General features: G+C 50.6%; 1 protein-coding gene across 2 annotated transcripts; it reads right to left on the bottom strand.

Moving 5' to 3' along the window:
* Positions 1-41,762: 41,762 nt before the first annotated feature.
* UNC5D (unc-5 netrin receptor D) lies at positions 41,763-135,828 on the bottom strand. Of its 2 annotated transcripts, XM_088068415.1 has the most exons (17): positions 135,547-135,828; positions 94,707-94,925; positions 89,437-89,580; positions 86,607-86,710; positions 69,782-69,962; positions 69,079-69,246; positions 68,504-68,668; positions 64,663-64,695; positions 59,858-60,043; positions 57,975-58,352; positions 56,131-56,215; positions 54,434-54,602; positions 52,437-52,664; positions 50,290-50,439; positions 47,565-47,729; positions 45,797-45,975; positions 41,763-44,047 (listed from the first exon to the last, which is right to left on the bottom strand). In XM_088068415.1, exons 1-17 carry the CDS (start codon positions 135,623-135,625, stop codon positions 43,846-43,848), a joined length of 2,835 nt encoding a protein of 944 aa, XP_087924541.1. In that variant the 5' UTR covers positions 135,626-135,828; the 3' UTR covers positions 41,763-43,845. The 2 variants fall into 2 exon arrangements, with proteins under 2 accessions (XP_087924541.1, XP_014115003.2); XM_014259528.2 differs by lacking the exon at positions 64,663-64,695.
* Positions 135,829-142,435: the final 6,607 nt, after the last annotated feature.

Here is a 142,435-nt window from a genome sequence, read left to right as displayed (position 1 = left end):
CAGCGAGAGGGGCTCAGGCTCTGCACAGCCAAGGGCTCCCAGATTCCCGGAAATCTCTGGGGAAAAGGAGGAAAAGGCAGGAAACCAAGGCAGAAATGATCAGGGGAGTGTCCATCAGGCGTTGCACTGGGTGCTGCTGGCAACACCAACACAAACCCAGCCCCGGCTGCGCTGCAGAGCCCAGGGCCCCCTCCAGAGCCACACCAGCCCCAGGCAGGGCTCCTCCAGTCATCCCTCACTTGAAATGCCTTCAACAGCCCTGGAAGTGTTCATGAATTCAGGTTTCCTCACTCCCCAGTCGTGCTGTTGGCTCAGAATTCCCATTTAATTAACCTCCTCACCCCAGGCATGAATCAATAGCCCGGCTCCAAGCGCTGCCCTGGCTGATGGGGATTTGCAGCTGGGCTCTCCTGCTGGAAATTGGAAGTGAAGGTTCCTGCAGGACAGCAGAAAAGTGCCTGTGAGGAGCTGGTGAAGTGCAATCATGGATCCTGGGATGGGAAATCCATGGGGGAGACACTGAGGAGCAGCCTGAGCACGAGGCACACCCAGCCGGAGCTCCCTGGGCTCTGGCTGAGGATGTTTGTGCTCCTGGAGCCCCAGAGAGATCCTTAAACAGTCCTGGCAGGGCAAAGCAAGTTGGGATTGAGTGCATTTGTACATGGAAATCCTGCCTCGAGTTATTTCTGCATCACTGCTGCCACCCCGCAGCGCTGGGGAGAGGTTCTGGGGAGGTTCTGGGGAGGTTCTGGGGAGGTTCTGGGGAGGTTTTGGTGAGGTTTTGGTGAGGTTTCGGTGAGGTTTTGGTGAGGTTTCAGTGAAGTTTTGGTGAGGTTTTGGTGAGGTTTCAGTGAGGTTTTGGTGATGTTTTAGTGAGGTTTTGGTGAGGTTTCGGTGAGGTTTTGGTGAGGTTTCAGTGAAGTTTTGGTGAGGTTTTGGTGAGGTTTTAGTGAGGTTTTGGTGAGGTTCTGGGGAGGTTTTGGTGAGGTTTCAGTGAGGTTTCAGTGAAGTTTTGGTGAGGTTTTGGTGAGGTTTCAGTGAAGTTTTGGTGAGGTTTTGGTGAGGTTTCAGTGAAGTTTTGGTGAGGTTTTGGTGAGGTTTCAGTGAAGTTTTGGTGAGGTTTTGGTGAGGTTTCAGTGAGGTTTTGGTGAGGTTTTGGTGAGGTTCTGGGGAGGTTTTGGTGAGGTTTCAGTGAAGTTTTGGTGAGGTTTTGGTGCTCCTGGGTGTGCCCATCTCACCAGGGGCTCCTGCAAACCTGCACAGCCAGATTTTGTTTCCCCTGGGGCTGGGCAGAAGCGCTGCTCGCTGAGCAGGGCACTGAACCAAACCACCGAGTTCTCATTTTCATTAATTCCTGTTCAGAATTAATGACATGAAGAGCAAAAGAAGGGGGATCCCGTGTTTTTAAGAAGCTTCAAGAAGAATTTCCACATAGTTCTGAAACTCCCCCCTCTTTGTTGATTTGGTGTCAGAGGTTTTGGGTTTTTTCCCCAATTATTTTGCTGAAGACAAACTAAAAATTCCCAGTTCTGTGAGCATAAAATTCTCCTTGATCTGTTGTTAAAGCCTGAGTACCCCCTGAAATAATAATGGGTAATAATGGCATAAATAATTAATAATCACGAGCTTTAATGAGCTGATGAGGAGGTAGAATGAGGTTGTTTAGTGAGATGTGATGGGTTTTGTGAGTACCTGCTGGAGTCAGGGCTCTGTGTGGGAAGAATCCCAGTGTGGGAGTGCTGGGAGTGCCAGGGATCCTCCTGCAGAGCCCCAGGGTGCCCTGGGCATCTCTGCTGTCATAAATACATATCATATTATTGGCTTTTTGCAAATACTATAATGAAGGTTATCTGTATAAGATTAGAAAATTTAGCTGTATTAATATAGTTTCCTTTATTTCTTGATGAAACTTAGAAATAGTGGTATAATACATATATGTTAAGCTATGGCATGGTATTAAAATAAAAACTACTTTTGTTTGTGTTATAAATGCATATCATATTATTGGTTTTTGCAAGTATTGTCATGAATATTATATGTATAAGATTAGAAAATTCAGCTGTAATAATATAGTCTTCTTGATTTCTGTTATTAATGAAACTCAGAAATAGTGGTATAATACATGTAAGTTAAGCTATGACATAGCATTAAAACAAAAACTACTTTTGTGTGTATAACCCAAAGACTGAAAAAGATAGATGGAGATCTATTTTTCTTTTGTAAACTCTCTTATCCAGATGAGGACAGCAGTGACCAGAGCTCTGGGGGAGGAATTTATTGCATTTCTGGTATCAGGGAATGTAAATCTCGATGGCTCCAAGAAGATTGATCCATTGGGAAGGGGGCAAGAGAAAATGAAGCAGAAGAACCCCAAAGATCCTAAGCAGAATGTGTGAATATGTGTGAGAATTTATGGATATGTAGCAGGGTTCTGTTTTTAAGGGACAATCCTTTGTCAGTGAGGTGAATGCAGAGACACCCGGCCCTATCTGTATTCTTTATTTTTTTCTCCTAATTGTCTTTTTGTATTAAACTTTTAAATTCTATAAAAATTATGTGAAGCTCGTTTTTCACGGTCACAAATGTAAATCCTCAATTTGGAGCCCTGGAGCTGCTGGAATTCCAGCCCTCCCCTCACTCTGGGGGCTGGGATCTCTTCCCCAGAGCCGCTGGAAAAGGTCCTGCTCGGGGAAGCACTCGGGTAAATCCCAGCACATCCCACATCCCAGGGGGAGATCCCACATCCCAGGGGGAGATCCCACATCCCAGGGGGAGATCCCACATCCCAGGGGGAGATCCCACATCCCAGGGGGAGATCCCACATCCCAGGGGGAGATCCCACATCCCAGGGGGAGATCCCACATCCCAGGGCCTTGAGGAGCTTCAGACAGATTCCTGTCCTCAGTTCTGTGCCTGTGGCACCTCGGCTGAAGGGGGACGGAACAAAAACGATTCCATCTCCACGTGCAGGTGGCTTTTCCTCGGAACTGGCCATGGTGGCACAAACCCCTGAGCAGGATGAAGGCTCTCACCTCTCTCTTGTCTCTGTTTGGGTCCAGCACTCAGGACAGGAGGATTTCAGGGCTTGGGACGCAGAGCTGAGTGTCAGTGGCCAGGTAAATCAGGGATCAGAGGGAAACCCTTCTCTAATTCATTGTCTGAGTTGGGATTATTGGGAATCTGAGACCAGTGTGGAACCCCCCAGTGCCCCAGGACCCTGTTCAGGGGCAGCAGCACCTCAGGCCCATAAACCCCCATCCTGCCCTCCTTTCTGAGGGCAATCATGACAATAATTACCCCCCTCACGGGCAGGGAGGTTCCTCCCCGATTTCCCCTCTGTTTTCTGCAGCCAGATCACGTTCAGCAGAACTCTGCCTGCAACTTCTGAGCGCTCCTCCAGAGTCTGGGCAGAGGCATTTTCTCCTTTAAACCAAGTGCTGCTGCTCTGCCCAGGCCAGGAGCTGCTCAATTTTCACTTCAAACCCTGCTAGAATCAATCCAGTGCTGCTGGATTCGTCCTGCAGGAAGCAAATCTGGTTGGATTTGCTGTGTCCTGCCCGGATCCTTTAATGAGCATCCCCCTTCCAGGGCCTGGCAGGGTCCTGGCAGGCTCAGCTCCCTGTTGCTGTTCCAGGGCATCACAAGGAGCAGCTTTGGCTCCTGTGCCGGGCTCGGGGCTCCTGGGGTGGGATTGTCTCTTCTGAAAGACTGAAAGCAGAACACAGGTATTGACTGTTTACTGCTCACACCAGCAGGGTTACTTTGCCCATGCTGAGGATTTTGTTGTTTTTCTGATTCTCTGACTGAAGCCTCCTGTTGTTTCCAGAGTAGCCCTAAAATTCTCAGGCTTCTTGATTTGTACAAGGAGGAGCATTTAGAGTATCTTTGAGGATAAAAAAATCTGATGGCAAGGAAAAAAAAAACCACCCCACACTGACCAACTGAGCTGCACATTTTCACTTCGTACACAGAGCATTCTAATCCCTTCAAATCCCAAAAGAAAGGATAAGAAATGAAGATCTATTTAGAAAAAAAACCCCTCAGAATGGGCTTTATTAGGAGGAGACCTCTCTGTGCTTGTAAACAGAGCTTTATTTTGCAGGGTTTAGGAGTTCAAGCCAGGCAGGCTGGCCCAGGTTTGGGCTCAGGAGGGATTTTTGGGTTCTCTCAGGGTTCCCTGGCGTGTGGCTGAGGAGCTGCACAGAGAGAGTCACTGCAGGCTCAATTTCCCCCTGTCACATCCCATTTATAAACTGGGGCTGCACTGGGATGGCAGCAGCCACCAAACGGGGAAGGCCTCAGAAAATAAATAGAGATGGAGGAAGTCAGAGATCATTAGAGCTGACACCACCTCACATGTTCATTAATTATGAATCCCCTTGGAAGAGGCTCGTTAGGCTGATGCAGCTTGTGGGAGCACTGAGACAACTCCTGGAAGATGGAAACAGAGCAGCCAGCACTGAGCTTCAGCTCCGCAATTCAGCTCAAGCCCAGCAGCTGAGTTTGCTCAAGGCTGGAGTTGCTGCCAAGTGGGTTTTTATCTGCAGACTGGCCTGCGAGGTGGTTTCCTCATGGCAAGGGGATTTTCTGGGTGGAAGAAGCTGTTTTTCCATGGACTGTGACTTTCTCAGGGAAATCCCAGCAGTGCCCAGTGTAGCCCCTGGACATAAATCAAAGTTTTTGTTGTCAATTAAAGAAATGACTGCGGCTCATTTTCACCTCCCAGGTGGATCCCTGCCTGTGAGGAGCAGTTTAATCCACCCTTTGTGAAGGGAGGGGCAGAAGCAGCTTGGGGCAGCTGGAGGAGATCCCTGCTTGGGTTCCTGCAGCCTGGAGCTGCTGCTGGAGCCCTGGCGCCATCCTGCCCCAATTAATGCCCAGAATTAACGAAGTCTGTGCGTTCCAAAGGCAGCACAGGACCTCCTGCAGCACGTGGGGTGTGCTGAGGGTCTGAGCTGGGCTGGGCTGGGCTGAGAGAAGCGAAGGGAGGAACCCAGAGGGTGTCACTGGTAATTCCTGCAGTCTTTCCATGATCTCTGCCAGGAGCTGCCTCTGAGCTGGAGGGTTCAGCGCAGTAAATGAATCTGGATTAAGTTTAATGTATTCCCAACAATGTATTGCATGTTTGTAAGTGTTACAAATCAAACTCAAACGAGAAATATTCTGCTGTTCAAACATTCTTACATGTAATTGCATTTTCACTGTAATAACGTTATCAGAGCATCTTTCAAGCTCCAATTAATGCAAACCTAATTCTCCTTTAATACCAGTACCAGGAGGATTTGAACTTAAGAACACACAGATTTATCTCGGAGCTCCAGGATGATTTTCAAATGCCTTTTGTACAAGTTTTACACTGAGTGGAGCTGTGCTGAGGCAGAGATCTGGAGCAGTCTGAGGTCTTGGCTTTGGTGGTTCTGTTATTTGCACTGCAGGTTTTGTGCACTGTGACCTGCAGGGACCGTTTGGATTATGCCAAATAATAAAAGACAGACTCTGGGAATTAACCAAGATTCCCTGACTTCTATTCTTAGCTATTTCTGTTATATCAATAAATGTATAGAATTACTGACACTTCTGCTTAAGTGCATCTTCTCTCAGAATGGGCAGCACTAACGTTTAATTTATTTTTGATTGCAGGGTGCAGTTAATGGTAGAATGTGTTATTGCAATTAATGATGGAATGTTGTTCATATTTTTTTTTACAGTGGACTTTTTTCCTGAGCTGTTTTAATCCCCCTTTCCAGAGAATATCAAATATAAATGTGCAGAGCAGGCAGCACTGCACATCTCAGTCATGTCTGAAGTTGCATTAACATCACAGAAGTCTTTTTTTATGGCCGCCCATGAAATGAAAACAGGTGTAAAATTTGTGTCAGGTTTAAAAATTTATAAGAGAAGTCCCAGGAAACGTTTAGTGGGTGGTTTGGTGATCCTGCAAAGCTCAGCCACAGGAGAGGGGAGAAGAGCGGAGCCCTGAGCGAAGCTCCCTGTGCAGAACTGGGAGATCGGGAGCAGCTGAGGGGCTCCTGCCCCTTCCAGAGGGAGCTCTGGGCACTCCTCACCCTCCCTGGAGCCCGAGCTCACCCCGACTCACACACATTTCACATTTAGAGCTCGTCAGTTCCAGCCTGGAACAAGCACAGGGAAATCAGGACAACAGGAGAATCTCAGCTCTGTGCTCAACATTCCCGGCTCAGATTCAGGGGGAAAATCTGAACCTCCTGCTTGTGGAAACCCAGACAGAGGGATCGGGAGCAGGGTGGCATTTGAGGGTCTCAGATGTGGAGCTGATGTGCCCAAAGCCATCTCCAGGAGTGGGAGCTGAGGAAGGCTGTGAGGGACCCCTGGCCACCAGGAGTGTTGGCACCTGCCCGGCCACTGGCTGCGCTTCAGCACCGAACCCAGCACAGCTGAAACCTAAAGCTGGGAAAAGCAAATTTATCTCATGGAAATCCTTCATTTGCTGCTTTTCAGGGGATCTGCAAGAGCCTTGAATGGGATTAAGGAAAGGGCATGGAGATGAGCCGGATCAGGCAGGGGGGTGCAGATGGCACCGCTCCCTCCTGGGGAGGATTTCAGTGCTGGGAACGAGGGGCAGGCAGCTCGGGATCGGGAATGTGCCCTCGGGAAGGGCAGGAAAACAGCTCGGGATCGGGAATGTGCCCTCGGGAAGGGCAGGAAAGCGGCTCGGGATCGGGAATGTGCCCTCGGGAAGGGCAGGAAAACAGCTCGGGATCGGGAATGTGCCCTCGGGAAGGGCAGGAAAGCGGCTCGGGATCGGGAATGTGCCCTCGGGAAGGGCAGGAAAGCGGCTCGGGATCGGGAATGTGCCCTCGGGAAGGGCAGGAAAGCGGCTCGGGATCGGGAATGTGCCCTCGGGAAGGGCAGGAAAGAGCACGGGAGCTCCAGCTGAAGGCACAGAGGGGATCTGCGGCCGCTGGAAGGGTTTTACGGTCCCTGGGCACAGCAGCATCCTCCTCCAGCAGGGCCAATGCCCGATACAGAAATCCTCGCTCCTTGCAGCCTTTGCACCAAACCGGCCCCCGAGGACACCCCGAGCTCCGAGCGCCCGGCTCGGGACACAATTCCCGGAACATACGGCAGGAGCCCATTAAGCAGCACGTGGCACATGAATATTCAATTTCTTGCCTTTGTTATTTCCGTAAAATCAGCGCAAGGCGAGGCTTTTTACTGTCGCTTGAGCTTTTTTGGATTTGTGTTTTTTTATAGACACGTTGATCCAGCTGCACACATTTCTTTGTGTTAGAGCAATACCTTTTGTCTTTATCTGCCTTTTTTTGCTTGTTGGAAGGGAGAAGAGTTTTTCTTTCTGAACGATCAGCCTGGAAGTGTGTGGATAGGTAAAAGGACTGCAGATGTGTCAGACTTTGTGGGACCTGCGGGAAAGGCAGACCCTGATATTCAGAAATAAGGAATGTTTAACCAGGAGCCGATTGCAGCACTGAATTTGGAGCCGGGTCAATTAGAAGACACGGTTAATAAAATCTGATGAAATAACAGCAAAACGTCCGGGTTACAAATTGAATCCCAGGATACAGAGGGGAGGGACAGCGATGCTGGACGGGCTGGGATGAGCTGCTGCACCTGGGAATGCCGGGGATGCTCCGGCTGGACCCGGCATGGGCTGCAGCAAAAGGGTTCACCAGGCACAGCAGCACAATCCTCACTCGGGCTGTGTCCAGTGCTCATGGAAAACATCCTGTGATTGCTTCCAAAACCCTGTGATCACTTTCAGAACCCCATGATCACCTTCAGAACCCCATGATCACCTTCAGAACACTGTGATCACCTTCAGAACGTTGTGATCACCTTCAGAACCCCATGATCACCTTCAGAACCCCATGATCACCTTCAGAACGCTGTGATCACCTTCAGAACGTTGTGATCACCTTCAGAACCCTGTGATCACCTTCAGAACCCTGTGATCACCTTCAGAACCCTGTGATCACCTTCAGAACCCTGTGATCACCTTCAGAACCCCGTGATCACCTTCAGAACCCCATGATCACCTTCAGAACCCTGTGATCACCTTCAGAACGCTGTGATCACCTTCAGAATCCTGTGATCACCTTCAGAACACTGTGATCACCTTCAGAACGTTGTGATCACCTTCAGAACGCTGTGATCACCTTCAGAACGTTGTGATCACCTTCAGAACGTTGTGATCACCTTCAGAACAGTGATCACCTTCAGAACCCTGTGATCACCTTCAGAACCCCGTGATCACCTTCAGAACCCTGTGATCACCTTCAGAATGCTGTGATCACCTTCAGAACGCTGTGATCACCTTCAGAACCCCGTGATCACCTTCAGAACCCCGTGATCACCTTCAGAATCCTGTGATCACCTTCAGAACACTGTGATCACCTTCAGAACACTGTGATCACCTTCAGAACGCTGTGATCACCTTCAGAACCCCGTGATCACCTTCAGAATCCTGTGATCACCTTCAGAACACTGTGATCACCTTCAGAACGTTGTGATCACCTTCAGAACAGTGATCACCTTCAGAACCCCGTGATCACCTTCAGAACACTGTGATCACCTTCAGAACACTGTGATCACCTTCAGAACCCCGTGATCACCTTCAGAACCCCGTGATCACCTTCAGAACCCTGTGATCACCTTCAGAACCCCGTGAGCTCCTTCCCTGCCGTTCTGGGCACACATGTTCTGGGCTGTAAATGTTTTCATTTCCTGTCAGTGTGTCTTTAATGGAAAATGGGCACAGAGCTCAGTGTGGTGCAGGTGGGTTTGTCTCCTCACCCTGGTGCTGTTCTTTCCAAGGGAATTGTCTCAGGAAGCACCAGAAGTGGCACGAGAGCTGCCTGGAAATGAGCCCTTGTGAGCAGCCCTGTGAGATGTTCCTGGTTCCATTGCTTTGGGGGTGAGTTAGGAGACCCAGCCTCAGAGGAGCTGTCCATACAGCTGAAGGAATCTGACCTGGCTTTTCCAGCTTTTCCCAGGATGGGATCTCTCCTGAAACCAGAGCAGAATGAGCAGCATCTCCAACACCCCGTTCATTGCTCATTTTACATCCCTCTGCCCCACAAAACTGCATTTGATCCGTTTCCACCTGTCTGTTCTCATCAGAAACTGTCCTGGGCTAAACCTCTCTCTGGTTACGCTTTGCTGGTTTGCAGCTATTCCCCCTTTTTAACCCAGAAAAAAGGAAAATGTGTCCCTAGGAGGTGTCAGGCAGCTGAAGGCAGCCAGAAGTGTGTTCCACACAGGAGAGAAGCTGGGAGAGCTCTGCAATGGCCAGGAGCCCTCCAAAAGCTGATTTATCTGGAGGTGAGGGGGATAAAGAAGGAGCAGCCATCCCCTCTTCATCTGCAACCTTCACTTAAGCTCTGAAGGTATTTAGATAAACCACTCTGGGTTTGGCCTAAAATACTCGTCCCATCCTGCCCCAGTGGGAGTGAAATAAAATCATTATCAGTTATCACACCAAGATTTAAATTAGGTGCTGGGTTGTTTTTTTTTTTTCCCTTCATGAAACTGAACTTCTAAAACAAAATCTCTGAGAAGAGGAATTAATTGCTGGATCTGCACTGAATCACCAAGAGACCTGGTTTGATTTCTGTGGCACAGCAGAAAGTGCTTCATCAGGAGGAACTCACGTGGAGGAAAACCAGGCATGTCCCACTTATCGAACACAAGTATGTCCGGGATGTTTAATTATCTTCTGATTAATTAATTTAACATTAAGGCAGGCAAGGAGTGCAGCGTGTTCGGTACCTGCGTGCACCCCCAGCTCTGCTGAGTTAAAGGCACCTTGTGGCTCTCACCTGCAGCTGCTGTAAATGAATTATTTCTTTTCTGAGCTCGCTCATTACCCCGAGGAGATGCACAAAACACGCCCGAGCTCGGGTGATTTGCAGCATCTGTGCTGAGGATTTAATGCCGCGTACGCTGTGTTTTCAAGGATAAAACACGGGGGTAGAACAAGTGTAAGGCATTAGATGAAGTGCCTGGGAACCTCTCCGTGCACTCAGTGTGAGGAGGGAGAGAATTTTCCTTGGCTTGTTGTGGATATCTGATGGAAATGTGATGGAGATGAAGAAGCAGAACACAGACACTGGATAGCAGAGGTCACCAGCAAGGTGGGAACGTCCCCTGGTGACCCTTGGCCGTGTGGAGATGCCTCAAGTGGTGGCCTCTGGTCTCCCCAAGCTCCTCAGCGAGGAGAGGAAATATTTCATGTGACCAGGCAGATTGATTGCTCCAAGATGGGCAATCTGCAGTGCCTAATTAGTCAATCAAGTCAAATTGCACTTGGCAAACACGGCACAATCGCATTACAGCAGGAACACAAAGGGGATTCTGCTTTTGGTACCCGTGGTGGGAGGGTTTCTTTGGGAAACACTGAGGGTTCTTTGGGAAACACGAGGATTTCTTTGGGAAACACTGAGGTTTATTTGGGAAACACTGAGGTTTCTTTGGGAAACACTGAGGTTTATTTGGGAAACACTGAGGTTTATTTGGGAAACACTGAGGTTTCTTTGGGAAACACTGAGGTTTATTTGGGAAACACTGAGGTTTATTTGGGAAACACTGAGGGTTCTTTGGGAAACACTGAGGTTTATTTGGGAAACACTGAGGTTTCTTTGGGAAACACTGAGGTTTATTTGGGAAACATGAGGATTTCTTTGGGAAACACTGAGGTTTCTTTGGGAAACACTGAGGTTTATTTGGGAAACACTGAGGTTTCTTTGGGAAACACTGAGGTTTATTTGGGAAACACTGAGGTTTATTTGGGAAACACTGAGGGTTCTTTGGGAAACACTGAGGTTTATTTGGGAAACACTGAGGTTTATTTGGGAAACACTGAGGGTTCTTTGGGAAACACTGAGGGTTCTTTGGGAAACACTGAGGTTTATTTGGGAAACACTGAGGTTTATTTGGGAAACACTGAGGGTTCTTTGGGAAACACGAGGATTTCTTTGGGAAACACTGAGGTTTCTTTGGGAAACACGAGGATTTCTTTGGGAAACACGAGGATTTCTTTGGGAAACACTGAGGGTTCTTTGGGAAACATTGAGGGTTCTTTGGGAAACACGAGGATTTCTTTGGGAAACACTGAGGGTTCTTTGGGAAACACTGAGGTTTCTTTGGGAAACACGAGGATTTCTTTGGGAAACACGAGGATTTCTTTGGGAAACACTGAGGTTTATTTGGGAAACACTGAGGGTTCTTTGGGAAACACTGAGGTTTATTTGGGAAACACGAGGATTTCTTTGGGAAACACGAGGATTTCTTTGGGAAACACTGAGGGTTCTTTGGGAAACACTGAGGTTTATTTGGGAAACACTGAGGTTTCTTTGGGAAACACGAGGATTTCTTTGGGAAACACTGAGGTTTATTTGGGAAACACTGAGGTTTCTTTGGGAAACACTGAGGGTTCTTTGGGAAACACTGAGGGTTCTTTGGGAAACACAAGGATTTCTTTGGGAAACACTGAGGTTTCTTTGGGAAACACTGAGGTTTATTTGGGAAACACTGAGGTTTATTTGGGAAACATGAGGATTTCTTTGGGAAACACTGAGGTTTATTTGGGAAACACTGAGGTTTATTTGGGAAACACTGAGGTTTCTTTGGGAAACACGAGGATTTCTTTGGGAAACACGAGGATTTCTTTGGGAAACACTGAGGGTTCTTTGGGAAACACGAGGATTTCTTTGGGAAACACAAGAATTTCTTTGGGAAACACTGAGGGTTCTTTGGGAAACAGGGGGGTTTATTTGGGAAACACTGAGGTTTCTTTGGGAAACACGAGGATTTCTTTGGGAAACACTGAGGTTTATTTGGGAAACACTGAGGGTTCTTTGGGAAACACGAGGATTTCTTTGGGAAACACTGAGGTTTCTTTGGGAAACACTGAGGTTTCTTTGGGAAACACGAGGATTTCTTTGGGAAACACAAGGATTTCTTTGGGAAACACTGAGGGTTCTTTGGGAAACATTGAGGGTTCTTTGGGAAACACTGAGGTTTATTTGGGAAACACTGAGGGTTCTTTGGGAAACACTGAGGTTTCTTTGGGAAACACGAGGATTTCTTTGGGAAACACAAGGATTTCTTTGGGAAACACTGAGGTTTCTTTGGGAAACAGGGGGGTTTATTTGGGAAACACTGAGGTTTCTTTGGGAAACACAAGGATTTCTTTGGGAAACTGGGGTTTATTTGGGAAACACTGAGGTTTCTTTGGGAAACACGAGGATTTCTTTGGGAAACACAAGAATTTCTTTGGGAAACACTGAGGGAGGTTTCTTTGGGAAACACTGAGGGTTCTTTGGGAAACACGAGGATTTCTTTGGGAAACAGGGGGGTTTCTTTGGGAAACACTGAGGTTTCTTTGGGAAACACAAGGATTTCTTTGGGAGACACGAGGTGGGAGCTCTCAGACCAGTTCCTGGCCCTGGCTCTGAGTGAGCAGAAGTTTGGGTCTGTGAGCTGCCTCTCCTCCCACCCAGGATTCCTGAGCTGGGAGCCCTGCCTGGCTCTCCCCCACTGTGCTGGTGAATAATCACCCGGTGATTATTGCTCTGTGTTAATTAATGTCCTGCTCAGCTGTCCCAGGGCGAGGGGAACCCCTGAAGTGCAAGCAGAGAGTTTTGCTTCAGGTGAGCACTGGCACAGGGACAGATCTCTGCTGACTTCCTCAAACTCCTCCCACGGGAATGGGCATTCTGAGAGCAGGGCACAGGCAACAGAAGCTTTTCCTTCACTGTCTCTTCCCAAATGCTGCCACACAGGTTCCATAATTAAATGTGCATCCGTTGGAGGCTGGAGAGATGGATTTACACAGATATTAGAGGGAGAAACCACTTCATTCATCATCTTCTTCTGTGGAAGTGGAGTTTGGTTTCTGTCTAAATATGTCAGCCCGGTAATAAAACTTAATTCATGAATTATAGATGGCTTTGGGGTTTTGTTTGTAGGTTTTCTTTTTTGTTTTGTTTTGTTGCTCCTGCCTCCTGGCCGCCCTCCCTTCCTGTCCAGGTAAATGCTGAAGCATTTCGGGCGCTGCTGGTGCAGGCTGGGGATGGATCAGCCTGTCAGAGCTGCAGACAATGCACAGTGGTGTGTCACGGTTCCTTAGCAACTCCAGCTGAAGAGGTTCAGGTAGCACTCGCTGCCATTTCCACGGGTGAGATCTCTCCCCCCTCCTCTGTGTACACAGGGCTTTCTTCCCCCAACAGAGAAAGTCTTTTGTACCTTTTAATGATCTTCGAAATTGAGTTTTCAAACGAGCCTGCTATTTCTGCAGGGCAATTGGAATTAAAGGATGAATTTGGAGGATCTGAGTGTGGCTCACAAGGAGAGCAGGAGGCGTTAACTCAGGAAGGATAAAAACCATCCCACTGGCGTGTGGGGAGCTGGAAAATCCTGCTGGCATCTTCCTCCCTAAAAACTGGTGTGGGCAGATCTGTGCTGGTCACCATGAGCCCAGGCTCTGCCCTGGTGGCCCTGGGAGGGGGAACTGCTCTGCACTTTCTGCTGAGGACGCTGAGCCTGTTTGCCAGGAGGACCCTGAGCTGCCTCCTCCTGGAAGATTTGCCTCTGGCAGCAGGTTAAAAATAATAGCAGCTCTGAAAGTTTTATGAAAGCTTCGGGGTAAGTGTTACCTGAACATCAGCAGCTGCAACACAAACATGCCTGAAAGCCTGCAGTTTATGAAAGGATAATGAGGACAGCTCCAGGAGCTCCGCCGTGCAGGGAGGGCACCTGTGGGATTCAGAGGTGTGAGCTGAGCGGGGCAAAGGAACAGCCCCTGGCACTGAGCTTCAGCTCTTCAGCTTTGAATTGGACAAAATATTTGCTGGTTCAGGCCTTGGGAGCTGAAGAAAGCTGGGATTATTCTCTGGAGCTGGGGCTGTGCAGCCACTGCCACCTTCGTGTCACCAAGGCAGGGGCTGGAGCAGAACTGCTGGAATCCTCTGCCCTCTCCTCCTTGGGCAACATCCCAGAGGCTTCTGCACCTGGAAAAAGTGTCTGTGGGACAGGGAAAAGGGGCTGATGTGGCTTTAGTCTGAGCTGGGAATTATCCAGGGACCCAGACCTCCCTCCAGCCGCTCTCTGTGGGATGGGGAGAGGCTCTGAGCACTGCCTGCTCTGAGCAGAACACCCCAAACCCTCTCAGATCTCCTGGGGGAAGCTCAGGCCTCTTCAGGAGCCTGACAGGGACGGAGCTGTGTGGACAGAAGATGTCCCACCCCAATCAGTGCCACCACAGAGCTGCTCAGGAAAAGGCCCCAGGTGATCCCTGAGGAGGAAATTGAGCCCCTTAAGGACATGGGGCTGATGTGAGTTGCCAGAAAGATCAGGAATAAACAGTGCAATCAATGCCTGCTATAAATACACATTAATTTGCCTGCAGTTCTCTTTCTCTTCCTTTGTGTCTTGGTGTGACAGACAGGTATCTGCAGGAGCCTCCCTTGGAATGGAAAACGCAAACCCCTTCCCTCCCAGTTATTACTATTATTAGAATAAATTTGGAATTAAGGCAAAGATATGAGACCAGGAGTAACAGTTCTTGAAATTAAGGCAAAGATATGAGGCCAGGAGTATCAGTTCTTTACTGGTGTGTGTAATGAAGCAAACAAACAACTCTGGCATTAACAACAAACAGAAGCAGGATCCCAGCAAGAGCCTCCTCTGGGCCTGCAGGAGCTTTCCCCTGCTCAGTAACGCCCTGGAGGGGCTGCAGGGCCAGCCCGGAGCTCCCAGGAGCTGCTGGAGGGAGCTGTGAGAGCCGGGGATGAAGAGGATGTGCCGAGAGGCAGCAGCACAAACAGCAGCTCCAGAGAGAAAACCAGGAGGAAAAGTGCCACAGCTCTCATTTTTTGGGTGTGCTCAGGTGTGAACAACGTGCCCAAGGCCTGCTCAGATAAATAACGAGGCAGTCCCTAAATGTGGCTCTGCTTTATTTATTGTTTGCAGGATTTTTATGTCCTGGTGTTACATCTTGTGCTCCCATTGATTTTCACGGGCTGTGTAATTTAAGTGTGCATTGATTCATTGGCTTTCCAGAGCCCTACATCTGTTCCTGTAATCACCTGGCTTTGGGTGGGAGGCAGGCGAGGAATAACTCCGGAATCTGGGGCTGCTCTTGCCAGCTTTATTCACCAGTTGTTCCTCTCTCCTCACCCTCTCTGCCTTCTGCATTTGTTTAGTTTTTTCAGGAAAATGGAAAATATGCTTCTAACGTTAAGAATGTGCTGGAAAAGCTTTCTTCCCCCTGCCCAGGACAAGGAACATTGTGGTTACATTATTCTATTACTGCTCTTCCACGCTTATTTTATTGTTATTTTATTACTGCACTTCCACGATGGTTTGTCCATCCAGGAGTGTAAACAATGCATCAGGATCTGACTGGGATGATCATGGAAGCAATTATGCAGCATAGATGGTATCACCTAAATACCAGCTTAGCGTTACCTGCAGGAAATCCGGGGGCTTCTCAGAAGTTTGGAGAAAATTGTGATGTAAAGGTCATCAGCTGTCAGCTGCCATTAACAGGGAATTTACTTCTGTGGAGGAATTAAGTGGGGTAAAGTGTAAGCCTGAAGAATGCTTTGCATCCCACTGTGGGCCTGTCTTTCTTTAATTATTTGCTGGGGGATTGTTATTTAAAAAAAAAAACAAGAATAAAAAAAAAAAGCGCATTGCTTGTACTCAGTTCACAAAAGGGGCTCATGGAATGTTTATTTCCTCTGAAGAGCTGCTGACAAGAGAAGGGGGTTTGGAGTGGTTATTGTTGATGGGATTTTCATTGGAGCTTTTCTCCCAAACAGGTTCTCAGTGGCTCTCAGGTGGAGAGCAGTTAATTCATCAGAGCAGGCGGAATTTGCCTTAAACGCATCCAGAAGTTGGTGTGTGACAGGGTCAGGCCTCGCAGGGTCAGCTCTGGGGTTTCTGGCACTGGGCACAGGCTCCTGCCAGCAGCTGCTGTTGTTCCACCCGAGAGGAGACAATTTCTGCAGAGCTGTTCACTGCCTTTGCTGAAAATCCCCTTACAGAACCTCTTTAAACCCGCAGATGATGCTGTGCATATCATTCTTTACTAAATCAAAGTGTGGGATCAAGTGTGAGGTTCACAGAGAGGTTTGGATTCAAAGATTGGTGCTCCAAGGGCGGTGGTGTTGATGTAGATGAGCATCTACCTTTCGGTATTAAGCTTCGAGCTTCCACAGACTTGGCTTTTTATAAAAAACCAGAGCTGAAATAGAGATGGAAGAGGGATAATCCTGACACTGCCTGTGATCTCAGCTGCCTCTGTGACCTTTTCCTGTGGCATTAGCTGGATTCTCAGTGGCTTTGTACTTCCTTCTCCAAATTTCCTGGTGGAGGATGAAAGCTGCTCCTGCTTCAGGGAGTAATTGTCCCGATAATTGTGTCCAGGGAACGCCTCTGCCCAGCCCGCCGTGACCTGTGCTGCTGATGGGAGACCCCTGGCGTGGGTGGTCCGAGCCTTTCCAGGGCTGCTGGGGGTGTTGTGAGGAGCAGCTGGGCTGTGCTGGGAGGAACAAGGGAGCAGCTGCTGCTGGGGGAGCGTGGGGTGAGCTCAGCGCTGGTTCCTCCTCTGGGGAGGATGTGAACCTGGGCAGCAGGAGAGGAACCCCCCGAGGTGAAGTGGGAGTGCAAGGCTGCTGTCTTTGGGCTGCTGGGCGTGTCCCGTGTCCTGTCCTGGCTGTGTCCTGTCCTGGCTGTGTCCTGTGCCAGGTGTGTCCTGTGCCAGGTGTGTCCTGTCCTGGCTGTGTCCTGTCCTGGCTGTGTCCTGTGCCAGGTGTGTCCTGTCCTGGCTGTGTCCTGTCCTGGCTGTGTCCTGTGCCAGGTGTGTCCTGTGCCAGGTGTGTCCTGTGCCAGGTGTGACCTGTCCTGGCTGTGTCCTGTCCTGGCTGTGTCCTGTGCCAGGTGTGTCCTGTCCTGGCTGTGTCCTGTGCCAGGTGTGTCCTGTCCTGGCTGTGTCCTGTCCTGGCTGTGTCCTGTGCCAGGTGTGTCCTGTCCTGGCTGTGTCCTGTCCTGGCTGTGTCCTGTGCCAGGTGTGTCCTGTCCTGGCTGTGTCCTGTGCCAGGTGTGTCCTGTGCCAGGTGTGTCCTGTCCTGGCTGTGTCCTGTGGGTGTGTCTAACTGGATCCCTGGTGCTGGGTGTGTCCCATGGGTGTGTCAAGTGGGTGTGTCCCGTGGGTGTGTCCCGTGGGTGTGACACGTGGGTGTGACCCGTGGGTGTGTCCCATGGGTGTGTCCCGTGGGTGTGTCCCATGGGTGTGTCCCATGGGTGTGTCCCGTGGGTGTGTCCCGTGGGTGTGTCCCATGGGTGTGTCCTGTGCTGGGTGTGTCCCGCTGGATCCCTGGTGCTGGGTGTGTCCCATGGGTGTGTCCTGTGCTGGGTGTGTCCCGCTGGATCCCTGGTGCTGGGTGTGTCCCGTGGGTGTGTCCTGTGCTGGGTGTGTCCCGCTGGATCCCTGGTGCTGGGTGGCTCTGCAGCCAAACCCAACCAGCCTCAGCCCTCTCCCCGCAGGGCCCTGCACCCCCATTCCGTGTCGCTGCGGTTCCAGGGGTGCCCAGCTCCGGGGGCGCCCGGGATGGGTGGGCAGGGCAGTCGGGAGGGGTTTGTGCCCCGCTTTTCCCAAAGCCAGCAGGAGTGTGAGCCCTGGGGCTGATCCCGGCCAGTGCTTTAATTTAAGAACTCCCCAGCAGCGGCTCCCGCTCACAGCGATGTTGCAAAGTGATTTTGTGCGCTTCTTAATTAAGACCTGCTTGCAGGAAAAATCCTAATCCATTAGAGGTCGATTTATGCCTTGAAGCAAGGTCAATTTTTCTTTTCCTTCCTTAAATCCGTGCAAAGGTGGAACTTTCTCAGTGTGTGAGCTTGATTTTGCTTTTTTATCTGTTTAGAATTTTGATGTCTGGTTGCTGCTGCTCAGCAAACGGCACAGAACACGTCCTGGGTTTTGTGAGTTTTGTTTCTGGTCCGCTGCTCTCCCTTGTTCTTGAATAATGAGAACTGGAGATGGAAGTGTCTGATTTGCCACTTTTGCACTTGTCTTAACCCAGTGTCTGTCTTACATTTATATTTACACATAGAAATAGATACAGAACGGACATGGAAACATCCTGAACCTCTTGACCGGTGATTCCAGCGCAGTCATCAGCTGGAGATAAGCAGAAATCTCTTATAATTTCATGAAGAAATTGTAAACTGAACCTGCAGGAACAACTGCACAGCACGGTGGGCACCCACCACAGCTTTGCTGTGCCTTTAACTGGTTAAACTGGGATGAAGAGAGCAGCGAGCCTGGCCCTGGCTGTGCTTTGCAGGAGGATGTTTTTGGAATTCCTCAGCAGTGCTGCCTGGCCCTTGGAGATGTCCAGTCATGTCTGATGTGCTCGAGCAGAGCTTGCTGCTAAACCAACCTTGATAATCCCAGCCCCCAGAGGCTGCTGCTCTGCCAGGGAGCCAGGGATTTATTCCTGCCAGCCTCCACAAACCCTGCCAAGGCAAAAATCACATCCACTTACCACCACTTTGTCAGTACAGGGCTGAGGAGCAGAAATAAAAAAGCAAAACAACTTTTAAAGATGGAGCCTAGATAGGCTGAAGAAAATTCTGGATGTGCTATAAACCCAGCCTCAGTTTAGTACAGCCCACTCAGGATGCTTGGAGCTGCTTGGCCATTTTCTCCATAGAAAACCTGTTGTTGTTCATGATTTAACTGGAGCAGTTTGGGATTTCTGCTGTTCCAGGCTCTCATTTGAGGGGGCATTTGCACAACCTGGGGCTGTGGGTAGGATTTCCTCAGGAGGAACATCCCTGAGCTTGAATTGCAGTAAAGCCCAGGAATTTATGCAGTTCTTTGTTGCAAACCCGGCAAATTGGATGGGCAGAGAAAAGGGAAAAAAAAAAACCAACCCAGAGAATGAAAAATGAAGTAAAAACCTTTCCTAAAGAGCGAGATCCTTTGAACTGGGCTAATCCCAGCCCTGGGAGGATACGAGGGGTGCAGAAAGCCGGGCAGGAGTTTGTGATTGAAGGTTCCTGGTGAAGAGCACAGCAGAATTTGCTCGGCCTCTGAGCGCTGTGACTTTGAGGGAGCGTCCACTGGCCTTGCCAGGCTGGAGACGGCAGCTCTGAAGAGTTAACTCTGCATCCTGCAGGGAGTGTGGGCACAGCTGCCGGGGCTCTGCCGAAAGGAAAAGCCTCTGGCAAGTTCCAGCTCCGCAGGGAGGGGAGCAGGGCTTTGCACAGACAGATGAAGCTGTTGCTCAGGATGGAGCTGCTGTTTTCTGTCCAGCTGCTGCTCACAGAACAATTTGTATTCTCGGAGGGGGCCGCTTTTTCTCTGTCTTCGCTCTCCAAAGTTCAAGATCCTCTTCTGGAAGTTGCATTTAACCTTTAAGAAACAAGCTGAAGTCTCGGTCCGTGACCTGGGAGGATGGGGGCAGGGAGGGGAAGAAATATCAAAGCGTCTCACCAGAGACACCTTTAGAAGTGCCTAACAAGGCATTCCATTGAAAACGGGAGAAAAGGACACTTAACTGGAGTGACAGGAGCTGGAGAGGGGCAGAGGAACATCCACCTCAGGACAGGGATGACAGACCCAGGAGCTGGAGTGGCAGCTTTGTCACACGGCTCCTGGAAAAGGCAGGAAGGGAGATAAGAGCAGGGCAGGTGTGGAGAGAACTCGTGTGACTCTTCACAATGGATGGAAAGGTTATCTCTGCACAGATTTCAGGTGATAATGCTGAGAGGAAATGTCATTTCTCCCTTTTCCCTGCCTTTCCTGTCCTGCTGATCCTTCTGTGGCACAAAGAGGGGTCACTGCCGGCTGCTTTTGAGCTGTCTGGAGGCCAAGGCCGGTTGTGATGCAGATGGTTTGTCTGATGTGGTGCAGGGAAGGAATTCGGTCTCGGTGGGGGTTGGAGCAACAGCAGCTCCCGTGGTGTTGATCATTAATGTGATGGGAACCTTCAGACAGAGCTTCCCCTCCGGGGCTGGAGCAGCTGGGGGTGATTCTTGTCCCTGAATCTTGTCCCTTGGCAATCAGGAGGGGCTGCCCTGATGGCAGCGGGGCACAGAGCAGAGGCAGAGCCCGGCAGTGCCCGATCTCCTCAGCGGGGCTGGAGCTGTGGAGCTCCCTTTGGGGAGCTGTGTCCCCCTCCCCGGGGCCCTGGGGCTCCCTTGGGAGCTGTGTCCCCCTCCCTGGGGCTCCCTTGGGAGCTGTGTCCCCCTTCCCGGGGCCCTGGGGCTCCCTTGGGAGCTGTGTCCCCCTCCCCGGGGCCCTGGGGCTCCCTTGGGAGCTGTGTCCCCCTCCCCAGGGCCCTGGGGCTCCCTTGGGAGCTGTGTCCCCCTCCCCGGGGCCCTGGGGCTCCCCCAGCCTGGCAGGAGCTGCGGGTGCCCCCCAAAATCTCCTCTGTGCTGCCTCACTGCTGCTGCTGCTGCGCCCAGCCCGGGCTGAGACAGCGCTCGGCCAGCTCAGGGATCCCGTGAGCTGTGTCCCTCAGGGGGAATCGGGATCACTGGAATTGGGATCACTGGAGCTGGGATCACTGGAGCTGGGATCACTGGAGCTGGGATCACTGGAACTGGGATCACTGGAGCTGGGATCACTGGAGCTGGGATCACTGGAGCTGGGATCACTGGAATCGGGATCACTGGAGCTGGGATCACTGGAATTGGGATCACTGGAGCTGGGATCACTGGAATTGGGATCACTGGAGCTGGGATCACTGGAATCGGGATCACTGGAGCTGGGATCACTGGAATTGGGATCACTGGAGCTGGGATCACTGGAATTGGGATCACTGGAGCTGGGATCACTGGAATTGGGATCACTGGAGCTGGGATCACTGGAATTGGGATCACTGGAGCTGGGATCACTGGAGCTGGGATCACTGGAGCTGGGATCACTGGAATTGGGATCACTGGAGCTGGGATCACTGGAGCTGGGATCACTGGAGCTGGGATCACTGGAGCTGGGATCACTGGAATTGGGATCACTGGAGCTGGGATCACTGGAATTGGGATCACTGGAATCAGTATTTGGAGCTCAGATCACTGGAATCAGATGGGATATTTGGAATTAATTGGGATATTTGGAATAATTCGGGATCACCGGAGCTCAGATCACTGGAATCAATCAGGATATTTGGATCAATCAGGATGTTTGGAATCAATCAGGATGTTTGGAGCAATCAGGATATTTGGAATCAATGGGGATGTTTGGAATCAATCAGGATCACTGGAGCTCAGATCACTGGAATCAATCAGGATATTTGGATCAATCAGGATATTTGGATCAATCAGGATATTTGGAATCAATCAGGATATTTGGATCAATCAGGATGTTTGGATCAATCAGGATATTTGGATCAATCAGGATATTTGGAATCAATCAGGATGTTTGGATTAATCAGGATATTTGGATCAATCAGGATATTTGGAATCAATCAGGATGTTTGGATCAATCAGGACATTTGGAATCAATCGGGATGTTTGGATCAATCAGGATGTTTGGATCAATCAGGATGTTTGGAATCAATGGGGATATTTGGATCAATCAGGATATTTGGATCAATCAGGATGTTTGGATCAATCAGGATGTTTGGATCAATCAGGATATTTGGAATCAATGGGGATATTTGGATCAATCAGGATATTTGGAATCAATCAGGATGTTTGGATCAATCAGGATATTTGGAATCAATCAGGATGTTTGGATCAATCAGGATATTTGGAATCAATCAGGATGTTTGGAATCAATCAGGATGTTTGGATCAATCGGGATGTTTGGAATCAATGGGGATATTTGGATCAATCAGGATATTTGGAATCAATGGGGATATTTGGATCAATCAGGATATTTGGAATCAATCAGGATATTTGGAATCAATCAGGATGTTTGGATCAATCAGGATATTTGGATCAATCAGGATGTTTGGAATCAATCAGGATGTTTGGATCAATCAGGATGTTTGGATCAATCGGGATGTTTGGATCAATCAGGATATTTGGATCAATCAGGATATTTGGATCAATCAGGATATTTGGATCAATCAGGATATTTGGAATCAATCAGGATGTTTGGAATCAATCAGGATGTTTGGATCAATCAGGATGTTTGGAATCAATCAGGATGTTTGGATCAATCAGGATGTTTGGATCAATCAGGATATTTGGAATCAATCAGGATGTTTGGAATCAATCAGGATGTTTGGATCAATCAGGATGTTTGGATCAATCAGGATATTTGGAATCAATGGGGATGTTTGGATCAATCAGGATATTTGGAATCAATCGGGATGTTTGGAATCAATCAGGATGTTTGGATCAATCAGGATGTTTGGAATCAATCAGGATGTTTGGATCAATCAGGATATTTGGATCAATCAGGATATTTGGATCAATCAGGATATTTGGATCAATCAGGATATTTGGAATCAATCAGGATGTTTGGATCAATCAGGATATTTGGAATCAATCGGGATGTTTGGAATCAATCAGGATGTTTGGATCAATCAGGATGTTTGGAATCAATCAGGATATTTAGATCAATCGGGATGTTTGGAATCAATCGGGATATTTGGATCAATCAGGATATTTGGAATCAATCGGGATATTTGGAATCAATCAGGATATTTGGAATCAATCCGGATATTTGGATCAATCAGGATATTTGGATCAATCGGGATGTTTGGATCAATCAGGATATTTGGAATCAATCAGGATGTTTGGATCAATCAGGATATTTGGATCAATCAGGATATTTGGAACAATCAGGATATTTAGATCAATCGGGATGTTTGGAATCAATCGGGATATTTGGATCAATCAGGATATTTGGATCAATCAGGATATTTGGATCAATCAGGATGTTTGGAATCAATCAGGATGTTTGGAATCAATCAGGATGTTTGGAATCAATCAGGATGTTTGGAATCAATCAGGATGTTTGGAATCAATCGGGATGTTTGGATCAATCAGGATGTTTGGATCAATCAGGATATTTAGATCAATCGGGATGTTTGGAATCAATCGGGATATTTGGATCAATCAGGATATTTGGAATCAATCAGGATATTTGGATCAATCAGGATATTTGGATCAATCGGGATATTTGGATCAATCAGGATATTTGGATCAATCGGGATGTTTGGATCAATCAGGATATTTGGAATCAATCGGGATATTTGGAATCAATCGGGATATTTGGAATCAATCGGGATATTTGGATCAATCAGGATGTTTGGAATCAATCGGGATATTTGGAATCAATCAGGATATTTGGAATCAATCAGGATATTTGGATCAATCAGGATATTTGGATCAATCAGGATGTTTGGAATCAATCAGGATGTTTGGATCAATCAGGATATTTGGAATCAATCAGGATATTTGGAATCAATCGGGATGTTTGGATCAATCAGGATGTTTGGATCAATCAGGATGTTTGGAATCAATCAGGATATTTGGAATCAATCAGGATATTTGGATCAATCAGGATATTTGGATCAATCAGGATATTTGGATCAATCAGGATATTTGGATCAATCAGGATATTTGGATCAATCAGGATATTTGGATCAATCAGGATGTTTGGATCAATCAGGATATTTGGAATCAATCGGGATGTTTGGATCAATCAGGATATTTGGAATCAATCAGGATGTTTGGATCAATCAGGATATTTGGAATCAATCAGGATATTTGGATCAATCAGGATATTTGGAATCAATCAGGATGTTTGGAATCAATCAGGATGTTTGGAATCAATCAGGATGTTTGGAATCAATCAGGATGTTTGGATCAATCAGGATGTTTGGATCAATCAGGATATTTAGATCAATCAGGATATTTGGATCAATCAGGATATTTGGATCAATCAGGATATTTGGATCAATCAGGATATTTGGATCAATCAGGATATTTGGATCAATCAGGATCACTGGAGCTGTCGGGATGCTGGGCTCAGCTCCCAGCACAGACCCCCCAGTGCTCCCAGTGCCGTGGGGCTCTCCCCCGCAGGCTCAGCACGGGGTACCTGCTCTGCCACAGGCACCTCTCTGCAGAGCTGTAATTGAGTTAGAGGTTACCATGGCAACCCCTGCAATTAATTAAAGTGCCTGGGCATGGGAAGTTTAGAGATGCAGAAAACATTTTCATATATAAATAGTGCAATCTGTTTGTGCTCCGAGGATTTGCCCCTTCCCTTTTTCTCCTCCAATCTCAGCTGAGAAATTGGTCTTTTTTTTCCCACCCCCCATTTTTTCTCCCCCTGGGGATTGACAAATCCTCGAGTTGTTGCCCATCAAGAGGGGAAATAAAGTCCCTGTGGTTCGTGTCCACCTGCTGAATGCTGAGGGAGCAGCTCAGGACGGGGATGAGCCTTCCCAGGGCAACCCAGGCCACTGTGCCCAGCATCTCCTGTGTCCCTGGGTGTCCCTGAGTGTCCCTGAGTGTCCCTGAGTGTCCCTGAGTGCCCCTGGGTGTCCCTGAGTGTCTCTGGGTGCCCCTGAGTGTCCCTGAGTGTCCCTGAGTGTCCCTGGGTGTCCCTGGGTGCCCCTGGGTGCCCCTGAGTGTCCCTGAGTGTCCCTGGGTGTCCCTGAGTGCCCCTGGGTGCCCCTGAGTGTCCCTGAGTGTCCCTGAGTGTCCCTGGGTGCCCCTGGGTGTCCCTGAGTGTCCCTGAGTGTCCCTGGGTGCCCCTGAGTGTCCCTGAGTGTCCCTGGCTGTCCCTGGGTACCCCTGGCTGTCCCTGAGTGTCCCTGGGTGCCCCTGAGTGTCCCTGGGTGCCCCTGGGTACCCCTGGCTGTCCCTGGGTGTCCCTGAGTGCCCCTGGGTGCCCCTGAGTGTCCCTGAGTGCCCCTGGGTGTCCCTGGCTGTCCCTGGGTACCCCTGGGTGTCCCTGAGTGTCCCTGGGTGCCCCTGGCTGTCCCTGGGTGCCCCTGGGTGTCCCTGAGTGTCCCTGGGTGCCCCTGGGTGCCCCTGGGTGTCCCTGAGTGTCCCTGAGTGTCCCTGGCTGTCCCTGGGTGTCCCTGGGTGCCCCTGGCTGTCCCTGGGTGCCCCTGGGTGCCCCTGGCTGTCCCTGGGTGTCCCTGAGTACCCCTGGCTGTTCCTGGGTACCCCTGTGTGTCCCTGTGTGTCCCTGTGTGCCCCTGGGTGTCCCTGAGTGTCCCTGAGTGCCCCTGAGTGTCCCTGGCTCTGTCCCTGGCTGTCCCTGGCTGTCCCTGGCTGTCCCTGGGTGCCCCTGAGTACCCCTGGGTGCCCCTGAGTACCCCTGGCTGTCCCTGGCTGTCCCTGAGTGTCCCTGAGTGTCCCTGGGTGCCCCTGGCTGTCCCTGGGTGCCCGCCTGGCTCTGGCCCTGTGTGTCCCCCAGCCAGCCCGGCTGTCCCGGCTCTGCTGTGACCGGAGCACCCAGCGCTGCCGCTCCTGCCCTGGCTCTGTGCTGCTCACCCAGGGGAGAACCTGAGCAGCGAGGGGGGCAGAGCCCCGGGGTCTGCAGTGAAACGCGGGGGTCCCAGTGAAACACGGGGGTCCCAGCGCTTAAACACGGGGGTCCCAGCACTTAAACACGGGGGTCCCAGCACTTCCCAGTGAAACACGGGGGTCCCAGCAATTCCCAGTGAAACACGGGGGTCCCAGCAATTCCCAGTGAAACACGGGGGTCCCAGCACTTCCCAGTGAAACACGGGGGTCCCAGCAATTCCCAGTGAAACACGGGGGTCCCAGCAATTCCCAGTGAAGCACGGGGGTCCCAGCACTTCCCAGTGAAGCACGGGGGTCTCAGCACTTCCCAGGCTGGTTCTTTCCCTTTCAGTGCCAACTTTGCTCCTCTGGGCTCTGCCCCTGGCTGGAGGAGCTCTGCGGCACAGCCGATGTGATGGGAGCGTCCCCAGGGAGGGAGGTGACCCAAATCCAGCAGGAATTGATGTGTTCTGGCAGCAGGATGGACCCGCAGCACCTCCCACCCTGCCAGGGGAGGGCACAGAGCCCCCGAGAACATTTCCCTGCCCGACTTCAGCGGAGCCTGCCCGGCCAGCAGAGCCGTGCCTTTGTCACCTGCGTGCAAATCAAAGCACGAAATCAGGATTAATGCTGAAAGGCCGAGCTTTGAGCGCCAGCGCTGAGCTGATCTTCAAACGCCAGCAGCTCCCATCTCCTCAGAGACTCATCAGAGTCGTTATCAAAGCACTGAGCACAAACAAGCTCCTGCTGCTGTGACAAATCGTTCAGGATCACACCCGCACATGGTCCCGGGCAGCCTCGGAGCTCCCGGGGAGGGAGGGGGAAGAGCTCGGGAATGGCCCCGGACCCCTGAGCGCTCCCAGGGCAGCTTTTCCAAGGTTTTCTGCTCAGGGCCGCGTTGTTGGGCTGCAGAAGCTCGGGATGGAGCAGCGGATCCCTGTAAAACACGGGGGCACTTGTGGGGTTGTGATGGAACCCCGGGCAGGACAGGCAGAGCTGAGGAGGAACAGCTCAGCTCCAGCTGGGCCTCACCAGGGCTCAGTGCCAGGTGCCAGGGGCAGAAAAGAGGCCAAAATAACCCCCAAGAGGACAAAACTTCCAGGTGCAGAAGGAGAAAAAGAGATGGATGCTCGATGATGGCGGAGGAATGGATTCAGGCTGGCAAATACCTGCGGGGGTGAGTTCTGACCGAGTTTTGTGTCCTCAGACTCTGCCGCTGGATCTCTGTGCTGGCTCCTTCAGGAAGGTGGGATGGAGCTGCTGGGGACAGCCCCAGGGACTGGGAGAAGTCCCTGAATTAAATCTGCTGCCATGAAAGGGCCGCGCTCTCGGTGGCACCTCCTGCCCTTCCCTGCGTTCGCACCCCCTGGGAAGGTGCAGATTTCACTCCCCAGCATTATTCCCTTCCTTCCCATTATCCCATCGTTTTATCCTCATGTACTCCAATGCACTGGGGGTTTCTAAATGGTGTGTAAAATGAACATCTGCCACTGGCAGGGTTGGCACATCTGGATCCATTAATTTTTCATTATTTCCCCGTGTTGGAGGTCAGATGTTTCGCAATGTGGTAACGCAAGAGATTCCACTGGTGGGTTTAATGTCTCTGAAGCAGATAATTCTATTTATAAAAGTGTTTTAAACCCCCAAACTGTGAGAGCTAACTGCTAGAAAGGTTTCATTTTCTAATTATGTATATTTTTAATCAAGAATCCTGCAGAACTTATCCAAACACCGACCCATTTATGACTTATAAAAGTTTGGAGAGTGGATTCTTCCTCTCTCTCTTGTTCCCTGGATGGCTCTGCTGGGGTTTGCTCTACCACTCGTGTGCTTTTTGCCTCTCTCCTGTTTTAAGCAGGAGAAATCACTTATTGGCATTCAGGGTCTGGAAGCAGAATAAACAGAGGTTACATTTGTTAAATAAACAAAGCTGATGGGCTCTAAGGTAACTCTTTTTTGGCCCATTGCCACTTTTATTTGGTACCCTGATCCCAGGGGCTCTGGGGCTCTCCCAGGGGAAAATTGTGCTCATGAACGATCAGTAAAACTCGGAATTATTGCCTCACTGCTGTGCCCAGGGCTGGGATTTCATTTTCCTCCCTGCAGCCCAGCCCAGCTCACCCCAGTCCTTCCCTCCCTGCCCGGGGCTGGGCTGGTCCCTGCTGGAGCTGGGAGTAAAGCAAATGTCACCCAAAGGTCACCCAGCAGCAGAGAGCTCCGCCGGGGTGCTCGCTGAATTTCAATGGGGAGGAAAAAAAAAGATAATAAAGAAGAAAGTTTTAATTTTCTCGGCATTTGGTGCGTGTGGAGCAGCATCGCCTCGGGCCGGGCTGGGAACAGCAAAGCTCAGCCTCTCTCAGCTCCTCACTTTCACCTGGAAGGACAAATTCAAGGACAGGGAAGGGACGAGGATGGAAGGGACCGAGCTGAGCCTCTGCAGGGCAACGTTTTCACCTGAATTTCGGAGCAGGGAGGAGATGCTGCCCCTGAAATCCTTGCTGTGTTCAAGTCCCAGGTGCCACCTCCTTCAGCCTTTTCGTCGGCCCAATCAACTCTGAATTTCAGAGGCTGAAACAGAGATTTGTTCGCCCCCAATCCAGCACTTGACATTTAACGCCAAGCTTGGTCCTGTGTTGGGAAAATGAATTTATTTCATCTCCTTGGCAGCTTCTCCCCCGTCTCCTCTGCATCCCCGCTGTGCCAGATGCCAGCCTGGAGCGGCAGTGGCAGCCCCTGGGGACACCAGAAACGCTCGCAGGAGCAGAAATGGTGTTTTCCTGTGCCCGGGGTAAAGCAGGAGCGCCTGGGCTGGCTCCGGGGATTTTCTGCATTTGGGATATTCCAGGAAGGGCTCTCCCATCCCCAGCCGGTTCAGCACGGCGTGTTCTCGGCGTTTCTGAGCGCCTGGCGGGGCAGCATTTGGGCAAGGAGGGAGCGCAGGTGCGGCCAGGGAGGTTCGGTCCTGCCGCAGAAAATCCAGGAGCTCTGAGCGGCAGGAGGAGGTTCTGTCATCACCAATGTTCAGTCTCTGCAGCCCCGTGTTACTTCTGCAGGGAAATCTGAACGCAGATTTGCACAGGGATGGGACTGAAGGGCAGAAAACCGCGCTGCTGAAAATGTAAATGGGTGTCAGGGACGTGGTGCTCGGGAGAGGGAAAAACCCAAGCAGATCTGTTTTGTGTTGCTTCTTCTCGGCTCTAACGAGCTCATCAGTGCAGGAACCAGAGCAATTAATTCCTTTCTTTATCCCAGCCCAGGCTGTCTCCCGCAGGAGCGGAGCTCAGCTCCTGCCCCTTGGAAATCGGGATTTCTCTGCTGATCCCGGTCCTTGGCTGTGCTTTGGGGCTCTCCCACACCTCACCCTCTCCGTGATGGGTTAGAAGTGTCACAGTTCTCATTCTCTGCCGCTCGAGCTGCAGCCCCTGGACTTGAGCTGAAACCTCGAGTGAAGCAGGAGCAGCGGGGGTTTCAATAACTCCCGAATGGGCGCAGTAAATCAGACATTGCAGGTTTGGAGTCACAAAGGAGAGCGGCAGGAGGTGGCTCTGGAAGCTGTGACATCTGCTCAGCATTTCCTGGCTGCCTCAGGAGCCGCCGGAGGGAAACCTGTTGGATTTGTCACTGCGTCCAGCACTCCGGCGAATTCTGGCCCTGGGAGTGCCTGGATGCGCTCGGGGTCCGGCTTTGGAGCATCCTGTGCAGCCACCAGCCGGGATCAGCAGCGGGGCTTTGTCCCCGGCCACCAAGGGATGCTGAGGGCAGGGACTGAGCCATTCCCTGTGCCAGCTGCTCCCCTCTGGAGCCACTGGCAGCCCCAGGCGGTGCAGAGAGCGCGGCTCCATCCCAGATCCCGGCATGCGGGATCCCGCTGTGGGGCTCGTTCTGCAGGGAAATAACTCAGATCTCCCCCAGGCACAGCCCAGCTCTGCCCAGGGAAGGGCTCCCTGTGAGGAGCAGGGAAACGGGAGATGCTGGAGCTGAGGGCTGGGGACACCTTTGGGTCGGGGACACCTTTGGGTCAGGGACACGTTTGGGTCAGGGACACCTTTGGGTCGGGGACACCTTTGGGTTGGGGACACCTTTGGGTCGGGGACACCTTTGGATTGGGGACACCTTTGGGTCGGGGACACCTTTGGGGTCAGGGACATCTTTGGATTGGGGACACCTTTGGGGTCAGGGACACCTTTGGGGTCAGGGACATCTTTGGATTGGGGACACCTTTGGGTCAGGGACACCTTTGGGGTCAGGGACATCTTTGGGTCAGGGACACCTTTGGGTCGGGGACACCTTTGGGTCGGGGACACCTTTGGGTTGGGGACACCTTTGGATTGGGGACACCTTTGGGGTCAGGGACACCTTTGGGGTCAGGGACACCTTTGGGTCAGGGACACCTTTGGGTTGGGGACACCTTTGGGGTCAGGGACACCTTTGGGTCAGGGACACCTTTGGGTTGGGGACACCTTTGGGGTCAGGGACATCTTTGGGTCAAGGACACCTTTGGGTCAGGGACACCTTTGGGTCGGGGACACCTTTGGGTTGGGGACACCTTTGGATTGGGGACACCTTTGGGTCGGGGACACCTTTGGGTCAGGGACACCTTTGGGTCAGGGACACCTTTGGGTCGGGGACACCTTTGGGGTCAGGGACACCTTTGGGGTCAGGGACATCTTTGGGTCGGGGACACCTTTGGGTTGGGGACACCTTTGGGTTGGGGATGTTGCTGTTGGCACAAGAAGCTGCCAGGTTTGGTGCCTCTGGTGCTCTGGCTCAGGCTCCGATCCGTGCGAGGTTTATTCACCTGCACATCCAAAGGCGGCCGAGCAGAGGACAGGAAATGTTCTGTCACCTCTGAGTGTGGCTCGGGTTCTTCACCAGAGTGCTCCCCTCCAGCCCTCGGTGTGTGATCTGTGTCCTGACCGAGACATTCCCCCTTGAAACCTCCCCAAGGCACAGCAGAATCATCTCCTCGTCATTCCCTCAGCCAAACGGAGCTCTCCCACCTACAGATCCCGTCCAGATTAATGTCTAACATCAGAGATCCCCCTGTTAGCTGCCAAACACCCTCTTTGCCAAAGCTCTGCTGCTTTTCCACCTCCTCCAGGCCACTGGGCACCTCAGAATTATCTTCTGTGGGTGGGGTAGCACAGAGGTAGCGTCCGACTGGGTTTTTTTGGGATTGTGCCGTTGTTTGTGGGCTGTGTGGTGTGAAATCGATGGTATTTCCTGGCTGAAATTAATGTTATTTCATGGCTGAAATCAATGCTATTTCCTGGATGAAATCAATGTTATTTCCTGGCTGAAATCAATGTTATTTCCTGGCTGAAATTAATGTTATTTCCTGGCTGAAATCAATGTTATTTCCTGGCTGAAATCAATGCTATTTCATGGCTGAAATCAAAGTTATTTCCTGGCTGAAATAATGTAATTTCATGGCTGAAATCAAAGTTATTTCCTGGCTGAAATCAATGTTATTTCATGGCTGAAATCAAAGTTATTTCCTGTCTGAAATCAAAGTTATTTAATGGCTGAAATCAATGTTATTTCCTGGCTGAAATAATGTAATTTCCTGGCTGAAATCAAAGTTATTTAATGGCTGAAATCGATGTTATTTCATGGCTGAAATCAAAGTTATTTCCTGGCTGAAATAATGTAATTTCATGGCTGAAATCAATGTTATTTCCTGGCTGAAATCAATGTAATTTCATGGCTGAAATCAAAGTTATTTCCTGGCTGAAATCAAAGTTATTTCCTGGCTGAAATCAATGTTATTTCCTGGCTGAAATCAAAGTTATTTCCTGGCTGAAATAATGTAATTTCATGGCTGAAATCAAAGTTATTTAATGGCTGAAATCGATGTTATTTCATGGCTGAAATCAAAGTTATTTCCTGGCTGAAATCAATGTTATTTCCTGGCTGAAATCAATGTTATTTCCTGGCTGAAATCAATGTTATTTCCTGGCTGATCTTTGGGGTCCCTCCCAACCCTGACCGCCAGTAATGGGCACTCTAATGCCACTATTATAGATACATATGATATTGTTGGCTTTTAGCAAATACTGGAATGAAGGTTATGTGTGTAAGATTAGAAAATTTTGTTGTATTAATATAGTTTCCTTTATTTCTGTTATTGATGAAACTTAGAAATAATGGTATAATACATATATATGTTAAGCTATGACGTAGTATTAAAATAAAAAAAAAATAAAACTACTTTTGTGTGTATAACCCAGAGACTGAAAAGATAACTAGAGACCCCCTGCATTTGTAAACTCTCTTATCCAGATGAGGACAGCAGTGCCCAGAACTCTGGGGGAGGAATTTATTGCATTTCTGGTATCAGGGAATGTAAATCTCGATGGCCCCAAGAAGATTGATCCATTGGGAAGGGGGCAAGAGAAAACTGAACAGAAGAACCCCAAAGATCCTAAGCAGAATGTCTGAATATGTGTGAGAATTTATGGATATGTAGCAGGGTTCTGTTTTTAAGGGACAATCCTTTGTCAGTGAGGTGAATGCAGAGACACCCGGCCCTATCTGTATTCTTTATTTTTATCTCCTAATTGTCTTTTTCTATTAAACTTTTAAATCCTATAAAACAAATATGTGAACCTCGTTTTTCACAGCACGAATTCCGGTGTGAGCACCCTGACTTTGGGCAGCCAGTGACCCAAACATCTCCATTTATCCACTCGGTGCCCTCAGCTGCTCTGCAAAGCTCTGAGCTGGTGCTGGGGCTGGCAGCATCTCCTGGCTGGGCTGAGGGGACACTGCTATCCATCCTTGGGGTGTGTGCAGGCCTGAGGAGGCGAGCAGGGCTTCTCTGGGGAAAGGAAAACATCCAGGCAAAGCAGAGCTGTTAATCAGGAGTGGTTTGTTAGAGGGGCTGTGCTGCTGCCGGGCTTTGGGCAGCTCAGTGAGGGCTCTTTGTGGGACACAGCCCTGCCTGGGACGCTCTCAGAGCAGCTCCTTGCCCTCCTTCTCTTCCCCCCTTTCCCTGCACAGTGAATTTCTCCCTGGGACGCTCTCAGAGCAGCTCCTTGCCCTCCTTCTCTTCCCCCCTTTCCCTGTGCAGTGAATTTCTCCCTGGGAAGAGTTTTCCCCGTCCCTGGAGCGCTGCAGTGCCGGGTGAGGCAGGAGTGTGAGAGATTTTTCGGGGTGTGGACAGTCTGGGACACAGCAGAGACCTCTCTACAGTCGAGTGAGATGTTCATAATTTATTTCAGGGTGTGGGTGAGGGAGCCCTGCTCAGAGCCAACAGATGAAGCTCAAAGCAGGCTCAGAGGGAACAACAGAAAAGGGGTAGAACATGAATACAGGAGTTCAGGACTTAAGATAGCTAAGGAAGAGAGTAACAGAACAGAAGTGAGAGAGCTGGAAAAAGAGAGCGAGCTCTCCTTTACAATTGTTTATATAATCTATACATTGAATATTCTATTCCTTCACCAACCAATCTTTGTAAGTATACTAATACAGTAACACATGTGTGTGACCTATAGAAATCACCACTTTTGCATATTTTTAGTTATCTCAGGGTCCTTCAGACCTTTCCCTATAAGGCTGGGGAGAGGGGTCCCAGCTCAGTTTTACTGGGGGACAGAATGTGTTCTGGCTTGCCAGACCGGTTTCTTTGAATTATTCAAACCGTGCTTTCATTTGTATTTCTTCCTTAGCCTCTCTGGCTAAAGAGTCACATTTATAATTTCTTTCTGATCCTGCCTTTCCAGCACAGGAGCGGCTGCTGGCAGTCACATCTGGAGCAGGATCCTCCCGAGGCAGCCGGGGATGGCTTTGGGCACTGAGGTGGCTCTGGGGAACCCAAACCCCTCCCTGGCCACTGCTCCCGGGCGGATTTGGGCAGCCCTGGATGGAGTGTGAGGATCCTGGTGTGGCTCTGGTTGTGAGGATCACCAGGTTCAGCCCTGGATGGAATGTGAGGATCACCAGGTTCAGCCCTGGATGGAATGTGAGGATCACCAGGTTCAGCCCTGGATGGAGTGTGAGGATCACCAGGTTCAGCCCTGGATGGAGTGTGAGGATCACCAGGTTCAGCCCTGGATGGAGTGTGAGGATCCTGGTGTGGCTCTGCTGTCAGGATCACCAGGTTCAGGCTCTGCCGGTGCCTTTGATTCCTGCTGTGCTGCCTCACTCCGCTCCTCCAGGGCTGCAGGAGCCCGGAATATCAACAATTAACAATTAACAATTAACAATTCCTAGGATGGGTTTAGTCTAATTTGAATGAAAGGCCTCGGAGAAAGGGTCAGTGGGCTGGGAGGAATCGATCTCTGATGGGCAGCCCTTGGTTGTGGCTGCAGAATTGATGAGGGATGAGGCTGCCCTGAGCAGGCAGAGCTCAGCGCTGGTGTGACAGCACCACGAGGCTCCTGACACCCGGGCTGGGTGAGCAGAGGCTCAGGGGGAGCAGGAGGAGCCGTGTCTGGATCATTCCCGAGTTTTCTGCAGCCCCAATCCCACCTGGCTGTGCCTGGCACCGGCCTTGCCCCGAGTCCAGCCAGCTTCCCACAAACACAGCTGCTGGGGAGGGGAAAACGCTGCATTTCAGCTTCTCCTTGCATTTCAACTTCTCCCTGCATTTCAACTTCTCCTTGTATTTCAGCTTCTCCCTGCATTTCAACTTCTCCTTGCATTTCAGCTTCTCCCTGCATTTCAACTTCTTGCATTTCAACTTCTCCTTGCATTTCAACTTCTTGCATTTCAACTTCTCCCTGCATTTCAGCTTCTCCCTGCATTTCAGCTTCTCCCTGCATTTCAGCTTCTCCCTGCATTTCAGCTTCTCCCTGCATTTCAGCTTCTCCCTGCATTTCAACTTCTCCTTGCATTTCAGCTTCTCCCTGCATTTCAGCTTCTCCCTGCATTTCAACTTCTCCCTGCATTTCAGCTTCTCCCTGCATTTCAGCTTCTCCCTGCATTTCAGCTTCTCCCTGCTTTCTGAACTGCTCTGTGAACCCCTCAGAGCACTCCGGTGCTGCTGGAGCACTGGTGGAGGTAATGAGCTGGTTTCCCTGGTTAGACATAACAAAAATCCTGGAAGTGTTGGGAATGATGGAGGGAGCTGTGAAATTCCTCTTGCAAAGCCAACAGGAGCATCCCTCGGCCTGTCAGGAGCTCAGGGAAGGTTTTTATTCCATGTGTTCCCTGCTCTGCCCAGGTACCACCCCTTCCCTTTTCTATTAATGGCAGGAGACGTTTCCAGCCCTGCAGGGCACAGGCAGCATTTCCCAGCCGGGCTCGTTATTAATTCAGCCCCAAAATTTCAATTCCAGCCAGCCCGAGGTGAGGCTGCTGCCCTCATTGCTCCAGCAGGGTCCCCGGTAACAACCTCTGCTGCCTCATTTCCTTTTTTATCTGTAATAAAATAATAAATCTCTAATAGCACCAGGCACTGGGATTAAAATAAGCGTGGAAAAAACGGGCTCTGCTTGTCCGGGATATTTCCTAAAGGACTGTCAGCTGTTCAGGAAAATGAGCCGAGGTATAACTCATTTTTCACAGAGAATCAGGGGGAAATGCACTTTTTAAAGAGCAGAATCCTGTTTTTTTTTTGGTGTAAACTTTTTTGCTGCATTCTCTGTGAGCTCTGGAGCGGGGCTTTAATGAGCCTGGCGTTTGCAGGGAGCTCCGAGTGCCTTCCGCAGCAGGAGAACGAAACAGAAATAATCAGTGAGGGCCAGGATGCAGGGACAGAAATCACAGCACCTTTCCCAAATTCACAGTTTTAATTGTTGAATGCTGAGGTTTCAGCGCTGTCACGGGTAAATCGCTCTGATGGAGGCAAATCCTTTCAGGAAGGGCAAGTTTGTAAAGGAGCAGGAGCTGAAGGGACTTTTTCCTCCCTGGGATTTGAATGCTGGTGGTGTTTCCAGGATCTCTGCTCCTCCTTTCCTGCTCAGTCCCAGCTCCCCGAGTCTGACGAGATCGGTAATGAGCAGTAAATAATTGCTAGCCCTGGGCAAGTGTCTGAGCAGGAACGGGAGCGATTCCAGGTAGTGAGGGGGGATTTATCCCTCCATCCACCGAGCGGGGCTGGGGAAAGGAGGCTCCTGCTCTCGGGGTGCCCCTCACCCCCACACCGCCTGACATTTCTCACAAGAGTTCCGCTGCTAATTAGCACCTTTAAAATCCCATTTTTCTGGTCCGAGCTGTCCCAGCAGTGACAGCGGCGCTTCAGCCGCTTCTCAGCGCTGGGGAAGCCTGGGCTGGGCTTTGGGAAGATTTTTGGAAGCTTTAAGGTCAGTTTGTGTTCCAGGTGAGGCTTCAGAAACTGCCCAGAGCTTGAGATGGGATCAAACAAAGGGGAGCTGTGAGTGCTCTGAGGGGAAAATGCTTCTGTGGGGAAAGAGCTATCTCTAATTTAATTTAATTTAATTTAATTTAATTTAATTTTATATTTTAATATTTATTTTATTTTTATCTTTAATTTTAAACTATTTTTATTTTTATTTTTATTTTTATTTTTATTTTATTTTATTTTTATTTTTATTTTATTTTTTATTTTAATTTAAATTTTATTTATTTTAATTTTAATTTTAATTTTATTTTTATTTTGTATTTATTTTAATTTTTATTTTTAAAATTATTTTATTTTATTTTATTTTATTTTTTATTTTAATTTAAATTTAATTTTATTTTTATTTTATTTTATTTTATTTTATTTTATTTTATTTTATTTTTATTTTTATTTTATTTATTTTAATTTTAATTTTAATTTTATTTTATTTTGTTCTTATTTTAATTTTAATTTTATTTTTATTTTGTATTTATTTTAATTTTTATTTTTTAAATTATTTTATTTCATTTTTTATTTTAATTTAAATTTAATTTTTTTAAATTTTATTTTATTTTATTTTATTTTATTTTATTTTATTTTATTTATTTGAATTTCACTTCACTGCCTTTGATTTAGGGCTCTGCATTGGGAACTTGGAGCTCTTTGCCAGCAACCTGCTCCAGGTTTGACGGGAATATTTGATTTTTCTCCCCTCAAAGCTAAATGAGCTGCAAAGCCTCTCCTCTCCCCCCTGCAGATCTGAGCTCAGTTTGCTGAGCAGAGCTCTGAGGGCACACAGGAATTTTTTTTGCTGTGGGAATTTTTTCCCGGCCCTGCTGCTCTCCCCGCGTTCCTGGAAAGTCTTGAATAATCCAGCGGGTCATTTCTGCTCAGCTGCTGGAATTTATTGTCCCACCCAACCCAGATCTTGGGAATGTTAATGAAGAAAATCCCCACCAGCCCGGCTCGTGCCATTCTGCTTTATGAGCTCATTAAATCTTCCACTGCGCTGGCAGGGACAGGGACAGGCCGGGGCTGCTGCCACCCGGCCACATTTACACCCCGGCAGCGCTGAGAGACATCTCTAATAATAATAATAATAATAATAATAATAATAATAATAATAATAATAATAATAATAATAAGGGCAGGTGAGCAATGGGGCACTAAATCTCAGCCCCCCAGTAAAATCACCTTGCTGGAAGATTTAATGATTTAATGATTTATTTCTGGATTTAATGAGCTGCTCCCCCCGCGGGGAGGGGGCGAGGCTGGGACCCCACATCCCTGCTGGGGCTGGGGCACAGCCTGGCCCCGCCTGGGGGTGGCTGTGTCCCTGGGATGTCCCTGGGATGTCCCTGGGATGTCCTGGGATATCCCTGGAACATCCCGGGATGCTCCTGGAACATCTTGGAATGTCCCTGGGACGTCCCTGGAATGTCCTGGGATGTCCTGAGATATCCCTGGAATGTCCTGGGATGATCTGGGATGTCCCTGGAATGTCCTAGGATGTCCTGGGATATCCCTGGAATGTCCCTGGAATGATCTGGGATGTCCCTGGAATGTCCCTGGGATGTCCCTGGAATGATCTGGGATGTCCCTGGAATGACCTGGGATGTCCCTGGGATGTCCCTGGAATGTCCTGGAATGTCCCTGGAATGACCTGGGATGTCCCTGGAATGATCTGGGATGTCCCTGGGATGTCCCTGGAATGACCTGGGATGTCCCTGGGATGTCCCTGGAATGTCCTGGGATGTCCCTGGAATGATCTGGGACGTCCCTGGAATGATCTGGGATGTCCCTGGAATGTCCTGGAATGTCCCTGGAATGATCTGGGATGTCCCTGGAATGTCCTGGAATGTCCCTGGAATGACCTGGGATGTCCCTGGAATGATCTGGGATGTCCCTGGGATGTCCCTGGAATGACCTGGGATGTCCCTGGAATGATCTGGGACGTCCCTGGAATGATCTGGGATGTCCCTGGAATGTCCTGGAATGTCCCTGGAATGACCTGGGATGTCCCTGGGATGTCCCTGGAATGATCTGGGATGTCCCTGGGATGTCCCTGGGATGTCCCTGGAATGATCTGGGATGTCCCTGGAATGATCTGGGATGTCCCTGGAATGTCCTGAAATGTCCCTGGAATGATCTGGGATGTCCCTGGAACATCCTGGATGTTCCCAGCGCAGGCTCTGCCCTCCCTGCAGGCCATCGTGTGCTGATATTTGATTTTTTCACACTCACAGACAGGGATGTTTTTTTTCCCCACCATGAGAATTTCTCAGCTCTCCCCCTGATTTCAGTGGCTGCTCTTTAGAGCTTCTCTCCCCAATTTTGTAGGGAGATCACCCTTGGAGCAGCTGCTGGGGAGCTCCGAGCCCTCCTGCACAGCCCAGCCTGTCCCACCATGAGATCCCACACAAAACCGGGGATTTTGGAACGCAGTTCTTGGGAGGAGCCGCTTTCATTCTCAAGTGTTTGTTCCCGAAGGCGCGGTGCCACGACCTCCCTGAACACAATAAATCAGGGCAGGTTTGGGGGGCTCTGATGATGGGAGCAGCTCCAGAGCAGGCAGGGGAACGCTGCAGGATTCTCCTGGTCCATCACACCTGTCCCACACCTCTGCTCTGCGTGGATTAATGACATTTTATCCCTCAGGGTGATGAATGGCCAGGATCTCATCGTCACCGCTCGGGTTTAATGCTGGGAACATCCTGGGGGCTTTGTCTCCCCACTTCAGTCTCTGGGATGGGTTTTGGGGGCCTTTCACCACTGCTCTCAGTTAAAGGAATGATTAAAAGCACAAGGCCACCCCCAAAGCTCGGTGTGGGCCGGCACTGCCTCGTTTGGCCCCAGCAGTGAAAGCACAGCAGGGCCAGGTGTCAGTAAAAGACTCTTTATTCATAAATAGCTGATATCCATAATTCCCATCTGTACATCTCTGTCCAAAGGCCGGGGCCACACAGCTCTGAAACTACAGAAAACATCCAAAGTGTCCACTTTGACTTCTCCAGGACAATAGAACACAGCTGGTTGGCATTACCAAATATATATATATGTATATATATTTATATATGTACATGTGCTGAAAAAAGAAGCCAGTGCAGCCTTTTCCAAGGAGTCTTTCCCAAGTATTTTCACTGTACAACATTCAGAATTTACATTGATAGAACAAGGCACAGAAAGTGTGGTATGAAGCCAAGGCCATGCTTTTAATTCCATGTTCTGTCTCCCTTCCCCACTCCTTCAGCTTCATCCTAAAGAAAGGGTCCAAAGCTCTGCCCTCCTTCACCCCAAACACGCCGAGCCCGGGGCAGGGAGGGATGCTCAGGCAGAGCAGCCAAGGAACGACCTTTTCACAACCTATTCATTGCAAAAATAGAGCAGAGGAGAAAAGAGGCCTCTCTAGAGGAATAATTCGGGGGGGGGGTGTTTTCTCTTTTAGGAATTATTTATATTTTGTGTTGGATTGGGTTGAAGTTCCTCCTCCTGTTTTCACCCAAGAGCTGGTCCAGCGTTCTGGAGGTTGAAAATGCAATTTTGTTATCTCTGGTCTGACATCGCTCAGAGTCTCACCAAACCGAGCAGCAGCACATTTCACCTCCCCCAAAGCCACAGAAGGTGCACATTGAACGTCTTTGTAGCCATTTATCAGCTGGGATCAGGCTGGGCCTGGGGCAGGGACTGGGACTGGGACTGGGGAAGGGGCTGGGGAAGGGGCTGGGGAAGGGGCTGGGACACGGGCAGGGGCTGGGGCAGGGTCTCCTTCACACGAGGCAGGAGCAGAGCAGCAGCTCTGCCTCCTGCCCTGCAGCCACTGCCACCACCCAACGATGCTCCAAGGGACCTTTGGTCCCAGAGTGATTAATTTCGTTCTGGCTGTGTTGAAAACGAGGTTTTTGCTACCGTTTCTGCTGGTTTTGGCAATGAGGAAAGGCAAGGCTGTGCGTTCCTGGGGATGGGTCACGATCAGCAGCACTGGTGGCTGCAGGAACTCTGTGGACTCAGTTACTGCATTTGCTCAGGAATCTGTAAATAATTTTAAGCAGACCACCGTGATTTGTCCAAGGAAGGACAGTTTGTGTTTCATGTGCTGACACAGGAGTCTCTGCTGGAGCAGGAGCAGTGTCCAGGCAGGAATTTCTCATCCCGGGAATGAACAACCCCTGGCAAACATTCCCCAGCAGGCTCTGGGTGAGGGATGCTCACCCTCTCCTGCCGTGAGAACTCCCTGGGGGAATCAGCCCAGGAAAGGCCAGAGAGGCAGAGCTGGACATCATCCGTGGTTGTCAAGGATTTCAAATCTCATTTCCTGTTTTTAATTACCAGCCAAGAACCAAGGCAGCTCTTTGCTGCAGTCTGTGTTTTACAGGCAGAAACAGCCTGAAAAAGAAGGTTCAGGTGCTGACCAGGAGCCCAGCCCGGCCCCTCCCTTGTTTAACTCGCCACAGACCTGAGCTGTGTCTTCCTCTTGTGGAAAATATTCCCTGGAATTGATCAGTTATTGAATGATTTAAAACTCACACAGCACTGCCTTGCAGGTGGAAAAGAAGAATGGACTTGGGGTGTGATGTGAATATCCTGGACCCTGCAAGATCCCTTTTTGGTGATTGATGCAGAATAAGGTTCTGTGAAAGCCAGCAGTGCCCAGGCCAGAGAGGGGGAGAACAGCTGTAGCCAGGGATAAAAACAATGGCAAAAGCCATTTCCATCCAATCCAGTTCCCCGGATTTTAGGAGAATTGTGTTGGTATCTTTTAATCTATTACAAAAATCCCAATAAAATTTCTGTGGGAGTGCAGGGCGGTACGGAATGGAAATGAGCTTTATGGTGCTGGCGGAGCTGGGAGTCGTTTTTAAAATGCAGCCATTAGCCTGCAATGACTCATGGCTCAGAAATACCTGGGCAAAGTGCTCAGGAAGATGAAAATCTATTGAAGCAGATTCTTTGGTGATGTAAAATCAGAATGGCTCTTTCCCCTGAGCAGAGCCAGGGCAGCCACGTGGAATCTACAGGGGGAAAAAAATCACATTTCTCTTTCTTTTACTTTCTAGTTGGGGAAAATTATTTTTCAAATATCATAATTTATACAGCAGGAGAAATGAATGAATTTTTAATTTCTGGCCTCTAATCCTTTTCCAGGTGCTCTTCCACATCTGTATTTTGGGTCAAATCATATAAATACAAGCACAGATTTCCAAAAAAGGTCTTTTTAAGAGAAAGGGAGAAAGGAAATAAATATTTGGGGCATTCCTGGTTCATTTGAAGAACACAAGAGCATCAAAACAGGAATACAAAGGAAAACTCGAGAGCTGTTGATTCAGGTTCTCTAAGAGTGAGATCAGCAACAAAGAACTGCTTTAGCCAGAGAAGGAAAACCAGGGAACAAAACCTAAAGGGCAAAACCCAACTGAGCCCTGCCCCGGCCACGGGGGAAGAGTTTGGGAATTTGGGAATTGGAATTGTCCAGTTTGGACATTTACTCCCTTTTGGGGCACGAACTCCATGGGGCTGTGGGTGGAACTGGGATTCTGGTGTGTGGGGCTGGGGTCCCCCTGAGCTGGGGGTCCTGCCCTGGGGGGCCCTGCAGAGCTGGGGGTCCCCCTGAACTGGGGGTCCTGCCCTGGAGAGCCCTGCAGAGCTGGGGGTCCCCCTGAGCTGGGGGTCCCACCCTGGGGGGGCTTGCAGAGGTGGGGGTCCTCCTGAACTGGGGGTCCCCCTGAGCTGGGGGTCCCGCTCTGGGGGTCCTGCAGAGCTGCCAGGGCTGCCCAGAGCCGCGGGTGCTCCCGGAGGAAGGGCTGGAGGGGCCGGGCTCACAGAGCTGCTTTGGGACACAGAGCTCTGGGGGATGCAGCTCTGGGGGATGCAGCTCTGGGGGGATGCAGCTCTGGGGGGATGCAGCTCTGGGGGATGCAGCTTTGGGAGATGCAGCTCTGGGGGATGCAGCTTTGGGAGATGCAGCTCTGGGGGATGCAGCTCTGGGGGATGCAGCTTTGGGAGATGCAGCTCTGGGGGATGCAGCTCTGGGGGATGCAGCTCTGGGGGATGCAGCTCTGGGGGGATGCAGCTCTGGGGGATGCAGCTCTGGGGGATGCAGTTCTGGGGGATGCAGCTCTGGGGGATGCAGCTCTGGGGGATGCAGCTCTGGGGGATGCAGTTCTGGGGGATGCAGCTCTGGGGAGCAGCCCTGCAGCACCTGGGGCTGTGCTGGGGGACACAAACCCAGCCTGCTCCACAGCAGAGCTGCTCTGAGAACAAATTCCCTGCAGGAGACAGACTGGGGCTGGTTTCCCCGACAACGGCAGCTCTGCGCTGGTTCCCTGGATGCCATCCCTTGTTTTGTTTTTGTAATGCCTGACATTTTGTCCAACGAAGAACAGGTTTCTGAGGAGGAGGACTGGCAGTCACTGGAGATATCATTCCAGCCCCGCGAGGAGCATGTGCTGCTAAAAGCAGTGACAGCTTGCAGCCGGTATTTCTGTCTGCCCCTAAATCTGCTGGAGCCCCTGCACCAGGAGCCTCCTGCCAGGCTGCAGGAGATGCTGAGCTGCAGGAAATGTTTGCACAGGTCTCAGCATTTCCAAGTCTCAGGGTTTCCAAGTCTCAGCCTATTCCTGAGCTGGGCAGGCAGTGGATTTCGGAGCAGCAGGAGCAAGGACAGAGTTGTTGTTGTTGTTGTTGTTGTTGAGATTTTCACACTTCACTGGGTGAGGGAATAGTTCCAGACCGGACCTGCCCTGGGGGCTGTCGTGCTGCTCTCAGCCAAACACGAGCCTAAAACAGCCCCCAAATCCTTGTTTTGGCTTTCCTGCATTTCCACAAAGCTCCCAAAGCCTCATTTCTGTTCCTGTTTTTCCTGACTGTGCCCCGGCAGCCACACGGACTGGGGAGCACCTCGGCTACGGTGAAGGATGGGAGTGAAAAGAACGATCAAAATAATGCTGAAATTTGGCTCCATACCAGCTCCACCAGGCCCTCGCTCACAGTGACAGCTCTTTTTGGTTTGGTTGAAGACATAAATCATATTTGGAATGGTATAAATCATATGGAATGGGTAAAAAACGAGGCGAATTCTCCGGTTTGATTCCCATTTTGGGGGTAAATGCGATTTGTAACGAAACCGAGGTAACCCAGCCAAGCTCTGCATCCTGTGAAATTCCCAAATTGTGCAACAAAATCAAGGCCAGTGTTGGCAGTGCCGTGTGGGTTTGTGGTTTCAATCTGAAGCCAAACCAAAATGAAGCTGTGCTGATTGCCTTCACCTTCAGCTCAGCCACAGAGCCAGAAGTAATAAAAATAAATGTCTCAACTTGCTAAAATCGGGCTGGAAATTTCCCGTGTGTTATTTGGTTATTTAAATCCACCCCCAAAGACAGTTTTTGACTAAGAAAGTTTGCAGACGTAGAAAATTAGAAAATTCCTCTTGCGTGTGCACACCCCCCAGTCTCAGAGAAAAGGGGATTGTTCTGGAATTTTGGTGACAGAGCAGGCAGCAAAGCTCTGCAGCAAATGTACATTCATTAAGGGGCTGAATTTTCACAACAAATTATTTGGAATACACATGATATGAAATAATGATGAGATCTTCTAATTCCTCAAACATCTGAACAGGATAAGGCCAAATTTTTAGTTTTTTCCTGTAGCAGACATAAAGTGACAACGTGATGGGATTTTAAACCACTCTCGAAGTGAGAAACCTTTTAACCAGGCCTAACCTCCGGTGGCTCGGAATATCCAACATTATTTGTTGATTTTCACTAGGCATTACATGAACATGACTGTTCCTAAACACACAACAACATTTACCTCTTATGGCTCTGTGTCTCTCTCCCTCCTGCCCCGGGACTGGCACAAGTGCAGGTTTGTTTGGGGCACCAAAAGGTGGATTTTAAGTGGAGGAGGACAGGGAGAAGCTTGATTTCCTCATGGCCTGAGGGTTTTTAGCAGGGCTGCTTCTGCTCCTCCCACTGCCACTGGTGTGGGGTGAGTTCCATCCCCACGGGCACGACCCCCGCAGTCCCCCGGCCCAGGCTCGGGGTCAGCTGGCCGCGCGTCCTGGCGGGGCAGGGGGGCTAGAGCCCGTTCCTGCTGCCGGGGAACTCGGGCTCCTCCAGCTCGGGCTCTGCCACGTCTGAGAGCTTGGAGTGTGTCCTTCCAATCTCCTCCAGGGCACAGGCCAGCGAGTCCAGGTCCCCGTCGTGCTGGTGCCGCGCCTCCCACAGGTCCAGGATGACGGCGGAGGGGCTGCTCTGGGCGGCGAAGAAGGAGAGATTCCTGCAGGGAAGGGAGGGAAAGAGGGATGAGGAGCAGCTGGGGCTGCAGCTGTGCCCTGTACCCAGCACGATCCACGTGCTTGGGAAAAAACCCCTCCAGCACAGCTGGGGCATGAGCTGAGGAACCCCTGGAGGTGGTGGCTCCTCATGTGGCACCTGCCCAGCCCAGGGACAGTGACCATGAGCCCAGGGTGTGGCACCTGCCCAGCCCAGGGACAGTGACCATGAGCCCAGGGTGTGGCACCTGCCCAGCCCAGGGACAGTGACCACGAGCCCAGGTGGCTCCTCATGTGGCACCTGCCCCGCCTGGCACAAGGACAGTGACCACAAGCCCAGGGTGTCCCCAGGCCCAGCCCAGGGACAGTGACCACGAGCCCAGGGTGTCCCCAGGCCCAGCAGTGCTGCCCCTGGGATGGGAAAATCCCTCCTGGGAAGCATCACTAGGAAATACAGCAAGGATTTGACAGGGAGAAGGATTTACAGCAGTTGATGCTTGTGCTTATGCAAAGACTCACCACCTTTTATCTGTTTTGTTAATGTGCCATTTTTAGGACCCTGCAGGGGTGATTTGTATAGAATTTGGTAAAACAAAGTTTTGGGTTTATCCAAAACTCTTTTTCCTTTGGGTCAGATGCGGTTTATTGAGGTTCCCATGCAAAGCAAGAAGGCAATGGAAAGTTACTTTGCTTGATTTAAGCATTCCTCTGCCCTCCTGGGAACATATTTATAGAGTTTGTGACAATCAGAAAATATTTTTGTGACGGAGCTGCCTCCACCAATTTAATTTAGCCAAGCAGAAAAAGCAAAGTAAGAAGTAAATTGGTTTTTACAGCATCTTTCAGTTTTAATCATCATAATATTATTACTCCTAACACTAGAGCACGACTGTCTCTTTTAAAGATGTCTTTCCCTTAAAAAAAAAAAATAAAAAAATCTGCAGGATTCATTTTGGAAGAGGAAATGCACCCATGAGAGCCAAGGGGATTTGTCTGGGGGGAATGTGCAGCCTCCTAAGTGCTTTGAACAACAGTTTCCATGATGGACAAAATCCTCCTGCAGCCTTGAGGGTGGACAGAAGAACGTCCAGCCCAGCACGAGGAGCTGACAGCTCTGAGCAGCTGAAATGAGCCCTGAGAGCCCTTAATTCACCCACAGCCCTGACAGCAGCAAACCAACCCTGAGCAGCCGATAATTCCTGCTCCAGGGCCAAGCCCCCCTGCCCAGGGCGCTGCTGATGCCTTGAGAGGCTCCCTGGAACTGAGGCTGCACAGAGGAAACGGAATAAAGTGGGGATTTGTTAAAAGGCCTTCAAAGGATGCACCTTGGGCAGTGCAGGAGCCTGGCTGTGGCTCCAGCCAAGGTGGACCCAAGGTGGACTCTGAGCCACGAGTTTTCACATTTTTATAAGTTTTGGTCCATTTCCATATTGGGATGAACTGTCCAATTACAGATTATGAAGATTATGAAGATTATGAAGATTATGAAGATTATGAAGATTATGAAGATTATGAAGATTGGGAAGTGCCACCCTCCCAGTCTGCTCTCCTCAGCTCGCTGCTGGTTACACTTTTTGGGCCTGAGGCTGTCACGGTGTCCTTGGTGCTCGGGCTGGAGCAGGTTTGGTGTGGCTGGAACTGAGGAGAACTCGCTGATGCTTTATGTGGGGCTCAGAGTCACACCCTGGGGCAGTGCAGAGCCTGGAAAATCTCCAAGCCAGAGCTGAAGGCATCACTGCCATCACTGCCATCACCTGCTGATGCTGTTCTTCTGGGCCAGCAGCTGCCAGTCCTTGCCCTTGGCGCCGGGCGTGTCGAAGGTGGCGCAGATGCGCTCCCGGATGGAGCGCGGGATCTTGAACGCCTTGGGGCCCAGCTGGGCAGGGAAGGCGCTGTCCTCGTGCCCAAAGAAGGTGATGTTTTCTCTCTCGGCCTGCAGGGAACGGGAAGGCAAAGCAGGGAAAGAATCAAACCTCGGGTTCCTCCTGTCGCTTGAATTGACAACAGAAAATGACTGAGCTAAGAGGTGCTTTTGTGATTTGTGAAAGAACACCTAGAACATCACAAGGATTTGCACATAAAAACCTTTAAAATGCTGTTATTTTCCTTCCACGAGTTTTCTTTTATGGTTATTTTTCTGTTACAGAGCACTGCTGGCTTTCTAAATCTTTAATTGATTAAACCCATGGACACACAAATTTATGTTTCTTTCTTTGGGCTTTTTTAAACACCTGAATTCTGTAAGCACCTCAGCTCTCCCAGCCTCTCTGGAATCCAGGTCCTTGTGGATCTGGCCCCTCTTTTCCTGTGGAATCACACCAGTCTTGCATAACAGAGTCAAATTTCAGTGCATTACTCATTGGAGAGTGACACAGCATCAAAACCAACCAGCAGTGATGGTGCAGCCTCCATCCAACGTTTGTGACACATCCCCAGGCTCGGCACTGGGTGCTGCAGCTCTGCCCTGGGCTCTGCTCAAGATGCAGAGCAGGAGATGCTCCTGCCCTGCCCGTGTGAGATAAGCACAGCGACCCGGGTGCTCCGGGGATTGTCACGCACGGAGCAGCTCCGGGGGGGAGTTGTCACTTACAGATTTATTTTGCAGTCAAATTATCCTCCCTCTTCAATCACTGCTGGAGATAGGCATGAGAAAGCTTTCCACAGCAGCAAATCTGCTTGAAGCAGAACTGGAACATGCTCTGGGGACTTGTGTACAGACAGGGCCCTTAAAAACACAGCAGAGAGGGAGAGCAAGGCAGCAGCAGCACGGGCTGGAGGCACAGAGAGAGCGACAGAGGGGTTTCATGAAATAAGGATAAAGGAGCAGAAAGCACTTGGCCAGTTCTGAGGAGTTTTTACACAGGATGATGCTCGTGCTGCTCTTGTCCAGCTGCTGCACTCCCTGCTCAGAGCATTTATGGGTGTAGAGCTCTAATCCAGAACCATTAATCCGGATTAATCAACAAAGATGCTCAGTAACCTAAAAAAGCGCAGCTGCTGAATTCTCATGGCTGTTGACAGAGCAGCAGCTTGCTCAGCTGGAGCTCTGATTTCTTTTAGCCACGAGCAGGGCCCAGTCCCCACGAGACACAGTTTGTACCCCTGTCCCCAACCCTCAGAGCTCTGCAAGAGCTTCTCGTTAGAAAACTGCAACCACCAACTCAAACAATAAATCATTAAATTACTGATAAATTATTGTTAGTGCTGCAGTGCCTGTGCCTCGATTTCTGCTGGAAATGGGGTCTGCAAGGCTTTAAAGACTGGTTCCAGCTTTGAGCAAAACCTACACGAGGAAAAGACAGAACCAGGGAGGGAACTGGGGCACAGAGAGGTGGTGCCCCGTCCCTGGAAGGGTCCAAGGGGCTTGGAGCAACCTGGGATGGTGGAAGGTGGCCCTGCCCATGGCAGGGGTGGCACTGGATGGGCTTTAAGGTCCTTCCAACCCAACCCAACCCATCCCACCCCGGGATTCTGTTCCGTGAGCATCCCGCCCCACAGAGCAGGGGCTGCCCAAGGCTTTACCTCGAGGACGGAGGTCTGGACGTGCAGGAGCTGCTCGTGGCCCTGCAGCTGCCGGACACACACCGTGCAGCACAGCTGGCTGGTGGCGGGGCTGAAGCGCTCCAGGGAGAAGGCGCCGAGCAGGGGCCGGGGGCTGCCGCGCCACACGCGGGAGAACGGCACCTCCTGCGGGATGGGGACACGTCAGGGACAGGGGACACGGCCGGGGGGGAAACAGCCACGTCCTGCTCTGCTGGGGCCAGCTCAGGCACGTCCCCTCCAGCCCCAAACAGCACAAAGCCAGAAAGTGAGGATTGCGTTCATGAACACCGAGGTGTCGCAGTGACCGAGAGCTCAGGGCTCATCTGGGGCAATGAGTAATGGGAGACTCTTACAAACCATCCTTAAAGACATTTAAATATGCCTTCACTTCCTCCCCCTTGCCCTCTCTGTGTCTCCTTGGAATCACCTTGTAACCAGAATCCAAGGAAAGGCACACAGAACTATCCTGGCCCTGGCATCCTTCCCTTCTCCACCCCAAAGGAATTAGGAATTTCCCTCTGAGAACTGTCCTGGCCCTGGCATCCTTCCCTTCTCCACCCCAAAGGAATTAGGAATTTCCCTCTGAGAACTGTCCTGGCCCTGGCATCCTTCCCTGCCTTCCCCAGCCCCAGGCTGGGAGCAGCAGCAGTAGTAAGATGCTCACACTGATAAAGGAAACGTTAGCAAAATGTTACGAGTGGAGAAACTGTAATTAGATTTTTTTCAGGGTGATCATCTCTGCTTTCACTCGGAGTGGAAGAATCACTCAGCTGAAAGGAGCTGCGTGAAACAATGCAGAGCAGCAAGGAGTGCTGGAACAATGAGTGGTTGGAGTTTCCAGAGACGCTTTCAGCTCCATTCTACGTTTGTAATTAAGCTCCTTGCAGACAGAGGGGCTGTAAATCATCTCATGGCCCAGGCAGAGCAGGATCCTCCAGGAGATGCAGGATGGGAGGCAAAAGCTGCTCTGAACACCCAGAGGTGCCCGCCCAGCTCCTGCTGTTCCCATCCACAGGGGAAGGGAGCCCAGCCCTGGGAGCTGCTCCTGCCAGGCCAGGACAGACACAGGCTCTGAGCAGAGTTTGCAGGAATCCTGGTGCCACCTGCCACCAGCTGCCTTCCAGCAGCTCCTCAGCGTGATTTATTCATCTGCTCTGGCCCTGGAGCAGGATGGCTGCTTGTCTGAGACATCATTTCCACAAATCTCCCCTCCCCACGCTGCCCGGGGAGGTGCTGCTGGTGGACCAGAGACATTCCTGGAACAGGCTGTGTTCAGTTGTTCCTGCCAGGCAGCACAAGCAGCTGCTCTCACAGGGTGGGACGTAGGAGAGGAGCCCAGGGAACACTGGAAGAAACTCCACATGCAAAAATAGATTTTTTTCTCTATAAAGAGGCTGGAACCAAACCAGAGCTGTCACCAGACTTTTCACTGCGAGGGAAGCACAGAGCCAGGGGAGGTTCTGCAGCTCCTCTGAGGAACAGTGATTGTGTTTCTGAGCTGTCCAAGCCACCCCAGTTACACTCAGCTATAAAATGTAAATATTCCTTTGGGCCAGGGCAGTGCTGTGTCAGCCCGTTCTGGCAGCAGGGCTTTTGCACAGGCTTTGTTCCAGCCCCGAGTCCCTGCTCTGATCAGGCTCTAAGTGGCACTTGGAGGTTCAATTCCAGCCTGTCACAGACATTTATTCCTCGTGTTTGGACAAGGGATTAGGAGACAATAAATTAATCAAAGTACGGAGCTCTATAATCTGGTGAGGGCAGAAGTGAATTTGCTGCATTGAGAGGAAACTCCTCGGATTTGATTTTGTTTTGGGCACACTCTGGCAGGTCTCTGCTGGAGAACTGGGCCATCCTGACCCTGCTTGCTTTGGATTTTAAAACACACGTGAGTGAGAAGAACAAACAAAACATTGAAAAGCTCTTCTCCCTAAGAAGCTGAAAAGGATTAATTTAAATGATTTTTTAAGTTGTAGCCCAAATTATCCCCACGCTGTTAACGAGGAGAGGCTTTCCCTGGCTCTGTGTTTATAACTTTCAGAGCCCATTACCCTCATGTTTTGGGGAACGTGGCAACACTTTTAAAACAGGGCTTTTGCCAAAATCCTGGAGGATGGATAATTGTGTCTCTGCTTCTGGGAGAAGGGAGATTGTACATTCTAATTGAGTGCTGTATTTTAAAACCAGCCCACTCCATGTGCCAGCACATTCCTTAGGATTTCCAGTCACCAAAATCCTTGGAAATTCTTATTTTGTTTTGATTTTTCCTTTTCAGTTTTCAACAGCCTCTTCAATTAATGGAGAAGAGAAAAACCAATTTGCTGCTCTTCAGTTCTAATACTTGGTCTCTGTGTGCTGTGATTTTAACTCATGGTTACATTTAAATGTCATTTTTAGCCATATTTCCACAGTTATATCAAAACTGGAATGACAGATATTAGAAACATCTTGAGGAGTGGTTCAGTTTGAACAGGAGGAATATTTGCATTCTGTTGGAGGCAACTGAAATGAGGGAAAGCACAAGCATTTCTGTAAAATGACAAATTTACAGCTTTCTGGTATAAACGAAATCTGTGTTTGTCAGAATCAAAAGGCAACATGTTTTTGTTAAATGCTCGGGAGGCTTACAGCTTTTTAAATAAAAGGAACCTCGGTTCATTTGGGTTCTGCCCCCCAGGGCAGGGGGAGCAGGTGAAATGCCAGGTACCTGACAGGCAGTGAAGGGTTTGATTCTCCACAGGAAGGGAGGGACGTCCAGCACTGAGATCTGCAGGCTGCAGGTGTTGCCTTTAAAATGCAAAAGTTTGGGTTCCTCCAGCAATTGCCCCCCTTGGAGTCTTTCATCCGAAACCACTTCCTGCAAGGGAGGAGGAGAGAATGTTTTCAGTGTTAGGAACAAGCCCCAAAGGCAGTGAAAATCCCTCTCTGTGGAGGTGCCAGGTTCCCCCGGGGTGCTGAACACACGGCAGAGTTTCTCTCGTGGGTTTGGTATTTCCATTGCCCCAAAGTCTGGCTTTGGGCAGCCCCATTTCTGGGCAGATAATGGGGGATGGACACTGAATTTTTGGCTGTCTCCCCTCTCCAACACCCCCAGAGCAGCCCAGCACAGCTGGACTCAAGAGCAGCTCTGCTGAGGAACTTCTCAGGGCTTTGCAGAGCCCTCAGACACTTCAGGTGAAATCATTCCCTTCCATTTCCCACCTCTGGGGCACTTCCAGAACCGCTGGACAAGACCCTGAGCAGTGTGAAGGGCAGACTCTGGGCAGAGGTTTGCACTACAGCCCTCCAGAGCTCTGTTCCAAGTGAATTTTTTATGTAATTCTGTGAATTTAAAACATAATAGCAGGAAAAGATCACCCCTGCCTGTACTTAAGCAATGTTTATTCCTGTGCTGTTGCAATAAAAACACCAGTGAGGAAGGAAAGGTTGCAGAAGTCTTTAAAAATCAGCAGGCAAGCAGTGCTTCCAAATTACCTTTCTTAATCCACAAAAATTATATCAAATCTGTGTCCACCAAAGGGCTTTAGGGCTTGTTAGGACCAAAGGAGCCCCTGGAACCATTGTGACCTTCTGAAAATTCAGTGCTCGACCTCTCTGAAACTGCACTAACAGATTTCCATTATAAACCAATTTTTACAGGTGTTTAGGTTGGTTTAACCCCTGGTGGTTGGGTTCATATGAAGGCATGACTGAAGGAGACTTCAGTTTTTGCTTTCCAGCCACAAAGGGAGCAGATTATTTAACTATTCTCAAAACTCCTTGTGTATGCTGGATGTTCTGGAAGGTGCTGTGAGTGCTGCTCTGCCTGCAGTGGCAGGCGTGGGACTCCTCCCACAGCAGCAGCATTTGGGAAAAACACAAAGGAGCTGGTTCTCTTCGATTTTGAGGGCCAGGAGCTTCCCAGCACACTCAGAACTTCACAAAGACCCATCTCAGCTGCTGGAGGAGCAAGGAGAGTTTTCACACGGGGAAAAAGTCAAAACCAAGGGAAATCTGGCTCTCACATAAAGCTGCCCCATGCAGGGTTAACTGTCAAACACAGCTTGGCAACCCCAGCTCTGGTGTTTTATCCAAAAAGCTCTGTGATGCCCCACGTTCCCCACTAATATTGACTTGCTCTTAGGGGCTGCATCGTTCCGTGAATGCACGGTTGTCTCACTATCTACAAACACCCTGGGAACGCAGAGAACTGGTAATTATTCTTCTGATCATTTCCTCCAGACTCATCAGGAAGACACTGGTACCCGCTAATTGTCTAAGTGTTATAAAGAGGATAATTACAAAGCCATTGTGAGCCTCTAACAATCCTTTTGGTGCCTTGGCTTTTATTAGAAGCACAGAGACAGCAGCGTGTGCTTCAGTCAGAGCCGTGTTTCCATTCCTGTGCGACAGCAAAAAATTCATCTCACAACTCTTTGCGTTTCAGGTCCCCAAAGAACAGCATTTTGTTAAAGCTCCTGAGTTTACCAAAAGCCAGAGAATTGTTTTGTCCTGGAACACGGTGCAGGAAAATCATTCTCATCTCAATTGCCACGTGGGGATTGGGTTGGTTTTTTTTTTTAAAAGGAAATGCAGGATAATTGAATTTTTGTAAAGCAGGGCTGGGTGAGTTTGGGTGGTTGAGAATGTGGCAAAAAACGAGAGAGCAAATAAGAGAGTTTGGCTGCCCTAAAGCTCCCAGTGTAAATCCACACCTGCAGGGAAATGGAGGGATTTATTCTAATGGTGCAGCAGAGCTTAAAAAATCCGGTATTCTCCTTGGGTTGAGGCTGGGGTTGCCCAGGGGGGTCAAAGGATGTCAGCATTTTATGGGAAAATAAGCAAAGCCCAGAGGAGCAAAGCGAAGCCATTTACCTGGAATGCACAAGGGGTGTTATCCACACAATAAACCCTCAGATTGTAATCCAGAGAATTGCAAGACAGGCAGCCAAAAACGGCGACTTTCAGCTGTCGAACGGCGCAGTCAGAGATGGGTTCCCCAATTAGGGCATAAGTTCCAAAGCTGTTTAAGAGAATGTGACAGGCATAAGGATCCAACAGGCAGTAGCAAGAAGTAGTTTCCTCTTCCACAGACATCACTTCCTGCAAAATGAAATTCAGGTTTAAAAAGAATAAAGCGAAGTCGGATCAATAGGCCTCGACAATAGGAGTCATGGCATTAATTGTTTATTTTTACTCAACTGGAATGCAGCGTTGCTGGGAGCCAGGCTGCACCCTCGGGGAAGGGGAGAAGGGGGACTGCTGCCCTGAGTAAATATTCCCAATTTAGCCCTGAGTCAGCAGGAGGATTTATGGCCGTGCCCTGTGCAGAGCTCGCTGTGTACATACAATAATAATGATGATGCCTAAGCAATTTTAGCAGCTTTTTTCAAGTGCTCTTGACTTTCTGCCTAATTTTCCCCCCCAATGTCAAGTTAAAAAATTACCTTGAAGGTTAAAGTCAATAAGCAAACCTTGAACAATGGCTGGGGTTTGACTTCCAGAACACCCATTACAGCCAGGTTTACCTTCCTCAAAAACTCCCTCTGCTCTGCCTCTGCTGCTCAGTCCTGCCCTGTGTGCCGGTGTGGCTCTGTCCCTGTGTCCCCATGTCCCTGTGTGACTCTGTCCCTGTGTCCCCATGTCCCTGTGTGACCCTGTCCCTCTGTCCCTGTGTCCCCATGTCCCTGTGTGACTCTGTCCCTCTGTCCCCGTGTGACTCTGTCCCCATGTCCCCATGTCCCTGTGTGACTCTGTCCCTCTGTCCCCGTGTGACTCTGTCCCCATGTCCCCATGTCCCTGTGTGACCCTGTCCCTCTGTCCCTGTGTCCCCATGTCCCCGTGTGATTCTGGCCCTGTGTCCCTGTGTCCCCATGTCCCTGTGTGACTCTGTCCCTCTGTCCCTGTGTGATCCTGTCCCTCTGTCCCCATGTCCCTGTGTGACCCTGTCCCTGTGTCCCCATGTCCCTGTGTGACCCTGTCCCTCTGTCCCTGTGTCCCCATGTCCCTGTGTCCCCATGTCCCTGTGTCCCTCTGTCCCCATGTGACTCTGTCCCTGTGTCCTGTGTCCCTGTGTCCCCATGTCCCTGTGTGCCCGTGTGACTCTGTGCCTGTGTCCCCATGTCCCTGTGTGACTCTGTGCCTGTGTCCTGTGTTCCTGTGTCCCCATGTCCCTGTGTCCCTGTGTGACTCTGTCCCTGTGTCCCCATGTCCCCATGAGACTCTGTCCCCATGTGACTTTGTCCTTCTGTCCCTCTGTCCCTGTGTCCCTGTGTGACTCTGTCCCCATGTCCCTCTGTCCCTGTGTCCCCATGTCCCCGTGTGACTGTCCCTGTGTCCCCATGTCCCCGTGTCCCCGTGTCCCCATGTCCCTGTGTGACTGTCCCCGTGTCCCCGTGTCCCTGTGTGACTCTGTCCCCATGTCCCCATGTCCCCGTGTCTCCGTGTCCCCATGTCCCTGTGTGCCCGTGTGGCTCTGTGCCTGCATGACTCTGTCCCCGTGTCCCTCTCCTCAGTGGCCCGGGCTGTTTGAGGCCAGCGCTGCTGGAGCTGCCCAAGGCCTGAGTAAATCTGAATTTTGCAAATGGGACTGGAATGGTTGAAAGCAGAGCAAAAGCCAGGCAGGGGCTCAGGGAGGGACAGGCCAGGCCAGGCTGCAGCCGTGGCATCCAGGGCTGGGCTTTGTAGCCATAAACCTTTGCACATCTTGGTAAAAACACCCCAAAACCAATTCTGCTGCTTCTTCCCAAAATGCAAACCCTTTTTGCTGTAATTGTTTCTCTCAGATGTCTCCCTGTGTCTATCCCTGCCAGAATCGTGTAACAGGATGGGCTGAGGGCTAATTCCATGTCCATGGTGGGCTCTGGGCTTACCTCCCACTTCCCCTGCTGCGTCCTGCGTTTGAGGTGGATGCTCCAGTGCTGGGGGTCGGCGTGGGCGCAGTGTGGGATGCTCAGGGCACACGGGGTGCTCACAGCCAGCTCGGGGGGCCCGCAGCTCACCTCGGGCCCCAGCAGCACCTCGGGGCCCTCCGGCTCCAGGCTTGGGGCAGCAAAGACAAGAGTGGCTGTCAGGAGTGAGAATTCACTGAAAATATTTCAGTTCAAATCCAAGCACCTCCCTCATCTGCTCATTTCTGCTCGTTTCACGTGGAAGCAGCAGCTGGAGATGAAACAAACCCATTAGACCCCATCTAACTCCAATCAGCGGCTGGTCAGTTTAGGACTCTGGTATTTAAAATACATTTCAATTTGTTTAACCCAAATCCAGCACTGAAATTGCTCTGTGCCAGCCAGCCCCGTTTCCAGCACCAGCTGGTCCCGTCCCCACCGTGCTCTGCCTTCAAACACTGCCATCAACAATATTTTCACAGGAGCGAAGATAAAACAAATTATGGTTTAAAAAACACAGGCTCATAAATTTTTCCAGATTGAGTGTGATCTCCCTGCTTTGAAAACTCATTTGCATTCTGCAGGAGGAACGAGCTCAGTGACTTTTACAGGCTCGGGAACGGGGCTGTGGATTTGGGAGTGGCGCAGTGTGGCTCCGGGACAGGCAGGGGAGATCCCACCAGCACAGCCGAGCTCCAGGGGTTCACCTGGGCTGGATGAAGAGCTGCAGCCTCTCTGCTGACTTCTAGAGATGTGTAATCTGCTCTTCTCTCCCACTCCAGCAACAACGCAGCCCCACAGCCACGTGGTTTCTGCATCTCTTGGAATAAATCCCTGGGCAGGAGTGGCGCCAGAGTGGAGGAGACTCCCTTGGACACTGAACCAGCAATTGAACCCTCTTGCCCTGAAGGTTTTGTTGCTGTTTGGTTGTATTTTAATTCATCTGGGTCGTGTGATCCCCGTGATTGGCTTCTAAATTACTGGGCGTGCAGTTCCCTCTTCAAATGAAAAGCAAATGCTGTTTCCAAGATGAAAAATGAGAGGAGGAACCTCAACCAATGTAAAAATTAGGGAAAGGACCTCAACCAAGATAAAAATAAGAAGATAGGACAATAAAACCAGGATGCAAAAAGGAGAAAAGCCCAATCTGACTTGGATACCCCATTCCAGTGCCCGTGGTGACAGCCTGACATGCAGCTGTAGCCACTCAGAAAATGCACTTTGCAAACTCCATTCCTGCTAAAGAGAGGCTGGAACGTTCCAGCCCTCCCTCAGTCTGTGTCTACAGTGTTGGTGAGACTGCAGGGGAGAAAAGAAAGAAACAACAGGGTAACAAGAAAAGGCCAATTTCTTTTTTTCCTTTCCTAAGTGTCATATTAATAAATTCTGCTGGGGCCTCGGTGCTTCCAAGTGTCTGTAGGATTCTCAGGCTAAAAATCCATGGAAGCACCCCTGGAGCCTGAGGTGCAGCTGCTGAGTTCCTCCTGAGCAGGGAGGGGAGAAGGGAGCAGCAGGCACAAGAATTCCATGGATTTCACAGGAGCAGCCCTCCAAGAACATTTCTGTGTCCCTTTCAGGGTCACAGCAGGGTGGTCACCCCAGCAGTGGGCACCAGGAGTGACTCCTGCACGTTCCATCCCGACCCAAAGGAGGCAGATCCGTGACCCTGGATCTCTCACCTGGACTCCTGCTGGGTGATGGCCAGGTAGATTTCCCAGGAACTCTCCTCTGGAATAGCTCCATGTGGAATCAACAGGCTGACCCCTGGAAAAGAACAAGGGCAGGACTGACCCTTGGGAAGGGCAGGGAACACAACCCCGAGGGAGCAGCTGAACATTCCCCTGAATTCCTGCTTCTCATGGCAACGTCAGCAGATGAAAGGAACATTAATTATCAAAGGAAACAAAGCTGTCACTTTGCCATTCGAGGAAAAGGCATCTTATTTCCCAAAAAGCTTCTTGAGAGCTCCTTGCCTCTTTCCAACTTTGAAATCATTGATCATTGTGGGATCCCAGGGAGTCTCCCCATGGAGAGCTCCTGCAGGGCGATCACCGCTTTGCTCCCACACATCCCAGCTCCTGCTTCCAAGTGATCCCATTCTCCTTTGACACCACCAGGCTGGATCAGAAGTTAAGGAGGGAGCTTTCCACTGGGCACCACTGGAATTAAACTGCTTTATCTCACTCTCAGGAGAGGGGAAATGTGTTTGGCTTTGCATCTGTCACACGATGCAGAGCCTCAGCAAGGCACTGACTCCATCACACTGGAATTTACAACTGCTTGGCACAGCTGATCTTACATAAATGCTGCAAGAATTACATAAATTGCAAGTGGACCAAATACATATTTTAATAATCTAATTGATGGGACTATCATTACATAAAGTAGCTAAATATACAGCATGAGGGAATTCTTAATTCATGCCTTAACTTAGTGCCTCTGCAATGTTCCTTCCTCAGCACAAAACTGGTCTGTGGAGAAATGAAAACATTCCACACGTTGTGCATGCCTGGACTGTCACTGTTATCAGTCCTCTCTAAACACAAACCACGGTTTTTATGGTAACCTTTAAAGCACCCGTTTTGTGGGACATGAAGGATAAAGCTCTAAATCATCCAGTTCAACCAGAGAGCAGCAGATAATCCTGGAGCCACTGGTCAAACAAAACCAGAGCTGAATTTAAAGTGGATAAATGTCACTGGAGTCGAAGGCTGATAACCCCTGGCTGGGGTATCTGGCTTTTTGTGCTGCCTTTTGGGGAGAGGAAGTGCCCAAGGTGAGAACTGGGATTTGGGGTGATGCAAACACAGCCCTGGGGTGCAGCTGAGGGCCGTGACCCTGACAGCCTTTGCTGGGCTCTGATCTGCTGTTCAGCTCATTCACAAACAATCCTGCAGGTCTGGAACACGTCCCACAAAGCCCTGAGCTCCCAAAACTCCCGACACAGAGCAGAGGGAGCAGATCCCAGCGCCCAGCCTGGGACAGGGCTGACAGGAAGGGCCCCGCTCTGGGAATCTGGGGAGCTTTTTGCTCCAGAAAAGGGGAAAACAGGCAGGCAGGAGGGAGCAGGAGCCTGGTGGCTGTGGGGCTGTCCCCAGGCCTGGCTGCTGTCCCTGTGCCCCCCAGGCAGGGCTGTGGGGCCGGAGCTGCTGCTGGAACGTGAGCCCTTATGTAAGATTCTGATCCAGTATCGACCCTTCCCGGGGAGCCTTTCCTTTGGAGCAGGATCCAAGCAAGGCACAGCTTTGATTAATGTGGCTTTCATGCTGAAGACATCAAGAGAGGCAGTAATTTAAAACAGTTCAAATAGGCATAATGCCTCTTCAGTCCTCAGCCCAGGCTTCCCTCTGATCACTCGTGTCCTGTGTGGGCAATGTGCCCTACTTCCCAAAATCTGCATTAATGGGGCCCCTACTTCTTCTTTCCTGGCATTTTTTAAAAAAAAAATTAGTTCTAAAACACTACATCAGGCAGCCTAATCTCAAATTCTTTTATGTGCTTTCATGAGAAAGGAGCCACCCACCTGTGTTTGGGACCACCAGGCGGCCCCCCAGGTGCCCGAACAGGGCCGAGCTCCTCAGCTCGCTGCTGCTGGAGATGGAGGCCAGGTTCTGGATGAACATGGCCTTGTTCCTGGCCTGGATTGTCCCAAAGGGCCTGGGGTTGCCGTGGGGGAAGGTCCCGGGGTGGGCCTTGCCGTGGTACTCGGCCCTGTCGGTGACGCCCAGGGACACCATGAAGGAGCTCTGCACCTTGACCTTGATGTCGGCCAGGGGGTTGAACAGGGACGACTCCGTCATCAGCTCCTTGTCCAGGGGGTCCTGCAGGCAGATGGGGCCGCTGTAGGTCCTGCTGACCGTCAGCTCGGGCTGCAGGGACGAGTTCAGGAGCAGGGAGTTACCTGCGGGGACAGGAGCAGCGCTTGGCGTGGGTGGAGGGGACGCCGCAGGAATCCCTTCCCAAATTCTCCCGTCCCCTCTGGGGCTCGCTCTGCCCTCCCTGAGCTCTCAGAGCCCAAACTCACACCAGACCATGTTAGAGGACAGAGGAACTGGTGTAAAGATCTGACACTTCATGTTTGCCACACCTCAGGCAGCTCCAGAGTGCAGGAATCCAAGGAGGAGCCTCCTTTCTTTGGATTCACGTTTGTGTGTTTGCCTTTTTCCTCTCTCCTTGTTTTCTTCCCTTACATTAAACCCCACTGGGTGACAACATCTTCCTGCAGACCTTTTACACAAACCCACAACTTCATGCCTGAGGGGAACTGGGCTGAAAGGGAAGTGGGACAAGAGTGATACAGGGAAAGACACCACAGTTATTAATTTTGAGGCATTTTCCCTCAGAAGACACTCTGAAAAATGAGCACTGGATGGATTTAGGGCCTGAATCCTCTGGCTGTTTGGTTTTGTGGTGGGGTCTTTTTCCTTGGTTGTTTAGTTGGGGATTTTCAGAGCATCCAGAATGAAAGGTTTTCAGCATTAAGCCAAGCAAACAATTCCCCAGACTCAAAACAAGATTCTAACCACAAAGGAAAATGTTTCTGTTTGACACAGTCATTGAGATTTACACAGCCCTAATTAAAGGTCTGGATTTAGAAATGGATGAGTGAACCTCCTTCAAACGTCCTTGTCTGCCAAGCCCTTTTCCCAATTTCTTGCAAGTCATGCTTGGTGAGGACGTCTCCAGGAAATAAAGAAACTGTAAAAACAACACCACCAAACCCCCCAAACAAACTCTGCAACATATTTCCCTTTTCTGAAGAGAGAACAGAGACATGGGGACACTTTCACACCCCACCCACGCTCCCACCCACCCACAATCAGGCAGGTCTGAGGTAGAATGGCAGCACAGAATCAATAAACATCCTGCTTTCATCCCCGTTTCTCTCCCTCCCCACCTTCCTGTTCAAAGGGAATAACATTCCTGAAAACCTGAGCACTGTTTTTAGTTAACGTTTTGTCCACGTTTTTTGGCACTGGAGTTTTTTTCTACAGCTTTGGGGGTCCAGTCTTACACACATTTATTTCCCACAGAGCCCAGTGTCTGTGGGCTACAAAACACTTCCAGCTGGGTCTCAGATTATTGGTGAAGGAATAATCCCTTTTATTGGAGTGGAGGAAAGGGCTGTGACAGAACAGGAGGAACTACGGCTCTGTTGCCTGAGCTTGAGCTGCTTTGGTCGCTTTGTTTAGTTTGAGCTTTTCCTAAATCAGTGTAGGAGCCGGGGACGGCATTTCTAAAGCATCTGGAGCGTGGCCAAGGAGGATTCTGTGTCTGTGGGACAGAGCAGAGCCAGTTCCAGGGTCCCTGTCCCTGCCCTGGCTGCCCCAAACCCCCCTCCCCAAATGCAGGTGTGTCTGAGCAGTGGGAGCTCTGCAGAGAAGGAGAGGAAATCGCCGCACTAACCTTGTCTGACTGTTTTAAAATTAAAAGTCTGGAAGCCTCCCGTGAGTGCAGAGGAATCAATGACATCCACGCCGTACTCACTCTGACTGCGCCGGTACAGGGTCACCCCCAGCGCCAGCACGGCCACCGCCAGCACCGCCGCCGCCAGCCCCGAGTACAGCGCGATGGCCCCGCCGCGCTCCACATCTGTGGGGACACAACACGCTCAGCGTGTGGGGACAGGGGACACAACACGCTCAGAGTGCGGGGACAGGGGACACAACACGCTCAGAGTGTGGGGACAGGGGACACAACATGCTCAGAGTGCGGGGACAGGGGACACAACACGCTCAGAGTGTGGGGACAGGGGACACAACACGCTCAGAGTGTGGGGACATGGCAGGGGACACAACACGCTCAGCGTGTGGGGACAGGGGACACAGGGGACACAACACGCTCAGAGTACGGGGACAGGGACGGGACAGAACATGCTCAGAGTGTGGGGACAGGGGACACAACACACTCAGAGTGCGGGGACATGGCAGGGGACACAGGGGACACAACACCCTCGGAGTGTGGGGACGGGACAGGGGACACAGGGGGACTCAACACGCTCAGAGTGCGGGGACATGGCAGGGGACACAACACAGAGTGTAGGGACATGGACAGGGGGACAAGGGACACAACACACTCAGAGTGTGGGGACATGGCAGGTGACACAACATGCTCAGCGTGTGGGGACAGGGGACACAACACACTCAGAGTGCAGGGACATGGCAGGGGACACAACACAGAGTGTGGGGACATGGACAGGGGGACAAGGGACACAACACACTCAGAGTGTGGGGACATGGCAGGTGACACAACATGCTCAGAGTGTGGGGACATGGCAGGTGAACATGGGGGAACAGGGGATACGGGACAGGGGACACGGGGGACAGGGGAGGACATGAGGGGACAATTTAATTTTAGCTGAGTTTTGAAAACGAACAAGAAACCTCAGACTGTTGAGATGAAAGGAACGAACACCTCTGGGCAGCGTTTCCTTGGCTCAACACTTCCTCACAAAAAAGAAGCGTCTGAAAAGTGCCGCCAGCCCCGGCGGGATGTGCTGGGAAGGGGCTGGGCACCCACAGCTCCCTCCCAGCAGGGAACAGCCCCAGCAGTGGCAGCACCAGGACCCCCAGCCCCCAAACCCGCTCCAGGCGCTGGGAACAAGCTGAATTTCAGCTGGGAGCTCCACTCAGAAGTACAGCCAAAGGGTTGGTTCAAACATCCCTAACAGAAAACATCCCTCTCGTCCCCACTCCCCAGCTGGTCCCAGTCAACCCCGACCACGAGATTCCAGCGCCCCACTCAACCCAAAATACATGTTTTATATCAGTTTTACCAGCACCAGAACGCTTTAACCAAGAAAATACTCCTGCAGAATTTCTGCTATGTTTTCAAGTAATCTCCAAATGAAAAATGGTTCTGCTTTTAACACGTTCACAGCTTGCTGGGAAGGAGGAAGAAAAATCACAAAGTTTTCATGGAAACATCAGCTTTGAGGAGGAACCACCTTCTGTGGCAGGTCAGGAAACCACATTGAACAAACTCATAAGGTTACGAAATTCAGCTTCCTAGAACAATTCCATTGCCAACAGTTCTACCAAATCAGTCTCTAAAAGAGAAGTGTTTGGGTTTTTTCCTGAAGCCTTTTTGGTTTTTTTTCTTTTTTTTCCATGAGTTCCCCCCTTGAAAAATGCTGTAAAGAGAATTTTGAGCGTTTTAGGCTCAGTTAGGCATTGCAGAGAGTGAAATACTGGCTGACAATGTAACAATGGGAGAGGCCAGACAGAAAAAGCAAATGCAAAGCCCCAGGGTCACAAAGGCAAACTGGAAATGTCTCAGATCAGACCAAAACAACACAAACTCCAATCCAAAGCCCCATTTCCACAGCTCTGCTTTGTTCCCCAGCACCAGGTGCAGAAAGGGGAGTACAGACAATAATTACATTTCTATTTCTTCCAATTTCCTATTCCCAAGTTGCTTTGTTGTTACAGGGAATTAATTATGAAATGCTATTGTTGACTTAATTTCTGTGGGTAATTAGAGCAATGAATGAGGCAGAAGGAGGGAGGGGATGGATCTCCAGGAACTCAGGAACAATTGGGGTCTTCCCCTTCCCAGGGAGCCATCGAGAGCTCGCGGTTATTGCACCACAAAGCATCTTTAACTCTTCCCTTTGGATCATTGCTTTAAAAAGGAAAAGAGCTGAAAACGTGAATTACCCCTCCTGCCTTGCTGGGATGATAAATTATCGAGTCTGAGAGGTGCAGAAATATCCTGGCAGGAAAAACTTCCAGCCCCCAGGACAGCAACGGGGGAGAACCCCAGAGCTGATGTGCTGCCCTCCAAAGCAGAGCAGGAGCCACTCCTCAGGGGCTCACTGTAACTGCAATTCTGACTCTAAATCTCCTCAAGTGCTTCAGCATCTCCTTTTCCATCGATTCCCATGTCAGGCAATTCCACTTTCCCACTTTTAAACCGTTGTACATGGGTTAAAGATGAGAGGGAGGGCACAGAATAAAAAAAAAATGGGAGCTGTTTGACTCAAGCAAAATCTTTCTGAGGAGAAGAATTTTCTTTTCATTGACTCTGAAGTATCTCCAGAGCTTGAATTGGACACTGGTCTATAAATTTTATGATTAAAAGTTCTCACAGGAGTTCTTCCTGAGGTTCCTTCCCTGGAATAAATTGGTCGTTGCTTGGAGCACCTGCCAGAGTCCCCCAGGTGATCCCAGAACTGCCCCACTGCCAGGAAAACCCAGCACAGCCTCAGGGGAGCACAGAGCTCACAGGCCAAGGATCCTTTTCAGCATTTCCTGGGCTTTTAAACAGCTTTATGCTAAAAGGGCAAACCCAGAGCGACTCAGAATTATTCCCATGGAACACAACTCCACGAGAAAGGAGACTTTCTTTTTGGTTTAGGATTTTGGTGTTTCTTTAGAAACGACCGCTGGGGTTTTTTAAAGTAATTTTTACCTCTTCACCTTCTGATCTTTTCTTTTGGAGAACTCCTTCCGTGGGAGATGAGAAGTTAAGGGAAGGCGGAAGGCGTGGGAAGTCTGGGGGAGCGGGGTGAGGTCTGCTTCTATTTTTTCCCGGAAGGGAACAAAGTGGAAACCGAGCAAACAAACTAGAAAAGCAAACATTTATAGTCCACCGATTACTCCTTAATGAGCTGCAGCCTCCCGGCCCAGGGGCGGGCGGGACCCTGGCAGGCACCAGGAGTTTTATCCCTCTCTGCTCCAGGATCCATGTTTGTGATAATTGCAGCCCATTTGTCACTCCACCTCCTGCCACTGTTACACAACATTTATTGAAAGCACATTTGATGGTAATGAAGTTTCTATTAACTATGATTAAGTTTCATAAAGCACCTGAAGATAATTTAAGATGTGCAGGAGCAGAAAATGAAACATTTGGTTTAGTGCATTAGGAGATGTAATTGATTAAATTATCTCATTTACAAGGAGTGCTTTGCAGGAGCTGTGCAGGGCCCACTTCCCCAGCTCCAGCAGGGAGAGGAGATCCCGGGATCTGGGCAGGAGATCCCACAGGTTCTTCCAGCTCCCCTTCCCGAGATCCCCATCACTCCCACGGCCCAAAGTCCTTCTCCTCACTCGGAGCACAGCTCAGGGACTCGGTCAGAGATCGTTCCGTGGAACAGGTTGTCCCTCCATCATCTTCATAATTGGCTTTGATTCTGCATCCCTGATGAGTTGGGAAGTCCTGGAGCAGTTCCTGCTCCCTGACAAGCAGGAGCTGAGCTCTGTGTCCCTGCCCCAGGGTGGAACTGAGCCCTTTCCATCTCCGGGCCTCTCAGAGCCCAGATCAATCCCACTGCAGCTCGTTTTTGGGTAAATCAGAAAACCCAGCGATTTGGCTGAGGTTCTCTCCATTTTCTCTATGAAATGAAACTGCACAGACAAGAAAGTGAACCCAGTGCCTGAGCCCAGGCTGGCACAGAGCGTCCCCAGGGGCCCCACCAGGGGTGATTCTGGGGACACCCAGACAAACCCAAAGCAGAAGGGCTCAAGGCATCCTCAGCACCTTTTGCAGCTCCCTAAACTGATTTTGGGTATCCCGAGAAAAAAACTAGGAACCAGGAATGTAAAATCACAGGATCACCAAGGGTGGAAAATCCCTCAGAGATGACCAAGCAGCAGCATGGTCAGCACCAGCCACGGCCCAGGTGCCACCTCCGGGCACCTCCTGCGCAGCCCCTGCACTGCTCTGCAGCCCTTTCCACAGGGAATTCCTGCTGAGCTCCATCCCTGGCCCGGCTCCAGGCTGTTCCCTCTCATCCTGTGCCTTGGCCCCCGGTGCCAGTCCCTGCTGGGGTCAGGCAGAGCTGCAGGTGCAGGACAGGAGCCCCAGAACAGCCCCGAGATGATCCTCAGGCACAGGGAAAGGCACAGAAACACCCTCCAGCTGAGACAGGAGGGAGCTGAGCAAGGTCAGAGCCCGCAGCCCAACCAGACCTGCACCAAAAACCCCAAACCCCTGCATTAATTGCTGTTTTCCTAATTCCAGGTTGCAGAGATGGATGCCAAGCCGAGCACGCCAGGAGCCGGGGCTCCCTGTCAGCCAGGAATTGCTGGGGATGAGCATTCCCCGGGCTCACACTGAACCTGGGATCACAGGGTGCGCCAAAGATGCTTTCAGCAGATGCTAAAGCCTCGCATAAAACCTTGGCTCCTACTTAGCTCCTAAACAAATAACCCAAACGGCAGAGAAGATGAGGAAAATCATATTTACAAGAGAAAAAAAGAACTTACTTTGGGATTTTATTTCATGAAGAGGTTTTTTATCTGAGAGGGAGAGAGAGAGAGAGAGAAAGAGAGAAAGTTGCACTTAATAAATTTACATGGAGCATATCTATTTCCTATATTGCTTCTGTCTCACTCTATAAATGAAACATTTTCTCCTCGTTTGCTGACAATATGAATATTTTATGTTGTCCATGTTTTTCTCTTCATCTTCTTTTTTTTTTTCCTTTTTTTTTTTTTTTTTCCTAAATCCCTTTCAGGAAGTTCCTTCACAGCAATTTCTCACTTGGTTAATTCAGGTTATTTGTTGGCTCTATTGGATGCTGTTGTTTATTTACACCTCAGCGAGAAGGAAGTTCAATACCTTGCACTGGATCATTGGCAAAGAGACTCAGGTCAGAATTAATGATCCCTTTGTGTGTTTGATGTATGGAATGCTGGTGATGGGCACTTAAATCAGTTATAAGCTATAAAAATGCCCAGTTTATTCACATTTTTTGTACCTAAACACCCCCAATAATGGCACCTCTCTGTGTGTATATGAATGCACACATCCACGTGCCCCCAGCAGATGGAAAATGTGGGATAAAAGGGGTTTTCTATGGCACTCAAAAATGAGCCTTCTCTGCCTCCCTCGTGCCAAGCACTTGAGTCACCATTTACAACCTAAAACCTGCCAAAGGAATCCCTAAAATTGGGAGGCTCAGGTGGATTACAAGGCTCCTTCTCTTCATTTTAATGTTTGTGAGGATGCTTAGTTTAGAAATACTTAACCCAAAAGATCACTGGATTTTGGCTTTTTTGACCAAAACCCTGGTGGGATGAGTTTCTTCTTTCCCTGCCCAAGGCTGGTGTTGGTTTTGCAGGAAAATGAGGCACAAAAAGCACCCAGAGAGGAGGGTCAGAGCCGAGTCTGCAGTGGAGCAAACCCTTCCCTGCTGCTGGCAGGGGCTGTCTGCACCAAACTGCAAAGGGAAAAGCATTTCCCGTGAAAATGGAGACTCCTGGATCCAGGAGCCTCCTGGCAACAGCAGCAGCGCTGCTTGGAAAATGGAAAATGAAATGATTTGTGATTGTTTTGTGATTCTTCGGGGAGCATTAGTAAAAACATGTTTGCAGGTCAGTCCTTGTGGCCCTGCTTGTTTGTTTTGGTTTTGGGCACTGGGAGAAGAAATCAATAGGTTTTGAAGTCAGGAAAAATAACTTTAAAGCAAGCAGATAAAAGTAAAACAAAAAGCTCAAAAAAAAAAAACCCCTCTCTTTTATTGAGCAAAGAGAAAGCTTTCACCTCTGCAGGAGCGAGAGAGAAGTCCATCTTGGCAAAGAATCCAGCTGGGAATACTGGGAGGGAATAAACCCTGGGAGAACAAACATGCAGGAAAGCAGGGAGGTGCTGGGAGCGTCTGGGGTCAAAGTGACCTTTGCAACCCCGGGAATCGATCTGGCAGCCCTGGAAACTTTTCATCTCTACCAAACCTCACATGAATCTTCCTCCTGGATCTAAGTTTGGGTCTACACAAGTGTTACAAGTTCCAGGAGAAATTCCTTGAAGGAAAAGTTGCTCCTCAGTAAGGACTGGGCCATGGGGATCCACCCAGGGAATCCAAGGCCAAGGGGAGCGCTGGGATGTTCCCCTGTGGTGTCTTGGGGTTATTCCCAAACTCTCCGGTCAGGGACACAATAAAGAACCTCAGAGCTGATCCATTTTATCCCTGTTTCATTCGCTATGTCCAGATCTGAACATTCATCCCAAGGATCAGGATTTTCCCAGCCAGATCCAGGCTGGTTCTTCCCTGGCATCCTCCATTCCCATCCTCCCTTTCAGCTCAGTCCTTATTTGTTAACCAAAGGAATGTTTCTATTTTTGCCTCACAGAAGGAGCAAAGTTAACGAGTTGTGCCTGATAAAAAACCTCCAAGAGATTGCTTTGCTGTGGCTCAGGGCTGCATTTCCTCCACAATTCCCCACGGGATGAGAAGCGGAGCAGGAAAGGCACATACTGGAAGATGAACAGGGGAGAAGAGATTTTTAAAAAACAGGGTAATTGCATCAATTCCTGTTAGCTGAGAAAGCAATTACAGCCCTAAGAACAACGTGACACGAGGACATGGGGACAGCTCGAGCCACGAGGGAGAGACAGGATCACAGCTGGAGACACAGAACGCTCCGGTCCAGCTGAACCCACACGGAAATGCAGCTCTTGGAGCAGGGCCTGGGGGTGCTGGATGGGGCTGGGAGCCACCTGGGACGGGGGAAGGTGTCCATGGAAAGTGTCTCCATGGAGGAGAGTGGGGCTAGAGGGCTTTAGGGTCCCTTCCCACCCAAACCACTCCAGCATTCTGTGGCTCCAGGGCCTCCCTGGCGCAGGAGAAGGAGGGAAGGAGTTTGTGTGAGCCCCAGGGGCCTCGCAGGGCAGAGCTGACCCGGCTCCCCCAGTGCCAGAGGCTCCCTGGCACAGTCGTGGCTCTGTCCCTGTGCCCCAGGCACGGCTGAGGTGTGGCAGTGACCCACAGGAGCCCACACGGGGAAAGGGGGGAGTTTGGGCAGGACAGGAACATTTCCCGCTCACTGTGTCCCTGCAGGCAGTGACCTGAGTGGGGCCGTCTCCAGCTGACCTGGGGACACCACGACAGAGTCCAGGGGGTGGCAGGTCCCCTCTGGCTGTCACACCCCCACCGTGCAGCCTCAGCTGCTGCTCCTCACACCCTTCCCACACATCCTCCTGCCAGCTCCCATGCCGATGGACACCGGGATGGATCTGGGATTGATCCAGCCCTCAGCAATGCACAGGGAGGAGAGACCCCAGGAAACACCCCAGGACCAGCACAGCCCCTGAGAGCTGGGTGAATGACACTGCTCCCAAACTCTCTCTGGTTATTCCTTCTTAAAACACAGGGAAGGAAAAAAAAATAAATTAAATTTCATTTCTGTCCTTGGACATCTTGGAGCTGTTCTGTAGCCCTGGGAATTTTAAGTGCAGGAATCCAGAGCCAGAGTGCTGAGTGTCCCCTCCCACCAGACCCCAGCAAAATCTGATGGAAGGTCTCAGCTCAGGCGTCTCTGAAGCCTGAATAAATACACAGGATGCTCTCTGCCGCCAGGAAAACATTAAAGTCTCAGGGCAAAAGAAGAGAGTGCATTTTGTTTAGAGGAGAAGGCAGTGCAGAACCATAGAAAGAAGGACAGAGGGCTGGCTAAACACAACATTACAGAAAACAGACACATCCTTATTTGCAGCATCTCCCAGCCCTGGCACTCCTGATGGCTCCCAGGGCTGCAGTCGCACCTGACGAGGTGACAGCCCCTCCACGGGGACAGGAGCAGGCTCAGGGCAGGGATAAACCCACAAATTCCTCCCGCACGCCGAGCCTGCGCAGCTGCAGGGCTGCTCTGCCCAGCTCCCTGTGCTGGGGACAGCAGCAGCTTCCAGATGCTTCCCAGACACTGGTGAAGGGCAAAGCCTTTCCCAGGGAGCTGCAGATTTGCTTGGGTTTAGCTCCTGCTAAAGGAGAAACTCCGACCTTGACCGGCTGCTGCACCCGCAGCTCTCCTGGGGGGGCTTTGCCCATTTGCTTGCAAGGAAAGGCAGAGGCTGAGGAGCACATTTGCTTGTGGAGGTCGGAGTTACACCCTGCAAACCCCCTGGATCTGGGATTTTAGCATCATCTGATCGTTCACAGGCAAAGAACACGCAACACAAATCCAGCCACCAGGAAAATTTCAAACTCCACACAGAAAACCGCCTCCCTTTTCACGGGAATATTTCGGACACGATTCCCACCCACACAGGTTCCCTGTGTCACGTCTCGGGCCAATCCCAAATCCCGTGCCCAGCCCCGTGGCAGCTCACCTTGGATGCAGAGCCCCTCGGTGCAGTTCTCGGACTCCTGGCTCAGGCCCTCGCAGTGCTTGCCGCCGTTGCGCGGGGCTGGCGCGGCGCATTCCCGCACCCGCAGGTGCTCGCACTCGGGGCTGCACACTGACCACTCGCTCCACACCTCCCAGCTGCCGTCCACTGCGGGCAGGGAACACGGTCAGCTCTGCCTGTGCCACCTGAGCTCCTGCAGCAGCGCTCTTTTCACACTCCAGAGCAAATTTTGTGTGATAAATAATGCTTTTAACCAAGTTCTCAGCTCGGGTTTCTGTGTTTCTGGTGTTGTTAACATCAGCTCCCCTCTAAACGAACCCCAGGCCCCCACCCAGGTCCCTGATCTCTCCCCCTGAGCCAGTGGCTGTCCTGGCAGGGTTTTGGCGGTGCCAGGGTCAGTTCCAGCCTGGCCACAGGTGCCTGGCACTGCACTCACAGCCGCGCCAGGCTGGGCCTAACCACGGCCGCATTTCCCTTTCCCTTCCCAACTCCCTCCGGCTGCTTCCCGCAGAAAGCTCTCCCGTGAACGCGGCCCCCAGAGCCCTGCGGGGACTCACCGGGGCAGAGGGAGGTGCAGGTGATTTTCTGCACGGACATGCCCTCGCAGAAGGCTCCCCCGTTGAGGGGCGCGGGGTTGGTGCAGGTGCGCGAGCGTTTCTGCCAGCCCCGGCCGCAGCGCGCGTTGCAGCTGGACCACTCCGTCCACGAGGACCAGCCCCCGTTCACTGCAAAACACCAACACGGGGGGGCTGTGGGGCCGTGCCAGAGCCCCCCAGCACCAAACCCAACCCATGCCAGCGGGACGGGCTTGGCTGGGTGATGCTGTGAGGGATCAGTGCAGCAATAGCAGCACAAATCAAAATAGCAATGCAGGCACAGCCTGGCCCCCAGCCCCTCTCACTGACCACAGACCACTGTGGTGGCCCACAGGCTCCTGCTCTTGGCCCCCAGCCCTGTCACTGACCACAGACAACCGTGGTGGCCCACAGGCTCCTCCTCTTGGCCCCCAGCCCCTCTCACTGACCACAGACCACCACAGTGGCCCACAGAATCCTGCTCTTGGCCCCCAGCCCTGTCACTGACCACAGACCACCACAGTGGCCCACAGGCTCCTCCTCTTGGCCCCCAGCCCTGTCACTGACCACAGACCACCACAGTGGCCCACAGAATCCTGCTCTTGGCCCCCAGCCCTGTCACTGACCACAGACCACCACAGTGGCCCACAGGCTCCTGCTCTTGGCCCCCAGCCCTGTCACTGACCATAGACCACCACGGTGGCTGACAGGCTCCTCCTCTTGGCCACGATGTTGGCAGCCATGCAGGTGTAGTTGCCCGAGTCTGACAGGCGCGCCTGGCGGATGATGAGGTTGTGGTCGGCCCTGGTGTCGATGTTCTCGTCCAGGTTGGAATCGATGGGCTCCTCATTCTTCAGCCACTCCACCTGGCAGGGAGGAGCACAGGAAAATGTGGAGCAGGCCAAAGGCCTTATGAACTCCTTAACTGGATGAGGAAATGCTTCCTTTGGCTGGTAACTTAGAAAAGCTGATTTTTCCTCAAGGAACGTGGAATAAAACCTCAGCCAAGAGAGAATAGGAAATATTTTTACATATTGCTCCTGCTGCACCATGCATTGGATGTTCAAACACTTGGACAACTACCAGTTCTATAAAACAGATAATAATTATTATTAATTCCACTTTTTTTTGTGAAGAAACAGGAAGATGAAATGGCCTGACATGGCACGCAGAGGAAGAGCTGAGTCATCATAACAGATTCCCAGCTGACACAAACACCCAGAGAACAGAGACCATTAGTGTTTGCTGCCACGGTCCATAAAGCCCCTGAAACGCTGCGTACGATGTGTTCCAATCCATCTCCTCCAGTTCACCACCCAGCATCCCTCAGCACACCCAGGAGTCACCCGCAAGGCGCCTTTCCACTCCAAACCTTAACAGAAAATAGTTAAGGCATGGCAAGCTGCTGTCACAGGAGAGCAAAATTAAAAATAGAAATAAAATCAACGGATTCTATTAAAAGACCAACGAACGGGGGGTTGTTCTAATAGCTTTTCTAGATCTGGAGGAGCTCTGGCTGTGCCCTGCAGTCAAACTCCCTTCTCCACTCCGTTCAGATGAATAACCTTGTTTAGCAACTTGTGGAAGGACTTGGAACTTTGTGGTAATGAGCTTATGGCTGTGGTAGCTGCAGGCATTCATTAGCACTCCGCTCTGCGCAGATGGGCTGCAATTTGTACATTTTCCAGTTCCTAAACAAATCTGCAAACACTGACCATCAAAGCCAATTACATTTGGTGCCAGGCAGCAGATTCCCCTCCACAGCAGCACTCCCGGCTTTGCTGGGACGGATCCAGCCCTGCACATCCCGGCCAAGGGCTGCAAACCCACCTGGAAAAGGCTCCAGGTCTGGGGCACCTCATCCTGCACGGTGGCAATGGAATTAGATCAAGATTTGACACATCTGTGCAAATGTGAGCTACCTGAGGGCGAGGTTCAATTCACACATTTCACACTGAAAGTGGGGAAAAGATTGGAGCTCTGTGATCCCTTTGCCATCCCTCTGTCCTCCCACATCCAACCCTCCCTCCCAGCCAGGGGACACTTCCCCTGTGCCTGCAGGAGCCTGGCCACAGCTCGGAGGCAGGGACCAAGCAGCTGTGCTAAAAGCAGCCGTGCCAGAGCTTTCCCTGGAAAATATCCCTGGGAGTTTGTTCCAGCTGTGCCAGACCTTTCCCGGGAGTTTGTTCCAGCCATGCCAAACCCTTCCCTGGACAATATCCCCGGGAGTTTGTTCCAGCTGTGCCAGAGCTTTCCCTGGACAATATCCCCGGGAGTTTGTTCCAGCTGTGCCAGAGCTTTCCCTGGACAATATCCCCGGGAGTTTGTTCCAGCCATGCCAGAGCTTTCCCTGGACAATATCCCCGGGAGTTTGTTCCAGCCATGCCAGAGCTTTCCCTGGACAATATCCCCGGGAGTTTGTTCCAGCTGTGCCAGAGCTTTCCCTGGAAAATATCCCTGGGAGGTGTTCCAGCTGTGCCAGACCTTTCCCGGGAGTTTGTTCCAGCCATGCCAAACCCTTCCCTGGACAATATCCCCGGGAGTTTGTTCCAGCCATGCCAGAGCTTTTCCAGCCATGCCAAACCCTTCCCTGGACAATATCCCCCGGATTGTGTTCCCTTTTCCTGTGGCCTAAGACTCAGAACAACCAACTAATCCACTGACTATTCAGTTCCCCCTCTGCAGTTAACCTTAACAGTAATTATCTGAGGGGGTTTCAGGAGAGAAATTAGGAATTCAATTTAAATTATGGAGCAGCCACACGGGCATAAATCAAGTGACAGGAGTTCGATGGTGAACACACTTTATATGCAGTGAAATGGGCAGAGAAATGACAAACACGGCCAGCATTCCCAGAGTTCATTATTTCACAAGTGTGTTTATAAATTTTGACTCTCCTTGGGCCAGGGGATTTTTGGGGTGGGGAGAGGGGTTCAAGGTCCCCGTTCCTGTCACCCTCACCCTTGGAGGGAGCTCATCCTGTGCTTGCTGAGTCTGGGAATGTGGGGTTTGGCGAGCAGAAAACATTAAAACATTTACAGTAAAGCAGAGCATTTAAAAGAACGATGATTCCGGCGAAGGGAGAACATTAAACAGACGGAACATAAACACCAAAGTGCCGGGACGTGAGATCAAAGCCTGATTCGTCAGGGAGGATGGCACTGCCAGTGCTCCCCTCACTCCAGCCCCCCTTCCCTGAGGAAAACCAGGTTTATCCAAGGCCATCCCCTGCTCTGCCTCAGCAGATGGAGGCTTTCAAAGATGGAGAACCAAGGGATGGATTTATGGGATAAAAATACATTTAAAGGAGTCGTGATGACAAAAGATGTTTGTCACTGGCAGGGATGTAACCTTTGGCAAACTTCAGCCCCCGCAAAAACACTCACAGAGCAACCAGGGAAAATAAAAGCAGAACCTAAAACATCTCCCCCACTGGGATGAGCCGTGGGGTCTGGACTGCAGTGCCTGAAGAGCAAACTCAGAACTCCTCAGAGTTCACTTCCCTCACCGTGGAGATCACAGAGCTGCTGGTAACAGAATTAAACCTTTTCCCTTTAAGAATTAGTCTGATGATCTGGAACCAGACTTTAAACCTGATATAAAATGCTGTAGGTTGGTAGAAAAAGATCTGGGTTTTTTTCATCTGAAATTCAGTCTGCTCAGAATTAACCCCCCCTCCCTCAGTTTCCAAGGAGGGCTGATCACATCGGGATCTGCAGCTCCAGGACAGGCAGGGATTAACTCAGCCCCTCCCTGGGTGGCAGCAGCCCAATTAGCATCATCATAAATTGTCCCAGTTACAGAAAGCAATTATCACAGACCAGCTTATGGCATTATCAGAGTAAAATCAGCTCAGCACCCCAGAGCCTGGGCAGATTATGGGAGTTAGAGAACTCTTCTCCCTGAAAAACAAAGCTGATCCCAACTCATCCACTGAGAGTTCCTCACCGCTTGCTCTGATGGACATTCAAACATCCCAAACCTGGGACTGAATTTTTGGCTCTTTTTGGTGACCTTGTCTGAGATTCCAACCAGACTGAGCCCCCAGGCAGCTCCCAGTCCCAGGGTTTGAGGTGGGGAAGGTGACCCAGCACAGCACAAAGGGCTCTGGTAGCACAGTGCATGGTGATGCTTTTCTTCCTCTCTCAGGTGGAAAAGCAGCAAAAAACTCCTCACCTTCCTCAAACATGGAACTCCTGCTCCTCAAAATTCAAGCTGGAGGGATCTTCCTCAGTGTTCTGGCTGGAATTAGGATGGGGATGGGCAGGGCAGGTGACCCCATTCCGAGAGCTTTTGTCGCACTTTTCTCTTCCTTTCCACCCTGGGACTCAAACCAGGAGGGGAAACCTCCACCAGCACAGATCATGTTAAACCCACAGGAGGGGTTTAACATCAACCCAAGAGCTTCACACACTCCTCCCTGCCTTTATTGTCATTATTTTATCAACACCATCACAAGCCATTAATCCTGTGCCAGAGCCCCTCACAACACCCGGAGCAGGTCAGCTGTACCTGCTGTATTTTTTTTTAATTAATCCACTGAGGGAACTCTGTTCTTGAATCATTTAATCACAGCACTGTCACACCAGGCTGGTAAGCATATTTTTCCTTCATTAGATTGAATATATAATCTCATTACAGGAATCTGACACGCTGACTAACCCATAAATCAGGCTGGGCCGTGCTGGGGAAGCTGGAGAAGGCTCTGCCCTGAGGGGATGCACTTGGTGGTGGCCAGAGGGATCAGCTGAGACCTCCATGCCCATTCCTGTGTTGTTATTTCCCTTGCAGGGCGGGCAGGGACGTTTTGCTGCACAAACCTCCACGAGCAAGGGGAGAAATCCTCATTTGTGGCCACAAATCCTCATTTGTGGCCACGCCAGGCCACAGCTCCTCCTCTGAAATCCCAAACACTCACACTGATGGAAGATCCAGAGAGGGGAGCGCAGGCCACCAGGGGAGGGACTGCATCAAAATGCAATTAAAATATGATTTGGAATCGGTGTACAGGGAGAGGTGACAGCCTGGACGTGTGCATCAATTTATAGTGGTAGAGGTGGGCAAGGAGCTGACTCAGCCAGGCTATTTTGGATCCCTGGGATAAGGAGCCATTGCTAAAAATGCCACTGCTAATGGTACCTTGTCTGCTTGGTAAAGACATCATCAGATCCCAGATAAGTTTATCTTTATTCCTATTTTTGGAGTGTCTACCATTAACTGGAGCACTGTTTTTTATCTCCATACACAAATGATGAACAAATCAGCATTAATAACCCCAAAGGTCATTAGGGATGGGAGTTTCCCAGTGGGATGGAGCACACACACACGGCCTGACTTCAATGATTTGATGGTGAGCAGAGATAAATTATCCTGCTGCAGCTCAAATCCCCGTCCCTGCAAAGCTCAGCAGTGCAGGTGAGCAGCTGAGCCTCAACTTTTGTTTTGCCAAATAGCTCCGGATTGCAGGATACAGAGAAATCCAGGGATCTCATTCCAAACCGGTTCTCAGGGCGCAGATTTTGGACGGTAATTCAAGTGCTGCTGACACTGAATTATCTCTTTAGATAAGGCTGCTGGTGATGATGTTTGCAGGGTTTTGCTAACGTGGTGTCCTGATAGGCAGGATCACATTTATACAGGAAATGCTTGGAGATAAGGAGATCATCACAGGAAGCTTTCAGTAATTGAAACCAACGCCTGCCAAGGCTGTATTTCCACTGTTCTCTCACGTTCTGGGCCATCATCGATACCTGATGATGTTCCTTTTGTTAGCAGCCTTCAGATGGGGTCAGCTGTGAGGTCTGGGTTGGGAGGGACCTGAGAGATCACTGAACACCTTTAGATTCGTTACAGAATCATCTTTGTGGCCACACTGGAAGCAGTATTTAACCCCAAACTCTACAGAAATACAACAGTCAGTTAACAAATGTGGGACACTTGGCTGTGACACTGAGAACTGAATGCAACAGGCACCAGAGTCACAACTCCCTGCTTTCTCTGTTAATGCTGCTCACGATTAAAAGAGGTGTTGATCTCTGTGCCCAGAGGCAGAACATTCCCGAACCATTAAAGCATTTCAGTGTCACCACTGGTGGGGCCTCCAGCTGCTTCAGTCCCCACCTCCCTCACCCTGAACTTCCCAAATCCCTGCAGGACTCGCTCACACAATCATCCCCATGATTACAAACACAATGATAAAGTCTCACAACTTATCCTTTCATGTTCAAGCATTCAAAATTAAAAACATTTCTGACAACAGGGCAAGAGAAAACACACACCACTGCAAAGCAGCACATCAAACCCAGAGAGGCCCCAGAGCACATGTCTGTATAAAAAGGAATTATCTATTCAGGGGAACTACAAAGTTATCTCCCGTCTTTTTTCTTCTCAGTTTAGCAATCTAATTCAGAAGTGCTTTGCTCCAGCATTTCTATTTCATGACCTCGCTACCTCCTGGCTGTATTGATTTATTCACAACCAGCCAAATCGCAGAAGGAAAACAAACATTTTTTCTGCTGGAAGAAAACCCCGGGCACAGCTCCCCTGCCTGCCCGAGAGGCGGCACAGCCGCTCACCCAAGGGCTGTGCCCACTGAAGGGGAGATGTGCAGGGCCTGAAGTGCCCCCAAGGGCTGCAAAATGGACAAAATCAGCAGCAGAGGCACCTGGAGATGCTGCTGCAAGGTCGAGGACAGGGGACAGCACAGCAGGACCTGGGGGTGGTCATGGCTGGCAGGAAAGAGCTGGAGAAGCTCCAGGCTGGAGGAGCAGCTCAGCCCTCAGCCCTGGGGAGTCCTGACCACTCCTGGAGCTCAAACCACCCCAAATTCCCCTGCTGCCAGAATAAATCACAGAACAGGAACACCTGGAGCAGCGGGTGAGGAAGGGCAGAGTGTGGCTGAAGGTGTAACAGAACATAAAATAAATGGAATTTGGAAATGGAACTGGTTTTGTGCTGTCCACAACAAGCACCTCAAACAAAACAGCTTTAACTGAGGCCAGGTTTTATAGAATGAAGAGGCTGACACGTCATTAGACCCCCTCGTTATAAAATCAGTGCAGACCAGCATGTCCTGGACGAGCTACGACAGCTCTCAATCTTTGCTGAATGGGAAACGATAAAAATTATGAATTTGCTCTTAAAAGCAGCTAAAAATCGCAATCTAAATATCAGATCAATCACAGACGAGACATTGCACATTCCCGGGCTGGGTCCTGAGAGTGAAATATCTCCGGTGAGAAATGAAGCACATTTATTGTACTTGTAACTAATATCCCTTAAAAGCAAAGCAAATATTGCTGTTGCAGAGGCAGGATCCATAAGCACCTGGACAAATGCAGGCTGTTTGCACGGAGCAATCCCACCCTGCTCTGTGGCTGCAGCACGATTCATGGCAGGCTGCGACTCTCAGCCTGCTTTGCCGGGGTGTTTTACTGCAGCCCCATTATCCTGCCCATTTTAGCGAGCGTGTGGCAGCCCCATAAATACACAAACCTATGTAAAACAGGCTCTCGCTGCTTCTGGAGTCCTCGCAGCTTTTGAATTTTATGTGGGTTTGGCGTTGTGTTGATGTGCTCGCGGTGGAATGTGTGCTGCCCAGAAGAGAAATGCTTTTACATTTCCATTAAAAGCCCTGGCGGTAAATAAACCCTTGGAGCTCAGGCAGATATTCCTGGGAACATCTACAGCACTCCATTAAAATGTCAGAATCTGTGTTAAACATTTGAGAAAGCAGCGGTGGATACAACACATTTAAATCTTAAATATATGCATATATTATGTGATAAAGATATTTCAGAGTATTTCACAAACCTCTGCAGAGCACTCAACAGTAATAGTTCAGTAACAGTAAACTATCAGCAATCGTTTAGCACAACAGCTGCCCTTTTATTACAAAAGAAACCCAAACCCAAAACAAAAACAAAGCAAACAAAAAGAACCAGAAACTCGTGAGAGCTGCACCACAGGCGGAGCAGACAGGAGGTGTCGGGAGAGCTGCGAGTTCCTGCTAATGCTCAAATTTCAGCTTTGGTCTGAGGGGGCATTCACAGGAAAGGGATTTGGGGTGAACTTTAAGGCTCAGGTTTGCACCTCGTGCCTCACAATGGGCTTGGCTGCTGCTCCCCTCTCCATCCCAAGATTTCCAGCTGGGAATTGGCTCCTGCTGCTGCTCCCCTCTCCATCCCAAGATTTCCAGCTGGGAATTGGCTCCTGCTGCTGCTCCCCTCTCCATCCCAAGATTTCCAGGTGGGAATTGGCTCCTGCTGCTGCTCCCCTCTCCATCCCAAGATTTCCAGCTAGGAATTACCTCCCCAGCTCCTCCCTGCAGCTCCAAAGCCCCTCAGCATCGTTCAGGTAAAGATAAACAGAGTCCAGCAAGCTAAAACTTGGGTTTGGGTTTATTAATTTGAAAGCCTGAGGTTTAGGAACATTTCTCTCTCGTGTCAGGGTTTTGTGACGCTGTAATAGCAGGGCAGGGACATTGCTGAGGGACAGGAGAGGGAAATGGTGACAGAATTTATGAAGCCCCCACCCTGGGGGAGCTTCAGCCCCATTTCACAGCCCCATTTCTCGGTCTCACACCTGCAGATTTCATTTCCTCATCACACCCAGGCCTCAAGGAGGTGACCAAACCCCTCCTGCAGCTTCACCCCCGTGCAGGGAATGGCAGCTCCCTGTCCAGTCGAGGGAACATTTACAAACCTGATTTTCAAGCCCACTGAATGAAACAGGAACAAGCCCTGACAGCTGAGAACTCCGAAGCCCGTTTGTCACCGCTGGAGGAGGCAGCAGTGACGCTCCCCCAGCACCCCAGCACACCTGCCTGAAGGATTATCACCTACCAAAACACTTTTTTTTTGCTGCTGTACCCGACAGAATTAATATTTTACACTCTGAAGCACTAATAAGGCCGAACACACAACCCAGAGATTATCCCAAACTTCATTAAATGGGTGTTGACCACGGATTTTCCAGGTTACAGCTCAGCCGTGCTTTGACAGCAGCCGCAGGGCTGGGGGAAGCAGGCGGTGGAAGGAATTCATTGTGTTTGCTGCCTGCTGCAGGACCTGTCACTCAGCCTGGTTCCTCCTGAGCTGCTCAGGGTGACAAGCGAGCTGTCCCTGCTCCTCACTGCAGAGGAAACGCTGCTGTCACCGACCCCAGCTCAGCCCAGAGAGAGGAAATCCCTCTGCTGAGCTCGGGGGAGCACGGAGGGTGACGGGTGAGCTGCCAGCACTGTGGATGTGAAATCCCTCCGGAGCTGCTCAGGACAGTGATGGGGATGAGCAGCTCTGAGCCCAGTCAGGGACACAGAACATCACGGACAAGGGGGGTCTCAGGGGTGAGGAGGGCTTTGGACCCGTTTAGGAGCTCACAGCTTCATTCTCCAGAGCACCTGGGGGATGATTTAAAGCTGAGAGCTCTGAGGAGCAGCTGGGTGAGCTGAGCAGGTCTCTGGGCCCTGCAAGGGAAGGACTTTTCACAACATGGGGACACCTCAAACTCTTCTCTCACGCCATCAGTACTAAACACCACCCCAGTCTTCCTTTTTTGTGCCTTCTCCCCCAAAAATGAAGAGCTTCAAGAAGAGGGCACAGACTGGAGAAAACCTATTTAAAGAAACACCAAAAGGTCAGCTAAGAAGATAAAGAAAGGATGTGTCATGAAATTCACTTGAGGAGAGGAACAAAAGAGAAAGAAAGAGAAGGAACAAAAGCTCTTTTTCTATCCTGTGCTGTACAGAATGCAGCAGTGCCTATAAAAAGGTCAGAATTGATGAACAGGAAGCAAAGCCAGCCCATGGCCCGAGGTTCTGGCTGCAGCCTGGCCCTGCCTGCCTGACCCAGGGCAGGGCTGCACAACTGCCCCTTGATGAAGCTGCTCAGGGCTGGGGTGGCTGAAGGGGAGACCTTGGGCAGCAAACAGAGGCAGCTCTGAGCTCTGCTGGGGCTCCCCACACGTCCCCCCTGCCCTGCACGGGTCCCGCTTGCTGCAGCTTCCCTCTCACGGGCTCCAGGCTGAGCTGAGCCGCGCTCCGGGGCCAGGAGCTGAGCACAGCCGGCGTTTTGTGCAGCGCTGGAGGTTGAGGATGTGCCCTGTTATAGATACAGATTATATTGTTGGCTTTTTGCATATGTTAAAATGAATGTTATGTGTATAAGATTAGAAAATTTTGTTGTATTAATATGGTTTTCTTTATTTCTGTTATTGATGAAACTTAGAAACAGTGGTATAATATATGTATGTTAGGCTATGACATAGCATTAAAACAAAAACTACTTTTGTGTGTATAACCCAAAGACTGACAAAGATAGATGGAGACACTTTCTTTTTCCTTTTGTAAACTCTCTTATCCAGATGAGGACAGCAGTGACCAGAACTCTGGGGGAGGAATTTATTGCATTTTTGGTATCAGGGAATGTAAATCTCGATGGCTCCAAGAAGATTGATCCATTGGGAAGGGGGCAAGAGAAAACTGAACAGAAGAACCCCAAAGATCCTAAGCAGAATGTCTGAATATGTGTGAGAATTTATGGATATGTAGCAGGGTTCTGTTTTTAAGGGACAATCCTTTGTCAGTGAGGTGAATGCAGAGACACCCGGCCCTATCTGTATTCTTTATTTTTTTCTCCTAATTGTCTTTTTCTATTAAACTTTTAAATCCTATAAAAATCATGTGAAGCTCGTTTTTCGCAGCCACCTCAAAGCAGCGTGAGGCTCCTGAGGGCTGGGAGCCAGGAGCAGCTGCTGGGGGAGCAACAGAGCAATGGGCCAGACTCACACAAACACAGCAAACACCCAAAAACCAGCCCTGCCCTGGGGTGGGGAGCGTTCTGCCTCGAAAACTCCATGTACTGTGCAGGCTGGGGAGGGTGACTCATGTTATAAATACATATCATATTATTGGCTTTTTGCAAATATTATAATGAATGTTATAAGGTTAGAAAATTTTGTTGTATTAATATGGTTTCCTTTATTTCTGTTATTGATGAAACTTAGTGGTATAATACATATATATGTTAGGCTATAACATGATATTAAAACAAAAACTGCTTTTTGTTTATATAACCCAGAGACTAAAACGTTGGTCAGAGACCCTCTGCATCCTAAGATTATCTTGTTCAGATGAAGACAAGCAGTCCTCCAAGCCCTCCAAAGGAAAAATTTATGGCACCCATTATTGGAGGACATAAAACCTAGTGGCGCTAAGAAGATTGATCTATTGGGGAGGGGGCAAGGAAAAACTAAACAGAGGAACATCAAAAATCCTAAGAAGAGTGTCTGAATATGTGAGAATTTATGGATATGTAATAGGGTTCTGTTTTTAAGGGACAATCCTTTGTTAGTGAGGTGAATGCAGAGACACCCAGACATATCTGTATACTTTATTTTTATCTCCTAATTGTCTTCCTATTAAACTTTTAAATTCTATAAAAAAACAAATATGTGAACCTTGTTTTTCACAGCTCAGTGCTCTGTTCCTGCTGCATGAGGCTGGTGAGGGTTTCTCCCTGGTGCCAGGGCCATGTGTGAGGGCTCTAAGGGGAGCTGAAGGTGATCCCTGGAGGAAATGCTGCATGTCCCTGGCAAACACAGCTTTAGCAATGTCCTCGGGACAGAGGAGCCTCTCTTCCCTTCCCAGATTGCTTCCCGAAATTCCCCAAAGCAGCGGCTGTGTGCAGCACCAAGGTCGGCCCTGGGAGGGGAGAGGCTCTGGCCTGCACAGCCAAACTGTGACCAAATCAACATTCCAGCCCCTGTTTCTGAGGGAACTTCCCTCCCTTTCCCCACCGTCAGCAGTGCCAAAATCAGGATGTTTTCCTGCGGAGTGAAGCACCCCAGGGCCCAGCCAGGCCCAGGTCCCCAGAGGGTCCCTGAGGGTCTCCCCTGGCCCTCAGGAGCACACCCCGAGCCACGGCACACAATTCCTGCACACACTTCCCAAATATCTCCCTGGGAACGGGCTGGAACCCAGAGCTGACTCCTGCCCAGCCCAGCTCCCACCAACGGTGTGAAAAACGAGGTTCACATAATTTTTATAGCATTTAAAAGTTTAATACAAAAAACCAATTAGGATTAAAAATAAAGTAAAGTATACAGATAGGGCCGGGTGTCTCTGCATTCACCTCACTGACAAAGGATTGTCCCTTAAAAACAGAACCTTGCTACATATCCATAAATTCTCATTCATATCCATAAATTCTCACACATATTCAGACATTCTGCTTAGGATCTTTGGGGTTCTTCTGTTCAGTTTTCTCTTGCCCCCTTCCCAATGGATCAATCTTCTTGGAGCCACCGAGATTTACATTCCCTGATACCAGAAATGCAATAAATTCCTCCCCCAGAGTTCTGGTCACTGCTGTCCTCATCTGGATAAGAGAGTTTACAAAAGAAAGAAAAGATCTCCATCTATCTTTTTCAGTCTTTGGGTTATACAAACAAAAGTAGTTTTTGTTTTAATGCTATGTCATAGCCTAACATACATGTATTATACCACTATTTCTAAGTTTCATCAATAACAGAAATAAAAAAACCTATATTAATACAACAAAAATTTCCATTCTTATACACATAACATTCATTTTAATATTTGTGAAAAGCCAACAATATATGTATCTATAACAACGGTGAGGGGAAGGGCTCCGGTCCCACCGAGCCCGTGCCAGCAGAGACTCTCCAGACTTGAATCAACATTTGCTTCAGTGGGGGATTTTCAGCTGCTCTATTTAAATGCTGAATTTTCTTTTTCATTTCCATGCTTAACTCATAAAAACTGAATTTATTTGGGTTGGGTGCCGATGCCTGCAAGCACAGCTGCTCACCAGCTCTCTCTGCTTGCTATGTAAATGCATGAGAAGAGGATTTCAAAGCCTTTTCCAGCTTGCCCAGCACCAGAATTTGGGTTTTCTTCCTCTTTTACTGCTGTGTTGATGCACCCAGGGTGCCCCGAAGCCCAGCACCTCCCCAAAGCAGAGCTGTGTAAAAACATCTCATTCCCTGCTTTGTAGAGAACTCTGGAGATGGAAAACCTGCTCCCAAAGAGTGCAGGGGCAGAAATAAACCCAGGATGGGTTATAGGGGCAGAAATAAACCCAGGATGGGTTATAGGGGCAGAAATAAACCCAGGATGGGTTATAGGGGCAGAAATAAACCCAGGACGGGTTATAGGGGCAGAAATAAACCCAGGATGGGTTATAGGGGCAGAAATAAACCCAGGATGGGTTATAGGGGCAGAAATAAACCCAGGATGGGTTATAGGGGCAGAAATAAACCCAGGATGGGTTATAGGGGCAGAAATAAACCCAGGACGGGTTATAGGGGCAGAAATAAACCCAGGACGGGTTATAGGGGCAGAAATACATCCAGGACGGGTTATAGGATCAGAAATACATCCAGGGTGGGCTATAGGATCAGAAATGTATCCAGAGTGGGTTATAGGATCAGAAATACATACAGGGTGGGCTATAGGATCAGAAATGTATCCAGGGTGGGCTATAGGATCAGAAATGTATCCAGGGTGGGCTGCAGAGGCTGAGGGCAGCTGAGCTGGATCTGCCCTGGAAAAGCAGCAGCTCCAGGATGGGGTACATTACTCAGAGGGAGGTGCCTGTCCCTGGATCCAGAACGCTTTCAGCATTCCCCAAGGTTATCCTGACCATTTGAAGGGGTAACACATGAGGCAGGACCTCAGTCACTCTGTTCTCCCCACTGCCACAGGAGGATTTGGTGTTCCCAAGCCCAGGCACACCCACGGAGTTCCAGCACCAGAGGGGCACTTTGGCTCCATGTGAGTGCCATCAGATCCTTGGGAAGGGGCTGCAGGCTCAGGGAGCTGCTCCTTGCCCCGGCCCTCTCCAGGTGTGGCCAGCAGGAGCAGCTGGGATGTGCTGCTGAGGGAGCCAGGGCACGGCAGCCTCACCCTGGGCTTGCCCAGCGGGTCTGGGGCTCCCGAGGCAGCCCTGGCAGAGCTCAATTGGAGTTTTGCTGCTCCCTATTTGTAATCCCTGGATTTTGCTCTCACTGCTGTGTTACTCAGCTTAAAGACCATTGACCACACTGAGCTGTGTGAGCAGAGCAGCCTCAGAGTCACACCAGCTTCCACTGCTGGGAAATTAATTTACACAAACTGGGTTTTGAGCTGTTTTTGCTTCAGACACGCTCAGACTGTGGATCCAGCCCTTTAATCCACGTTCTCGCAACTGGTTTTATACTTGCTGTGTGCAGAAATGAACATGTGTAAAAGCAAACTTAATCTGGGTATTCCCATTGCTGCTCTCTCCTTCTGGAACAGATGGCAGCAACAGACACTGCTCCCAACAAAACTTCATTTGCAGGAATTCTGCCTAAACACCCTCCTGGGAGCTGGGATTGGGATCCCTGTGCAATCCCTGCTGCCCCACCCCAGAGCTAAATAACTGAATATGGGATTAGCACAGAGAGGTGCCCTGGGCCAGCCATGCTGCCCAGGAAAATCCCCAAATTCCCATTCCGGCACAAAGGCAGGGCGAGGGGTGGCCCTGAGGGCACACAGTGCCATCAGCACCCTGGGAGAGGATGAGAGATTCCCTAACAAGCACCAGGAGCTGCTGGGAGCTCAACCAGCCAAGGCAGCATCAGTGCCAGGTGAGAGGATCTGAGCAGTGGCCAGAACGGGGAGAGGAACAGTGGGAAACAAAGGTTCACCATCCTGGGGAGTTAATCCAAGGTAACTCAAGGAAACTGTGCCAGCCACCACTAGAAAATATCCCTGCCTTCCACACCTTCAGGGCTGATGGCAGGAATTTTCACACCAGGCTCTAGGGTAGGTCAAGAACATTTACTTTTAAAGCTTCTGGCTTCAGGCTTAAGAGAGTTTCAGCACCTCTGGGTCCAGATAAAACAATTCCAGGGAAGACTATCCCTGATGATGGGGCTGGTTCCCATAACTAACCGGGCTGAACCTGGGTTTCACTCCAGGTGTGAAGTGTCTGAACTGCAGGGGATGCTCAGAGGCTGCCCTGGGCCAGCCCTCCCCAGCCCTGAGGGGTGGAGGCAGGCACAGGGAATGTGCCTGGATTGTGGGAATACAGCATTCCTGGAGCTCTCTGTTGGAATAACCAAACTCTAACAGTGTTCCTGGAGCTCTGGAATAACCAAACTCTAACAGTGTTCCTGGAGCTCTGGAATAACCAAACTCTAACAGTGTTCCTGGAGCTCTGGAATAACCAAACTCTATCAGCATTCCTGGAGCTCTGGAATAACCAAACTCTAACAGTGTTCCTGGAGCTCTGGAATAACCAAACTCTAACAGTGTTCCTGGAGCTCTGGAATAACCAAACTCTAACAGTGTTCCTGGAGCTCTGGAATAACCAAACTCTAACAGCATTCCTGGAGCTCTGGAATAACCAAACTCTATCAGCATTCCTGGAGCTCTGGAATAACCAAACTCTAACAGCATTCCTGGAGCTCTGGAATAACCAAACTCTAACAGTGTTCCTGGAGCTCTGGAATAACCAAACTCTAACAGTGTTCCTGGAGCTCTGGAATAACCAAACTCTAACAGCGTTCCTGGAGCTCTCTGTTGGAATAACCAAACCCTAACAGCATTCCTGGAGCTCTGGAATAACCAAACTCTATCAGCATTCCTGGAGCTCTGGAATAACCAAACTCTAACAGCATTCCTGAAGTTCTCTACTTGGAATAACCAAACCCTCGCCGAGGGAGAGGCTCTGGCACGGAGCAGGGATGGGCTGGAGCCTCCTTCCCTCCCGTTTCCATCTGGCTCTGGGTTGGACAAACACCGACAATGCCCCAGTCAGCTCCCACTTTGCATCTCATGGAACACGAGAGGAGCTCCTTTGTCCCGAGTTATTTCCAGCCCTATGTTTCCATCCAGAGCTGCATCCAAACTCTAATGAAATCAATTCCTGGATCAGAACCAGGGACTGGCTGCCAGCGCTGGGGTTTGAAGCCCTCAGCACCCCCGGAAAAGCGGAGCCGTCGCTGAGGGAGCCTTTGTGGCCCAGCTGTTCCCCAGCCGTGTGTTAATCAGGGCACGCTGTCCTTTAACTTGGAAATAAAGCTGAGTTTATCCCCCCAGCCCAGGGCCAGGGCTGCTTTAACATGTTTAACCCACTTTCTAAAGATGCTGAATTATTTGCAGCAGACTCTTTACCTCGATGAGCCCAGAATTAGCCCGAGCCTTTATGGGATGTTTTAATGGGCAAAGCAAATCTGACCTGGTGAGATTTACCAGCTTTATTAGCAGCAATAACAATTTTACTGTCAACAGCAGTAAATCAGGGTTCATTTGGAACTCCACCACTTTTATCTGGAGCAAGCAATTAAAATGTCAGGTTTTCATTGGACATAATTCCTGCCTTCCATAGAAGACAGACTCCCTGTTTAAGTGGGGAATGTAAAGCTGCCAGTTCAAAGAAATCTAAAATTCTCAATAAAATTCAATCAGGTTGAGGATGTTTGGGGAGTCACACCTGTGGAGCTTTGTTTTATCTACAAACCAGATCCATTTTCCAGAGCACACATCCAGCAATCCTGGCAATTCTCTGCAATGCAACATCCATTTTCCTGGTAATGAGTGAAAATACCACAGAGCTGAGGAGAAGGTCGGAGCAGAAATTGTTCTGACAGAGTAAAGCACACCAGAAACCCGGACACAAATCCAGCCACTCACTGAGCCCATCTCTGCCTCATTTTCCTCTCCTTTAGCACTTCTGCCTCACTGATGGTGTCTCTGCATTTCTCCTCTTTATTTCCAGGGACATCTGCTGCAATCCCTTCTCATTAACTAAAAGCACACATTTCTCTGGGGTCTATTTTCCTTTTCTTCCTTCAGTTATTACCAACCCCAGCCACGCTGGGGATAAGGGGCAAAACCAACTCCTGAGTGATCCAACTGCTGTCATTCCCCAGAAGGTGCTGGAGAGAACTGCAGGGTGCAATTAAAATTCAACATTTCCTTGGGTTTTAAAGCCCCTGCAGCGGATTTTTAAACACAACCCACTTCGAATCTCTCCCTCCAAGAGCAGCCTGGTTATTGCCGTTTTAAGGCTTCCCCATCGTTTTCCTGTTGAGATCCAGCTCTCATCACAAAAAGCCTGTTTAAAGCTAAGCCAAACCCCACCAAATTATTACTTGCAGCAGATTTTCTCTCCCCAGCAACCATTTATCATAATATTTTTAGGTTCGCCTTTTACTTTGTCTTGTTTTTAGAGGGGAAAAGTAATTCCTGGGAAAATGTGCAACAATCTGCTTTCAGTTTGGAAGCACAGGACATGAAAATTGTCTGAAAAGCAGGATTTCTCAGCAAACAGTCCGGAATTTGGATAAAAAGCCACACTTCTGTGAACCTAGCAAATCGAAAAAGGACACTTGAAGCATTCTGGGGGAGAAGAGCCCTGGACCAACACCTCCAGCACCACACAGGAGCTGAGCTCTTTGCTTCCCCCATCCTTCCCCCATCCCAAAGCTTTTCCTTGTGCCCCTGTGCCCATCCCAAACCTCACCTCGGCCGCAGGGACGCCCTCGGGGGGCCGGCAGTGCAGGACAATCATCCCCTCGATGGGAACCTCCTTGCCCTGGGGGTCTTGCTCAAAGTTCTTCCGTAGATCTGCAGGGTTGGACAAAGAATTCCTCACCATTGGCATTCCTTGGGTGCAAGAATTCCTCACCATTGGCACTCCTTGGGTGCAAGAATTCCTCACCATTGGCACTCCTTGGGTGCAAGAATTCATCACCCCTGGCACTCCTGCCCCAAAGCTCGAGGGGGTGTGGGGTGAGTGATCCTGGCACTCCCAGTGTGGCACTGGGCATCCCAGAGCCCCAGGACACCCTGGATCCCTGGATCCCACCACCTTCAACTGTGTTCCCATTCCTCCACTCTCCAAGGCCGTCTGTGTTTGACACAAGCTGTGCCAGAGCGCCAGGCCCAGGTTCCAGCCGTGCCTCCCATCTCCAGAGCCTTCCCACAACTGGAGAGCTCAGAGCAGGGACAAGGTGGGAGCCCCAGGTGCTGTGGGTGAATCGAGGGCGTTGGAACTGGATTGGGAGCGAGAGAATCCAGCCTGGCTGGGCCCTGCCCTGCTCAGAGCAGCGTCTGATACCCTGCTCTGTGCAGATCTCACCCCGACAGCTGCAGGGAGGAGGAGGAGGAGGAGGAAGGGGCTGGGAGCAATTCACACAATCCCAGAATGAACCAGGTCAGGAGAGACCTTTGAAATCATCAGGTCCAACCTGTGACCGAATTCCAGGCTGGGGACAAACTGCAGGCACGGCTGCCCCGGTGCAAACTGAGCTTCAGGAGTGTCTGGCAGTGCTGCAGCACCTCTGGGTGCCTGGGCAGAGCAGAACAGACACAAAGGGCACCTGGATCCAGCCGGGATCACTGGCTCTCTCCCAGGAATACCTGGAGTCCCCTCGCTGTGGAAACCCTCAGGGATGTGCCTTCCTGCTGGAGGAGGTTCCTTTAGGAACTCTCCTCGTGTTCCCAGTGTCCCACAGTGGGGATTTACTGACTTCATTCGCTGCCCTGCTCACAGCTGATGAAATAGAGCCCTGGCACCGCCATTCCCAAAGCCACCGAGACCCCTCTGAGCAGGCTGCTGGCTGCAGGGAGATGCTCACAGTCCCTCATGCTCCTTTCCATGATTCTTTCTTAATGTTGATTTTTTTCCCTCCACAGACAACCAATTTCTTTTCCAGCGCTCTCTTTAAAAAGGCATTCCTTAACAGCCGGCCTGCGCTTGTGCCTACAAATGCCTTTATTAGGGTGAAAAATGGAGCAGGATCCCTTTGCTCTGCCTTCCCCACTATCACAAAGAAATACTCACCTGCTTCTTCGGAGAAATATAAAGTGCTGCAACACTCTGGACTTGCCTCACAATTCAGAAACTTCGGGATTTCGGTGAAAAATTGAAATAAAGGGATGAAATGAAGCCGCCGGTTCCTCAGTGCCCATCGCAGAGGCGCTGGGAGAACGTTCTGGGTTCTGTCAGAGATTGGACCTGCAGGGTCTCATCCCTGACCCTCCCAGGGTGTTCCCCAAGCCATAAATCCCACCCCAGGATGTTCCTGCTGTGCCTGAGGAGCCCCTTCACCTCTGCCCTCCCAAACCGCTGCTTTTGCCACCAAAGCACTCGGCTTTGAGCAGAAACAGCCTGGGAACGGGCAGAGAGGAGCTCAGCTCCCACACAAAGCCTCCAGGCTCCCCCAGAACACTCCAGGCCCAGCTGAAGAGCCTCTCCAGAGCGCTGTGGGGTTAATGGGGTCTCGGGGGCACTGGGAAGAAGAGCTGATCCCACAGCGAGGGGCTGAAAGGCTCCTGCTGCTCCTGCTCCTGCTGAGCCTGGCTCAGATTGCCATTTTGTGGGGCTGGGAAATCACAGCACGGAGAAAAGTCAATAAAAATTCAATTCAGATAAAGGTCCTTTCAGCTCGGCAATGCAGGGGAATTATTGGCTCAGTGTTACGACAGTTAATGCAGTGAAATAAAAAATTGAATTTACACATATTTAGACATTCAGACTGAATCAGCCAACAAAAAACTCTGCCATTAATTAAATGAAGGTTTTCTTACACTGTCCTTTTACTTCTGACAAATGTTTGTTTTATCCTGTCAAATGTTTACCCTGCTAAAAGACACCTTTTTAAATTGTCAGGAACAGCTGGAGCACTCCCTGCAAAGTCTCCCTTCAGGTTCTGCCTTTGCTCCTGCCCTCCTCTCCCAGGGAATGTTTCTCACAGCTTTTTGCAGGCTGCACCTCCTTTCCCAGGAGAGGAAAGGGAAGATCTGAGCTGGGAGTTCAAAGGAAAAGGGTTCACCACAGGTTGGGGGAAGCAATCCTGAATTCTCTGCTGGCACGGGCGGTGTCAGGCTCCTGTTCTGCCAGGAAAACGTCCCAGGTCTGGTTCCAAGAATGGGACGAGGCTTGGAGCAGCTCCTGGTGACAGCCGTGTTTGGGGTTGTGTCTCTGCTGTCCCCCTGGCGTTTGGAGCATTTCCCCTTGTGCAGCCCCCAGCGGGGTCTGTGGGAGGGGAGTGACGACCCCACAGCTCATCAAGGACGTGAGGAGTGGAACATCATCCCCCACCTTCCCTAAAGTCTCCAGGGTCAGCAGCTCCATCGTTTGTTCCCTGCCAAGAGCAGCTCAGGGCCCTGCAGGGTTCCCGTGGCAGCCTCTTGGGGATGGGTTTATCCCAGGAAAGGAGGGAAGGTGTTTTTATCTCTGCTGACTCCTGTGGCTCCTGGGATGTTCCTGCCTGACCACATCCATGGAAGTTTAACCCCAAACCCAGCACCCCAGCCCTCAGAGCCCCAGAAAAGCGGGATTTACTCACAAGCGATGCGCACCGACGCCTTCCTGCTCTTGGAGGTGCCCAGGTGGCTCCAGGCCACGCACTGGCACCAGTAATCCTCGGGGCCGTGGAAATCCTCCACCTGCTGCCTCGTGACGTTGATGGAAACCTCGCGCACCTTCAGCCCTGCGGGGAGAGGCAGAGTGTCCTGGGGTGACTTTATGATACTGGTATCCCCGATCCTCTGGTTTATGTTATATATTAAGTTCTGTGCTTTTAAGACTGGCTCTGAGAGCAAGAGAGGGGGAAGAAGAAGCGCGCAGTTTGTGTTAAGGAAAAACATCACTCCCACACATCCCGCTCCTGGACTGTGGTGTCTGCAGCACAGACAGACAGCGGGACAGAGCTTCTCTCTGGCTTTCAGTTAGTTTTAGCTAGCTGAGGCAGAGGAGTTCCCTGGACCTTTGTTTTTTCCCTTTTTTCCTGGATCTGTTCAAGCCTGCTCTGGACTGAACACCCAGAGCTCACGTCTGGGGCCCACCGGGGCTTGGGCCTCGGCACTTTCCAGCACCGAAAGGACTGATAAGAACCTGAGCGAGCCGAGCTACACCACATGGAAAGGACATTTTTTCTTCCTAGACTTGCCATCCCATCGAACAGCAAGAGGTTTTATTATTTAATATTACTCAATTTTTGTTAAATAAACAGCTTTTTCCACTTCTCTCCAAGGATTTTTTTTTTTTTTTCTTTCCCGGACCAGTTGGTGGGGAGGGGTCATTTCCCTGGGGAAACCCCCATTTGGAGTTTTCCTCCCTAATTTGCCCTAAACTAGGACACAGAGTCAGCAGGGACAGGCAGTGGGGCGAGGCCGAGGCACCCAAACCTGCCCTTCCACCAGCACTGCCGCTTGCAGCCAGGGAAAAGCCTTAATTACTTCAATTAGTGCCACTAGTGGAATTCTGTAAGATGAGCGCTCATAAGGCACCGGGCTCCAGGAATTGCCCCCACCGTGATCTCTGCAGCTCCTCCCTCAGAATCCTTCACCCAGGATGTTTGTCTGGAATTCAATCAGGTGCAATAAAAATGTCTTTAAACGACATCTCCATGCCCTGTCAAACCTCCCTCAAGCACTGGGGGAGCTGAGCACCGCGGCCCCTCGGACCAGGAGCGTTTCCCCCAGCCAGAGGCTGAGGGTAAATTCCAGAGCTCCAGAATCCTCCCACACTTTTTGTGTGGCACCCCTGGGATATTCCCCAGCCCTGCAGCCACCTGGCATGACAGCCTGGGGAGAGGAAATCCAAGCCAAGCCTGGCGCTGGGAACCATTTGAAAGAGTCAGAAAAACATTAAATGAAAATAGAAAACATTCAGGCCTTGTTCTTGCTCCTCTCTCCTCCGGTGCAGTCCCCAGGCAGTTATTTCCCCTCCACTGGAAATGGAGGCAAACCCAATCTCGCCGTATTTCATGCCTGTGGAGTTTATAAAGCAGCAAGAATTCTAAACCTGAACTCCATAAAAATTGGCTTCCACTTAATCTCAGGCATCATTAACAGCTGGGCAGCCACTCCTCAAAGGCACTGGGAAGTCGCTGTGCTCCTCTGGCAGGAGGAGGGACCGGGTTCACTGGGGATGCTCCAAAAGGGGAAGCTCAGACAAGCTTTAAATCCTGTACAAAAATACAGAATATTTGATACTTTTCCAGCCACAGGAAAAGGGGATTTTTTCTTCTTTTCATTAAGGCTGGCTTACAGTGAAACCCAGAGACAGGGACAAACCCTTGACAGTTCCCCAAGTTGTCTCCAGAACCCCTTCAGTCCCTCAAATATTTATTCCCCCTGCAACAAACAAACACAGGTTTCTTGGCTGCTTTTATTTGCATTTTGTTTTCCCCTGTGTTGATGCCATTTTAAACAAAACTGTTTACAAAGCCTCCCTTTATTTCCTGACACGGTGACAACAAACCCAGAGGAACAAAGGCTCTGCCAGAGACCCTGCCAGGAAAATGCACCCCCTAAACAAAACCATCCCTGCTCTGCCAGCCAGAAATCCTTGGATTCTGGCATTAAAACGTTCTGCAGAGTGGTCTGTACAGGTTTAAGGTGAGAGAAACTCCATCACTGGAGCTTCTGTTCCCTCCGAGAGGACGGGAGTGCTGGGGACAGAGCAGGGTGGAGGGTTTGGGATCTCGTTCCCACCAGGAGCAGCTTCCTGAGGGGAAAAACTCTCCCTGGATCATGCAGAGCTGTGCTGACCCCACTGCTCCCTTCACTCCCGAGCTGCTCTGGGGATTTTGGGAGCAGCAAACACAGACAGAGGTGTGGGAGCTGCCCCAGCACAGCCCCTGCTCACAACGACAGGATTTTGATACCAAACAAAAAGAAGGCATCACTTGATGATGAATTTTGGAGAAGCTGAAGCCATTTCTTGGCTCCTGGATGCTGCAAATTTCTGAGCAGGCGTCAGTGAATTCAGGCATTTACAGCTCCAGATTTATTAAGGTGGAATATTCTCCAGCCCAGCTCTTCCTTTCATTGACACGGCGTTTAATTAATCTATAAATCAGCCTGCATTTAGTGTGGCAAACAAAGAGCGCACGGTTTGGGGAAGCTGGTGGTTCAGCGTTTTGAGAATGGGCCAGGTAGGAATTCAGGTCCTCTTAAAGGTCTCCCAATTCACCCATGGACAAAATGAATGCATCCAAAACTGCAGAATCTCGGAGTTGTTGGGGTTGGACGGGACCTCTGGAGAGCAGGGGGTCTTTGGGGGGAGTTGTGCTTTGTTTATGGAGAAAGTACAGCAATTTCCATTTCTTTTAGGAACAACGACAGGAAGCAAACCTATTGGGAGGTGAGGAGTATTCTCCATTTATCACCCCCGTATTTCACCAGCAAACATATCCACCTCCCTGTGCACCTCGGGAAACGCCAGGAAAATCGTTCATGGGGAGTGACACCGGCTGAAAAATCCATTCCGATCAAAGCAGGCACCTCATAAACCACAGCGACATTTTACCTGCGACTCCAATAACTCCAATAAGCACCGCGAGCCCAACCCTTTAAATTATTGTGCAAATTAGAACCATCATCTTTTGTTTTACAGTAGAGCCGTGCAGAATATCAAGTGCTGGCTGTGGCACTGAAATGCTAATGGGCTCTGCTGGATGCTCGAGCAGCACAGACCGGTGCTGGCAGCAGATGAATAATTGCTCTCCGTGTACTAAACACAACGGAGCTGCAGAGAACTTCGGCATTTGTCAGCTTTATTTGTTTAAATGAGAAAAACACTGACAGCAGTTATGGCTGTAATCCTTCCAGTTATCAGACAAGGAAACTGTGCGAGCGGGGCTGAGCCTCTGCTGAACCCCAGCCTGAAATAGCCGGGCAGGGTCTGGAGTGTGCAGGAAATGCAGCAGAGGGAAATTAATCAGCACTTAATTACCAGACCTTCATCACAGCAGCATCCACGAACTCGGCTCTCCCTTGATGAGGCAGAGCACAGAGAGAACAAAGTCCCTGCTCTGCCATGCTTGGGAATAAACAGGAAAAGCAGAGGCAGAGCAGCAAAAACACCACAGGGACACTCCAGGCAAAGCCTTCCAGACATCCCCAGGCAGCAGCGCTGCAAAACCCTCCCTGTCCTGCTGCTCCTCCTCACAGACACTGCTGGGCTACTCTGAGGTTTTTATTCCCCTCCTGTAAAACCAAAATCGTGAAATCCTGGGCTCTGTGCCCGTGCTGGTGACAAAGCTGAGCGTGGGGAGTCCCTGCCTGGGGCTCCCCCAGTGCCTCCCCTCCGCCAGGAGCCCCCACGGTGCTCGGACACGTCCCCTCCATCCAGCACAAGCCTCCTCCAGCCTGGGGCTCTGCTTGCTGCTCTTCCCTTCTCCATATGCAGCGTTTTGATCCCACACGAGCAGTGGAAGGATGGGGAGGGTCGGAGCCTTTCGGTGCAGCGAGGCCCCAGAATCCCCTTTAACCAAAATCCCGTTTTTGGCACAAATCCCAGAGCGGTTTTTCCCAGCTGGAGCCCCCAGGGCAGCAGACCTGGGCTGTGCCTGGGGACAGGCTGGACTCCAGAAACGAGGGCACATCCACACCAAAAGCTCCGACAGCTGCTGCTCCTGGAGGCTGAGGAAGAGCTCCAGGCTGATTCCTGGCTATGGATGGGGATCATGGTGAGAGAATTCCCTTCCCTGCTGCCTCCCTCTGCATTTCTGTGCCCTGAGGACCCTCCTGGCACCTTGGGACTCCTGGGCACTGCCCTGCCTGCTCCACGCTGTGTTTTGGGTCCAGACCTTTGGGGCACCTCCAGCCCTGGGCTCAGCCCGACCCTGCAGCGTTTCTGTGCTCAGGGGAGCTGCCCACGGAACCAGGGATTGGATTTGGATTTTCTCCCAGTCCAAACCATCCATGATCCAGCTCTGTTGCTCCGGGTCTCAAACCCCAGTGATGTCCTTTAAACACCACCTCGTGTTACCAATCTTGGTTTGTTCTGTTATTAACCCAAAGCTTAGAAAACATAATTGCAGCACTCACAGAGAGATTTGCTGTAACCATATGGAAGGAAAGCTTTTAGGGACGACATTTCTCCCATATTGATTCAGCAGTGCCTTCAGAAGTAAAGGTTATGCCTATTAAATTATTTCTGAAAAGGTAACTGCAAAAATTAAAATTCATTCAGATTAGCATTTACAAAAAAAAAAAAAAAAACCCTTTAATACGAAATTTCTTCAGAATGTGTCACTTCAAAAGAATGCCAAGCACTACTTTAGGAGGTGCAACTTCTTTTTAAATGGCGTTTTTGCCTCTAAAAAAGGAATTTCTTGTGTTGCTGGAGAAGGTGTTGTACACAGAGAGCTGCTGCCAAGGCTGGGGGTTGCCTAGCAATGCTGGGAGGGGAGAGGGGAGAAAGCAATAACAACCAGACTTGTGGAGCCACAGCATTAAATTGGTCTGCAATACTTATCAGCTAAATGAGAAAGGCTCCAGGCTCTGCTCGGAGCTGATAAAATCTCCTGATCACTCCCAAACATCTCCCTTCTCCTCTTCTTCTCTTCCACACCCACTGGACACTGTGGAACTCTCCTGCTCGGGTTATTCCAACTCAATTCCTGCCCTGGCTGGGGCTGGGGGCGAACTCCAGGGTCCAACCCAACAAAAATCCCATAAAAACGGGAGTTTCCCTATTTCCAGCTCCTGCTCCAAACTGAACCAGAGGAAGCCCAGTTCCCTGCAGAGCTCCCTGGCGGGGTTGGAACTGGGATTCCCGCTGGGATTCCCGCTGGGATGTGTCCGGGAGCAGCTCCTGGCTCACCTGTGGCCTCGTCCAGGCTCTCGAGGGACACGTGCTCGTTCTGGTGCACCCAGTCCCCGTTGCACTTGAAGAAGATCTGCATGGCGGGCACGGCCCGGCAGCGCAGCACGATGGGGTTGCTCTTGATGATGTAGGAATCGTCCGGCTCCTCCAGGAAATGGGGCAGGGTCCCCGGGGCTGAGGGGATGGACTCGGGCAGGGCCTCGCTGTTCTCATTTCCTGCAAGGCAACCAAAGGAAAAGTCACGTTTTTCACGTTTCTTCCACAGTCCCGTTTCACTGCTGGAGGGAGAAACCAGCTCTGGGTTTTATTTAGGATGGGTTTTACACCAGGAGTGCCTGCAGAGCTGCTGGGCTGGGCTTTGCCAGGCCAAACGCACACAGAGGAAAAAAATCAAATAATTGAAGTGTAAGAGCTGTCAAAGTGCCCCAAAACAGCAGAAAACTGCCCCGCAGGTGGGAACTGGGGGTTCAGAAGCTGCGGGATGTGAGTGGAGAAGCTTTCACCACTCCTGCACATCCTCTCAGGACTGTGATCCCCAGCTGCCATCAGGCCAAGGGAATTCCTCCAGCAGGGGATGAGCCCAGCGCCCTCCGCTCCCGAATTCCAGAGGCGCTGGAACAGAGGCTTTGCCTTCCCATCCCGTCAAATCCTGCCAAAGCCGGGAAATTCCCACTGATCTCCGGCACTGCTGTGGTTTATTTCAGCACTTTGTCAGTTTTTGGCCGGAATTCAGAGGAAAGCAACAGTTCTGAGTGAGAAGGGATTGGTTTCTGCAGGAGGAGCAGAGAGCGCCGAGCACACCCGGTTGGGATGGCGGGAGCTGGGATCAGACAGGGAACAGCCGAGGGCACGAGGGAGGTGACCGAACCCAAAGCAGTGAAATTAAGGCGGGTGAGAGGGAAGTTGCGTTGCTGTGAAGGAAAATGAAACCTTTTCCATGTCTGGGAGATGCCAGACTAATGAGAACGGTGTTTTATTTCTATTAAATCCCAGAGCTGTCCCTCAGCACGGAGCTCTGTGTGCAAACACTCCCCGAGCTGTGCTGGGGAATCACAGCCACCTTCAAACGAGTTCAGTGCTTTCAAGCCCTTCTCAGGGTGCTTTACAAAATATTATCACAACTTTCAGCGTTTTACTCCCAAACATTGATGCCAATTTCCACCTTGTCAGTCTTCAGCAACGCTGCGTCCCTGCAGGCTTTATTAAATCCGAGTTTTATAGGAAATAACAAAAAAATGTCATAAGATTTTTGGAGAGGCTTGGAAATCCCAGGCTCCCACCAAGGCTCCAGCAGTGCTGGAGTGGAGGCAGAGCAGCAGCTGAGTCCGGAAGGATCACCCAGCTGGAGAACTCCCAGTGACCCCGAGTTATTCCACTGAATTTGCTATTTAGGGCAAGGCGGAGAGGAGACAATCCCAGCCCCACTGACATCCCCGGCGGATTTCTCCTGGCAGGTTGTGTCTGCATTGAGTGGTCTGGCTTTATTTGGGTGTCAGGCAGATTTTGGGGCTGGGAGTGGCTCCCTCCCGATGGAAACCTCTCAGGTGACCAGGAAAATGCAGGTGCATCTTTTCCCTTCGCCGTTTTCCTTTGAAAATCCAGCCGAGGTCCAAAGCAGGAATGATTCCCCCTCACACCCACGGACAGATCTTGCTGTATTTTACAAATGGAATTGCCTGAATTCCTCGTTTCAGGATGTTCCTGCCCCAGGTGGAATCAGCACAACATTTCTGGATAAAGAACATTTTCCCCTCTCCTGAAGTGCCCTCAACGCTCAGGATTTTACCTCAAAGCCTCTTCCTCTTGTGATCGCCTTTCTTGTGCCCCAACTGGAATTCACACTCCCCCAGAAGCTGCTGGAACTTTCCCAGGGGCTGACTGCAAATCCCTGAGGTTTTCCATGTCAGTTTTTGGCACTCAGGCCCTTCAGAACTACACAAAAAAAGCCGTTTTGTAGCAGCAGCAAATGACAGAAGAGCAAAGCCTGACACACAATTCTTGTGGTTTTCATTCCTGGAAAATTACCTTTCAGGAAGGGTTTTGTGTTTTATGCTCTGCACGCGAGGCCAAAAGGGACTTTAAATCTTTTTATGACAATAATAGAAATGAAAAAGAAAGGAGGGGAAAAAAAAAAAAAGTTAGGAAGAAGCATTAAATTCTTCTCTGAAATAAACACACTGCTGTTGTCAGAACACATTAGGAGATCTGGACAGCAGCAGACAGGGATGAGTCAGTATTTCAAAACTGATTAGGATAATTTAGATGTTAAAACGAGATCTTAAACCAGCGAAAAACTGTGAATTCTGAACTCTTTTTTTTTTTCTTTTCAAATTAAGAATTATTTGAAGTGAGCAGCATTATTCTTTCTGCATCAGAAAACCCAAACCAAACAAACAAAAAACAAAACCAAAAGTTAAAGTGTCCCCAACAAACAAAGTTACTCATGATAAATACAAATAAATCTGGCAATAAATTGTGCAGAGACTTTTCCCAAGGGGCTAAACACAACTTCTTTTACACATTTTGGTACTAGAAAAACAAAGCTCTAAAATTCCCAAACGGGGCTGAATTCCCCTCTCTGATCCAGCAGCCCTGGGATCAGAGGGAGCTCTTTTCCTTCTCTGCTGGGATTTTGGGATTTGGGATTTTCCTCTCTGCTGGGGTTTGGGATTTGGGTTTTCCCTCTCTGCTGGGGTTTGTGATTTTTTTCCTCTCTGCTGGGGTTTGTGATTTTTTTCCTCTCTGCTGGGGTTTGGGATCTGGGATTTCCCTCTCTGCTGGGATCTGGGATTTCCCTCTCTGCTGGGATTTGGGATTTCCCTCTCTGCTGGGGTTTGGGATTTTCCCTGATTTATGGCACTGCCCTGAAGCAATTCCTCCTGCAGGAGCCATTCCCACATACAAACATTCCCAGTTCCCTCCAAGCTCCTTGTCCAGCTCAGGAATTCCTCCCTCTTTGGTTCCTTTTCCCATTTACAGATGCTGGCAGCAGCACTGGGTTATTCCCTGCTGCTCTGGATGTTTTCTGTCCCAATCCAGAAGGAAAAAGCCTTTTCCCAGCTGGAAACATCCCAGCCCCTCCTTTGGACAGGCCCATTCAGGAGCAGAAACACGACTGGAGATATCCCAATATCCCAAATATTCACATTCCTCCCTTTCCGTGTGTCCAGCGCCGCTGATCCCTGCTGGCCTCCAACCCCTGCAGCCAGGATTTCCCCCAAAGAAATTCAAGTGCCTTTCCCACGTGTGCTCAGCTTGCCAGGGAAGTCAGGGCATGGAAAAATAAAAAGCCTGATCCAGAATAGAGAATTTCCTCATGCCTGGAACGGTTTCCATGATGAAATTTGAGTCATTATTCAGTCAGAAAAGCAGCTCGGTGAGATTTGCCTACATTTGTTTAATCAGATGACCCCGGTCCCCACGCAAAGTGGGTTTTTTGGAAAGCGCTCAGAAATTGATGGGAATGGCAGATTTTGTTGCCCACGTGAAATCCTTTAATGCCTCTGCTGCTTCCCCTGGCTGGGGGATTTGCTGAGGCCCCAGGACAGGGAATTTAGCAGAGACTAAATTTGGAGAGATGGGAGACCCAGAAACAAATCCACTCCAAAGGGAACTCCCAGCTCATCCCATCCCACTCCTGCCACGGGCAGGGGACCTTCCACCACACCAGCTTGCTCATCTCCATTTGTTCCTATTTTTTCAGTGCTTTTAGCAGAATTCCTGATTTTCTTCCTGGCTGCTGTACAGCCCAAAGCCAGATTTAGTTTCGTTAATGAACTTCAAATGCCCTTTCCCAACAATACAATGGATTTCTTACTGGGTGTTTACAATTTTCCCTGTGAGGAAGAACCCTCAATAGATCCGTGAACTCTCAATAAATGAATGAACCCTCAATTAATCAATGAACCCCTCAATTAATCAGTGAATCCCTCAATAAATCAATAAACAATTAATCAACAAACTCCTCAATAAATCAGTGAACCCTTAATTAATCAATGAACACTCAATTAATCGATGAACCCTTCAATAAATCAATGAACTCTCAGTAAATCAATGAACACTCAATAAATCTATGAATTCTCAATTAATCAGTGAACCATCAATAGGGTTCTCTGATTAATTGAGACCATGAATGATAAATGAATCAATGAATTCTCAATAAATCAATGAATTCCCAATAAATCAGTGAATTCTCAATAGACCAAGGAAACCCTCAGCAATCCCAGCACTCCTCAGGGAGCTCTGGTGGGGATCCAGGGATCTGTAAATTCCCAGCCCAGCTCATTCCCGTGTTCCCGTGCTCTCTCAAATTCCCAGCCCAGCTCATTCCTGTGTTCCCGTGCTCTCTCAAATTCCCAGCCCAGCTCATTCCTGTGTTCCCGTGCTCTCTCAAATTCCCAGCCCAGCTCATTCCTGTTCCCATGCTCTCTCAAATTCCCAGCCCAGCTCATTCCTGTGTTCCCGTGCTCTCTCTCAAATTCCCAGCCCAGCTCATTCCCGTGTTCCCGTGCTCTCCCAAATTCCCAGCCCAGCTCATTCCCGTGTTCCCGTGCTCTCTCAAATTCCCAGCCCAGCTCATTCCCGTGTTCCCGTGCTCTCTCCTGAATTCCCAGCCCAGCTCATTCCCGTGTTCCTGTGCTCTCCCGAATTCCCAGCCCAGCTCATTCCCGTGTTCCTGTGTTCTCTCAAATTCCCAGCCCAGCTCATTCCCGTGTTCCTGTGTTCTCTCCCAAATTCCCAGCCCAGCTCATTCCCGTGTTCCCATGCTCTCTCCTGAATTCCCAGCCCAGCTCATTCCCGTGTTCCCATGCTCTCTCCTGAATTCCCAGCCCAGCTCATTCCCGTGTTCCCGTGCTCTCTCCCGAATTCCCAGCCCAGCTCATTCCCGTGTTCCCATGCTCTCTCTCAAATTCCCAGCCCAGCTCATTCCCGTGTTCCCGTGCTCTCTCTCAAATTCCCAGCCCAGCTCATTCCTGTGTTCCCGTGCTCTCTCTCAAATTCCCAGCCCAGCTCATTCCCGTGTTCCTGTGCTCTCTCCCGAATTCCCAGCCCATGCTGAGATCCACAAGTGCTGCAGCTCCCTCTCACCCCCTGATATCCCACATTAACTTCTCCAGACCCTCCTGCTTCCCGTGGATCTAAAGGATAAACTTCCAGTGGCTCTGCCGCAATCCTTCCCATCAAATATTTGGGTGACAGGTGGAAAATTGTTCTGCCAGCTGAGGAAGACAAAATCCATCCCTCCTGGCGATTTTCCACAGTGGAAACTCCAAAAAATGAACGTGTGATAAGTTGTGGAAATCAATCCAGGATATTGTCCTGGCCCAGCAGCGTGCTGGAGATCTTCAGGCACACGAACCCCGCTTATCTGGGTGTTGAAAATCTCCAGGGTGGGACACTCGAGGCTGTCACCTCTGCTCCAGCTCAGGGCTGCTGGGATCACCTCGGGGCTGGCAGAGGGGAGCTCCCTCTGTTCCCTCTGGCCCCAGAGTCAGCCTGGAGGTCACTGGGGAAGGGACAAACTCTGCCCGGGCTCAGGGGGGCACTCAGAGGGACAGGAGGAGCTGGGAGCAGCCCTGGGCTCTCCTCTGGCCCTGGAAGCGAAGCCAAGGCTGGAGCTCCTCCTGTCCCTGCCGGGAGCTCACCCTGCTCCCAGCGGAGCTCTCTGCTCCCCAGACATCCCCAGACATTTCTGGCACTGCTTTCCCCCTGCTCCGCACCCGCGTTTGTCACCCAAAGCTGAGTGTCACCGGGCAGGCCCTGCTGGCTGTGCCTGTGCTGGCACACCCAGGATGCTGCTCCTGCCCATCCCTTTCCCAGCCCCATTCCCTCCCTCCCGTCTCCCATCCCCAGCTCCCGCTCCGGGCTCACTCACACCTTTGTTCCTAGAAGGGAGAGGGAGTTTAACACATCCCACCTTTACCCACAAATTCTGGCCTTCATTCTCCTCTGGCTCTGCCAGAACCATTTCATGAACGCTTCCAATTCCATGGAATTTAATAAGGGACTTTCTACCAACCACCTCGTCCCTGGCCACAGGAGGGGAGGGCATTTATTTTCCCCAGCGAGGATTAATTTGTTGATAAAACATTGCTGGCCCCTCCTGTGCCACAGAGATGAATGTGCATCCTATTGTAATCCCTTCTGGAGCCTGAATTTATTTATATCCGAGCTACACTTATTTATAAAAATGATCTATTACATTTATTAAATATTAAGTGGGTTAAAAACTTGAAGAATCTTTCATGCATTTATTTAACATCTAAGTTTTTTTTTCCTTTGAGCAATATGCAAGCAATATAAATCTTTAAAGGGAAAAAGGATTCTCCAGCATCCCAAACAGATCTGCAACCAGAAGTGTCCCAGCATGGGGTGTGTGAGGAGTATCAAACTTCTCCCCAGCACAGCAACCTTGCTGTGGATCAGACTCCAACCTGGGCCCTGCCAGGGGGAAATTCCAGCCTGGAACCCGGCAACTGTGGCCTTGGAACGGCTGCTTCCACTGGGACAATTCCCAACTCAAGAGGAGCTTTCCCTCCCACACATCCCCGTTTTCAGCCAGAGCTGGTTCCACACACCAGGAACGAGCTGGGAATCCCTGCCCTCCTTTATTCTGTGTTTTTATATAAAGGTACCGAGGAAATGAGAGCCAGGGATGGGGCAGGGGCTGTGGTCTCTGCTCGGGGAGACCCAGGAACAGAGGGAAGAGGAGATCCCATCCCTCAGGGACCCCCAGCAGCTCCTGGCCCCAGCACAGCCCCTCACAGTGACCCCACGGACGGCCCTGCCCTGCTCCTGGGGACCCGGCTCTGCCCCAACCCGCTGCCCTCAGCGACTCCAGCCACGGAACCTCGCGGAGCATTTCTCTCCAGAACATGAGAATTCCCATTTATTGCCCAGCCAGAGACTCTGGAGGGCACAGAGTTCACCCTGAGCCTCCTCCCAGCCTGAATTCAAACCACGAACCCCTCCTGGTGCTGCCAAACTTCCAGCAGAAAGGGATGAGAGAGACAAGGAGGGGACTCCCCAGATTAACTCCTCTCCTGCTCCAAATTTCATGTCCTGCTGCTAAGGTGGATTCCTGCCATGTTCCCAGAGCGGTGTCCCTGATGAGATCTGGGTTCAGTTAATCTTAATTACTGAGACAGCGATATAGAAATGCTCATTTGGGAATAAACTCCCCACAACACGAGCTCAGAGAGAAATTCAGCTTCATTTCAGCCAGGCTGAGTGAGAAACCAGACTCCAAAAACGGGGCCTCCTTCCAGTGCTGCGAGCTCGAGAGCACAGCAATAATCAACGATGAAATTACAATTTAGGGACACTCAGTGGCCGAGTAAGACATCACAGTGCAACTCTCAACAACTGAGCCTTACATCCCTGATGAGCTCGTTAAATCTGGGCTGAGGAAAGCTTCAGCTCCTTCTGCTCCTTCAGGTGACTCTGAATTGCTGAGAAAATTGGGCCCATTAAGTATTAATAGACATAATTCCAACATTCAGTGCCCAATTTAAATAGGAGTTTAGAGGAGACGATTTGGAACCCAGATTTCCCAATTCCTGTAAAATCCTGTACTTGCAGGAATTTCCAGTCCTTGTTGCACTTTGCACAAATTGAATTTAATGATGGATCTTCATATTCTGAATTTTTATTTCATTGTGGTTGGGGAAACAACCTTTATCTGCAATTAAACAAAGTTTGGGCTGTAAAATGTAAAATGTTTTTTCTTACAAAACAAATTTGGGATTTCTGTCCAGTTTATGAGGTGTTCAGTGTCCCTTACAACAGGAAAGATCCAATTAATTGATGTTTTCTACACATGCAGAGAGGCTGAGCCACAGATTTTTTAGATCTCTCTGTAAATTCCATCAAAGCAACAAGTGAGGTTTAAGGAATATTTTAACGTTGTGTTTGCTGCAGCTGAACACAGCGAACCAAGGAGGGCAGCTGGGCACCGGAGCAGTTTTGGGTTCCACACCCAGCCTGTTCTGCTGCTCATTTTGTGCTTTTTCAGCTACAAATAAATCCTGAAACACAACCTCCATGCAATTAAAATTAAATAGTGATGCATGTTGTTAAATGATGTCTTTACAGACCTGCGAGGCTTTGGATTCATTGATGTTTGTAGCTCCCAGCAGCTGTTCTCTGCACTAGGACACGATCGCATTTCGGTGTTAATTGTTTGGATAAGGGCAGGTTTTGCAGTTCTTCTTTCACTCTTCCCTTTCCCATCAGGTGACTTTGGATAAAGCACTGGGAGCAGAGATATCCCGATGGAATGGGGGAGCAAAGCCAGCCCCAGCATCCCCAGGAGCTGTCCCTGGTGTGGGAGGGAGGGAAAAGCTCTCTGCAGATCCCCGGGACACCCAGGGCTTCCCCAGGGCCCTTTCTGGAACCTTCCCCCTCTGATTTGCCACATTTGCTTCATCAGATGACCCCGGTCTCCACACAAAGTGGGTTTTTTGGAAGGCGCTCAGAAATTGATGGGAAAGGCGGATTTTGTTGAGCCCCTGAGCCCTGCAGGGCGAGCAGGACGGAGCCACCAGATCCATCCCAGCTCATCCACGGCCCAGTCCCATTTCTGGGAGAAACCTGCCCAGACCATTCCCAGGAGTCGTTCCCCCATTCCCGAAGCCATTGCCGCTGTCCCCGCGCTCCGTTTCCCTGGCGGTGAATCACGCTCGGGGTGCTGCCGCTCCCCTGACTCTGCTGTCACCCCCTCCCCTCCCCTCCCTGGCACTGTCCCCAGCAGCAGCTTCAGCTGCCTGTTTACTCAGCCCCCCGTGGGGGAAGGAACAAAAGAATACCCCCAAAAAAACAAAGGGAAAGAGGAAAACAGCCCCCAAAAAACCCCATTTGGAAACGCTCTCCCGCAGGAACCTCCCACACCCAACGCCCCTACAGCTGACGGCTTTGTGCAGCACAAAGATTAATAATTTTCAAAACCTGACATTTTCCATCTGAATCACAAGCTACTTTGTGAGAAATCTTTTCCATATCCTGCTCCATGCTGCTTCTCACACAGAAGGGCATTTTAGGCTGGGGCTGCTTTTGTCATGGTAAAGACCCGGCGGATTTCCAGCTGGTGCAAACACGGATTCCAAAGGATCCTCATTTCCCAGCCGCATTCCCTGCTCCGAAATCCTCGGGCCCACCTTGGAGAGCTCCAGTTCCCTTCCCCAGCTCCCCTCAAAGCCAAGCCCTTCCCGGTGTCCCAGCTCCCCCTTCCCCATTCTCGCTTTGGTTTTGAGCAGTTTTACTCAATATTGCTGTTTCTGATCTTTCACAGAATCTCTACAAGGCTTTTACGATGAATTTTTTTCTGTGAATTTCAAAAAAATTCTACAGAATTTTCCAGATCTCCATGAAGGGACCTGCAGGTGACACCAGCTTTGGGATCTCCAGCATTTGCTGATGGGAAAAATTCCTGTCTGTGGGGTCAGGGAACACCAACTCCTTTTGCTTCAGCATTTCAGGAAGGGCCAGCCCAGCATCCTGAGAACCTCCTTTATCCCCTAAGACTGGAGGAAACTTTAAAGGTGAGAATTTGGGTTGATTTCTAAAGGAATATTTTTACTTTTTATTTTTTGCCTCCATGAAATCAGAATTTCCCCTGCTATTGCTCAGTTAACAACCCCAATTTCTTTTCTGCGTGGGAAAGGGAACACCACGGCCCAAACAGCTTTTCCAGCAGATAAAAGGCTCTGGGGAAGGGAGGGCAGTGATTTTCCTCAGGTCCGGCTCAGGACTGAGCTCCTGGTGAGAACAAAGCCGCCCCTTCAGATCCCAATTCACACTTCAATTTTCCTGAACCTTGTAATACAAGTCATTACATCCTCCATGACTTATCCTCAAATTGCTGGTAATTTTTATGTTGAACAAGCACCCATTTGCAGGGGTTTTTGTGCCATTAGGAGTGGGAATATTCCAATTTGGAAGTGGAGGCTGATGGCTGGAGAGGCAGCATCGCTCCCTGTAATGCAGCCCAGGGGCTGGATGCAGAATGGCTCAGAAATACAGAATACAGACCTTGGGACTGAATGCTGGGGCGGGTTATATCACCCAGAGCTGGAAACCTGATGAAAATCTGCTTTTTTTTGTCCCTACCAGGGCAGGGGAAGAGGGCGAGCGGCCACCTCTGTGCTCTCACAACTCACCAGAACAAAAAGCAGCAATAACATCCCACAACACTCCCATTTTTCCCCCCCAGCATGTCAAAAATTATGGAGTATGACATTAAAATCCATCTCCTTCCAGCTCCCCGAGCATGATATTCCAGCTGAGTTCCTCAGTGTTGGGACACGTGGGGTTTATCAGGGGTAATAAACGCCAGCCTCGGTGGTGGGTGAGGATCCAGCTCCTCTGGGAGCCGCTCCCGCTGCAGCCCGGCGCTCAGGATGGAGATCAGGCTGTCGATCCAGCGGTTTTTCCCCGGTTCCATCATTCCCCACGGGAATGTTTACACCCTGCTGCACTCCCAGCCCACACCTGGTTTTTGGATGCTGTCCCAGTTCTCAGTTCGCTGCTGCTCCTCTGGGGAGCTCCTGCAGGTGAGGCTGGCTCGGCTCCTGCAGCAGCAGCCCAAGCCTGGCTGGAGCCTTCCCTTCCTGGCGCTGGGTGAGAGCTACAGATAACCCGAGCTGGTGCCAGCAGCCCGAGCCTCCCCTTCAGCTCCCCTTCAGCTCCAATCTAGCTCTGATTTAGCTCTGATCTCTTTCTGATTTAGCTCTGAATCAGTTCAAATTTAGCTCCTATTTGGCTCTGACTTCCTCCAATCTAACTCTGATTTAGCTCTGATCTAACTCTGATTCAGCTCTGATTTAGCTCTGATTTAGCTCAAATCTGGCTCTGATTTAGCTCTGATCTGGCTCTGATTGATCTCTGATTCAAATCAAATTTAGATCCAATTTATCTCAAATCTAGCTCCGATTCAGCTCTGATTTAGCTCTGATTCAGCTCTGATTCAGCTCTGATTTAGCTCTGATTTAGCTCAAATCTGGCTCTGATTTAGCTCTGATCTGGCTCTGATTGATCTCTGATTCAAATCAAATTTAGATCCAATTTATCTCAAATCTAGCTCTGATTCAGCTCCAATTCAGCTCTGATTTAGCTCTGATTCAGCTCTGATTTAGCTCTGATTTAGCTCTGATTCAGCTCCGATTCAGCTCCGATTTAGCTCCGATTCAGCTCCGATTCAGCTCCGATTCAGCTCCGATTCAGCTCCGATTCAGCTCCGATTTAGCTCTGATTTAGCTCTGATTTAGCTCTGATTCAGCTCTCAGCCTGCTGTTAAAAAGTCAATGGGACTGAAGCATGTGCTTGACTTACAGCTTGTGCTGAACTCCTTTCCCACTCTGGTTAATCTGGGAATTGTGCTCTGGGGTTCCTGAGCCCCCGGCCGCCGCCACCCCTGGCAGAATATCCAGCTCTGCTCAGGGCAGGACTGGGACACACGAGGGAGAGCTGGAATCTCCGACCTCCCTGTGCCTTCCCCGCGGGAGCAGCAGCACGGGGAGCTGCTCTGACAGAACAGGCTCCCTGCAATGTGTCCATGCTGGAAAACTTCCAATTCCTGCTGCTTCCCAGCTGGATCCCGCCATCAGCACTGCGGGGAGCAGAGCGAGGCACAGCAGTGCACAGTCCCTGGGACATGCACGAGTTAAAGGAGACACCTCCAGCAAAGGGGGGTAAATCTGCTCTGGGGCTGGAGCCCTCAGCGTTTTGTCTGGTGGGAGCAGCTCTGCCCGAGCCTCACACGGTCCCGTGGCTCGTGTTGGGAGCGGAGAACAGAGAGGAAGGACACCGGTGACAATTTGTTATTAATGATGTACAAAGCCTCCCTCAGCAGCTCAGACGGCCTGTCAGACACAAAGGCATCCCCGGGCTTTGTTGAGAGGCAGAACAAAGTGGAGAGGATTTCATCTCACTTCTAAACGCCAACTGATCCTAAAGAGCCTTGGGAATGCTGCTGGGCCGTGCCTTGGACAGGGACAGGCTGCTGAGCAGGAATCATCCTCACAGACACGTCCTGAGTATCCCAGGAGCTGACACCGAGAACTCATCTCAACAAACTGCTGCCACCCATCCCAACAAACTGCTGCCACCCATCCCAACAAACTGCTGCCACCCATCCCAACAAACTGCTCCCACCCATCCCAACAAACTGCTCCCACCCATCCCAAAGAGCTGCTGAGCAGGAATCATCCTCACAGACATGTCCTGAGTGTCCCAGGAGCTGACACCGAAATCTCATCCCAACAAACTGCTTCCATCCATCCATCCATCCATCCATCATCCATCCATCCATCATCCATCCATCATCCATCCATCCATCCATCATCCATCCATCCATCATCCATCCATCATCCATCCATCCATCCATCCATCCATCCATCCATCCATCATCCATCCATCCATCCATCCATCCATCCATCCATCCATCCATCCATCCATCCATCCATCCATCATCCATCCATCCATCCATCCATCCATCCATCCATCCATCATCCATCCATCCATCCATCCATCCATCCATCCATCCATCCATCATCCATCCATCCATCCATCCATCCATCCATCATCCATCCATCCATCCATCATCCATCCATCCATCCATCATCCATCCATCCATCCATCCATCCATCCATCCATCCATCCATCCATCCATCCATCCATCATCCATCCATCCATCATCCATCCATCCATCCATCCATCCATCCATCCATCATCCATCCATCCATCATCCATCCATCCATCATCCATCCATCCATCCATCCATCCATCCATCATTTACCCTGTCCCAGAACTGCCCCTGGATGGAAACCTGCTGCCCTCCACCTCCACCTGTTCCTTGAGCACCTTCCAGCCTCGGGAGGGAAGGAATCCACCCCCGGGATGTGCCAGCCCCGCTCAGACCCTGCAGAACCCCACGGGTGCAGCCAACAGCCCCAGCTGGGCTCTGCCCCCACGCTCTGCTCATCTGCCAGGAAAAGCTCTGGGAAGAACTTGGAATTATTCAAGAGCCCTGCTCCAGTGCCCTGTGAACAATATCCTTTTCATATCTGCAGCATGATAAAATCACTTGTTACTTCCCTGCTGCCTGAGTCATCCTCTCGCAAGCGTTATTAACCCCGTGCTCACAGCCTGCTTGGGGACTCGGAGCCCTTTTGTTCCAAGACTTGGAGATTTATTTGTCAAGTCTGACAGCTCTGATCTCGTCTTGCAGGGAAACAGCAGTGCCTGAACAGGAATTTATGAAATCATGAGCTGCAGGAAATAGCCAAAATCACGGCAAGGGTTGATTTGGAAACGAGGAGGAGATAAACAACATGGAGATAAAAATCGACATTTCCATAAAAAAAGACTCACTAAAAAGATCTGAAAGCATCAAGGAACAGGGCACTGACAGATCTCACGTGTGCTTAACATGTGGTTTATAGATTTTAAAGGAGATATAAAAACATTTAAACTCCATCCAGACATCTTTCGTTCTGGATCTCGAGAAATCAGCAGGTACAAAAGAGACACATTTCATGTAAAAATGAGATTGTGAGATTGTCTTTGCTCTTGCACACGTGCTAAAATGAGTGGTGTTCCCTTGGGCTGAACTTAAAAACGTGAGGTTAGAAAACAGTGATGTGATTAACATCACCAGGCCTCATCAGGGCCGTGCTGTGACATTTTTGAGTCATTTTCCTCGTCACAGAACTCCATCATTTCCTGCGGGAAGCAGAAGCCACGGGTGCAGGAGGCACCGTTGGCCACCAGGATCTCATCAAACACAAATAAAGGATTGATCAGATCACCCCAGATCCCAGCAGTGTCCCGCTCTGGGCGCTCCCAGCCAGCATTTGGGGACTCTGGTGTTTGAGTACAAACCAGAAATCGCAGGAATCACAGCCAGCCCCACTCTGGTGGAAAGTTTTGTGTCTTATTTAAGTCAGGAGTTAAATACACAGATCTTGGGATTTAGGGACGTCCAGAACCGGCTCTAGCACTGGGCTGGATGTTAAACCTGAGCCCTGTCCTCGTTCCCACGCCGAGCCAGACCCTGCCAGGCCTCGGGGTCCCCCTGGGCACCCCCAGCCCCAGCAGGAGCTGCTTTGTCTCTGCCAGGAGAAGAAATCATAAATAAATAAATCAGCACTGATGGATTTCACCTTTGCCAAAGCCCAGCCCTCGGCCCATCCATCATCCTCCATCAGGCAGGGCTTTAGTGCAGAGCAGCAGGAGTCGATAAAAAGTGCTGAAATACCACCCAGGCTGTGCCTGCTGGGCTTTTAATTCAGTAAATAAATAAATTCCGTTGGGATGAAACTCTCCGTGATCCTGGGGATGGATCTCCAGGCACAGCTCCCTGCAGCAGCCTCAGACACTCAGCTCAAACCTCCCTGCTGCTCCTCTTCCAGCGGTAAAAGGGCTATGAAAACTCTGGAGTTCAAAATTCAGCCCTTTTTATGGTTTTATGGAGTCTTAACTACACAAACAGGGGATGTGTGTCCTACGGGGAGAAGCAGCAGTGCAATAATAGCCCAAAATCTGGTGGAAGACACTGTTAATTAGCCTGAGCTGAGCCCCAAAAGGCACATTCTGTCTCGTTTTTTGAGGGCTAATTAAGAATAATATCGAGGGGAAAAAATATCCCCATGAAATCCCTGTGTCTGAATTAAGCAGTTCGGGCAGGAGAAGGGGTTCTGCTGCAGGGGATCTTACAGGGCTGAGAGGATTTTCCATTCTGGCCACCTCCTCCTTGATCTGGTTTTTAACTAATGCGCACTGGATGGAGAATGTTTAATAAGGTTTCCTTATGGTGGCATAAAATCTGGCCATAAAATGAAGCAGAAGAGGGAAAAAAGGATGCTCAGAGGTTGGATTTTCCAAGAGCTCTCTGGTCAGGAGAACCTGGAAGCAGCTTTGAAAAAATCCCAAGCGAAACCTCAAAAAGCCCAACCAAGCAGCAATTCCTCGTCAGGTACATCCAGTATTCCCAGTGCTGGAATGTGAATCCCAAAGCCTGGAGCTGGCAGCGAGGAGCTTTGCAGGGGTGAGGAGCAGGAGTGGGTGCCAGAGCAGGTGGAATCCTGCTTTTCCCTGGAATTAAACACAACCACGGTGGGCAGCAGCGGTTTCCCCGGGAAAACTCCATTTGGAATTCCAGGGTGGAGGTGGCAATTCCTTGGGTGGTTCTGGGGGAATTTAACCATCAGCACAGCGTGAGGAACAGACCAAAAGAGGGAACAGCAGCAAAATTATCCTTAATCCACGGGATTTCCATGGCTGATGGACATCCCCCAGCCCGGGGCAGAGCTCCCATCCCACTCCGAGCAGAGATGGAAAATTCCCTGTCTGGAATTGCGTAGCCAGGATGCAGCAAAGCCTTTGGAAAGCCCCCCCTGCCCGGCTCTGGGCTCGCTGGCAGAGCCCAGCCATAAATTCAAGGTTGTGGAGGCCTCAAGGAGAATTTTCCCTTGGCCACGTGCTGCCCTGCCACGCTCAGCCATGCACAACACAACTCCTGACAAGCACCGGGGGGAAAGGGATAAAAGGAGCAGCAGGGAAGTAGCAAAATGAGGGGAAAAAAACTGTTCAGCAATCTTTAATGAGGTCCTGCTGGTCTCTGGCTGGAGCTTCTGAGAGCAAGGCAGAGAAATTTCACATAATTACAATAAAAATCCTCAAATGCAAACTGGATCGAGTCTGGTTTTTAAGGTAACAATGGACTGCTCCTTTTGTGAGTGGCTGTGATGTCAAAGAGTGACAGAGTAACAAAGCTCCTCTTTCTCATTTTTATCCAATTTCAATTTGAAACTCTGGATTTTAAATCAGTTTTGTTTGGAATAGATATGGTTTTACTCTTGTCTGCTCTTTCTTTGGCTCAAGAACGGGAGTTTTCACCTGAGCACGGCTCTCTGACCGGCAGTGGCATCGTCAGGGGAGCGAGAAAAGTGCTTTTTGAAGAAAAAAACCATAAAATGATCCTGATGGTGGCTCCTGGCTGTGTCTGGATAACCTTTTCCCCAACCCCTGAGCAGGAACTTTGTGCTCCAGAGGCTGAGGCAGGAGGGGAGCTGGGGGTGATCAAAAACCAGAAGTGGCCCCGTGTCCCCTGCACTTTGTAGCCACCGAGCCCGAGCCTGCCAGGCCATTCCTGCCCCAAAACAGCAATTTGTTGGAGCTGCAGCTGCTGGGCAGGGATTTGTTCTGCCCTCTGCTCTGCCCTCGCGCTGGGAGCTGCTGCAGGGCCAGGAGCGTGGTTAATAAAATCCCAACTGAGCTGGGGGAACAGCGGTTATTGTTCCAGGGGAGGAATCAATTCCAGCATAAATTCACCTTGTCTGGGCTGCAGGACAAGATCCCAGGCCCTGGAGCTGCACCACCTAAAGCTCCTGCCATTCCCTGGGCAGCAGTCCCACTCCCAGCACTTTTTATCTCTTCTTAAAAGCAATATAAACATTTTATCTCTGCCTCTGTAGCAGCATAAACAGGGAAAGCGAAACACGGCCGCCCTGGGGAGAATTTGGATGGCCTGGCCCTGTTTGTTTCCTAAAACTCCTCTTTTTATGGCCCCTGCATTGTCCCTGTGAAATGTCACCTGTGCTGGTGGCAATAAAGCTGCTCCTGCCAGGACAGCGGGTAAGGGACAGGGACAGGAATTGCTGCCTTTAATATTCATCAGTGCCAAACCGAGACACATAAAGGTGCTTTCCTCTGCCTCCTGACGAGCCCTGAGGCAGCTGGAATGGAACAATCCTGGAACAATCCTGGAGCAATCCTGGAGCAATCCTGGAACAATCCTGGAGCAATCCTGGAGCAATCCTGGAACAATCCTGGAACAATCCTGGAACAATCCTGGAGCAATCCTGGAACAATCCTGGAACAATCCTGGAACAATCCTGGAACAATCCTGGAACAATCCTGGAACAATCCTGGAACAATCCTGGAACAATCCTGGAACAATCCTGGAACAATCCGGCTCTGGGGCTGCTGGAGCTGCGGCTGGGGCTGGGATGGCCCCAAACCCTGCAGGTCCAGCTCGTCCCAAGGCCAATCCCGGCAGGGAAAATGAGCAGTGAAGTTTAGCCTGGCACCGAAAGTTGCTAAAATGATAATTACAGGAAACAAAAATCCCACTGCCTCTCAAAGGAACAGATGATTCAGCCACATTTAGCTGGTTTGGGGGAAAATAGCGGCTGGTGGGGTCCCGTTCCCAGCAAACACAGGGTGGCACCTCCAGTCTGCCCAGCCCAGCCCCTGCTCCCTCCTTCAGCATCATCCCCTCCACCCCACAGACCCCAAACCTGCCTCGGGTGAGCGCAGGAGCTCCCAGAGAGAGCCAGGGGGCCACGGAATGACAATTCCAGGGATAACAATTCCCGGGATAATGACCCCGAGCCACCAGCCCGCCCCACCAACGGCAATAATCCCAATTTTGGGAAAGCCAAAGGGCTCCTGCAGGGTTTTGACTGATGGCAGCGTAATTTGCTGTCACCTCCACGTTTCCCACTTCACTCCGCTCATGGATTTCCAAATTACACCGGAATTGTGTTGTTTGCACTTTTAATCTTGTAAAAACCTCTCCGGCAGCCACACACATTCCATGGGGGAGGATTCCTAATTTATGTAAAGTATTACGGAAAATGATCTATATGACAGTTTGGTGTAAAATGCTAAATGCAAGTCATTACTCACTGAAGATAATTTGAGAGTATTGTGTCAGGGGAGACATTAGATTGCAGAGGATAAAAAGTTGGAATAGGTATTCACATATTTATCCACATTTGCATAATCAACTGCAGGAGGTGGCGGCTGTTCTCCTGGGCCCAACTAACACACAATGAACTCAACAGCAGTTGGGAAACTTTCCATTATTTCCCGAACTATCCACACAATTCCTGATTTGGGTTTGGTTTTTTTGGTTTTTTTTTGGTCTTCCAAAGGCAGCCGCAGTTCCTATCCCAGAGAAAAAAGCCATTCCTGGATTCTGGGGGTGTTTGGAAGCAGCCAAGGCTGGTCCCAGCTCCTGAGGGGATGGGGACACTGCAAGGGCGGTTTGGTACCTGCTCAATTAGAACATTCATGGATTGCTCCAGCTCTGCAGTGGGAGGATTTATCTCATCCTCTCGTGGGGAAAGGGCTCCCACAGCTCCGCAGCAATGGCAGAAGGGGTGGTGACAGAAGGAAACAGAACAATCCTCATTTATCCCTGGCTGTCCCTGGAATTCGGGGCAGTTTCCGTGCTGACACCGCCCAGGGGCTGTGCTGACGGGGCAGGGAGCAGCTCCAAGCTGCCTTCCTCAGCCAGCCTGCTCCTCCTCAGGGCAGAGCTACTGATCCTGTACCCAGAGAGTGGTGCTGGAAATCACAGCTGGAAATGATCCCTCTTTCCCCTTGGCATGGCAGCCAAGAGTTTTTAATGCAGAGTTTTTAATGCATTGCGAGGTGCTCCCAGCCCAGCTGCAGGGCTGGATTCCCACCAGAGAACATCAACTTTTATCCCAGCCAGCTCCTGGGGTACCTGGAAACATTCTCCACTCCTCACTCAGCAGCTCTGGAGCGATTTCCCGGGAATGAATGTCCCTCCAGAGCTGCAGGAACTCTCACAACGCCTTTCTCCCCTGCCACAGGAGCCCTTCCCTCTTCCCTGACCCTCCATCTGCTGATTCCAGTTCCCCAGTGCCTCAGGGTTTCAGCTTTTCCATTTCCCAGGTATTTGTGACCCTGCAGCTCTTCAGTGTGGAACTCCAAACTCCACACCCAGCAGCAGCTGCTGCTTCCCCACTTTGGGCAGACACAGCAATTCCTCTCCAGGCCTGGCAGCCAAGGACACCTCACTGCCTCAGGCCCCAGAGATGCAAACAAAAGGGAGCTGGGGGCAGCAAACTTGGGGGAAATCCCTTCATTCCCTGCAGCTGGAATTGGGAGATTAACCCCAATGTGCCAATGGACCAAACTTATAAAAGTGGGAAACCCGTGACCTGCTGTCCATTTTGGGTGCAGCCCTTGGGGTCTGCCCTAAATATCCCTCAATAAATAAATATCCTCAATAAATAAAAATGCTTTTTATCCCCTTAATTTTGTCTGTCCTATGTTTTTAAACAGATGTTTTTAAAAGGCACCCCCACAGCCTGGAGGTTTTTCCTTCTTGAGCTCAGAGCTGGGTTTTTTTCCACCATCCCCTCCCTGAGTGAGGGTTCTCCCTTCCCTGCTCCCTTCTGTTCCCGATTATCCCGGATCCTCACTAACCCTGTCCCAGACAGATAAGCAGCTCCCGTTTCCAGGGCTCAAATAAATTCTGTTTAATTCACGTCTCAGAGCCCTTGCTGTGGCACATTCCTGTCCCTGCTGCCCCATCCTCATCCTTACATTTAGGACCCGAATTTGGGGTTGGGAAGGGCCCCTGTGTTTTCAGGACAGTGGGATCCCCCTGCCAGGAGTGAGGGAATATCCAGAGGGAGCCCTGAGCCCACGGGGACCCTCAGGTGTGGGATGGGTTTGGTGTCCCAGCATTTCCCCTGAGCTCAGCAATCCCCAGCCCACAGAAACACGACTCAAAAACATTCCTGAATGTTCCTGAATTCCTCCAGAAAGGCAGGAAAGGGCCAAACACCCCAACCTGGGCAGAGGCACCTGCAGAGCCCCAGGAATTCCATGGGAATCATTCCTGGGTATCCACACCTGCAAAGCTTCCCTGCCAGCCTTCCTGGCCTTTTCCAAGCCCACATCCATGTTCTGCTTCTCCCACCCCTGACCAGGTTTATTTTGAATTTAAAGAAGGAAAAAACAGTTTTGGGCGTCCTGGAGCCCCTTGCAGGAGGGAAGAGATCCAGCTCCAGTTTTGTTTTCCTGGCACAGTCCCTGTCCCAGGCAGGACCGAGCCTGCAGGGATGGCAATCCCAGCCACCAGATGGAGATTAAAGCCCTGCTCCAGCCCCTCCCTGGGCTCTGTCTGGCTCTGGGACACGGCATCAGCTGTGGGAGATTTCCACTCTGGAATCCCCAAATCCGCACACGGGGCAAAAGCTCTGGGGCTTGGTGACAAAACCAGGGCCAGACCTGAGCTAATTCCTGCACCATCCGTGCCGTGAGAGGTGGGCTTGGAGCTTTCCCAGCAGGATTTGCACTCCCAGCCTCTCTCCCGGTGTTTTGCAGCTCCAGAATTCCAGCCTTGCCCGGCTCTGCCTGCTCCATCCCTGGGCAGACACGGAGCTCCTCACACGCTCCTTCCCCAGCAGTGGATGCTAAAAGAACACGACAGAGGAGTTGCTTCAATGCTGTATGAAAGAGTCGCTGTAAATTAAAAATTAAAAAGTATTCAGCAGCTCCAGCAAGAGTTCAAGCCCATCTGTTACTGTAAATTGCCTTTTGTTCCTTTATCTTAATGGAACCATATGCCAGGGGCTGGGAGCTGACAGCTGAGTGCTCCTCTCTGCCTCTCTCCTGTTTGGGATCCGCAATTAACACCGGGCTTTAATCACAATCTCACCCACCCTGCAGCCCCTGGGGCTGGGGCAGAGGCCTGGGGATGATCCCAAGGCAGGAAATTCTGCATCTCTTGCACTCATTCCCTGCAGCTCCCCTGCTTTGCTGGGGTCGCTGTCACTTATAACAAATAATTTCCATTATTCCACAACGATTAAAGCTCATTTGGAGTCCCTGCAGTTTCTGTGACACCCTCCAGTGAACCTGTGCTGTGATCTGTGCAGCTCCAGCAGCTCATGTGGACCATGGAGTGTTTTCCCAAGGAATAAATAAAAATTCCTGTTGGGTGGGTGGGGAACAGCACACACCTGAGCCACCTGGAGAGGCACAGACGGGAAAACCTCAGCCAGCACTGGCTGGAGACAGCAAACTCTGCACTAATCCAGAGAAACTGCAGGATTTGGGCACAGCCAGGCTCCCGAGGAATGGCAGCATCCCCCTCGGCTCTGATTCCCAGAACCACACACCAGGCCTGCCACAGCCTGGATTTAAGAAATAAAATTTAAAAAAAATTAAAAATAAACCCCAGGGGTTTGATAAAATCCCTGTTTTGCTCATTTTCTATTTGAAATCCCACTCAGGAGCTCTTAGAGGAGACAAAGATGGGCTTAGTCCAAACTGATCCCACCATTTTTCTCCTTGAGGATGAGCTTCAATCCTCGGAGTGTTAAAGCCTGGAAATGAGGGATTGATAAGGACAGCACAGCACAATTCCCTCCCTCCTTAATCTCTCTTTATCTTGTCACAGCCAGTCAGGCTGGATGATCCCAGTCCCATCACCAGCTGAGCCCCAAGCCCATCTCAGGCTCCTGAAATCTGCTGGGACTGGGAAATGTCTTTGTCCCTCACTGTCCCCTCACCACCAGGGCCAGCCAGCACTCCTGTCCTGTTTCCAGTCACTATTTACCCTCAAAATGCAGCATTCCCCAGCCTTGGCAGCACCAAAAATGTCCTGTTTCCAGTCACTATTTACCCTCAGAATGTGACACTCCCCAGCCTTGGCAGCACCAACAATATTACAGGAATAATAAATGTCAATTAAAGTTCACCCACCCTCAAACCCCCAGACCAACCAAAACACCCAAACCACCAAAACCCCACAGCAGCTCAGAAAACCCTTCCCATCCCCAGTTTGGGGGGAAAACCTTTCGTGGCTGCTGGAGGTGAGCCCCAGGGTCTGAGCCCAGCTCTGGCACGAGGTCCCAGAGCTGCACACAGGTAAAACCTTGTGAAAGAAAACACAAAAAAATAATAAATAATAATAAAATAAATAATTATAAAACCAGGCCTTGCTGTTTCAGCTGAGTTAACAGCTAACCTGATGAGTTCCCATGAGGGAAGGATTCCAAGAATGAAAATCAGTTTGCATAAGGATCTATTTGTGTGAGAAACGCAGTGTGCACCTGGAAAAGTAAAAGGTCTATTCCATGAGAATCTGAGAAAGGAAAATGCAATCCAGCAAGGGGGAGGTTGGATGGGCAGTGGCCACTGCTGCCCAAGGAATGGGATTTCAGTGGATTGACCATGGGAGCTCTGGGAATGAGACTCGGCTGTTCTGCACCCTCAGGCCCCGGCTGGGTCTCATTTCTGTCCCTGCCGTGGGGCCTGCAGTGACACACTGCACAGCCTGACCTTCCTCCTGAAACCTGGGATGGGATCTACCCCAAAACCTGGGATGGGATCTACCCCAAAACCTGAAACAGGGATTTACCCAAAAACCTGGGATAGGGATCTACCCCAAAACCTGGGATGGGATCTACCCCAAAACCTGGGATGGGATCTACCCCAAAACCTGGGATGGGATCTACCCCAAAACCTGAAACAGGGATTTACCCAAAAACCTGGGATAGGGATCTACCCCAAAACCTGGGATGGGATCTACCCCAAAACCTGGGATGGGATCTACCCCAAAACCTGGGATGGGATCTACCCCAAAACCTGGGATGGGATCTACCCCAAAACCTGGGATGGGATCTACCCCAAAAACCTGGGATGGGATTTGCCCCAAAACCTGGCATGAGGGTTTATCCCAAAACCTGGGATGAGATCTACCCCAAAACCTGGGATGGGATTTGCCCCAGAAGCTGGGATGGGGATTTGCCCCAGAAGCTGGGATGGGGATTTGCCCCAGAAGCTGGGATGGGGATTTGCCCCAGAAGCTGGGATGGAGGTTTCCTGCTCCCTGCAGGCAGGTGCAGAGGGATGGACACGGCCCTGCCTCCCCCAGGTCAGGCAGGACGGGAATTCTCCTCTGGCAGGACGGGCAGTGCCAGCCTGGAGCTCGCAGGGAGGAAGGAGGGTCAGTGGCAGGAATTCTTCACCTTTCACACCCCAATCCCTGCTCAGGGGGAGAGCAAACCCAGCTCGGCTCTGCGCTCCCCAGGACCTTCCCAAAGCCCCGACACACAATTTAAAAGCAAGGTGAAATGAAATGAAATGAAATTCAAAGGAATCCCCATCTCCTGCTGGAGGAGGGAGCTGAGCTGGGCATGAGCTGAGGACACCGATGGCCCTTCCCAGCTCCCCTGGGTCACCCAGGGCCCGGCAGGGACGAGCAGGAGCCGCTGCTGCAGCGCCCAAAATCCCCAAATTCCGTGTTCCTGGTGGAAAAGCGACTCCCCAGGGGCAGAAACCTCCTCGGGGTCCCGGGGGGTTTGGGGAGGATTCCCTGGAGCAGAGCTGGGGACAGCAGCTCAGCCTCTCCCAGGACAGCAGCGAGTTCTCCTAAAAGGGACACTGAGGCTGAAAAGGAGGAAAAGGTGTTTTAAAAGGCAATGAGCTCGTGGAGGTTTCTCCAGGAAAACGGGAACGGGCCATGTTCACACCCAGCACATTGCAAAGGGGAGCAGAGCCTGCCCTGGCAGCACAAATCCAGGGAAAATCCAGGGAAAAAATAACCCCCCAAAGTGCTGCTTTCCTGCCCAAAATCTGGGAGCACCCAGAGCTGCACATCCTGAGGCTGCACCTCCTGGAAGGGATGGCTGCATTCACACCTCCTATTAATTATTAATAATAATAATAATAATTCATAATAACCTGCTTCTCCAGCAACATCCAGGCAGGAAAGGGCAGCCCTGGAAGGGAACTCTCTGTGTCCACCCTCGGTGTCACCTCCACCACAGAAATCATCAGCTCTGCAATTTTTTTGAAATATTTTACTATTAAAGCCTGAAATATATTCAGAGCACCAAATGACACCTCCACTAAATGTGCTTTTTCAGCCCCTAGCCAAGTTTAAAAATAAACTTTACATCTGTTAGCATTCTATTTCTGCATAAAAGAGAGCAGAACAAATCCTTATAATTTTAAAGATAAAATACTCCACTGAAGATAATGCCACTGCACCACTGCTGGATAACTTCACAGCAGCCAAAGACTCCGTGTTGTAAACCCTTTTATGAGGCTTTAGTGCTTGGAAATGAAATTGTAAATGGGGAAGCGCAGATTGCTTTGATTTAGGGAATTGTTGCCATTAAAGAGTTTACAAAGAACCCGGTGCTGCGTCCCCGAGGTGTCGGGGGAAGAGCTCCCAACTCCTCATAAAAATCATTGATATTCCAGGGCTGCTGCTCAGTGCAGCAGGGAAAATCCAGAGCAGTCCTGGTGACCCAGCAGAGAGAGGCAGGGAGATTTCAGTTCCATTCCAATTAAAGGAAAAGAAAAAGTAAAAAACGCTTTATTTGTTGCACATGGGTTATTGGACTCTCCAGTCACTGAGCCAGACTTCCCAAATCCCTGTGTTCATGGAATTATCCCTCTCAGTTTGCTCCCTGCCCTGTCCTGGACAGGTGGCAGAGGGACAAGGCAGGAAGGGACACTCAGAAGTGGAGAGGTTCCTGGAGCAGGCTCTGATCCCTCAGCCCCACCTGCCCGCTCCAGGACAGGAGCCAAGGCTTCAGACGAACTGGAAATCGCTGCCTGCTGGGAAACTCCCGAGCCAGGCAAGACAAATTCCTGCAGGATGCGTTCAGGGACCCAAGTGCACCACAGAACCTCAGCTGATCTGAAGTTGTTTTCCAGGCTGTTTCTCACGGGCTGCAGAGCTGACCTGAGCATTCATTTTCCATGGGGACAAAAGGGAGGGAGAAGCTCCACGGCAGGGCACGAGGAGAGGGCGAGACAACAGTGAGAGAAATGCCAATGTACAAGGCAGAAAGGCTCCAGAAAAATTAAAAAACCCCAGCACAAAGGGGAGACTGCCCCGGCGAGGAAGCACAAACCCAGCAGCTTCTGCCTTGCCAGGAGCAAACCCTGGGCAGGTGAGCAGGAAAACTCAGCCTTTCCCTGCTGTATCTCCTCACAAGGAGAAACCCTGGGATTTCAGCAGTCTGGGGTAAGCCCCTGCTCTCTGCACAGCCTCTGTCCCCCCCAGGGAGCCCAAATCCACAATTCCACCCTTGCTGGGCTCCACTGGAGGGAAATTCGGAACCCAGTTCAGGGCTGAGCCTTCCACAGAATTCCTGCCTGGAATGGTGCCCACCTTCCCAGGCTCAGGCTCCCACAGGAATTCCACTCCCACAGGAATTCCACTCCCTTTCACAGCAGCACCTCGGGAGCAGCTGCCCCAGGACCTGGAGAGAAAGGAATAAACTGGATTTATGGAACCAGCTCAGGATCTTGATCCCCCCACACCGTTTTACAGACATCAGATCGTCACAGGTGATAGCAGATCGACATTCCATGGTTCCCAGAAAGGTTTGGGCTCCACTGAACTGTCCTGGGTGAGGAGGGAGATCCAGAGCTGCCACAAACCATCAGCAGGAGCTGCTGGTGCTGCCCAGCTCTGACAGAGGGGATTGGGAACTCTCATTTCTCTCAGCCACAGTGCCCCTGTTCCTGCCGCTTCTCCCCTGCACAAACCCGGGTACAGCAGGGAAAACAAAACCTGGGATTCCCTCCAGAGCTGTGGTGGGGGAATGAGATCTACCCGTGAAATCCATCTTCAGTGAAATCCACAAACCCTCCACGAGGGACATTTCTGTCAGCAAATCCTTCCCTGGGATTCCTCTGGAATTCCTCCCTTATTTGAGCCGTTAATATTGGAGGTGCTTTGGTGCTTCAGAAGTGTAAAATCAAGGACTTTGTTTCCAGGCTTCTGGCAAAGCCTCCCTGCCAGAGCTGTCCCAGGGGTTCAGACCAGGAGGAAATCTCAGTGCTCCAAGAAGGTTGTTATTTTTTTTAATATCAGCATCCATTAACAGAGCTCCGAGACCTAAATATTGATTGACTTTTGACATATTATTGATGAAACCACTGTTTCGTGCAATTTATTCCCACAGACATTATTCAACTTTAAATTAAGTTCAATGATTATTTCAATTACTTAAAATGGAATTATTAGTTAGATTACAAGCAAGGGCAATTTCAATTGTTATGAATAAATAACGATTTTGGAGGTCAACAAGTGTTTTAATTGGTTTCAATTTGTACGTGCCAAATATCCTCTCAGAGTAATGAGGAGAAAATGGATCCAGATCCAGAGGTGAATTTTCAGACCAGATGTTACCAGGGCAGCTTTTCACTGCTCTGATACTGCCCAGACCCAATTTCATCTTGAATTAAGTAATTGGCTCCTGGTACAGATAAAAGGGGCCTGGACAAGCACTCGATTTTCCTTTTAATCTTCTTTAAGGACAATAATTCCTTCTGCACTCAGAGCTGTGTTCATCCCCCTCGTTCCTCCCACAGCATCACTGCTTTGAATGGGAACACAGAGAGACAGAGAAAAAATAACAACAAACCCAGGAGTTCAAGGCCAGAGCAGCTGCAGGAATTGGGATTTTTCAGGGCTGGGCCCAGCCCTGAGCTCTGAAAGGTTCTGTTCCCTCCACCATCAATAATTCCTCTGCTCCAGCCCAGCAGTTTTAACCTAAAAACCACCAGGGCTGGGGCTGGGGTTGTGTGCAGAGGTTTCTGTGCCTCAGCAAAGGGAGATTTTACAGCCCACGAGCACAAAACCCAACCCTGGCACAGCTTCTGTTGGTAACTCAAACACTCAGCCTGAAAATATCGCTGTAAATCACCAAATTCCCCGTTTCCTGAAGGTTTTACTGCCAGAGCTCCCCAAGAAGCTGACTGGATTCCTCAGGACACCTTCCAGGTTAAATAAAGAGCAAACCCCAGCACTGCCTGCGTTTGCCAGAGCTTGCAGGAACTCAGACCAGCACCCATAAAACATTTTAACTGAACACTAATTTAAACACAACCCTTGGCCCTCACAGCTCGCTGAAGCAGTGCTGGAAAGGCAGATTTATCCCAGGTTCAGCTTTACCTGGGTCAGATCCATCCAGGCACAGCCCAGGGAAGCCTCGGGTCACTGTTAAAGTTTTTAAAATCAGACCCAAACCTGCTGCATTTCAGCCCAAAGCTTCAATGTTCCCTCTGTGTCCCTAAGCCAAAGGCACCCTGTAAAGTGACCTTTTCTGCACTGATGAATTTTAGGGATTATCTGAAAACACCACTTGAAGAGAGGAGGGAAAAAGCCAGGAATGGGGGGGAAAAAGGGAGTTTAAGAAGCGAGGAAAGAGAAAGGCAATGGGAACTCAGGGCAGGAGCTGTGATGTTTCCATCCCTGGAATGTCCAGTGCCAAGGGCTGGAAGAGCACTTCAGAGCTGGACAGCAAAGAAAACACTTTGAAAATCAACCTGGAAGGAAAATCTCCAGGAGCAGAAAAATCAGAAAGAGCAAATATTCCTAAACAAGAGGCCTGAGGAGGCAGAGGGGGCAGAGAGGGAGATTCAGCCAAAATAGAAACCTGGAAAAGTCCCCTCAGCACTGGCTTCTGGAGAGTCACTGCTACCACACCAGAAAGGTCCTAAAAACATAAAAGACCTAAACCTAAAAACATCCTAAACCCCCCAAAATGCCAGAAAACAGCAGCAAAGCACCAACTTTGACACAGTCCTCTGGCAGAAACACAAATAAAGGGGAGAAGATAAAATTCCCAGTTGGTTTTTCACACCCCTCAGAGCAGTCCCTGGGCTGTCCCCGTGGGTTGGCACCGTCCCACCCCGAGTCGTGGAAATGGGATTGCTGCCAACCCCAGAGCACTTGGGAGGTTTTTATTTCTAATTCTTTAGAAATTAGAAATAAAATTCTAATAAAAATAAAAATACAATTCTGATGGTTTAGAAATTGTTTAGACAGGGCCCATCCTGAGCGACTTGTGGAGGGCTCTGAGCTCTGGAGCTGCCTCAGAGGGGTTTGGGCTCTGAAGGGTTTCAGAGCCCACCCTGTGGTGGCAGTCTGTGACATTTGCGAGTGGCAGCAGTGCCAGAGGCAGGAGCAGCCGGGCACAGCGAGGAGGTGACAATTATGTCACGCCTAAACAGCCTGGGGCTTGTGCCAGCCCCGGGGAGGGGGCGCAGGGCAGAGGTCGTGCTTGATGAAATCCACTGACAGCAGTAATCCCGCGGAAAAAACCTCAATTCACATGCAATTAAATCACTCTTGAAAGGGAAAAATAAAGCCAGAAAAACCTCAATTCACAGGCAATTAAATCACTCTTGAAAGGGAAAAAAGAAACCCAGCAGGACAATGCTCTGTGAGCAAACTGCTCTGGAATTCTCTGCTCGCTCCTCTTCCCTCCCTGCCTGACCTGGAGCCCTCCCCAGGGGGAAAATCCTGTTTGTACCTCAGGGATCCAGCACTGAGCACATCCCTGTCACCCCACGGGCCTGGCTGGACACTCAGGAGGAGCTCAGGCAGCAGCACCCCGGACATTCCCAAGGATTCCATTTAAACCACCCCAAAAACCTCCCTGTGCTCTCAGACCCTCTCTGCGTCCCGAGCAGCAGAGCCTCCAAACCATGCCAGGTTCCCTTTGATGGGATTTTTCCTTCCAGGTTATCCTGCTCCAGAATCCCTCCAGGTTATCCTGCTCCAGAATTCCTGCCAGGTTATCCTGCTCCACAACCCTGCCAGGTTATCCTGCTCCAGAATCCCTCCAGGTTATCCTGCTCCAGAATCCCTCCAGGTTATCCTGCTCCAGAATCCCTCCAGGTTATCCTGCTCCAGAATTCCTGCCAGGTTATCCTGCTCCACAATCCCTCCAGGTTATCCTGCTCCAGAATCCCTCCAGGTTATCCTGCTCCAGAATCCCTCCAGGTTATCCTGCTCCAGAATCCCTCCAGGTTATCCTGCTCCAGAATCCCTCCAGGTTATCCTGCTCCAGAATCCCTCCAGGTTATCCTGCTCCAGAATTCCTGCCAGGTTATCCTGCTCCAGAATCCCTCCAGGTTATCCTGCTCCAGAATTCCTCCCAGGTTATCCTGCTCCAGAATCTCTCCAGGTTATCCTGCTCCAGAATTCCTGCCAGGTTATCCTGCTCCAGAATTCCTGCCAGGTTATCCTGCTCCAGAATCCCTCCAGGTTATCCTGCTCCAGAATTCCTCCCAGGTTATCCTGCTCCAGAATCTCTCCAGGTTATCCTGCTCCAGAATTCCTGCCAGGTTATCCTGCTCCAGAATTCCTGCCAGGTTATCCTGCTCCAGAATCCCTCCAGGTTATCCTGCTCCAGAATTCCTGCCAGGTTATCCTGCTCCAGAATCCCTCCAGGTTATCCTGCTCCAGAATCCCTCCAGGTTATCCTGCTCCAGAATCCCTCCAGGTTATCCTGCTCCAGAATCCCTCCAGGTTATCCTGCTCCAGAATCCCTCCAGGTTATCCTGCTCCAGAATCCCTCCAGGTTATCCTGCTCCACAACCCTGCCAGGTTATCCTGCTCCAGAATCCCTCCAGGTTATCCTGCTCCAGAATCTCTCCAGGTTATCCTGCTCCAGAATTCCTCCAGGTTATCCTGCTCCAGAATCCCTCCAGGTTATCCTGCTCCAGGATCTCTACAGGATTTGCTGCCAACCCCAGGAGGGTTTTTGGGATCCTCTGAGGGAGCCACACCCCAGGCTCCTTTACCCCAAAGTTTCCCTCCTTCCTGAGGCTGTGGAATTCTTCTCCCAGAGTCCTGGGAATGTGAACAGCAGTGTCCTGGTGGTTACAAACCCAGCCACTCTTACCCAGCTCACCCAGGACAGGAGACACCCAGTGCCCCCGAATTCCTGAATCCCCTTTCAGCAGGGGAGGGTTCTGCAAACACACAGCTCCTGCAGCCAGGACAGGAGATCTGATCTCAGGGCTTTCCAAAGAGCTCTGGGAACAGGCGGATCCAGCAGGAACACAGCCTGGAATGGTCCAAATAAAGATTCCCGATGTTTTCCCCCCTCATTCCCACAGCTCCTGTCTCACAGCAAATCCGTGCTGGAATTCAGAGCACAGCACTCGGGTGCTCTCCCCTGTCTGGGTGCCAGAGGAAGGGCTCTGCTCACCCCAAAGCTTTTGGGTTTTTGTTTTTCCACAAAAAGAGCACATGAAATTAAATTTCTGGGGCTAATTAAAGAGAAGGTGATTTGCTTTAGGTCCCTGGACAGTCCCTCCCAGCCTGGGGTGTGTTAATTGTCCGCACTGAGAGCCCCAAACCCATCCTGCAGTCAATCCGCTGCTGATGGAAGGAACCTGCAGCACATTTGGGTTATTTATTTATTATTCTGAGGGTGTGTGAACAAAGAAAACCCCAAGCTCCAGCACCTCCAGGTGAAGCAGCACTATTGTGCCAATTATCTAAAGCCTAATTAACCACAGAGGATTGCTGTGGGTGCAGCATCCTGTAAACAAAAAATCTGCTTTTCATCTGGCAAAGCCTCCTGGGGATAACCAAACTTCCAGTGCCAAGGTCTGACCTGTGCCTGCAGCAGGGGCAGGGAAGGGAGGAAAACAGGGGTAGGAATCCCTGGGGAGAGAGGAAAACAGGGAAAAGAATCTCTGGGAAGGGAGGAAAGCAGGGATGGGAATTTCTGGGAAGAGAGGAAAACAGGGATGTGAATTTCTGGGAAGAGAGGAAAACAGGGGTAGGAATCCCTGGGGAGACAGGAAAACAGGGAAAAGAATCTCTGGGAAGAGAGGGAAACAGGGATGGGAATTTCTGGGAAGAGAGGAAAACAGGGATAGAAATCTCTGGGAAAAGAGGAAAACAGGGATAGGAACCTCTGGGAAGAGAGGAAAACAGGGATGGGAATTTCTGGGAAGAGAGGAAAACAGGGATGGGAATTTCTGGGAAGAGAGGAAAACAGGGATAGAAATCTCTGGGAAGAGAGGAAAACAGGGATAGGAACCTCTGCACGTTCAGCACTTCCACTGCAAACCGAGTGGGAAGAGTCCACGGCTCCATTTGTTGTGTTAATCCAGTGGTTTTAGATAAAATTCTGCTCAAATGCTCCCAAAAAGTCCCTTTTGTTCCCAGCTGAGCCCGTGACATCAGCAGCTGCTCTCCAAGACTAATTGGTTCTCACCAAATCTATCACAGAACAGCCTCTGACATCCTCAGCCCGAACTTCAGCAGGATTTAAAAACTGAGTAAATAGGTCTGGGGAGTCACATGCTGCAGCTGTAATTGAGGAGAGGCTATTTTTGTGCTTTAATTTTAATGCAATTTAAGATATTAAACTCAAACTGGTCCCTTTGAGATGCTCTGCACCGTCCCAGCCCCTCGGTCTGCAGGAGAAGGCAGGGAGGCTGTGCCAAGGTTTGATTATTTAAAAAATCCTTCTCATTGAGGGTTTGATCCATTTTACCTTCCTCAACACAGATGAAGTTATTGGGAAATTAATGAAAATCGTCTGCAGGGCGGTAGATTTTTATTCCTGTGCGCCTGCAAATGTGGTTCTCACCCCTGGGAGCATGGAAGGAAATCTCTGCTGAGGCTCCAGCAGCAGAATCGGGGCTGGGGCAATTTTCCCTGCCAGGATTTCCCTGGATTTTGGGGCTTTGTGAAGCAGAACCCCCTCGGAGCAATCACTGCAAACCCAGAAATACCCTCGGCTTTTGGGGGAAAGACAAAGGGAGCTGCGAGCACCAACATCCCCCACCTTTGCTGGAGGTGTGAAGGGATTGGTTACTGGGAAAAGGAGCAAAATCCTTCAGCTCATCCTCTGCCTTTCTTCCCTATTTCAACCATGGGAACGTTCACCAGGGGGCTCAAAACTGATTTTATTTTGTTTTATACCAAGTGACAGCCACTTCCAGATGTTTGCTGATTACGAAATATTTGGAAAAATAAATAAATAAAATATTTGAAAAACTTTTTTTTTTTTTTTAAAGAAAAATATATAAAAATAATTAATAAAAAGCTGAAATAAACTCCCATTCCAACAATCTGGGATTGCAGCACTTCTCACGCCCTGCCCCCTCTGAATGCCCCCAAAAGGATCAGGGGGTGTTTTATTCCCCACACTCCAAGCCAGAGCTGCTGTCCAGGAGGGAAAATGAGTTCAATAAACACATTTTTGTTTAAAAAAAAGTTATAAGCTTTTCTTTTTCTCCTCATCTCCCAAACCAAAATCCTTTCCCAAAAGTTGGAGTGAGGACCAGAGGCTCAATGAGCACAGGAAAATGGGGATTGGGAATTGAACTGGTGCTTCTGGATGGGGAATTGAACCTTTCCCCAGGAGACACCTCCAATTTTCCACCTTTTATTCCATCCTCTCCCCACCTCTGGCTGCCTCCCGGAGGAGCTCAGCCCTAAATCCAGCTGTTTTCAGGCAGGATGAACTCCCTGAGCTCCCAGGGCATTTCTCAGCCCAGGCCAGATGTGCTGATAATGCCATTAAACATTGCCGAGGCAAGACTGGAGGGCTCAAGGCTCCAAAAAAAATTGCTTTTCATCCCTCTCTGAGAAGCCAGGGAAGACCAAGAATATTCCCCGAGGTTCCCTTTCCAGGCTCAGGCACAGACAGGGTTTTGGTGCTCCTGAAAATGGGAATTGGGGTGCTCAGAGCTGCTCCAGCTGCAGGGTTTGATCTGCCAGGACCAGGCTGCCACAGAGCAATGTCTGATAGCGACAGCCCCGGGTGAACGGCACCGGCTCCTCTCGCCTCCAGGTGTGGAATTAACCCTGGCAAAATATGATTTATGTTGGACTCTCTGGGGCCGAGAGGAGTCAAAACAGAACGAAAAACACGCTGGGTCTGTTTACTAAAAAACCCCGATAATTCCGGGCAGTTTCCACGTCACTGTACAGAGGAGAAAAAGCCTTTACAGAATAATCGCGTCTTAAAGAAGCCTCACAACAATAATCCTCCCAAATCCTGCTCCCTTTCCTCCCAAAATCCTCCCTCGGAGGTGTCTGAGTGCTCGGGAAGCCTCTCCAGGAGCAAGATCCCAAGTTCCCGCGGTTCAGGGAGCGTTGGTGGAGGCCGCGTTTACCTGGCGCTGCTCAAATCCAAAGCTGGAATTTCCTGCCCCCAGCAGCGGCTCTGGCGCTGCAGAACAAGCACAGAGCTGTGCAAAAGTCAGGCTAAAAGCCATCTGTGATGAACTGGGGTGAGTTCATTCTTATTTTCCTGTGTTTCTGGTGAAAACCAAACTTTTTTGGATGCATCGCATGAAGAATTGCTGGAATATCCACAAAATTCCCTTCTGGCTCCAACCCGCCGCCCTTTCCAAACTCAGACCCGGCTTAATCCCAGAGGCAAGGGAAGGGGATCTGCCACCCAAACCAGGGCAAAAACCACCCCAAGGCAGAGAGAAGCTCAGCTACAAATCACAAAACATTTCCACATGGAGGCTTTTGGGTGTCAACTACGTTTTGTTTGGAAGATCAAAAATTGGGGCTCAGGGATGCTCCAGGGTGTTGAACATGAACTCTCCAGGGGCTGAAATGAACCCTCCAGGGGCTGAAATGAACCCTCCAGGGGGCTGAAATGAACCCTCCAGGGGCTGAAATGAACCCTCCAGGGGCTGAAATGAACCCTCCAGGGGGCTGAAATGAACCCTCCAGGGGCTGAAATGAACCCTCCAGGGTGCTGAAATGAACCCTGCAGGGGCTGAAATGAACCCTGCAGGGTGTTGAACATGACACGGTGCAGGAGCTCATGGAGACTTGAGGAAATCTTGGTTAAATCAGGAAAACCCGATCAGCTTCAATCAGGGAATGATGCTGAGGGGTTTTCAGTGCTTGCATCGGGTGGGGAACTCATGGCCAGAGGAAAAGAGAGGCCAAACATCGCACCCGCTGCCCCAGATGGGAGCTCGCTTCAGAAACACCCTTTAGATTACTACACCAGCATTGACCAAAACATTTCTGATCTAAAAATGGCAGCAAAGCGCCCCTGGCTCGTTGTGATCTCCTCACAAACCGTGTTTTGTGATTGTTAAATGTTGTTTTTCCCACGTGCCCTGCACTCCCCCTTGTCAGGGACCCTTTTCCCCTGCCGGAGGTGCCCTCTGAGGAGAGGAGGCTGCCGAGGCCTCCCTGTGCCAGAGGGGCCCTGTCCCTCCTCATCCCCTGCGATTCCTCAGCTGGGGGAGGACCTGAGGGGCTCCGTGGCCGTAAATCCAAGCCCTGCAGCCCTGGCTGGGCTCAGGCACTGCCTTCCCAGGGATTTCCAGTATCCTGCTGGCCCAGGAGGGCTCTGGGGGGCTCTCTGGGTGTCCCCATCACCAGGAGGGGCTCTCTGGGTGTCCCCATCACCAGGAGGGGCTCTCTGGGTGCCCCCAGGACCCAGGAGGGGCTCTCTGGGTGTCCCCATCACCAGGAGGGGATCTCTGGGTGTCCTCATGGCCCAGGAGGGGATCTCTGGGTGTTCCCAGGGCTCAGGAGGGGCTCTCTGGGTGTCCCCAGAGCTCAGGAGGGGCTCTCTGGGTGTCCCCATCACCAGGAGGGGCTCTCTGGGTGTCCCCAGAGCCCAGGAGGGGCAGGGAGCTGGGGAATGCCGTGGGAATGGGGCTGGAGCAGCACCAGCATCACCAGCACGGGCTCACAGTGCCAAGACACAGCTCCAGGCTCCCCCAACCCTCAGGTGTCGCTTCTCTCACACCTGGGTGAGGCTCAGCCCCACCTCAAGCCAGCTCAGGGCACAGAATTCCCTTTTTTGGTTAAATCCAAGCTCGTTCCTGCTCATTTGGAGTGGAGTCAAAGCCAGCGCTTCCCTTTCTGCCTCAGCAGGCAAGAGACCCCCGGGGCTGCCACCTGTGCCCAGCTCAGAGCCAGGGCTGGGCTGGCACAGGAATGTCCCTCTGTCCCTGCCACCGCTCCAAGAGCAGCACCAGGAACAGGGAAACGTCAGAAATCCCCCCAAAACAACAGGAACAACTCCTGCCCTGGCGGGGCTCCTTCCTGCCCAGCCAGCAGACCCATCCATGGATCCCTCTCTTTTTGGATCCCCTAAAAGCATTTTGTCCCTCTGACAAAGCATTTCAAACACAGATCTTGTACAGGCTTGAAAAGAAAACAGCCCCAAACCTGCTCTGTGCGAGCTGTGGGAATTCTGTGGGGGTGGAAAGAAAGAAAGGGTCAAAAATACAACCCAAAATATACCAAAATAACCCAAAATATTGCCCAAGTCCTGTTTCCTGGGAGCAGCTGTTGTGCTTCCCCTGCTCTGGAGGATTTCCAGGCTGGGGAGGGGGAGCCCACAGGACCACTCAGGACAGGCAGAAATTCCTGTTGTGTTTCCTAAAGGCATCAAATAAAGTTATATTTAACAAACCAAACACCTCACTGTCCTCTCCAAGAGCCAAAGACGTGACAACTCCCAACCAAAATTATCCCAAAAGCTTATCCCGAACTTCAGGGCCTTCTCCTTAGGCTGGGGCACATCGATGGGAATTCTGCCTCTCATCCCAAAATCTTACCCCAGCCTTCAGGGAGGAACTCTCTGGCTGCCACCCTGGAGCTGTGGGGATGGTGCACACCTGGAATTTCACTTTCCTGCCTGGAAAACCCCATTTATTTGTCCCTGTTCCTCCTCAAAGCAGAACCCTGAAAATATTCCGCATTTTATTGGAGTTCCCTGCTGCCCCTCCTGCCTCCTCAATCCCCCAGGAAAATTCCCCCGTGGAGAAATTCCAGCCATGATGAGATTCCCAAGAGAAGGGTTGTGAACCTGATGGAGCTGAATGGACTTGGGGCATCGGGGCTTCACTGAGTTCTGTCTTTTTTAAATGTAAAAAAGAAAACCGGAAAGAAAAAAAAAGTCAAAAATATCCACAGCAGCCAGCAAAATAAAATAAAATAAAATAAAAAATAAAATATAAAAAATAAAATAAAAATATAAAATATAAAAATAAAATATAATAATAAAATAAAATATAATAATAAAATAAAATATATAAAAAATAAAATAAAAAATAAAATCAATAAAATCAATAAAATCATTAGGGATGATGATGTGGAAGTGCAATTAAGTGTAATTCCCTGCGTGGAAATTCCTAGAAGTATTTGGCACTAAACAATATTGGGCTGGACTTAATAAAATCTCTTTATTAAGAACATTTCTGTGTGGTTCAAAAGGCCACAAAGGGTGGGTGGGGAGGGGAAGGTGATGGAAACCTCCCTCACCTTTGCGCAGGTAAATTCTGGGTGCTCAGGCCGCCCTGAAGCCTTTCCTGCTCCAAAATGTGATTTATTGCCACAAAAGCTCCCCCCTCCCCAGCGCTCCTGCCCTGAGCCACGGCCACGTGGCACGGCCAGACCATTCAAAAATATAAATAGAAAATGAAGCATTTTTGTGTTTGAGGCAGATGAATGTGGCCATCTGCTCCAGCAGCTTCCCAAAGCCTCTGAAACAGCAGCCTCTGGTGTCAACATTCTGCTCCTTCCCTCAGACTCCACCTTCAACCAGAAGCAGGGCTAAAAATACAGAAAAGCCACAGCCAGCGGCCCCGAGGCCTCCTTTGCTCGGTGATTTTCCATCTTAGCATAAATCACGGTATTTGTGTTTGGAACACCCCCGGCACGTTAAAGCACAAGGATCAGTGCTCTAAGCCAGACCAAACCGCTGTAAACCAGACCAAACCGCTGTAAACCAGACCAAACCGCTCCAAACCAGACCAAACCGCTCTAAACCAGACCAAACCGCTCCAAACCAGACCAAACCACTCTAAACCAGACCAAACCACTCTAAACCAGACCAAACCGCTCCAAACCAGACCAAACCGCTCTAAACCAGACCAAACCGCTCTAAACCAGACCAAACCGCTCTAAACCAGACCAAACCGCTCCAAACCAGACCAAACCGCTCCAAACCAGACCAAACCGCTCCAAACCAGACCAAACCGCTCCAAACCAGACCAAACCGCTCTAAACCAGACCAAACCGCTCCAAACCAGACCAAACCGCTCTAAACCAGACCAAACCGCTCTAAACCAGACCAAACCGCTCCAAACCAGACCAAACCGCTCCAAACCAGACCAAACCGCTCCAAGCCAGACCAAACCGCTCTAAGCCAGACCAAACCGCTGTAAACCAGACCAAACCGCTCCAAACCAGACCAAACCGCTCTAAACCAGACCAAACCGCTCCAAACCAGACCAAACCGCTCTAAACCAGACCAAACCGCTCTAAACTAGACCAAACCACTCTAAACCAGACCAAACCGCTCCAAACCAGACCAAACCGCTCTAAACCAGATCAAACCGCTCTAAACCAGACCAAACCGCTCTAAACCAGACCAAACCGCTCTAAACCAGACCAAACCGCTCTAAACCAGACCAAACCGCTCTAAACCAGATCAAACCGCTGTAAACCAGATCAAACCGCTCTAAACCAGATCAAACCGCTTTAAGCCAGACCAAACCGCTCTAAACCAGATCAAACCGCTCTAAACCAGACCAAACCGCTCCAAACCAGACCAAACCGCTCCAAACCAGACCAAACCGCTCTAAACCAGACCAAACCGCTCTAAACCAGACCAAACCGCTCTAAACCAGACCAAACCGCTCTAAACCAGACCAAACTGCTGTAAACCAGACCAAACCGCTCTAAGCCAGACCAAACCTCTCTAAGCCAGACCAAACTGGAGCGTGTGCCTGTCCAAAGTCAGGCTTTGCCACTTTCTCTCTGAATTCTCTCCCAGATTCTGTTACAGCACAAACGTGGCAATAAATGCAGGAAAAAATACAGGACTGAAAAAACCCAATGAACAAAATAATTCCAACCCACACACTCCTGCACAGCCAGATTTGCCATCCTGCTCTTCAGAGTCCCAAATTCCCCACGGTTTGGAGAAAACAACCCTGGGTGTCCCTACCTATAAAGGACAGCAAAGCTGGGTCATCCTGGAGAGACGGGAAACGGACCCCGAGCAGCTCCCAAACCCCCAAGGGAAGGGAGTTTATTCATTTCCCAGGAAGTTCCAAATTAAATAATGTAAATATTGACGGAGGAGCCCACACGAGGCACTGCAGGGGAGTGGGAGGACGGCTCGGAGCAGAGCGTGTGGTTGTTATTTTAATGAACACTTGGTCCTAACGAGATCAAAATACAGAATTGTCTGCGTGGAGCGGCTCGAGCGGAGCCGGGAGAGGTTCCAACAGCAGCCAGGTCCTGCCCGGGTTGGTGCTCACCCCTTTGTGCCAAGCCCAGGGCTGGGTTATTGATGACACTTGGAGAGCAGATAAATCAATACAGGGACACCCCAGCTGGGGCTGGCACAGCAGAAATGTCCCACCCGGAGCTGCTGAACGTCCCCAAGCACCCCAGACCTGCCCCTGGAGCACAAACGGGCACAGCCAAGCACCAGGAGCTCCCAAAGCGGCCCTGGAGGCTCCTGCACTGCAGAATCCTCAGGCGCACAATGGAATCCCAGCCCCGCTAGGATGAAGTCATTTACATCTAATTTACATCATTAAATGCAAGACAAAAGGGCCAACCTGGGCACAGCTCGCACCTCCAGGCTCATTTCCACACCAGCAGAAGTTGCTGTTTTTACCCGAACCCAGCGTTTTTCCTCTGGTTTGTCCTGCTGGGCAGCGCCGCTGTAAACACGCGGCTCTCCGGTGAGCAGAGCAAAAAAAAACAATTCAAAACTCCAGAAAAAGACAGGAACGCTCAGAGATCTCGGCTCCCACAGCTCCCTGCCCACAGAGCCACCCCGTTCCTTTGGGTGGCTTCATTTCATCATCACAAAGCCAGGGAGAGCAGGAAAATCCCCAAACAATGCTCATTTAGCACCAAATCCACTCGGATCTCTGAGCACCGTGTGAGACACAGCTCCAGGCTGCGGGATCAGGATGCGGCACAGAATTAATGCTCATGTTCACAGACATCTTTATTCAGAGATGCGCGACTCAAAATTAGTTCGGAGGCATCAGTGAGATAATAAATATTAGTGACTCTCTGCTCCAATTACCAGTCTGTCTGGGCAATTTTTTCCTGTAAAAACAAAAGCCCAGAGCTATCCATGTATTTTCATTCCAACAGATTTCAAATGCCATGCCAGGGGTTTCTACAACCATTCCATTTGTCTTTAATCCCCGCTCAGAACAGAAACCTGAGCACAATCTGTCTCTGAGGCAGATTTGAGACAACTTCATAAACTAAAACCTCACAGCTTGTAGCTGAGCTTTAACTGCTTCAGCCGGAGCTGCCAGTGAGCACCAGGCAGCACCGCCACCAACCTGCCCCCAAATCACGGCTCTGCCTCACAACCGTGCCCAAAACTCTGCTCCAGCCCGGAATGTGAAACGTCCAACCAGGCCAGTGTTAATTAAAGAGCTGGAATTTGTTACTCGGCAGCAACAGAAGCATCCTCCAGCCCCGTGGTCTGAAATTCCAGATCCTGACCGCTCTTCCCCCGGAGCAGGAGCTGCCAGAGGTTCCCAAGTGGGCGGCACAGAAGGCACCGAGCACCCCCATCACTGATTCAGGCACAGGTTTCCCTGTGCAGGCACCGATGCTTCTCGATCAAAGTATAATCAAAAATAGGAAATGTTATTTTCCATTCTACCCTCATCATTTATTTCACTGCCCTATAAACTGGTGGGCTTCTGTGGGCTGGTTGGGGTTTTTTCCCTCCCCCAAAACACCCCAAAAGGGCACATTTTGTCTGTTACACAAAAGCCCCTTGGCTTTGCCTCTGCTGGAGCTGTAATTCACGGAGGGTGAGGTGGCCAGGGAGGCTCCAGCACCTGTGGTGAGCTGGCAGGAGCCCGTGGTGACCTGAGGATGGTTCCCCCTACAGAGAGCGGAGCCCATCAATTGCATCCAAAGGAAAATGGAAGCGCAGACACGACGGGTGAAGGCAGAGCTCCTCTGGGTGCGGAGCCAGCGAGAGGAATCTGTGAGGAGCCGCAAAGTCCGACTGCTCCGTGTGCAGGAAGGAGCGTTCGTGATGAGCACCGCAGAGCCCGAGCACGGAGCCGCCTCCCGCAGCAGACACCGCTCCGCTCATTCCCGCACTGCCAGCCCCGCCGAGGCTGCGGGACACCGGGCGGTGAGGGCTGGTGACATCCCCTGGCTGAGTGCCCTGAAGGGGTGAGTGCCCTCCGGTGATTTAGAGGGGAAAAGTTAAATAAAATTACAGAAAAAAAGGACTCGGAGCATCTCCAGCGCCCGCCTCGCGCACGGAAAACGGATCCAGCAGCGTGTGCGCGTCAGCCGGAGGCACCCAGGGGATGAGCCCGCGCTGCCCGCGGGGTCCCTGAGCCTCCCGGAGCCCGTCCCGGGACAGCCCGAGCGGGGTCCGGGCCCAGAGGCAGAACCAGCCCCGGCTCCGAGCCCCGCGGGACGCCCGCGGCTGCTGCGGCTGCTGCACAGCGCGGAGCGCTCCGTGCCCGGAGCTCAGCTGGGGATGCTGCGCTGCGGGGAGCGGAACCGGGACCGCCGCCGGAACCAGCCAGGGACACCGGCAGGAACAACCCGGGACCAGCCCGGGACCACCGGCAGGAGCAACCCGGGACCACCGGCAGGAACAGCCCGGGACCAGCCCGGGACCCATCAGAGCAGCACGACTCCACCGCCTCCGGTCCCCACGGCGGTGCGGGTGATGCTCCCGGAGATGGGATGGGATGGGGGTGATGCTCCGGGAGATGGGATGGGATGCGGATGGTGCTCCGGGAGATGGGATATAGGTGATGCTCCGGGAGATGGGATGCAGATGGTGCTCCGGGAGATGTGATGCAGGTGATGCTCCGGGAGATGGGATGCGGGTGATGCTCCGGGAGATGGGATGCGGGTGATGCTCCGGGAGATGGGATGGGATGCGGGTGATGCTCCGGGAGATGGGATGCGGGTGATGCTCCGGGAGATGGGATGGGATGCGGGTGATGCTCCGGGAGATGGGATGGGATGCGGGTGATGCTCCGGGAGATGGGATGCGGGTGCTTCCCCCGCCGCTTGGATAGCGGATGTTTTTCCCGGCGCTGGGATAGCGGATGTTTTTCCCGGCTCCGGGATGCGGCTGTTTCTCGCGGCGGGTCCCCGCCATCTCCCCGCTCCGCCACCCTCCTGCGCTCCCCCCGCCCCGGAGCAACCGGTGGGACCCCCTCGCCCCACACTCGCCCTGGGGAGGGCAGGACGAGCCCCGCTTACCTCGCAGCGCGGCCGTCCAGCTGCACAGCCCCAGCAGCAGCAGCAGCCGCCGGTGCAGGCGCGGGGCTCCTCCGCCCATGCTGAGCCCGCAGCGCCGGGGACGGGGCCGGGGATGGAGCCGGGGACGGAGCCGGGGATGGAGCCGGGGATGGAGCCGGGGATGTGGAGCCGGGGATGCGGAGCCGGGGATGCGGAGCCGGGGATGCGGAGCCGGGGATGCGGAGCCGAACTCCAGCCAGAGAATCGCCGGGGTTTTTGGGGGGCTTTCCCCGCTCCTCTCGCCCGCGCTGCGGGGCTCCCGGGGATGCGGCTCCCGGGGCCGCGGTGCGGGCTCCGCTCCCCGCTCCGGCCGCCGCCGACTCCGGGGCCGCGGCGCGCGCCCGCATCACTAATGAGCCGCCCCTCCCCCCGCAGCCAATTAGGGGCGCGCGGGGCGGGTCCTGCCGGCGGCGCGCGCGCAGGTGGGGGGGGGGGATGGCGACACGCGAGACCCCCCCCCCCCCAAAGTGCGGCGGGGGAGGGGCAGCCAGGTGAGCTGGGACACGCCCAGGTGAGCTGGGGATCTCACAGGTGCGGGTGGGGTGGGGTCACACCCAGGTGAGTGGGATGGGGACACGCCCAGGTGAGTGGGACACACCCAGGTGAGTGGGATGGGGACAAGCCCAGGTGAGTGGGATGGGGACACGCCCAGGTGAGTGGGACACGCCCAGGTGAGTGGGACACACCCAGGTGAGTGGGATGGGGACACGCCCAGGTGAGTGGGATGGGGACACGCCCAGGTGAGTGGGACACACCCAGGTGAGTGGGACACGCCCAGGTGAGTGGGATGGGGACACGCCCAGGTGAGTGGGACACGCCCAGGTGAGTGGGACACGCCCAGGTGAGTGGGATGGGGACGCACCCGCACCCAGGTGAGTGGGACACGCCCAGGTGAGTGGGATGGGGACACGCCCAGGTGAGTGGGACACGCCCAGGTGAGTGGGATGGGGTCACACCCCGGTGAGTGGGATGGGGACACACCCAGGTGAGCGGGACACGCCCAGGTGAGTGGGATGGGGACACGCCCAGGGCCAGCCCCGCCCTGTCCCCACCGGGAGTGCGGGACCCCCAGCCCCGCCCCGGGAGAGCCGCTGGAAGCAGCCCCGCTGTCCCAGGCTGTGACACCCGGGCAAGGCCCCACGCCCTCCCTGCCCCTCTCCACTCTCCCCACATCACTCTACCCTTTAAACTCGCACATTTGGGCCCAAACCCCCAAAAAGTGCATTCCTGTGACCAGGAACAGGATGAAAAGCCCCCCAAGCCCACCTGCCCCGTTCTGGGCTGTTGTTACCAATATTGCAGGGGGCTGTGATCTAAAATTCCGTTTCTAGCCAGCAGCAGCAGCAGTTTCCCTTCCCCAGCTAATTACACATCAATGTTTTTATCCCACGCCTGATCAGGACGCACCACAAGGGTCCAAGGCCAAAAACTCCTGGCTCTGCCCAAGTGGAACCACGGCTGCTCTGCTCTGGATAAATCCGATCAGGGAGAGGATGGGAAGCAAAGGCAGCACCTGAAGGGAAGGGCAGGGCTGGAGGAGGAGTAGTGGTCATAACGAGCAGCAGCTCTGCCAGGCTCTGTCCTTGGATGCAGGATTTGGGGGACTGGTGGTGTTTTCTCTGCAGTGGGCAGAGGAAAGGGGAAAAGCCATGGTGAATCGTGTGTGTCAGAGCTGTGTGGGACACAAACCCCATTGTAACGGGGCAGGAGAAGGCACAACATGAGATTTGATGCTCAGGAGTGGAGATTCCCACGGCACAGGGCAGGAACAGCTGGGCCGTGTTTGTATCGCGGTGCCCACACGGAATTCTGGCTGCGGGAGGGGAGCACGGCGGGATTCCAGCCAAGATGCTGCAATTGTGTGTCCATTCCTCTTTCTCTGGGAAATCAACTCCATTTCCACTGGGGCCCAGAGAAGAGTTCAGGGTTCATCCCCCTTCTGGAAATCCACTCCATTTCCATCCCCCTTCTGGAAATCAACTCCATTTCCACCCCCCTTCTGGAAATCAACTCCATTTCCATCCCTCTTTCGGGAAATCAACTCCATTTCCATCCCCCTTTTTGAAATCAACTCCATTTCCATCCCCCTTTTTGAAAATCAACTCCATTTCCACCCCCCTTCTGGAAATCAACTCCATTTCCATCCCCCTTCTGGAAATCCACTCCATTTCCATCCCCCTTCTGGAAATCAGCTCCATTTCCATCCCTCTTTCGGGAAATCAACTCCATTTCCATCCTCCTTTTTGAAATCAACTCCATTTCCATCCCCTTTTTGAAAATCAACTCCATTTCCATCCCCCTTCTGGAAATCAGCTCCATTTCCATCCCTCTTTCGGGAAATCAACTCCATTTCCATCCCCCTTCTGGAAATCAACTCCATTTCCATCCCCTTTTTGAAAATCAACTCCATTTCCATCCCCCTTCTGGAAATCAGCTCCATTTCCACCCCTCTTTCGGGAAATCAACTCCATTTCCATCCTCCTTTTAGAAATCAACTCCATTTCCACCCCCTTTTTGAAAATCAACTCCATTTCCACCCCTCTTTCGGGAAATCAACTCCATTTCCATCCCCTTTTTGAAATCAACTCCATTTCCATCCCCTTTTTGAAATCAACTCCATTTCCACCCCTCTTCTGGAAATCAGCTCCATTTCCATCAGGCCCCAGCCCAGAGCAGGGTTTGGGGCTGATCCCATCCCTGAGTTCTCCCCATCCCAGCCTCCCTGACCCCAAACCCCGCTCAGTTTCAGGTTTGGGGGGCTCAGCTCCCACTGACAAAATGCAGTTTTGCACTCCCTGCCCGGCAGCAGGGTCGGTTCCATTTGAAGAGCCGGGCTCTGCTCCTGGTCCTGCTTTGTGCTGGCTTCAGGAGGAAACAAATAATTAAAGCAAAAGGAATTTGTAAACAAAATTTTAACAGAGAGGGGGGGAAAAGAAAATATCAATATCTGAGCACATCCCGTCAGAAGATTCCTTATCCCCTCACCAACACGTGTTTGCCAGGCTCGAGCTCACAGTGAGGCAAAGACATGGAGAAAATACATGAAAAATACATTTTCTTCAACAGGCTCTTAGGTCGTTTCACTGCGTTCGAATCTGGCAAGGAAAAGAAAAACAAAAATAAAAAATCAAAATCGAAATTAAAAATAAAAATAAAAAATCAAAATCAAAAATAAAAAATCAAAATCAAAATTAAAAATAAAAATAAAAATAAAAATAAAAATAAAAAATCAAAATCAAAATTTAAAATTAAAATGAAAATAAAAATTAAAATTAAAATAAAAATAAAAATGAAAATAAAAATTAAAAATTAAAAATAATTTAAATTTAAATAAAAATAAAAATTAAAATTACAATTCAAATTAAAAATCCCAAACAAAACCCAAATCAAACAAAAACCCCATGGAGGGGAAGTTTTCACGTGGCAGAGCATCCTCGCGAGCCTGCCCACGTCAGCAGCCTCTTCCTGGTGCACACAGAGCCACTTCTGCCTCGAGCCCCACTAATTATGGATTTTTGCCTACGCCACGGAGTCTGTGTTTGGTGCTTCAGATAAAAATACCGAGTCCTCAGTTTATAACGCAGCTCTGATGGGGAAGGAGAGAGCAAAAGTAGAAATAAGGGCAGCAGCTGTGGCTTCAATCAGCGCACTTGGAAATGGAAATAAGCAGAATATTCCACAAAAATAAAATCTCAGGGTGAGGCAGCTTCTTCTGAGCGGGTGGAGCGCAGCTCAAGCTGAAGTGATCCGTCCTTTAAGCGCTGCTGCAGAATAAATCAAACTGCAGAATAAACACAGGAGTGAAGCTCTGCGCACACCAGGGCACTTCAGTGATTCCAGGAACGGAGGCCTGGCCCACGTTCCACATCTGGAGCCTGCGTTTCCTGGAAACTCCGAGCCTGAACTTTGAGGCAGCTGCATCAAAACCCCAGGGAAAAATAAAAATCCCAAAGGAGAATTTTGGTTTGGTTTGGCCTTCCTTGAACGCCTTGACCCAGCAGGCACATCCCAGCTGGAAAGCGCCCCTGGGAGGGGCAGAGAATCCAGAACCCCGAATCTCCACAGGAACCTGTGGGCTCCTTGTCCCCATCTCGGGTTTGTTCTTGGGCTAAATCCATCCAGGGAGAGAGGAACAGCCCTGGCCACCAGGAGCTCTGTGAGCCAGCCCTGGCCACCAGGAGCTCCCTGAGCCAGCCCTGGCCACCAGGAGCTCTGTGAGCCAGCCCTGGCCACCAGGAGCTCTGTGAGCCAGCCCTGGCCACCAGGAGCTCTGTGAGTCAGCCCTGGCCACCAGGAGCTCTGTGAGCCAGCCCTGGCCACCAGGAGCTCCCTGAGCCAGTCCTGGCCACCAGGAGCTCCCTGAGCCAGCCCTGGCCACCAGGAGCTCTGTGAGCCAGCCTGGCCACCAGGAGCTCTGTGAGCCAGCCCTGGCCACCAGGAGCTCTGTGAGCCAGCCCTGGCCACCAGGAGCTCTGTGAGCCAGCCCTGGCCACCAGGAGCTCTGTGAGCCAGCCCTGGCCACCAGGAGCAACCTGAGCCAGCCCTGGCCACCAGGAGCTCCCTGAGCCAGCCTGGCCACCAGGAGCTCTGTGAGCCAGCCCTGGCCACCAGGAGCTCTGTGAGCCAGCCCTGGCCACCAGGAGCTGTCCAGGCATGGATTGTGCAGAGATAAAAGTGCTGGGTTCCACAGGACACCAGGAATATCCAAAACTGCTGAAATTCAGCTTTTTCTTCCTCTGCCCTCGAGTTTGGGACACTCCAGCTGCCCCTGCTGTCCCAGACTCACCGAAGTGAAGGAGTTTGGGATCCCCTGGTGTTTATAGAACACATTCCCCCATCCCTGCCCCATCCAGGATCTCAATCTGCCCAGCCAGCAATAAAAACAGATATTGGAGATCGGTTCTGGGCACACTCCCCCATCCCTGCCCCATCCAGGATCCTGCTCTGCCCAGCCAGCAATAAAACCACAGACTGGATATTTGGATATTCTGTGCAAGCCTTTCCTCATCCCTGCCTCTGGAATTCCTTCCTCAGCCCGGGATTCCTGTGTTCCCCCAGCCCAGGGGGCTCTGTGCACTCACAGCCTCCTCCTGGGGCCTTCTGCCCCTTCCAGGCAGAATTCCCTCTGCATTCCCACAGCTCACAGTGCTGAATTTCAAAGTTCATAACACAGGATTCTCAAAATTCACGGCACCAAATAAAAGTTTTATCATTTTCTCCTCTGGTGCATCACCTCCTCTGCACACAGCCCCCGTGGCTCTGTGTCTCTATGTGACTTTGCAAATCTCACAAAATAGTGAATTTCTGCCCCGAGCAGTGAGACACAAACTGGATCCAGGCCCAAAAGGAGCCCTGGCAGAGAGAACTGCAGAACTTGAACAGAACACCTCTGACAGCCTTTAATCAGTTTAATCACTTCTGCTCCCGTTTGGGTTTCGCAGCCCTCTCAAGTTTTTTTTTGTTATTTTGTTTCATATCAATAATAAAAAATAAATATAGAAACCCTTTTATTTCAAAAGATAAACTTCATCCTCCTCAGAGATGAGAAAAAAACCCTTTAAAAACCCTCATGGTGTTTCTCTAAACAATTCCCAGCCACTTGCTTTCAAGTGAAGTCCCCATTTGATCTGTCACAAGCCAGCAGCTCTGATGAGCTGAAAATCTATATTATTTTTTAATTCATTAATCCAAGATGAAACACAATGCAATTATTTGCATTTCCCTGTGTTTGCTCGTTCCAGAGAGCGATGGGGAGCGCAGAGCAAAGTGGATCTGATAAAAAGTGAAATGTTGGGGTGGTTGGCTGAGCTCAGGATGGGGAACTGTGCATCAGCATCCAGGGGGGCAACAACATCTGAATTCCACTCGTTGATTTTAGGAATCATAAGACCCAGGCATTTCAAAAATGTCATAATTTTCATACCTAATTTGCTCTTTGATTTGTAATTTGGGGAAATCACCCGCACTTGAAATTTCACCTGCAGCATTTCCTCCAACAGGGCGAGGAAGAATTCCGACTTCAGCATTCATCATTGTTTCATTATGATTTAATTCCAGCCCCCTTTTTCAAACCCGTGCTTTGTTCCCACCTCCGCTGGCACCTCCGGGGGCTGTGGATAATTGGGAAGATAAGGAAGGCCTGGAGGTGGCACTGGGGGCTCTGGGACGGGCACAAGGTGGGGATTGTTGGAGTCTGGGATGCAGAGTGCGTGCCCTTGTTTCTGATACTTAGTTATAACATCCAGAAAAACACTGGATTTCATATAACATGAAATTCATGGGCATGTTTTCATGGTGATACATGAGAACAAATGTTAAAGTTAGATGGAAAAAGCTAAAAGTGTAAGTGTGTAGATTAAAAAGATTTTTTAATCACTGGGTGAAAAAGTTTAGAGAACAGGAGACAGGATGGAGGATTTAGGGTGTTGTCTCTTGTCCTTCTTCTTTCTTCTTCATGTTCTTCTCCTGGAGGTTTTTGGGTGACAGTGAGTGATTGGACAGAAAATGCCACAGTGCAGCACAGAGGTGAAGGGTCATTGGGTCATTAAGGAAAATAATACACGTGTCTATTGTTAATTGGGTAAAAATAGGTGTAAAGATTAAAGAACTGCGTATTTCTGGGCCGTTTTGTGCATCAGACACAAAGTGTGCCACAAGGCCTTGTTTGTACCATCAGAAGAAAGAAATCTGCCAAATTGCAAAGATGAACCTTGTGCAGCCAGCCTGGAGAGACCTGTCCAGTTCTGTGATGACCTTTTAATAAACACGAGAAACAAGATTCTAACGAGCTCGGGAGTTTTCTTGAATCATAAGAACTGAGATAAGCAGGGCTCCCCACCAGGGAGGATCC

This window comes from Pseudopodoces humilis, chromosome 30, assembly GCF_049639895.1.
Source record: "Pseudopodoces humilis isolate 2021_Gansu_Grassland_sample_001 chromosome 30, ASM4963989v1, whole genome shotgun sequence".
Taxonomy (NCBI): Eukaryota; Metazoa; Chordata; class Aves; order Passeriformes; family Paridae; genus Pseudopodoces; species Pseudopodoces humilis.
Note: the sequence above shows the minus strand (reverse complement) of the source record. Positions and strands in the feature narration are given on the sequence as shown.

Excerpts from the sequence above, each read along its gene's own strand:
- UNC5D (XM_088068415.1), bottom strand. The coding sequence starts at position 135,625 with ATGGGCGGAGGAGCCCCGCGCCTGCACCGGCGGCTGCTGCTGCTGCTG. Across the intron at positions 64,696-68,503 it reads CGAGGGGCTCTGCATCCAAG|ATAAAAAACCTCTTCATGAA; the intron begins GTGAGCTGCCAC and ends TCTCCCTCTCAG. Across the intron at positions 54,603-56,130 it reads ATCACCCAGCAGGAGTCCAG|CCTGGAGCCGGAGGGCCCCG; the intron begins GTGAGAGATCCA and ends TGCTGCCCCAAG.